This window comes from Panicum virgatum, chromosome 4K (assembly GCF_016808335.1).
Source record: "Panicum virgatum strain AP13 chromosome 4K, P.virgatum_v5, whole genome shotgun sequence".
NCBI classification, from domain to species: Eukaryota; Viridiplantae; Streptophyta; class Magnoliopsida; order Poales; family Poaceae; genus Panicum; species Panicum virgatum.
The window spans coordinates 5561157-5683052 of NC_053139.1; the positions used below are offsets into that span (position 1 = coordinate 5561157).

General features: G+C 46.2%; 6 protein-coding genes, 2 long non-coding RNA genes, 1 other non-coding gene and 1 pseudogene across 11 annotated transcripts; 4 read left to right on the top strand and 6 right to left on the bottom strand.

Annotated features, from left to right (window-relative positions):
* The first annotated feature begins 12397 nt into the window (after nucleotides 1-12397).
* On the top strand, nucleotides 12398-13799 carry LOC120702743 (BURP domain-containing protein 6-like). The gene is made up of 2 exons (XM_039986667.1): nucleotides 12398-12521; nucleotides 12842-13799. The coding sequence occupies exons 1-2, from the start codon at nucleotides 12486-12488 to the stop codon at nucleotides 13556-13558; spliced, it is 753 nt and encodes a 250-aa protein (XP_039842601.1). The 5' UTR covers nucleotides 12398-12485; the 3' UTR covers nucleotides 13559-13799.
* Nucleotides 13800-27338: 13539 nt separating this feature from the next.
* LOC120705314 lies at nucleotides 27339-27477 on the top strand. Its single transcript, XR_005687901.1, has one exon. It is a non-coding gene; the product is annotated as a small nucleolar RNA Z247 (small nucleolar RNA).
* An 8185-nt stretch (nucleotides 27478-35662) lies between these two features.
* Nucleotides 35663-36853, top strand: LOC120705013. The gene is made up of 2 exons (XR_005687750.1): nucleotides 35663-35868; nucleotides 36401-36853. It is a non-coding gene; the product is annotated as an uncharacterized LOC120705013 (long non-coding RNA).
* Nucleotides 36854-59767: 22914 nt separating this feature from the next.
* On the bottom strand, nucleotides 59768-64449 carry LOC120702744 (annotated as a pseudogene).
* A 12973-nt stretch (nucleotides 64450-77422) lies between these two features.
* On the bottom strand, nucleotides 77423-82721 carry LOC120702745 (ribonucleoside-diphosphate reductase large subunit-like). Its single transcript, XM_039986668.1, has 17 exons — nucleotides 82220-82721; nucleotides 82058-82119; nucleotides 81863-81950; nucleotides 81397-81660; nucleotides 81073-81313; nucleotides 80925-81001; nucleotides 80167-80337; nucleotides 79805-79897; nucleotides 79526-79675; nucleotides 79360-79446; nucleotides 79113-79277; nucleotides 78926-79045; nucleotides 78553-78755; nucleotides 78325-78474; nucleotides 78091-78238; nucleotides 77916-78008; nucleotides 77423-77813 (listed from the first exon to the last, which is right to left on the bottom strand). The coding sequence occupies exons 1-17, from the start codon at nucleotides 82445-82447 to the stop codon at nucleotides 77712-77714; spliced, it is 2442 nt and encodes an 813-aa protein (XP_039842602.1). The 5' UTR covers nucleotides 82448-82721; the 3' UTR covers nucleotides 77423-77711.
* A 2199-nt stretch (nucleotides 82722-84920) lies between these two features.
* Nucleotides 84921-87375, bottom strand: LOC120702746. The gene is made up of 2 exons (XR_005686515.1): nucleotides 87275-87375; nucleotides 84921-85215 (listed from the first exon to the last, which is right to left on the bottom strand). It is a non-coding gene; the product is annotated as an uncharacterized LOC120702746 (long non-coding RNA).
* Nucleotides 87376-87853: 478 nt separating this feature from the next.
* LOC120701809 lies at nucleotides 87854-90179 on the bottom strand. Its single transcript, XM_039985624.1, has 3 exons — nucleotides 89706-90179; nucleotides 88259-88269; nucleotides 87854-88156 (listed from the first exon to the last, which is right to left on the bottom strand). The coding sequence occupies exons 1-3, from the start codon at nucleotides 90177-90179 to the stop codon at nucleotides 88036-88038; spliced, it is 606 nt and encodes a 201-aa protein (XP_039841558.1). The 3' UTR covers nucleotides 87854-88035.
* A 3100-nt stretch (nucleotides 90180-93279) lies between these two features.
* Nucleotides 93280-94293, top strand: LOC120702747 (dirigent protein 11-like). The gene has a single exon (XM_039986669.1). The coding sequence runs from the start codon at nucleotides 93372-93374 to the stop codon at nucleotides 93987-93989; it is 618 nt and encodes a 205-aa protein (XP_039842603.1). The 5' UTR covers nucleotides 93280-93371; the 3' UTR covers nucleotides 93990-94293.
* A 19670-nt stretch (nucleotides 94294-113963) lies between these two features.
* On the bottom strand, nucleotides 113964-115412 carry LOC120702749 (36.4 kDa proline-rich protein-like). Its single transcript, XM_039986673.1, has one exon. The coding sequence runs from the start codon at nucleotides 115256-115258 to the stop codon at nucleotides 114299-114301; it is 960 nt and encodes a 319-aa protein (XP_039842607.1). The 5' UTR covers nucleotides 115259-115412; the 3' UTR covers nucleotides 113964-114298.
* Nucleotides 115413-116706: 1294 nt separating this feature from the next.
* LOC120702748 (receptor-like serine/threonine-protein kinase At3g01300) lies at nucleotides 116707-120949 on the bottom strand. Of its 3 annotated transcripts, none has more exons than XM_039986672.1 (7): nucleotides 120661-120949; nucleotides 119008-119321; nucleotides 118801-118936; nucleotides 118207-118340; nucleotides 117997-118120; nucleotides 117089-117439; nucleotides 116707-116978 (listed from the first exon to the last, which is right to left on the bottom strand). In XM_039986672.1, exons 1-7 carry the CDS (start codon nucleotides 120809-120811, stop codon nucleotides 116962-116964), a joined length of 1227 nt encoding a protein of 408 aa, XP_039842606.1. In that variant the 5' UTR covers nucleotides 120812-120949; the 3' UTR covers nucleotides 116707-116961. The 3 variants fall into 3 exon arrangements, with proteins under 3 accessions (XP_039842606.1, XP_039842605.1, XP_039842604.1); XM_039986671.1 differs by having other exon boundaries at nucleotides 119008-119324; nucleotides 120661-120948; XM_039986670.1 differs by having other exon boundaries at nucleotides 119008-119327; nucleotides 120661-120948.
* Between the last annotated feature and the right edge of the window lie 947 nt (nucleotides 120950-121896).

Genomic DNA, 121896 nt, shown 5'->3' on the forward strand with positions numbered 1-121896 from the left:
TCCAGGAAAAAAGAGAGGGAGAGAGATATTTATCCCTCACTAACTCTAGACTAAAAGACTAAACTACCCCTATACTCTATTAGACACTAGAAAGCCCGTAGGGGCAAAACCGGAAAAAGATACAAGGACTCATCCGACGGTCAAGGTTCTTTCTTCGAGTCGAAGTCTTCTCCGCGATGCCGCCGTGTGGATGAAGATCCGGTTCGCGGTTTTTGGGGGTCCGCGAAACCCGGGTAGGTGGCCGGTTTTGAGAAAACCGCCAAAACTCCACGCGCGGGAAGATTCCCGCCTCCACGCCGTGGCCCTAGACGTCGTTCCCGCCTCGGCCTTCTGACGGCCCTAGACGCCGCCCGACGCCCGTCACCTCCTCGCCTGCAGCGAGGCCCTAGACGCCGTCGACGCCCGTCGCCTCCGTCAGTCCCGAGACCGACGCCCGTGCCTCCACGACTTGGCGTCTTCAACCGTCGTCAGCTTCCTTGGTTTTGTGGCGCAAACCAAGAAACCCGCCTTCCGTCGCCGCTTGCGTCCTCGATCCAGGAGTGGACGCCACAGCTGCCGCCCGGCCTGAGCTCCTCCACGGCAACTCTCCGTCGACACTCGACGCCCGTGTACCTGCAATCCAAAGACCAAGCGCACAATCACACCGCACGGTTGACAATTCACTCATCACAAGCAGGATAGAGTACTCAACATTCCTCAGAGCTCGAGCTCCGCTGCATGCACCGCCAGAAATCACCAGCAGATCTGCTCCGCCGTGGCTGGAGACGCCCCTGCCATACGAGATGAAGCAGCAGCCTTGTCGCGTCTGGCATCAGGGGGTGCAGCCGTCCGCATTGTGGGTGTCCATGAAGTTGTATGAGGCCTGAGGGGATGACCGAGATGTGGCCGGGGCATGCGAATGACACGGATGAAGTAGCACACAGATAGGACACTGAGGCGGGGCATCACTACTGGTTGAGAAATCCCATCCTAATTGGTTTGCCAGCCGGTAATGGGAAAGCGGTGGGGATACCGGTTTGTAATATCAACCGGTACCGAAGGGTACTCTTCTGATTCGAAATTTGTTCTTAAAAAAATATATTTTTACAGCGTGAATTAAAAGCAAAAAAAAATATTTGCGCGCTGGCGACAGGCACATCGTCTCCCGCTGAAAAAAAAACGGTACACTTAAATCCAGAAAAAAAATACGAGTATTGGGCTAAGTCTAGGATTTGAGTCCCCGGTTCGGCAGATTGCACCACAAGATCATGATGAATAACGCGATCGTGACAGCTAGCCTAGATGCTATGATGGTTGGATTACTTTGTAGGGCAGAAATATCTTCCTCACACATCAGAAGCCATAATTAATTGATCGAGCAGGAATCTTTGCGAGTGGCTTGTGCAGTGCATTATTAGGTCAACCTCCTTCGCGGTCTCTCGTATCCATTGCCGAAGGGTACGCATGCCACTACCAACGGTAGTGAGTATTCAATTCCAGCCCGCTGATCAATTTTGAGGTTGCGAGGTGAGGTCACACACATTCATCTGATCGTTCTCCACGTAGAGAGATGCGAGACTATTACATTCGTCCTAGTTGTATATATCTTGTTGCAAACCACTACTACTTTAAAATGTGGACATCGTTTTGTGTAACACTTGTTTTGTGTAACAGATAATGGTACCGTGTAGAGCCCGAGGATATTGGTGTCTTTATATGTGGGACTTACAATTGAGGCAGATTGTAACGAACATGGCATCTTTTATGCCATTTCGAGTGATTTTGGTGATCGAATGACAACGCAATCAATGTGATTAATGATTTTGTTAAGTGAACATTTCTAGATCCCAGGGATGAAGTAGAAAGGCCATGCAAAGTAAAACACGAAGAAAGAACTCAAAGAAACGCTGAATTGGACGAGTTCTACTGAAACCAGTAGCACCGGAAGAACCGATGCCCCTACCATCGGTGCATCCGATGGTTGTCGGAAGATCCGACGCCCTGTTGTGTGGCCCAAGTCTGTGCGCCTCTGGAGATTAAGTGAAGCAACAAGTGAAGCACCGGATGAACCGATGGTGTCAAGAGAGTCATCGGTGCATTGGATGTACTATGTTCCAGAGACGATGTCAAGCGCGCAGGAGCCAAGTCTTCAGCACCGGTTGAACCGGTGATGCATCGGAGCATAGCACCGGTATAATGACGTCAGCAGAAGAGGGAGGCCCAACGGCTAGTCCAGTTGCTGTGTGTGACCGGTTGAATCGACACCCTAAGCATCGGTTCAACCGATGGTCCCTGGAACTGCTGCAACTGTATCAGAGAAGCCAACGGCTACTTCGTGTCTGAGAGTGACCGGATGAACCGACGCTACCCCATGCAGAGGCATCGGTTCATCCGATGGTACGTAGATTTTTGCTGACCGTTGGAGCAACGGCTCCACGACTTGGAGGCCTATATATATATGGCATTCACCGGCCATTTGAAGCTTGCTGGAGTTGCTAGAAGTCACACACACACCCAAGATCATCTCCAAGCCATACAAGAGACCATTGATCATATCCTTAGCTTTTAGCACTAGCCTTGTAAAGTGTGAGTGCTAGATTAGCTCTTAGTGAGTGAGATTGCAAGGCCTTGAGCCTTTGTGCTGTGGTTCTTTAGTGAACCAAAAGAAGAACTTGGTGCGCCGGCCCCTTGGAGCTGTGAAGCTCGCCGGCAACGACATCGACCCTCCGACTTGGTGTGGAGCGGCGACGGCACTTTGTGCGGGGGACGTGGAGACCCTCATTCTTTGTGGAGAAGCTCCTTAGTGGAACCCGGGGCCAACGTGACCGTGATTGTGTTCACAGAAGAGACTTGGTGGCCGAGTAGCAATACTCTTAGTGAGTGCTACAACAACGTGGATGTAGGTGTGTCTTTGTGGCTAACCGAACCACGGGATAAACACCCGCGTCAAGAGTTTGCTATCTCGTATCCCGCTCATTAAGTTTCCGCATTTCATACTAGCAATTTGTATGTCTTTACTTTCATAGAGTAGTTTCTTGATAGGAAAGGCTATAGGTTGCTAAACTCTTTTGGGATAGGGGTTTCATACTAGAACAACCATAGTTGTACATCTAGATAGCTTGTTTTAGTTTAAATTTTGTGCAAACTAGTTGGAGCCATAGGTCTAAATTTTTTTAGAGTGTCTAATTCACCCCTACCCCTCTTAGGCTAGAGCACCCGATCCTTTCAAGTGGTATCAGAGCCGAGACTCACTTCTCTCACAAAGAAAGCCAATTCCATTGGCAAATTTGTGTTTACCGGCTCATTAGATCGGTAGGCTTCACCGCCTAGTGAGTTAGCTCTTAGGGGGAAAGGAAGGATCCTTTTAGACCCGCTCCACGGTTCGACGGGACAGGCTTCCATAGATGGAAGGTCTTAATGCAAGCCCATCTCCAAGCAACCGGGCTAAATGTTTGGAGAGTAATGAGTGAAGGGGTAAAAAATAATGGCCAACAAGAGAAGCAATATGATGTCACCGCTAAATGCATAATCTTGTCTTCTCTTTGTGATAATGTGTTCAATCGTGTTTATTCTTGTGAAAATAGTCAAAAGCTATGGAAGACTATCATTGAGAACCATGAGGGCACGGAGGATGTTGCCAACGAAAGATATCATGTTCTCCTTGATAAGCTTAATAGTTTTAAGCAACTTGATGATGAGAATGCCGAATCAATGTACTCACGCTTGAACACTCTTGTGAATGAGATTAATTTCTTAGGCGTGAAGCAAATTGAAGACTTGGAACTCATTCGCAAGATCCTTCACTCACTCCGAAGACCGGACTATGATTTGGTGACCACAATTCTATATGAGAAAGAGCTCGACACAATGACACCAAATCAAGTCCTCAACAAGGTGATCGCCCATGAGCTACGCAATGACATCAAGACAAAAGCGACATCTTCTTCACCAACACATAGTGCACTTGCATGCAAGCAACTCAAGAAGTTGAAGAAGATGGCCATCAAAGGTAGCTCAAGTGATGAGGAAGAAGAGGATGCAAGAAGCTCCACAAGTGATGATAAAAAGCCAATGCACCCCAATCTCTACAAGCAAGTAAAGAAGATGAACAAATGCTTGAAGGAAATCAACTCAATGGGGGTATATGGTCTTCCTCAAAGATGGGCCTCACCATCAACTTATGAAGATTGAGAAGAAGTTCAAGAAGAATAAGCAAAAGAAGGAGAAGAAGCCCAAGCATGAATCATTTGCCATATTTGGTGAATGGGTTGGCGGTGGTGAAGAATCAAATGCAAGTTCAAGTGATGAATCAAACAAGAAATTCACCACCCGCATGGGATCATCATCCAACACTTGCTTCATGGCAAAAGGTATGGATAGCGATGTAAGTGATGATGACTCCGACTCTCCTTCAATTGATGAACTTCTTGACCTTGTTCATGAGCACCAAAAAGTCATTAAAAAGCAATCAAAAGAAATTTAAAACCTTGATGCTCTCAATGATCTAAATGCTTCTCTTGCTACAAATTTTGAAGATTTGATGTGCAAATTCAAATTGCTTAGCAAGGAGCATGAAGAGCTCAAATTAAAATTTGAGAGCATTAATAATACTAATGACTCGTTGGAAATGAAGCAAACTATCCCTTGTGCAATTCCTATCTCTAGGGTAGATGCTTCAACTTCTTGCATTGATTTAATTGATGAATCTTGCTCTAACTCTTGCAATGAGAAATGCAATGAGAATGTTGTTGTAGAATCATGTGATGATCTCATTGCCAAGGAGAATGATGAGCTCAAGCAAGAAGTGGAAAGGCTCGTGAAGGACTTGTATAGATTGAAGGGCAAAGGCATAGAGAGCAATGTCCAACCTTCTCAAGATAACCGTGAAGACATGGTGAAGAAGCTTGAGAAGGGGTCCACCATGACTTGCTCAAAGTGCCACAAAGAAGACCACAAGTCCAACAAGTGCCCTCAACCAAGAAAGAAGCTTTCGGATGAGAAGAACAAGAAGAAGCTTACAATCAAGAGTTTTCTTATCTACACCAAGCCCAACCGGAGAAACAAAAGCAATAACACCTCCTATGTGATCAAGAAGAAAACTAATGGCAAGGTGGTTGCTCACAAGGTTGAGAAGCAAGAAAGGAATTGAAATCACTCCATTTGGGTACCCAAAAATGTCATAACCAATATGAAGGGGCCTCAAATGGTGTGGGTTCCAAAGGAGACTTGAAGCCCAAGAATGGCTTTGGGGGATTTGGAGGCTTAGCTTACAAGTTGAAGTGAAGGTTCAAGCCAAAACAAGCTAAGTTCAATACTTGGACATTTGTTGCCCAAGTCCCCCATAAGGTAATGTTAGCTAGATTTCAATTCAAGCATCATGTAGCTCCATTATTCTTGCTAGGATATTTGCATATCTTGCATCTCCTAGTGTTATATATGGTGGGTTGCTTGTGTCATGACTCTAACCCATGAGCGACCTACATGGTTTGATAAGTGTGTAGAAAGCTACACAAGGTTATCCTTCATTGTACATGCATCTCATGAGGTATGTATTTTATATGTGTACCATAAATACAAGCTATAGGATAAACTTCCCAATTGTGTCAAAATCAATGTGCATACATTTTCTTGGTGATTCAAACACTAAATGCACACATTTAGGGGGAGTTCACTCTATGGTTTGTGATTTTGAGACTAATGTATTTGCAAGTTTATCTTTTGTAGTCTCACGGTGGAGTTAACACTCTAAGAGAATGTTATTCACACTCAATGTGAACAAACAACTATATAAGAGTGATTAGGTAAATTGTGCTTTCATGCATATTGAGCCATGCTCTATTGAACTTAAATGCTTATATCTAAGTTCATAGGATATGTGCTCATACATTTGCTTAACCTTGGTGTATCAAGTGCTCTTTGTTTAAAGACTTTCAATTGGATGCAAGTCACTCTCAATTGGTACATGCAAGGTAAACAAAGTGTCCCCCGGAGGTATGCAAGGTTCTAAATTCATTCAATTGGTATTATTGTCATATTCTATTTATTTAGAGCTACCTCCGTGCAGGATATGATCTATGCTCTCTAGTTATAACATCTAGATGTGCACTTGATTTTCACATTATCATTTTGTGCACATACTTATGGAGAGCTTAGCTCATGTCTTGCTAGTTTCGTGATTTTGTGATCCACCGTAGTGAATTTTTTCAATTGGTATCTTCACTGATATCATATCATTGGATCATGAGTCATGGAACTAACTCCCTAGGCTACTAATCTTCTTTTGAGCTATATTGTTTTGCAAGATCCTTTAGGGCAAGGCCTTTTAGGTGATTTGATTCCAAAGGGGGAGAAATGTGGATCAAAGCAAGGCATGTTCCCAACAAAGAGGGAGAGATGTTCCCAAGAAGGAAAAACATTCCAAGGATCAAGTCAATATATGAGAGAAGAGTAGCAAATGGGGGGAGGAACATGTAGCAGAACCGCCCAAATTAAACTGGCTTAAGTGCGCTAACTATCATTTTAAGCGTTAATCAAGTAAACACGCACTTAAAACGGTGTAATCCGGCAGCCTGTTGGGTTAAGGATCGAAAAACACTGGAAGTCTCATACGAAGACGAGCACAGATGATTACAAGCAGGCAAAAGTTCTCAAAGTTAATTTACAATGCGGAGTTTTACAAACAAGTTCACGTAAAATATCAGAGTTCAAAATGCAGCGGAAATTAAATAGAAGTTTAGTTTAGAAAAACAACGATTACTACGATGACGTAAGGACGTCACATCAAGCCCACCGATGTGAATCCTGGTTAGCTCTAGCCAGCAGTAGTTACCTGAAAATAGGGTGACAACAAACTCTGAGTATACTAATACTCAGCAAGACTTACCCGACATGGTTATACTTAGCCCACTATTTAGACATGAGAGCTTTTTGGCTCTGGAGTTATTTTGCTCAAAAGCTACTAATAGTGGATCCTTACTTTTAATATTTTAGCTCAAATTTATCATACAAATACCAACTAGGTTTGTCTGAAAATCTAGAGCACGCATGGTGGATCACATTATCTTTTTAGGGTATCACAGTCATATCTCATAATCTCAACTTTCCAATCTCATCTCAATCTTTTACTATGATGTGACACAGTGACCAAGGTTCTCTTAACCGAGAGAGGCGGCGAATCGATCCGATTTAACCTTGCAAGGTGGACCTAACTCACACGACACATGCAAACCACGCCGGGCCGCACGCGTCAACTGTTCCCATCATTACCCCGACGTCTGAATCACGCCTGCCAAAACCCGGGTGAAGGGCCCCTCACAGCGAACTCCCAGAGAACCCGGAGGCGACATACACTCCAACACCCGCCATCATTCCACTCCCAGAGTAGCAGGTCGCGATTCAAAGTATCGTTGCAAATCAGGTAATTAGCTTACCGGTTTCGACTACCTCCTACTTCCGACATGTGGTTAGTACTGTTCAAACTCGGTCAGCAGGGCCAACAACGGTACGGTCCTCAATCGACACAGGCGGAGGCTTACTTTCCCTCCATTCCATATCCAAAACCAAAATCATCTCCGCCCGGTCTCCATTTCTCTTTCCTCATTGATTCATTCTCAAGCCACGTTGCCATAAGTAACAGAAACCTATAGCTCGCGTGTGACAGCAATCACTCGACTTCTACCGGATCCTAGTTAAGCATGGCAATACTAACGACACATGTATACTAGTACAGACTCATAGGTACCTAGGGAGAAACATGCATACTAGGTTTCCATACAACTCCTAAAAACGTAAATGCACAAATACTTAAATAAACATTGAATACTCAAATTAGAGGTTATGCTCCGGGGCTTGCCTGGGATTAACACTGAATTAGTTAGTGTTGGTTAGATGATATTCGCTTGGCAGACATTTTCCTTTGGGTAATGCACATCGGGTCCATCCATCCATCTTCTGGGTGTGTCCACCGTTACACCACCTTCTGGCTTGGCTGCTGCTTCGGTTTGCGGTTCCCCTGCTTGCAGCTTCGAGATTGGCTCAGCGACCAACTCGTAGGCGGCTTCGCTCGTGGTGTCTACACGTATGAAAGGATGCCATGCTAGAGTCAGAACCACAGCAGTGCATGGATGCCCATGATGCGACGCATTTCGATATAAAGCAATTGAAAGAACCGACAGAGCTGACATGCATCGACTGAGTAACCACCACAAAGAAAGTAACAACTAACGATTTGAGTGCTTAGGTGCGGTTCCGAAGTTCAACTCGTTTTAACCTGAAGTGTTTCCTTCAAAACAACAGCTACTAAATTACTTAGGACGACTAATCGCCCATCTAGAGCACAAGGAAAGTAAAAAAAACTACGGACTTAGAATTAACTAACCACAAGAATCGGGGATAAAAACCGAAACTAAGAATTAAATAAAGATCAACACTTAACACGCCACAAGGATCAAGTAGCACCACTTTTCTATCATGAAAAGATACTGAGGAGGAGTGCATAGATAAATTACCAACATTTATTGATATAAAAAAGTATTTACTTTAACTCTAAAAAAGAAAATCAAACAACAATAAATCCACAAACATGCACATAGGCCATGCACCTGAAAATTTTTCAGTGGACTACACATACAAAGAGTAATCTACTGAATAAATTTCATAATTTTTAGAGCAACGGAACAACCGGTATTAAATAAACTAGATTAAACACAAACTGAAATTTTTTTGCAGGGGCAAAAGTGACATTTCCCATGCACAAGTTTTTTTCTTCTGAAGATCTCGATTTTAGAAACCAAAAAAAATTATTTTGCATTTTTCTCATTTTTCTGTGATTTAATAAGCATTTAAGAATTATCAGCCGAAAATAACAAATAAAAAAAACATAAAAAGGGGGCTGACAGCCGGGCCCCACTTGCAAGTGGGTGCCGGCCCAGCTCCCAGCTCCCCCCCCTCCCCTGCTTCGCCCGCTCGGGCCATGGCCGGCGCGCGGCCAGGACAACCCGTGGCGGCGGCGTGCCTCGCCGGCGGGGGCCGGCCGGCGACGCGGCGGCGCTGGCCCACGTCCAGGGTGGAGCGGGGTCGCGGGGGCGCGCGCGGAGCAGGGCACAAGGGCGCGCGCGGGATAGGGCGGCGGCGCAAGCGAGCAAGGGCGGCGGCGCGGCGTTCCTCGTCGGTAGGGACCAGCCGGCGGCTCTGCGGCGCGGCGGCGCGGCCAGGACGCGCAGGTAGGCCCGGGGTGTGCGGCGGGGGCATGGGGCTCCACGCAGGGCGGCCCCGCGGCGTGTGCGCGCGGCGCGCAGAGCGTCCGCGGCGGTGCGGCGGCGCACCGGCGGCGGCGGTGGCGGATTCCGGCGGGGAAATGGGCGGAGAGGAGGAGGAGGCTGCGGCAAAGCTCACCGTGCATCCGATTTGGGCGGAGGAGGTTCGGGAGAGGGAGCTCGACGGAGGGGGCGAAGCTCGACGTGAGCGGAAATGGCGGCCGGCGGTCTGCGGCCCGATTCCGGCCGGGTTTGGGCGCGGCCGAGCTCGGAAAGAGGTGGAGGAGGTCCGGGGCGAAGCTAAGGAGGTTCTGGCGTGAGGGATCGAGGCAGGGTGGCGAGCTACGGCCGGCACGACGAGTGGCGGCGTCCAGCACGAGCTCTGTGCGACGCGAACGCGAGGAAGGAGAAGGCTGGAAAGGAGGAGAAGCTTCCCGGGCCTGCGCGAGGATAAGGGCGGCGCACGGAGAACGAGAATCGCCGGGATGATCGACGCGTGGAGCTGCTCGCCGGCGTCGCCGGTCGCCGGTCATGGTATGGGCGAGCACAGTGGAGAACAGGGGACAACAGTGAGCTCATTTGACTGGTTTTGACCCGCGTTTGACTGCCCAAAACTCAAATTTTCGTATAGCAATTTGAAATTTGGCCAAAATAAAAGTTGTAGAGAAAAAGAAGATCTACAACTCTCCTTTTGGGCGAAAATTGATTTGAGGCTCGGATCAAGGAGAAAAACGTAGACGAACACGGCTAGACAATGTTTAACGCGCGGACTCGGTTAACGCTAATGATGGTGATCAGCCTCGATTAGCGATTAAGCACAAAGATAGCATCAAAATTAACACCGGGGTGTTACAGAACAAAAGGGGGATCATGGTTTTAGGGGGAGGCCAAGCCATCATTGGATGGTGGTAAACATCCAAGCAAGTGTAAGTGGTTCAAATTATCAATTCTTGCAAATTTTATGCTTGTTTTGATTGTGTTGTCATCAATCACCAAAAAGGGGGAGATTGTAACGAACATGGCACATTTTATGCCATTTCGAGTGATTTTGGTGATCGAATGACAATGCAATCAATGGGATTAATGCTTTTGTTAAGTGAACATTTCTAGATCCCAGGGATGAAGTAGAAAGGTCATGCAAAGCAAAACACGAAGAAAGAACTCAAAGAAACGCTGAATCGGACGAGTTCTACTGAAACCAGTAGCACCGGAAGAACCGATGCCCCTAGAATCGGTGCATCCGATGGTTGTCGGAAGATCCGACGCCCTGCTGTGTGGCCCAAGTCTGTGCGCCTCTGGAGATTAAGTGAAGCAACAAGTGAAGCACCGGATGAACCGATGGTGTCAAGAGAGTCATCGGTGCATTGGATGTACTATGTTCCAGAGACGATGTCAAGCGCGCAGGAGCCAAGTCTTCAGCACCGGTTGAACCGGTGATGCATCGGAGCATAGCACCGGTGTAATGACGTCAGCAGAAGAGGGAGACCCAACGGCTAGTCGAGTTGCTGTGTGTGACCGGTTGAACCGACACCCTAAGCATCGGTTCAACCGATGGTCCCTGGAACTGCTGCAACTGTATCAGAGAAGCCAACGGCTACTTCGGGTCTGAGAGTGACCGGATGAACCGACGCTCCCCTTGCAGAGGCATCGGTTCATCCGATGGTACGTAGATTTTTGCTGACCGTTGAAGCAACGGCTCCACGACTTGGAGGCCTATATATGGCATCCCCCGGCCATTTGAAGCTTGATGGAGTTGCTAGAAGTCACACACACACACCCAAGATCATCTCCAAGCCATACAAGAGCCCATTGATCATATCCTTAGCTTTTAGCACTAGCCTTGTAAAGTGTGAGTGCTATATTAGCTCTTAGTGAGTGAGATTGCAAGATCTTAAGCCTTTGTGCTGTGGTTCTTTAGTGAACCAAAAGAAGAGCTTGGAGCGCCGGCCCCTTGGAGCTGTGAAGCTCGCCGGCAACGTTATCGACCCTCCGACTTGGTGTGGAGCGGCGACGGCACTTTGTGCGGGGGACGTGGAGACCCCCATCCTTTGTGGAGAAGCTCCTTAGTGGAACCCGGGGCCAAGGTGATCGTGGTTGTGTTCACAGAAGAGACTTGGTGGCCGAGTAGCAATACTTTTAGTGAGTGCTACAACAACGTGGATGTAGGTGTGCCTTTGTGGCTAACCGAACCACGGGATAAATACCCGCGTCAAGAGTTTGCTATCTCGTATCCCGCTCATTAAGCTTCCGTATTTCATACTAGCAATTTATATGCTTTTACTTTCATATAGTAGTTTCTTGATAGGAAAGGCTATATGTTGCTAAACTCTTTTGGGATAGGGGTTTCACACTAGAACAACCATAGTTGCACATCTAGATAGCTTATTTTAGTTTAAGTTTTGTGCAAACTAGTTGGAGTCATAGGTCTAAGTTTTTTTTAGAGTGTCTAATTCACCCCCTCACCCTCCTAGCCTAGAGCACCCGATCCTTTCACAAATATACGTTGTACACCAACCTGAAGCAGGAGGAGCAGCAGATATTGCATTATGTATTCATCGATGCGCTGCACCAAGAATTAAACTATTGGAAAGAACAACTGTTTGACGGGTGGGATGCTAACTTTGACAGTTTTTTGGCAAAATTCTGGGTGAACTTGAACAACGAAGCAGATAGGTAGGAACTTACCGTGGTGTAAATCCAAAAAATTCGACTAAGTCTAGGATTTTGAGAGCGCGGTTGGGCAGGTTCCACCACAAGAGCACGAATAGCACGATCGTGACAGCTAGCCTATAGACGCCATGATGCATTAATTTATAGGGCAGAAATATCTTCCTCAAATATCAGAAGCCATAATTGAGCAGGAACCATTACGAGTGGCCTGCGCAGTGCATTATTAGGCCAACCTCCTTCCCGGTCTCTCCTATCCATATATAGTCGAAAATGCAGGCCACTACCAACGGTAGTGAGTATTCCAGCCCGCTGATCAATGTTGAGGTTGCGAGGTGAGGTCACACACATTCATCTGATCGTTCTCCTTGTAGAGAGATGCGAGACTATTACATTCGTCCTAGTTGTATATATCTTGTTGCAAACCACTACTACTTTAAAATGTGGACATCGTTTTCGTACTGAACTCGATCTATTTCCCCCAGGTCCCGGCTGCGCCCTATAAATACCGACCCTCTTCTGCTAACTTTTTTCGACCACAAAGCAAGGCACATGTAACAATCCAAGGTGCAAAGCGCTTCAAATATGGCTAGGTCCCACGCAGCTCTTCTGCTCCTCTTGGTGAGCATACGCATGCGCAGCCGATGCAGTCCAAAATTAAAACTAATATGACATGATCTCGAAATTAAAGGGTGCAATATTAGATTATCATGATATACGTTTGTTTACAAAGCTAAGCTGTATGTATGTTTTCAATTTGTTTATTATTAGATTTAGCTTGTGCTCCCTCCGTTTCTTTTTGTATGTTGTTTCCGACAAAAACTCCTTCACAAAAACAACTAAATTCTTTTGTCTTAACGACAAACAAAAAAGTTCAGAGGGAGTACATAGATTATATCCAGGATTTAATTTCATCGTTAACACGGATTATTGGCAAGCAGGTCGGCGCCATAGCGGCGTCAGGTTATCAGTATCAACGGGACTCGGTGGGCTCGACGTTCTTCCTCCAGCACGATCTGTACCCCGGATCCAAGATGACGCTCCATTTCAGCCCCACCGCGCCGGGGGTGCCCGCGCTCACGCGCGCCCGCGCCGACGCCATCCCCTTCGCCTCCGCCAAGATCCGCGAGATCCTCGCCCTCTTCTCCATCCCGGCGGGCTCCCCCGCAGCCGACGCGGTGCGCTTCACCCTGGCCGAGTGCGAGGCCCCACCAGTGCCGGGCGTGGCGGCGCAGCGGTGCGCCACCTCCCCGGAGGCCATGGTCGACTTCGCGGCCTCCTGGCTCGGCACCCGGGCCATCCACGCGGGCACCACCAGGCTCGGCAGCAGCAGGGACGGAGGGGCGGCGGCGCCGCCGAGGCAGGCGTACGTGGTGGAGTCCGTCCGGCCGCTGCCGGTGGTCGGCCGGGACATGGTGGCTTGCCACTCCCTGCCCTACCCGTACGCGGTGTTCGGGTGCCACACCACCACCGCCGCCGTGTTCAGGGTGGCGCTTGCCGGGGCCGACGGGAGCAGGGCTGAGGCTCTGGCGGCGTGCCACAAGGACGCGACGCCGGGCATCCCCTGGCCGACGTACAAGAAGCTCGGCGTGACGCCGGGGAGCGTGGCGGTGTGCCACTTCCTGCCCCAGGACGGCAAGCTCTGGATGCGCAACTAACTAGCTAGAGCTTCAAACACGCGCGTGCGTGCATGCGCGAACAACTAGATACGACTGCGTGCTGAGGGAAATAAAGTGCGTGGCTGGCCACGTACTTGATGGACTGGACGTATGTTTTATTATAGGCTATGCTCCATCAGTGATATATGTATACTGCAGTCTGTCTTGTGTGCTTAATTAATACAAGTGTGTACGGGTGTAATGCGTATACGTTTGTAGTATGCATGCGTGTCTTTATGTACGTTTCTGTCTACCAAGCTCGCGATCAGGTTCGGTGGCCGTGTCTCAGTGGAGAGTTTCATCCAGATTGCATCTCCGTCGCTCCTTGCTTGGCCACCTATGATCTTAGTTCCCTTTAATACCACGTTAATCTCTCATGCTATCCTTAGCTAATTTAGGTGTTTAGAGCATCTCCAAGGTAATTTTTAAATCCTATTTCCTACATCCTTATGTAGGGGTGATCCTAAATATTATTTCTCCATATGTTCTTGTGCTACACGGCAGTTCCCTATATCAGATATATGTCTTATTGTTGGAACCTTGACGTATTAGGACACATGACTCACGAGAAGTCACTACTACAAAAGTGCCCATAGGCACCGGTTGGTGAAGGGCTAAGGTACCGGTTTTTGAACTTCTCTGGTCCGTGTTCATTCTATGTAGCAAACAAAAATCCATCAAGTCCCCCCCCCCTGCATGATTCCAGCACCTCGTTAATCTCTCATGCAATCCTTAGCTAATTTAGGTGTTTAGAGCATCCCAAAGATAATTCTTAAATCCTATTCCCTACATCTTCATGTAGGGGGTGATCCTGAATATTATTTCTCCATATATTCTTGTGCCACACGGCAGTTCCCCTATATCAGATATATATATCTTATTGTTTGAACCTTGACGTTTTAGGACACATGACTCACGAATTTGAAGAATGAAGGTCTAAATTTAGTTCTAAAATGGCAAATATTTGGGATATGATATGAATTTTTGTTCTTAGATCTGAGATGGAGAGTGACGATTTAGAATGTTGCTACCTTGAGGGATTGGTTTAAAGGAACTGTTGGCGTGAAGATTTTCACTAAAATTCAAAAAGGTAAAATTAGATCTGTAACACCGAAAGGTTACTATTTTAGAAATCTACCACCGAAACACTTCGGTACACTTTAATACCAGCGAAAGTTTCCTCCGTTTAGATTTCTACCATGCCGTCAACTTCTGTTACCGTTCTCCGTTACCCTCCGTTTAGATGGCTGCCTGCTTCCATTGGCGGCCACGAGCCTGGGCACGAGCAGCGCGACAGCATCACGCGGGTGCTCGCCGGCGACGAGCGCGAGCAGCCGGAGTGAGTGCCGGCGCAGCGGCGTCCTATCGGTGCGCCGCACGTCGGAGACTGCGGCCACGAACACCGGCAGCTCGACTGCGTCCAGCTCCGCGGCCGCCATGGCCTCCGTGTCCCGGTCCGAGAGCCGCAGCAGGCAGCGGTTCCTCGCCGGCACCAGGGGTACCACGTGACGAGCGCAGGAGCACCAGGGGTTCACCGTGGTTTCGTTTTTGCAGTTGGTTGGGGACGAGGTGGCCGGGAGGATGAGCTTCACCGGCGGTGCCCGAGCTCGGGGCCGGCGGCAATGGCGGCCGCGGGGGTTTCAATCCCCAGCGCTACTCGGGCCCAGGCGCTGCTCGTGCCGCGGGGGTTTCAATCCCTGGCCGCTAGGAGGCATGGCGGCGGGCAACAAGTGGTGGAGGAGGTAGCTGGGAGGGTCAGGCAGATGTGTGTGGCGGCGATTTGAGAATGGTGGCCGGAGGTACGAGTAATTGGCCGGCGGACAGAGGCCGTGGCGCCGGTACTCCTCGCCCGGCTTCTCCACCAAGTAGGCGGCGACACCGCCGTCCGCCGCTGCGGAGGCGGAGCAGTAGCGGAGCGACAGCGTCTCCTTCCAGTTCCAGGGCAGCTTGGAGGCGAAGCGGCCCGTGAAGCTGCTGGCGCAGCCGCAGCTCTCGCCCTGGCAGCGCTGCTTCTCGGCGAGGGGCAGCATGAAGAAGGCGTCCGTGCAACGGTGGGCCTCCACCAGCAGCGCCGGGTCGATGCCATGGTTCACCACCTGGAAGAAGCCGTGCAGCTGGCAGGCCTCGCCCACCTGCCGGACCACCTCGGCGTCGGCGGCGCCGCCGGACAGGTCGATGAGCGGCACGGGCAGCTCCTCGGCGGCGTCCGGGGTGGGGCTCTCGTCGGCCGGCCAGAGGAACTGCTGCGGGATGTCGGCCTGGCCGCTCAGGCGGGCGGCGTCAAAGACGAGAGCCGGCGGCTGCTGCTGATGCTGAGCAGGGGCGCCGACCTGCGCAGCGAGCAGGGCCACAGCGCAGAGGAGGCCGGCAGCCGTCGCGGGGAAGAGAGGGAGGGGCCCGCGCCCAGCGCCCGGCGCGAGGAGAGAGGGGGAGGCCGGGTGGACATATGGACGGAGAAGACAGACAGATGGACGGAAGACGTGACAGAGTGGCAAATATGTAAATGGAGGAAACTTTCGCTGGTACTAAAGTGTACGGAGGTGTTTCGGTGGTAGATTTCTAAAACGGTAATCTTTCTGTGTCACAGATCCAATTTTGCCATTCAAAAATCATATTCAGAATAACTTTTAGGGTGACTTTTGGAAAACCTCTTATATAAACTTGCCTTCCTCACCTCACCTCTCCTAAATCAAATAGTTTTGACTATTGTCGAACTTCGCCAACCCCCCCCCCCCCCGCCCCCTTTCTAATTCCTGGCTCTGCCCCTGTTGCAGCTTCTTCTCTTTCGGTATATTTATTCTTATCTGTACCTTTTACCTAACAATTTGAATCAACCCACCAATGACTTGTGACTCTTTGAGAGATATATATTGTTCATCTGATAGTTTTAGCCTCCATAGTGATGTTCTGCAATGTCTCCCCTTCTATTCTTGTTATTGTAAATGCCATTTTTATGTCTTTGTGGTTGTCGTCTTTTGCTGCAATTCTGTACAGCACAAATAAACTTATAGGCTAGTAAAAAATTCTTCTTGATGACTTAAACAACAACACTGGCTTATAGTCACGGCATCAAAAGAAATTACTGTTTGATTTTTTGTTAACATAAAACAGATCGTTAGTTGCGGATAGATTACAGGACAGCACCTTGACATTGCCGTAGATGCCAACCCGCCCACCCTGTGACAGATGAGAGCCAATTAACCTTTTGCCATTGTTAAGATACGCAGCTATAGCTCTTCAAAAAGGCATTTTATGGTTGCAATTAATCTCTTCCCGCTTCGTCTTCGACCTCTTCCGTCGTCATGTATCTTCCATAGCACACCTGCTCTCTTCTGCTTTCTCCGCCGACCAAGCAGTCGAGCTAGGATGGTATGGAAATGTTATTATGTCGTGAGTGAGTGGTACGTCCAGAAGATACACATTTGGTTGATTTTAGATAAAAAATATTCACCCACGGAAATCTTGCATGCATGGCGTATTAAATAAAGTCTATTTACAAAACCTTTTTCACATATAAGTGCAGTTTGTCGTGACGAATCTAATAAGTCTAATTAATCCATGATTTGCAATAGTAATGCTACTGTAACCAGCATCTAATCGTGCGGTCAAAGGTCTCATTATATTCGTCTCGCGAATTTACCCTGGGGTTCTACAAGTGGTTTTGTAATTAAACTTATTTAATCTTACTATTATTAATTGGAGACTCCTTTTGAGGCATCGACATTAATCCTCACGAGATGCACTAGAAATATAGATAAAATGCTAGAAATTCCCACAACAATTAGAAACATCCAACCATCATCATCAACAATTATAACCATTAGATCTCTTCTATTTTCTAAGAAATTACCCATCATTGCCATTATAAAAAATAATATAAAATAACTCCCTAAATATGTACAAAATTACCCACCCATGCCATTATGAGAAATAACTTAAAGTAACCCCTTAGATTTTTATCTAATTACCCACCTATGCCATTATTTAAAAAATAGAGTAGATTTCTAAATTATAAAAAAAATTAACTTTGACCTATAGTAGAAAACACCCACGTTTGGATGAAATGGAATGGTTCTAGAACCAGGGATATCATAAAATTAGCTTATTGTGAAGGGAAAGATACATCAGAATAAACAACTAATGGTCTCATCTAAGGGTAACATCCTTATTTTGACTCTCTAGGAGAGTTGAACCGTCTAGGGAACTTTTATCCGCAGAAACGTGAAGCACTAATCACTACAAGATTCGTAACTTCGCATTCCAATCGTTTAATCTCATAGATAAATTTTGTTCAAATACAACGCAATGGTTTTCAGGTTTTCCTAACCACGTGGGGTTCGAAATTACTGAAAACGAGATAGGCATGGCGTGAAGGAATTTATACAAAAACTACTAATAAACACCCGAAGCAAAACAATATGATCAACATGATGAAATGCTAATAAACATTTTTATGTATGCAAACTCAGTGCTAATGATGAGGTTAATCATGTGCTCAGCCTTAATGCAAGGTGATTAACACTCGGGGTGTTACAATCCTACCCACTTAAAGAAATCTCGTCCCGAGATTTAAAGGGAAAGCAAAAGTTGAGGATTGACCTCTAGGAACTGTGTAAGATTCATGAGAGTTGGACATTTTAAAAGAAACCAAGGAAATACCTGGAAGAAGAAAAAAACGCTCAAAGGCACTTGCACCAGGCCAAACAGGAACCGAACACCGGTTAAGCGGCACCAAGAAAACATAACCGGTCGGTGCAAGTAAAATACACGAAGAGATTCTCAATGGAAATTGATTAGAACATATTAAATCAAGGATGTTTTTGAAAGAATCAAATTCTCTTGAGTTGGGAACATGAATCATTAGTGTCAAGGAAAGTTTTTGCTCAAGTAAATTTTTGCTTAAGTTGTTTATTATTTTTAAGTTGCATGATGCAAGATGCTTAGGTTACTATGCAAGTTAGTGGACTATGACCCCCAGAACTCAAATATAAAATAACCCATTAGCATGGTTACCCTCCGAGAGCCTACCCCCTTAAAGAACAAAGGTAGAGGAAAAACGATTGCAACATTGCACAAAGAAGTGTCGACGTAGTTTCAACCACACGCACTTAAGCACCAGCGCACATCCAGTGGCACAATCATGTGGCGGCCGCACACGCAGGCTCTAGGTTCCGTCGCGGCACTATAGGGCGTGTGACAAATCTCCATCATATAAGAACCAATAATAGAAATCCGAATAACACGATTGGATACAAAAAGATTAAAGAGGCGAAAGCAGCCAGAAAATACATTCAAAGTCATGAATCCATATGGTTAGTTAAACTACCACCAAGATTTCCCTAACTTTGCATGGCCCAACAATGCAATGCGATGTAATGCAATAATGTGGTTCCCATGCAACAAACGTGCGACCTTATTCATGCAACATGACTATAATGTCTGTGATCAAGTTCTTGATTTATTTTTATTCATGCAACATGACTATAATGAGCGAAGATCAACGCTAGAACCACAGGATTATCCTCATTCAAGATGGTCGTGATAGATTACCCTCGAGCATTTGAACGAATGGCCTAGAGACAAGTGTATATATATATATATATATATATATATGATCTCAAATTTTTATATATATGATTTCAAATTAACTTTGACCTATAGTAGAAAACACCCACGTTTGGATGAAATGGAATGGTTCTAGAACCAGGGATATCATAAAATTAGCTTATTGTGAAGGGAAAGATACATCAGAATAAACAACTAATGGTCTCATCTAAGGGTAACATCCTTATTTTGACTCTCTAGGAGAGTTGAACTGTCTAGGGAACTTTTATCCGTAGAAACATGAAGCACTAATCACTACAAGATTCGTAACTTCACATTTCAATCGTTTAATCTCGTAGATAAATTTTGTTCAAATACAACGCAATGGTTTTCAGGTTTTCCTAACCACATGGGGTTCAAAATTCCTGAAAACGAGATAGGCATGGCGTGAAGGAATTTATACAAAAACTACTAATAAACACCCGAAGCAAAACAATATGATCAACATGATGAAATGCTAATAAACTGAGGGACCGAAGGGGCGACCAGAGGGGGGTGAATGGGAGCCAAATAAAATTTCACGACCTGAAGCGATTTGGTCAAGTCCCAAGTGAACACTCAAACCCACACTTCTAGAGTGTGCAAAGTGTCCAATGTGAAGTTCTCCGGCAGTGGATCATTTTTTCTGATGGTGATGATCATCATGGCGAATCATGGACTGTCCAATGTGAAGTTCTCCGGCAGCGATTACTTGGTGGATTGCCCCCAGATGAGAATCCCCCCCCCCCCCCCCACCAGGAGATGATAATAACAATAATAATAATGGTGGCGATAACCAAGACAACAATGGTCAAGGTGGTCATCTCTTTGATTTTTTTGGTTTTGGCCAGATTGGGAATGGTCCACCCCCTGCAGATCAGCATCAAGAACCACAGGAACAGGTGCAGCAGCAAAATCAAGTTCAGTGGGATCTGTGGCCTGAAGGCCTGCCAAATGCTGCCCCTGCTGCTATGCAAATTGATGCAAATCTACAAGTGCCTGCCCAGGAAGATATTAATCAGCAACAAGTACATCAGAAACTTCCAGACCAGCAGATTGTCATTGATCTTAATCAGCTCCCTGATGACGGCCCTTTTGTGGATGACAATGATGTTCACATGAAAGAAGCCCATCTTGGCTAGAATCAAGCCCAGCAAGCTCAGGCCTAGGATGAAATGATGGAGGAAGCCCAGCCAGAAGGAAATGGTATTCAAATTCTGGCCCAACTGATTGAAGTTGAAGACCCCCCAATAGAGGTTTTGGCGCCAGACTACATCCCTGTTCCATTTGATGATGAGCTAGATGAAAATGCTATTGACGACATAGGTCCTGCTACATCAAATTCTGACAATGAAGATGCCCCAGTGCCTTCGGATCTCTCCAATGGAGAACTGGAAGAACCTGAAGATTTAATTCTTGGCTTGCCGAATAATCTGTATTCGGAGTATCATGGATTCCAGCATCACAATTTCCAGCTAGGAGGAATTCAGATTTACCCAGCCAAAGATGTCAGCATACAACTTCAGGAGAGATTATCTGCAAGAAGTGCTTTGTTCAGAGGTCTATGGGAGAGGTACCTTAACCCTGACTTGGTAGGAAACTCACACTCAGTCCCACTGGAGTGGTCGGAATTCATGATCACCCTCCTCACATCACCTACTCATTTTGACTGGGCAAAGTCCTTTATTTAGTCGGCAGCTTGGGAAATAATCAGGAATGGATCTATCAGTGACGCTCACTTAAAGCTTGCTCTTCCTGCTCATGCGCGTGAGGCCCAAAGTTTACAATGCCCAAACCTGCTGGCAAAAACCCATGAATATGTGCATTCCCCATCTGAATCGCTTGAAGAGTTTTCAACCCCGGAGTTGCCAAGGAAAAAGAAAGCCAAAGAAGTCATAGTTGACTCAGAGCTCAGGCGTAGCCCAAGAGTCAAAGCCATGTTAAAGGGCTTCAAGCAGTCCAAGTGTTCTGACAAAAACTGTGTTGCTTGTGAAGTGGTGCCCCCTACTCTTTCCCCATCTATTGTCAGAAACCTGGGAGTGTCTTTCGGGAAGATTTCACAGACAAAGCTCACTGATGCTACTTTAAATAAAAAGCAGCAAACCAAAGTCATCACCAGGAAGCCCCTGAAAAGGAACATTCAAGGAGAGAGAGTGGATGTTGAAGGAAAAGAAGAAGATGGCAAAGAAAAGCAGGCCAAGAAAGGCAAGAAGAAGGATTTGGGAAAAGGTGGAGATCTATGATGTAACGACCCGGTCCGGGATAACGGCTAAGATCTACTCTGCAAGTTGAGTAAACCACACCTACTAATTAATCCTCTTACGCTTTCGTCCTCGCTTCGCGCAAAAAGGATCGATCCGGAATTAACTAGCTTCCCGCGACCGGCTATTTAAGCTGGTGTTCCGTTCTCAACTTTCAGTATGGGATCATGGCTCCGAGCTACAGTGTTCCGCGATGAACAGTACCCCGGGCTACAGCACCAGACGTGCTACAGTACCCGAGACACAGTACCACCGAGTTTGGGCCCGGCCCAATCCAGCTACAGTACCCCGAGCTACAGTAACCCCCTGCCTGCTACAGTACCTCGGCCCAGCACTATTCATTTTTGGCCCACTGGCCCAATGGGCTGATCTGTTACATATGATTCCCCCTTCCAAGATAGATGCTTAATTTTGTTCTAATGATGAATGCAGCAGTAATCTTTTGTATTACAGACAAAGCATTGTCTCTTTATTTTTCTTCATTAGTTATACTCTCTCAATATCAGAATGATGGCAACTCTTTATTCCCTGTGGTGTGGTACTTCTATTATCAGAGATTTGGCTTTAATATGTTTTATACACTATGTGTCTCTGGAATTTCTGTAAAGTGGCCGCCAGTTGATCTAGGCTTCTGGCCTATCTTTGCCTTATCACCATCGTTACACAATGAATTGCATCAATAGTAATAGAAAATGGAAAGTCATGTGCTGGAATGTAACAGGGCTAAACTCGGACAAAAAGTGGAATTCCATCAGGGATAAAATTACTGAATCAAGCTGCGATATTATTTGCTTACAGGAAACAAAAAAAACAGATTTTGACCAAGCTTTCTTAAAGAACATTTGCCCGTCTTGCTTTGACTGCTTTGCTTTTGTGCCCTCTCTTGGGGCCTCTGGGGGATCAATCATCATTTGGAAGGGGTCACTCTTTGAGGGTGATGAAATTTTTCAGAATGAATATGCACAATCAATTGACTTCACATCAAAACACACTGGCGAAAATTGGATTCTTACAAACATCTATGGCCCATGCACAGACAGTGGAAGACTTGAATTCATAGAGTGGTTCAAAAATGTTTCCATGCTGGATGATCTTGACTGGCTCATTGTTGGGGATTTCAATCTCATAAGAAAACCAGAAGATAGAAATAAGCCTGGAGCAAATATAAATAACATGTTTATTTTCAATGAAGCCATCAGTACTCTTGGGTTAGTTGAAATTCCACTGCATGGGAGAAAATACACTTGGTCAAATATGTAGGCATCACCTCTCCTGGAGAGACTGGATTGGTTCTTCATGTCCCAGTCTTGGACTACCAATTATCCCAACACAATGGCAACTTCGATGACCATGGAAATTTCAGACCATGCCCCATGTATTGTAAATATTAGCACAAACATTCCAAGATCCCAGGTCTTTCGATTTGAAATTTTTTGGATGGAGCATGAAGATTTTCTCCAAGTTGTACAACATGGGTGGTTGGTCCCAACTAATCAAATAGATGCTGCCAAGATAATTACAGCAAAATTCAAGAACCTCAGAAGAGTGCTTAAAGCCTGGAGAGCATCTATCTCTAGCCTCTCACAATGTATTAATAATAGCAAACTGCTTCTTACTTTCATGGATATCCTAGAGGAATTCAGAGACCTAAGCCTGTGGGAGTGGAACTTCAGAAATCTACTGAAAGAAAATATAGTGCATCTTCTGAATCAGCAAAAGATCTATTGGAAACAGTGTGGAACAATAAAGTGGGTCAAATTTGGGGATGCAAATACAAAATTTTTTCATGCCAATGCAACTATCAGACACCGAAAAAATGTAATTACTTCCATAAAAAGACAAGATGGAACACAGGCCTTTGACCATAAGGAAAAGGCAGCACTCCTATGGGAATCTTACAAGCAAAGGCTAGGAACCTCAGAGTTCCAGCATATCAATTTTGATCTCAATACACTTGTGAGTCGTCATGATGACCTAAGTTCTCTGGATGCTCCAATCTCACAGGAAGAAATAGATGAAGTGATTAAGCAATTACCAAATGATAAATCACCAGACCCAGATGGATTCAATGGTGAGTTTATCAAAAAATGTTGGCCAATAATAAAGCAAGACTTCTATCACTTAATCCAGGCTTTCCATGATGGTACTGTTTCTTCAGAGCATCAATGGCTCGCACATCACCTTGGTCCCCCAAAAAAGACAGTCCCATCCAAGTGGCTGATTATAGACCAATATCTCTCCTCAATACCTCCATCAAGGTTATAACAAAAATTTTGGCCAATCGTCTCCAAAGAGTGATCATGGAACTAATACATGATAATCAATATGGTTTCATCAAAAGCAGGACTATACAGGACTGTCTGGCATGGGCATTTGAGTATCTCCACCTTTGTCACAGGTCCAAAAAAGAACTGGTAATCCTGAAATTGGACTTTGAGAAAGCTTTTGACAAAGTTGAACACCAAGCAATAATAGAGATTATGAGACATATGGGTTTTGGAAATAAATGGCTGCAGTGGATTAACATGATCTTTACTTTGGGAACATCCTCCATTCTTTTAAATGGTGTTCCAGGGAAAGTTTTTCACTGCAAAAGGGGAGTCAGACAAGGTGATCCCCTCTCTCCATTGCTCTTTGTCCTAGCAGCCGACCTCCTGCAGTCAATCCTTAATAAAGCCAAGAATCAAGGCCATTTTTCCTTGCCTTTGCCTCATGCTGGCCACAACTTCCCAGTTATACAGTATGCCGATGATACTCTGATTATTATGGAAGCGTCTGAGACTCAGTTACTACATCTAAAGGGCCTCCTCAATACTTATGCACAAACTATGGGTCTTAAAGTTAACTACCACAAATCTGTTATGACCCCTATCAATGTCTCAGATGAAAGAGCAACCTCCCTGGCAAATGCTTTTGGATGCGCCAGAGGCTCCATGCCTTTTACCTATCTAGGCCTCCCACTGGGCACAACCAAGCCACTGGTACACGAATACCTACCTCTGGTTAAGAAATGTGAAGTACGATTGCTTATTGCCTCCAACTGGCTCACCCAAGCTGGCAGACTCATGCTGGTAAACTCGGTTCTCTCTTCTCTACCAACTTTCTACATGTGCACCCTTAAAATCCCGAAGAGTGTGATTGATCAAATTGACAAGTACCGAAAACATTGCCTCTGGCAAGGTTCAAACATAAACGCTAAACAGCCTCCAAAGGTAGCGTGGAAATTGGTATGTCAGCCTAAAGAAAATGGAGGACTAGGAGTTCTTGATCTTGAAATCCAGAATGTTGCACTCCTACTCAAAAATCTCCACAATTTTTTTAACAAACAGGATGTGCCATGGGTACACCTCATCTGGAGCACATACTACAAGAATAACAAGCTGCCAACAAACATTATGAAGGAATCCTTCTGGTGGCGCTCCATGTAGGGATGGCAACGGGTATGAAATATCCGCATACCCGCGGATACCAAACCCGACGGGCGCGGATACAGGTATGAGTTTGTGCCCGCGGGCACGGGCGCTGGTACAACTCTAAACCAAACGGGTATCTTCAAACGGGTTTGAAAAAATAATACCCGAATCCGCAAACCCGCAAACAATGACTCTTGTGATGTATTATGTATGAGACTAGTTCATTTATTTGTTTCCTCAAATAAATGGTGTTGACGTGTAGCTTAATAGGTTATAATTTATTAATGCTGAGATATAGAGGTGCATATTAATATTTACATGCTATTAAAATGTGCTTGTGTGCTTGATTTTCTAAAACTTGCGGGTATGCGGCCGTGCCCGCGGGTATGCGGGTATCCGCGGATAGCGGGTACGGGTATCATTTCCTACCTGTTGCGGGTTGTGGGCGCGGGCGCGGGCGCGGATTTTACCCGTTGCCATCTTTAGCTCCATGCTACCATTACTTGAAACATACAAAGGAACTGCAACAGTACAACCACAAAGAGGTGACATGACTTTTCTCTGGCAGGACATGTGGAATGGCCTAGGCCCTGTTTGGTTCCCTAGTACTAGTTGTACTAGGGAACTTTGACCGTTAATTACTAGTATTACTGTAGCCAATCAGGGATTAATTATCGTCATTAGATTCGTCGCGCAAAGTTGTACCCATCCGTGAAAAGGTTTTGCAAATAAATTTTGTTTAGTACTTCATGCATACAAGATTTTTTTTATAGTACTAGGTGTTCTAGCGAACCAAACAGGACCCTAGTTCTTCAGCATACTTACCCTGAATTATACTCCTTTGTCAAAAACAAACATATTTCACTTCAAGTAGCCAGACAACAACTGAATTTATAGGATTTGTTCCACCTTCCTTTGACAGAAGAAGCTTTTATACAGTTTGGACAGCTTCAGTATCTTATAAACAATGCACCAATTGCAGAAAGTAATGATGTCTGGACATATATTTGGGGCAGTGCTCTTTACTCGTCTTCCAAAACTTACAAGCAGTTAAAGGGCTTCAGGCCAGTTCATCAGGCATATAGTTGGACTTGGAAAGCATCTTGTCAGTTGAAACATAAGGTCTTCTTCTGGCTCATACTCTCTGATCGTCTCAGTACAAGAGAGATGCTGCGAAGAAGAAACATGCATCTGCCTAGCTACTCCTGTGACATGTGCGATCTGGGTGTGGAAGAGGACATTAAACACCTTTTCTCCACCTGTATCTTTGCTACTGAATGTTGGGCCTCCATTGGCATTCAAATGCCAAACTTGCAGCAACCTTATGCCTACCTTGAATCACTGAAGCTCCAACTCCGGGTTCCTTTTTTCATGGAAATAATCATACTGATGACTTGGAGTATCTGGATAACAAGAAATGGTGAGATCTTTAGAAACACCCGAGCCACAGTTTCCCAATGCAGAGCTCAACTGAAAAAAGAACTAGCACGGCTGTTGCATCATGCAAAGGAAGCTTATCGGCCTCGACTGGAATCATGGATAAACAGCTACTTGTAATCTTGTTTTTGCTTCTTTTCCTGTACTCCATCTTTCTTCCCCCCTAATTGTACCCTCTGTTTATAACCTTTTTTTCCAATATGTGACCAGCAGGGGCTATGGCCCCTTCTGTTCCTTCAAAAAAAAAATATACCGTAAATATTCATGGGGTCAATTTTCAACAGCATCCACAATCCAAAGATAACCATGGAGATACAACCAGCTTATCAGGAGACCCCTCACCCCCATGTACTGATGATGTTCCTTCTGTTAGAATAAGAGATATTATGTCTTATGTAAACTGAAGAGTTGTTTCGGTTAGTTATAGATAGAGTTAGCTTGGTTCAAGATGTATCCTGGCCAAACCGAATACAACTTCTCTTGTAATCTCGGGAGTCTTGCTGCTCCTTCCTATATTAACATGCAACCCGTGGTGTGCTGAGTTTAGCAACCACGTTTCCAACAAATCTTTCATGGTAATCAGAGCATCTTCTTCCTAGATACATCTACAACTCGACCATGGCTTCCTCGTCAACGTCGTCGTCGATTCAACTCGGCTCAACTGTCTCCGAGAAGCTAACTCGAGATAACTTCGTCCTATGGAAAGCTCAGTTCCTCCCCGCCGTTCGTGGTGCTCAGCTCATGGGGATTCTTGATGGAAAAATTCCTCAACCACCAAAGACCGTGGAGGACGACAAGAAGCAGCAGGTTCCAAACCCTGAGTATGACTCGTGGATCGTCAAGGACCAACAGCTTCTTAGCTACTTGCTGAACTCCATTACCAAGGAAGTTCTCGCATCTATAGCAACCGTGACTTCATCTGCTGAAGCATGGGAGTCGCTAGAGACAATGTTCTCAGCACAATCCAGGGCGCGTGTGACCAATCTACGCATGCAGCTCGCCAACATCAAGAAGGGTGGCATGTCCACCGAAGCCTACTTCAACAAGATGCGCAAAATCAAGGATGAACTTGCTGCTGCTGGGAAGCTGGTTCATGATGATGAGGTAGTCTCTCATATTCTAAACGGCCTTGATTATGATTACAACCCATTTGTATCATCTATGCTTGGTCGTGTCGAGCCAATCTCGTTGAACGACCTCTACTCGCAACTTCTGTCCTATGATCTCCGGATGGAGATGTACCAAGATGGTGGCCAATACCAGTCCTCTGCAAATGCTGCTGCTCGTGGACGTGGCAGTGGAAATCGCGGCCGTGGCAATCGCGGTCGAGGACGTGGAGGTCGTGCAGGTCAGAGCACCAGCAACAGTACTGCTCCACCAAAGAAGAACACAAAAATCAGGTGCCAGATCTGTAAGAAGGTTGGCCATGAAGCTCCTAGTTGTTGGTACCGTAATGATGATGATGAAGATGATCAGCCAAACAACAGGACAGCAGGAGCTGCTACTGCAGGACATGGCTACGACACAAACTGGTATGCGGACAGTGGAGCTTCAGATCATGTGACTAGTGAACTAGAGAAGCTCTCAGTTCGTGACAAATACACAGGCCGTGACCAAGTTCATACAGCAAGTGGAGCAGGTATGAAAATCAGTAATATTGGGCATACAACTTTACATACCCCTCTTAAAGATTTGCATCTGAAAAACATTCTTCATGTCCCTAGTGCTAGTAAGAATCTTGTATCAGTTCATAAACTAGCTCGTGATAATGATGCCTTCCTTGAATTTCATCCAAATTTCTTTCTTATCAAGGATCAGGAAACCAAGAAAACCCTTCATCGAGGTAGATGCAAGGGCGGTCTTTATCCTCTAGTGCTGAGTTCTTCTGATGAAGGAGCCACGGGCAAGCAAGTCTATGGAGTCCACAAGCCATCTACATCTAGGTGGCATAGTCGGCTAGGTCATCCAGCCATCCCTATCGTAGAAAGAGTCCTTAGTAAAAATAATTTACCTTGTGTTAGTGATTCAAATCCAGAGTCTGTTTGTGATTCGTGTCAGTTGGCCAAGAGCCATCAACTTCCTTATGCCAAGTCCAATAGTATATCAAATTCTCCTCTTGAATTAATTTTTTCTGATGTTTGGTGACCCGCCCCTTTTTCTATTGGTCGGCATACCTACTATGTCAGTTTCATAGATGACTATAGCAAATATACCTGGATATATCTCCTACGCAAGAAATCTGATGTCTTTCAGGTTTTTCAGGACTTCCAAAATCTGGTAGAAAGAAAATTCAACAAGAAAATTGTTGCTATTCAAAGCGATTGGGGTGGCGAGTACGAAAAACTAAATTCCTTTTTCCAACGTATTGGCATTGCTCACCGAGTGTCATGTCCTCATGCCCATCAACAAAATGGTGCGGCTGAAAGGAAGCATCGACACATTGTTGAAGTTGGCCTTGCTCTCCTTGCCAACGCCTCAATGCCTCTCAAATATTGGGACCAAGCTTTTCTCACGGCAACCTATCTCATAAACATCTTACCTAGTAAGGTGATTGCCTATGAAACTCCAGTAGCTCGGCTCCTCCATGAAGAACCAAACTATAGCTCTCTTCGAATTTTTGGGTGTGCATGTTGGCCAAACTTGCGCCCCTACAATGCCCGCAAACTTTCCTATCGATCTATTCGCTGTGCTTTTCTTGGCTATAGTGCTCTACATAAAGGTTTTAAGTGCCTTGATATTTCTACTGGTAGAATTTATATCTCCAGGGATGTAATCTTTGATGAAACTTGTTTTCCTTTTGCTCATCTTCATAAAAATGCCGGAGCACAATTAAGGAAAGAAATTGTTCTTCTTCCTGATCATCTTATTAAAACTTCTGGGGATGTAAGTTGTGTGCGTCCAAATATTATTGATGCTGCTAATGGGTCTGGCTCTAGTGATGCTTCACAGGAATCTGCAGAAAATTTGGATCCACATGCTGTCTTGCCTTCCCAAAACAGTCTGCCACACGGAGATCCAGTTGCTGCAGATGAGTTCCGGGTGAATTCTGGCGCAGGCAGATCGGACACTCCTAGCTCACCGCATGGGCAAACAGCGACCGGGCCGAGCGAGTTAACAGCGGCAGCGCCAGCGCCGGCAACGCCGACAGCATCCTCGCCGGCGACCTCGTCGACGGCTCCGGCGGCCTCACCGGAAGCTGCTGGGCACGAGTCCAATGTTGAGTCAGATGTGTCCGCATCAAACTCTCCTGAACCAAGTGTTCCTGCACGGCATCGTACAAGACTCCAAAGTGGAATCACAAAACCAAAGAAATTCTTTGATGGCATCATAAGATACGGGATGTTTAGCTCCACTGGAGAACCTGATTCGTTGCAAGAGGCACTAGAAGATCCTACGTGGAAAAAGGCTATGCAAGATGAGTACGATGCTTTACTCCGTAATGAAACTTGGCGTCTTGTCCCACAAAAGCAAGGAACAAATATCATTGACTGCAAGTGGGTTTACAAGATCAAAAAGAAGGCAGATGGAAGTATAGATAGATACAAAGCAAGGTTGGTAGCAAAGGGATTTAAACAACGGTATGGAATTGATTATGAGGACACCTTCAGTCCTGTGGTGAAAATTGCTACTATACGACTTGTGTTATCTATTGCAGTGTCAAGAGGCTGGTGTTTGAGGCAACTAGATGTACAGAATGCGTTTTTACATGGTGTTCTGGAAGAAGAGGTTTACATGAAACAACCACCTGGGTTTGAAAACACTAAATCACCCAGCTTTGTTTGTAAGTTGGATAAGGCTATTTATAGTCTCAAACAAGCTCCTCGTGCATGGTACTCAAGGTTAAGCTCAAAGTTAATTGATCTTGGCTTCAAGGCTTCTAAGTCTGATGCATCTCTCTTCATCTACACAAAGGGTCATGTGACAATATTTATGCTTATTTATGTTGATGATATTATTGTCACGAGTTCCTCTCCAGAAGCAATAACGACACTACTTCGGGATCTCAAGAAGGAGTTTGCACTTAAGGATCTTGGTGATCTTCATTATTTTCTAGGCATTGGAGTTACGAAGTGCAATGATGGCATTATTCTATCCCAAGAAAAGTATGCGCAAGATATATTGGCCAGAGTAGGCATGACAAAGTGCAAACCTTCATCTACTCCGTTGTCATCTTCTGAAAAGCTATCTTGCTATGAAGGAGAAGCCTTAAGTACTGAAGATAGCACACGCTACAGAAGCATAGTTGGGGCTTTACAGTACTTGACTCTCACTCGTCCTGATATTTCTTTCGCTGTAAACAAGGTTTGTCAATTCCTTCATGCACCTACTACTACACATTGGACAGCTGTCAAAAGAATTCTTAGATATGTCAAGTATTCGGCTGGTTTAGGCTTGCATATACAGAAGTCTTATTCTATGACACTAAGTGGATTTTCTGATGCTGATTGGGCTGGTAGTGTAGATGACCGTAGGTCTACAGGTGGCTTTGCAATTTTTCTTGGTGCCAATCTGATTTCCTGGAGTGCTAGAAAGCAGGCTACAGTATCGAGATCTAGTACTGAAGCTGAATACAAATCTATGGCAAATGCTACTGCTGAGCTGATATGGTTAGAATCCTTAATGGCCGAGCTTGATATTAAGCTGCGACAACCTCCCAGTTTGTGGTGTGATAACTTGGGAGCTACTTATTTGTCAGCCAATCCAGTGTTTCATGCAAGAGCTAAACACATAGAGATTGATTTCCATTTTGTAAGAGAGAGGGTTGTCAACAAGCAACTTCAAGTTAGGCTTGTCTCTACTCATGATCAGCTTGCAGATGGTTTCACGAAGGCTCTTCCTGTTAAGAAGTTTGAAGACTTTATTTGCAATCTAAATCTCAAGAGAGTAGAAGGCTTAGATTGAGAGAGGGTGTTAGAATAAGAGATATTATGTCTTATGTAAACTGAAGAGTTGTTTCGGTTAGTTATAGATAGAGTTAGCTTGGTTCAAGATGTATCCTGGCCAAACCGAATACAACTTCTCTTGTAATCTCGGGAGTCTTGCTGCTCCTTCCTATATTAACATGCAACCCGTGGTGTGCTGAGTTTAGCAACCACGTTTCCAACAAATCTTTCACCTTCCAGCATATCCGCAGAAAATTCTGAGCTGAAGAACAAATCCTCGAATGGAGCTGGTTTGCAGTCCCTTGGTCCTTCTGCAAGTGGAAGGTCTGAACCATTACGTCTTGGTGGAGGTCTGGCTCCCCAGGTATTTGTCATTTGAGTTTGAATGCTTCATGTTGGAATTCTATTGGTCTGTATGCATATTTATCTCGAGTGTATTTGAAAGTCAAAGGTTGCAGTGGTTGGCTGTAATTTAATTGATTATCTTAACAACATTTGCAGAGACGGAGCAGAGCAACAAAGCCATCTGGGAGCACAACTGATCCTGGTAAAGATTCTTCTTCTGTTGGCCAAAAGCCCAAAACCAAGATGCTGTTTCTGTGGCACAGCAGTTTCTGCAGGGTTTTGCTTCACAAAATACTAATGCAAGCAGGAGTGATGCCACGAACCTTGGCCCTCCATCCTCTACACCACAGCTTACTGGGGTTCCACCGAGAAGACAGGGTGATCAAGGACAACCTAATATTGGTAGCATGATATCCGGTTTGCTGAACAACCCAGTTTTTGGCAACCTATTGTCAAATGTAGCAACGCAAGCAGGGTGTTCAGGTGCTGGTTTGAGGAGTGTGATGCAAGCACTACAGAGCCCTGCGGTTGTAGATACTATAAGCAATATCTTGCAGAATGTGGATGACAGGATCTTGGCGCCATGTTCGGTTCTGGGAGGGGTCAACGTGGCATGGATTTGTCTAGGATGATGCAGCAAATGATGCCCGTTTTATCCCAAGTTCTTGGTGAAGCAGGGGTGCGCCCTATTACTTCCGATAATGGACAATCCAGATCACAACCTCAGTGAAGTGACACTACAGGAAGAAATGCATCAGATACCAACAGCTATCAGGTAAGCCATTCTGTTGAGAACTTGAGTGCGGAGTCAAGAATTACTTTTAATTGCACTTGTCCATCTCAATTATACATGTTGCTTGTGCTTTATGTTTACTTACAGAGCAACCTTGTATCAACAAAGTGTTTGGTCAATGTTGCATTTCACATCTATAATACTAATTGCATTTTTCGTTGTTGAGAAATTAGCGTCATGTAACACTGCTGCAAAATTATGTTGTACTGCAGCTAATGTGGATCGCCATGCCACATTTTGTATTCCACTGTCAGATCGATCTCCATGAAGCCCGTCAACGCATTGAGAAGCATGAATCTCCAGAGAATATATTCTCAGCGTAGTCCTTGAAACTGCTGCTCAAGCTTATGGTGAAGATAGCATTCAGGGTATGCTTGAAGAGCTTGCAAGTGATCCAGAGCTTACCGATGTATGCTTTCTATTCTGGTTCAAGTGCATATATGATTTGTCATTGTTATCTTTCTGATGTTAACTGGTTAACAACCCTAACTGTGGTTTTGTTAGGACTACTTGAAACTCCTGGTTCAACAAGTTGGTCGGAAGTTACAGTCAAGAGTCGTAGAGCCAGGGAAGCCAGTCTTGAAGCACAGTCGACGATGTTGTGTACCCATGTACCATAATATTTATCAACTAACTTTATGGGAAACCAGCATTGTGTGGGCATTTTCGTGGTCAGGTGCCCGGTGGGTGTAAATGTGGCATTTGTAATTTTCGTAGTAACATTGCTGCTGCATGTTCTGTGATGTTTGGAAATGTCTTTAAAAATTTGTACATACATGAAGTCTCAAAAGTGGAATTTTTACATGAATTACGTGGTTCCATTTTTGTGGATGATTGGAGGATATGTAATAGCAAGCAAAGGAGACCTAGGCAAATTATTTTGTTTGTGGCTTTGGTTGGTTATTCATCCACAGCCGATGTTGACATGTTGTGACCAATATTAGGCCTCCTTCGACTTCAAGCCGCTTGGGTGCTGAATTGCCAAGACCCATCGTGAAGCCGAACAGCAATCGGACAGGGCCGAGTTGCCCTTGCTGCTGCCTGCTAGGGAAACCGCAATGTTCCATGAATGAATAGATCTAAAGCTTGCAAGGGAAAAATCAAAGCAGAAATCGAGCGGACGCATGCACTCCTTTGGCCCTTGTGAAATCCCTGACGTCCGACAGCTCACGGCGGTGTTCTTGAGCGAACCTAAGGACCACCGCCGGCGACGAGGAAATCGGAGATCCGGCAGCTATGGTACAACATTACGGGTTTAAGGCTGCTTGCAGCAGATGAGCCTCCTCTACCGCTGGGACACTCCATCACCAGTGACGTCGTCGAGGGAACAATGGAGCTTTTCTAGATCTGGTTGGGGAAGGAGGTGGAGGAAGAAGTCTACACGAAGGTGAGCAGAATGGTCACGTGACCCCACGTGCGGAGTTGCCTCAGCCTGGCCACGGAGGAACGGAGGGATGCGGCGTGCCTGCTGAGCCTGGCCCGGATAGCCTTTTTGCACGGGTTCGGCCAGGCTGAGAGGCCTGTACAGGTATCCAAACAAGCGCAACTCCAAAAGATTCTGCACGCGCTCAGCCTGGTCGGAGGCCATGCGCCCAACCAATCACGCCATAAAACTACCAGGCCGCGCAGGCCCTCAGAAGCCGGAACCTGTAACGGTGTCACGTTCCTTATACGTTATCATAGTGTAAAAATCTTCATTAAAGCCCTTGGCACAGCTCTAGAAAAATTCGTGAAAATTTGGAGTTAGGTATGTGTAGCTCCAGAACACCCCCTCCCCCTACGCAGAAGCGGGCTAATTTGGTAGCTTACCGCTCCACCACATTCTCCTGGAGCGCCACCAAACACTGATTCCACTGTCCGCTCCTTGCCAGAATCGCTCCGAGCGATTCACTTCTTTTTACTAGGATCAAGGAGCGGGAAAAGCCCGCTTCCCCAGCTCTGCTCCCCACCCCGCCGTAGCCATAGTCTCACAGAAGCAGCCCCGCAAGCCGCTACCGGCCCCATGTTCCAACTCGCTGGCACCATGTTCCATGCCCCCTTCGGTGATGCGCTCCTACTCGTTGATGGCGCACCCCAGATCCAGGCCACCGCCTCATTGCTACGGTGGTTTCTCGTCAAGCGCATCCTGGATCTAGGTTGCCACCTCATCGCTCTTACGGCCACCCGCTACGCTTGCTTGGATCCGGGTCGTCGTCTCGTCGCTTCAGCGGCCACCCGCTGCGCTCGCTCGGCCACTCATTGACGACTCTTCCCCGAATCCGGGCCGCCTCCAAGTCGCTCGGACACTAGCCTGGAACCAAGCTCTTGCCTTGTTGCTCCGGCGTCCGTTGTCCGCTGCTACTGGTGCCGGTGCTTTCTGGAAACTTGCCACCGCCTCGTCCGTAGAGTTGGAATCAATTTAATTATTGTTGTACAATAAATAATAATATTTAAAATACTTTACTTTATTATACAAACTCAAACTCCAGCTCCCGTCGCCGATGCCACGGGCTCCGTTGAGCTTTATGGAATCGACCAAACAAGATTCGTCTCTTTTTTTTCCTCAGAAGATAGATCGGCGAGTTGAGATCTGAAATCAAATGTGCCGTTCACCTTCCGGACTTGATGTTTCAGCGTGCATTGAAACTAGGCCACCATGCGCGATGGATAGATGAGGTGGACCTGATCAATCAGACTGTCGGCAGCTACCTTTTCCACATATTTTTTACTAAAATAATTCCATCAACTTGAAATAATGGCGGAACCAGCCCAAATTTTTAGGTGGGGGCGACGACAAACAATTTTTTTTACCATGTACTATATCTGTTCTAATTCTAGGTTGTTTTGGTTTTAACTATATTTATTTTACTATGCATAAAGATATATAGGTACATAGCAAACTAGATGTACCTAAAAATCCAAAACAATCTACGAATTGAACACATGTAATGATGCTAGCTATTTTAATGATTATTATAATGTATACTTATTACATGGCACAATTCCAAATAAATTATAGGAAAAGATTTAAATTTATATTTTTCACATTACTTGTGTTATCTATTATATTAGTATTTGGCCAACAAATTGAGCCTTCACGTTCGCTCTCAAGGTCTAGAAATTCCCACGTTAATCGAAAAAAATAAGAAAAAAATAAAATTACCCACCACTGTCATTATAATAAAATTATCCTAAAATATCCCTAAGTCTATCCATCAATTCCAACCATTGCAATTTAAAAAATATTTTCTTAGTAATTTTATTTTTATAAAAGGAGATAGAAATACATTAATGTTAGCGTAGGGAACCACCGACGACTTGACGGACGAAGATGCCACAATTGTACGTACCTCTTGGGATATCTACACCGCAGAGATTAGAGCTCGGCCGACGGCGGCTTGGGGGGGGCCTCCACCAGTCTGCGATAGCGCGACGTCAGTCTGCGGCGGCACGCCGCACTCGCACGCCCGCAGGCTGCAGACAGCAGGCAGCGCGCACGATTCCGGCGGCCGGCACTGACCGACCGATATGCAAGCAGCAAGCTGCAACTGCAAGCAGGCAGCGCCAGCACTGCAGTCTGCAGGTCGGCACTCTGCGGCAAGAGGGAGAAAAGGAGGTAATTTTGCTTTCCCTAAGTAGACTGTTGACATATGATTTGTGAATGGCGATTGACAATCAAAACTAATTATTTGTTTACTGTAGCAACATATTGCTCATCTGTTACCTGATTTGAGTTCCGAGGATCATCAATTGAGGATAGATTATATTGATATTTGAGACTTCAGAGTTCTACCTGACAAATTGCTAATATTATATTTCCTAGAGTTGATACATACTGATAGCTTTTGTTTACTGAATGATTCCTTTTAATTTCAGCATAGCCATGTCATCAAGAAAATATGCATCCGGTAGTTAAAAAAGGAAGAAGAAGAAACATGCATAAGAATTCATTGAATCACATATAGGAGCCATTGACAAATTTCTAAAGAGTAATACAAGAACTTCAAGAATTCCGGATGAGTGGGCAATAATTTCGTCAAAGGCTTGCATCGAAAAACATTAGAAGTAATTTTTTAAGGTAACATGAAATGTTTGTTGAATATTTTGATGCTCTTTTAAGTGTTTATTTGTTGGTGGGTTCCTCCCAGGCCGGACAGGCGGATCTTGGTACTCACGGCAAACCCATGAAATTTGGATAGTCCGGGTGCGTCATCCAGAGGGTCTAGGTTTCAATATAATGCTGCCATGAGGAAATTGGATTTACATGTAGTGTGCACCTGGTATTTGGCGCAAAATTGTGCCAACACAAATAAAAAAATAAAGCAATCATTTCTGTTCCTCTGAGGTAGCTTGTCTGAAGCTAAGTACACCAGATGGACATGGGGTCCAAGTATCATATAGTCCACTAGTTGTTTTCAGCATGGTTTTATATATCTGTGTGTGTGCTCGCGCGCGCTCTTTTTAAGATCTGGGGTGAGCCTGGGGCTTTATCTATTGCCACAAAACATGCAGTTCCTCGATCGCTTTTCGAAAACCTGTTTTATTTGCAGCGCTTGAAAGGAAAAAAAAAGGCAGCATCATGCATTGCGTGATCGAATGTACTCCCTCCTTTTTTTTTTATGACATCCAGCAGTTCACTTTTCTTCTTCTCAGTGTCATACAAAAAAAAATTGAGGGAGTAAAACACTAGAAGTTTTGAGATAGAATATGGAATTCCCTTCCCATTTTTATATCATGGCACAAGCTAAGCAATGCAAGCATGCATGATCCTTGTGCTGGATCGGAGTCGTACGCGCTACATGTAGTACTGTAGTGGGTTAAGTGAATTTGTTTAGTGAACAAAAAGCGCGCGCATCTCAATACTTGTAGTAGGCGGGAAATTAAATTAAGCGATGGACCACAACGCCAGCGTGTTTGGTGACCGACTCTTGTCTGATTTTTGTCTCTCTTTTTTTTCGAGGAGACTCTTGTCTGAAACTGATGATGGTGAATCACGCGCACACTACTTGGGATGCATGCATATGGTGCCGTGCGTGCCTTCGCATGGGAACAGGAATTACTATACCTAACCTTGCCTTTTGGCGCAGCGCATCACTACTGTTCTGTGTGTGTATATAGACTATAGTATATCTATAAAATAGTCATGCATCGATAGATCTGCAGCAGCCTGCATGCCCGCGGCCTTGCCGCTACTCGGCTGCATATGCATACCGCGCAGTGTTGTTGCAGCGGATCACATGGAGGTGATTGTTGCATTTTTGCGTGGCGGCAGCTTGGCTTGCAGCCCGGCCATGCGAGCAACGGCGTCGCTCATAATTATCTATTATCTTGTTTGGAAGAGGTCTGCTCCAAAAGAAAGCATCTTCACTCTACAAATTTTTTCTCCATATGTTTGGTTATTGTAGACAGCCACCCAGCTTGTCAGCAAACGATTCCAGCAGCCGCCGCCGTCGCCACCTTGCACAGCCCCCCCCCCCCCCTCCACCGCCGTCCCCCTTCGGTGGCCACCACCAGCCCCATCTACCGTTGTTGGGCCTGTTCCTTGAGCAGTGGCGGCGCAACGACCCTGATGACGCCGCCCATGACCTCGACGACCTTGCATCCTTGGCCGCATCTTCCTTATCCCCTGCTCCCCCCCCCCCCTCCTAGTTGGGATCGTTGGGATTGATTGCTAGTGGTGCGGGGTCGAGGAGGGTGCTTTGCCCAGGTGGCACTCGAGGTGGTGGAAGCCCTACTCCTCTGGCGGTGCCGGAGGATGGAGGGAGGTGCGGCACTAGCGGAGGGACAAAGGGAGGTGCGGAGCTGATGAAGGGAGGGGGAGCATGACTATTGGTGGGGGAGGGAGTGAGCATGGAAGCGGCGGGGGCGGGGGGGGGGGGGGGTTTGAGGCACGAGTGGAGGCAAAAAAAAAAGAAACAAGAAGAACAAATTGTTATTTTTGTGTAACCAGTGGCATTGGTGAGTAATTTTCCGCAACTCCAGGAGCTCTAAGTATTGATGTAACACCCTTGAGGAGCTCTTAAAAATTGGTGTAGTGGAGATGGTTTTTTGGAAGTTGGAGTGGTGATTGACATGTTTGGCAAAAAAAAGTTAATGGAATGAAGCTCATTTCCAGGGAGTGGATTGACCAATAAGCAAATCTCCATGTATGCTCTCAATATTTGACAAGCGGTACTCACCAGCATTAGCATTTGTCACCCCCCATCTCCTAATGCTGAATGCTCCCTGATCCTGAGGACCCTCTTCTTCAGCGGGCTAATGTAGTGTCAGACCCACCAAGCCATGATCCGGTCATTGGTGAGGCCCAAGAAACACACATAGAGTTGTTATTGTGTTCAGGAGCAGCTCATTTTTTGTGGAATGTGGGTAGTGGTTATGACCTATTCGATAGAAAAGAAGGAATATCTCCCGACTCACTCATAACTCCCAACTAGCCCTACTCTATTCTCCCTATCACTACATGGTGTAGTCTTTGCTTTGAAGCTCCAAGTGATGGCACCCTATTGGCACACCCCTCAAGTAAACCCTAGGCCTCCTTTTATTGCCCTTTGGAGGCCAGTGGGGCTTATGTAGGGTAGCCAAGTGGGGCCAGCCAGCGGCCGAGGGCGCCGACAGGCCCTCCATCAAAGCAGTTGCAATCAGGTGGGGTACATTGCCAGCTGGGTTCACTTCTAGAAGGCGGTTGCCAGTTGTTTAGTAACTTGGCTGCGCCGCACGCCAGAAGAGAAGTGCGCCAGCCGACCCTTGGATTATGGAGGTTGGCCAAATCGACTTTACTGGATGGCTTAGATGTAGTATTGGAGGCAGTCACGTGTCTAGTTGCAAAAATGGGGCACTGACCAACCTGACTAGTGTCTGGCTAGCCCGACCAGCCAATGCTAGCTTCGCCCCTTTTGCTAGGTCAATTTAATTCCTCCATATTTGGTGATTTTATCTTGAATTTGAACATGCATTGTAAAAAATCACCAAAGCTCGAGGAAGTAATTAGTGAAGACTAAACGTATAGAATTTGTACAATTCCTCATTTATTTCTGGGACAATTGATGGTCAAAAGTGGCTTGGAACGACCGCCAACATAAGGTACATCACGCGCCATGTTGCGTTCCTAGCTACTACTACGATACATAATGCAATATTGCGCACACACCAGTTCACATAAAGTAATGCAAATTGCAGTGGCATGTGTGGCACCATGACTATCCTAACATGTTCCATTTTTAAACCTAGCATGTCTTAGGGGAATGTAAATTGCTGGGTGTAGGAAGCCAAATCTACCATCTAGTAGAATTGGCTTTGGGAGAACTAAGAAGGCCCATCCTTGCTATAGCCAGCGCCACCAGAGGATGGTGGAGATGGAGGCCAATCATTGTTGTGGTGGTATGGGCACTTGCACCACATGTCTGGACATATTAGGTCGCCTGCGACGATAATGGTCCAAGGAACTAAATTGTTCAACGAGTCCTCAAGTTCGTCCACCTTCCTCTCAAGATCATCAGTCTTGCACTTGATGTATGAGATATACTATTGCATTGATTCCAAAAGACTGAGAATATTGTTTGTATTCCATGAAGTTAAAACCCTTTTAAAATAAAAATAATATATATAAAAAAGCCTTTTATACCATACCACACATTCTTCATTTTCATAATATATTAATATACTCCAACAACTACTTTCACTAAAGGACTTCATTTTTACTTAAACATATGATGTATTCATTTTAGTACTATAATTCTAAATATCGATATACATATGACTACTATTCAAACCAACATACACAATAATTTTCATACTACATTTTCCATTTTTCCTACCATTTTAACCTAGGGTTCATGGAATCCAAATGAATCCATGGCCACAACCCATAAATCCTAGTTCACATCATCAATAAAGACCTATGTTATCCATCTCATGCTTCAATTTCAAGCACAACCAAAGGAAATAAAAAATTTCTCCATTGGACTCCAAATTATGGTTCTTCCAAATGTGCTTAAATCCATATATTTCTAGTGGACAAAATCGAAGGAGGAGAGGGAGGTTACCTTGCTTGACCAGATCCTAGCCTTTTTTTTTCCCTTCGAATCGGATGGATTTGGTGCATGGGGGAGGGGAAGGGGGGAGAGAGGGGCAGTCGCGAGCCCCTTCTTTGTTTGCATAGACAGAGAAGGAAGAAGAGGGCGCGAAGTTTCTCGCCATTGGCATGGGTTAGGTCCCCTGGCACCGCGCTAGAGTGCTTGCCACCAAGTTCCAACAACACAATGGCAATGCAAGCCCTGTGGCGTCGAGATAGTAAGGCACAACGCCATAGGCTTTGGCACTGTGTCTTTCCACTGTGGACATGCACGTCGACGAAGGGTGCCACAGTGTCAAATCTCGGTGCCGAAGTGTATGGCTCCCTACTGCCTAACTACGGCACTGTAACATTCGGCGCTATGCTATCTTTCTGCCAGGGGTCCCAAAAAAAAGGAATGACAAGGCGCCACAATGCAAAATTTTGACTGATCGCTAAGGGTCCATTTGTGAAGTGATTATGTTTCGATAAATCTCTCGTGCTTTGCTTAGCATAGCAATCAATACAAGACATGCATTCAAGAGTGATTGATCGGTTAAACATCACATGATTGATTGGATTTTATTTCAAAAATAAAATAGTAGTAGTGTCATAAAATAAGCTATATTTACGCCACTAACAATATGCATTCATGCACATATATAGTTTATATATATAGGGCCATCAATCTGTGCTCCTGTACGGGCTAGCAATTTTAAGTGTTAAGAGTTGGTGAATAAATTTTAGAGTAAGTTAATCAATATCATTTATCTTTGCTCATTTTCATTATATCATATTATAATAATATTGAAACTCTTCACCTGTTATGATAAACTTTAATTATCAATTATTATATGTGTCTTATCTTTATATTTGTTAATTTTCTTCTTTATATTGCATATTTATGTATATCTTCTTCCGCTATGTGATGAGTTGAAAGTTAAAACATTATCCTGAGAGACATATTTGACATGGAGCTGTCACACCCGGATTTGGAAAAGGTAAATCCGACCGAAATCATGCACATGCTAGGATCAGTCAACAAGTGTGGTGGAAGTAAATGCATATGATGGATAATTCAAGAAAGGCTGACTAGAGTTAACTATAGTGGAAGCATTATCAAACTAGGTGAGGTCCATGTTGCATCTAAACACCAATAAGAGGCTATAACATCATCATAAACATAATCGAAACCGTCCATAAACCATTTATCAAGTTCTAATTGTGTGAGAGAGTCGCATCGCTCGTAACCGTGAGCATGGCTGATATACCAGTTGTACACTCTGGAGAGGTTTTGCACACTTTACCCACGAGTCACGGTCCCAGTGGGGACACGCTACAAGGTGTTTTGCAACTTTCTCAAGTAGCCTAGTCCGCTCCTGTTGATGTAAAAATCAACACACTGGAATCCGAGGGCAAGTGTTCGCCGAGTCACGGAAATTCAACCAAGCGTGCCAGTCAATTTGACCTAAAATTGACAAGAAAGAAAACAAAGTCAAATTCGAGAGCGTATCGGCTGGGATTCCGAATATCTCTCAGATGGGCGTATCGGCAAGCTTTGCCGATACTATAAACGACAAAAAGATATTAAATACAAGCGCGTAGTAAAAGAGCGCATCGGCAGGATCCGTCGATGCACTAAACGACAAAACCGGCTTTGAACAGCCGATTGTGTATGTATGACAAGATCTAAGCTGCGAATGTGTAACTCAGATTATGTGAGCTAAAAACAGAACTAAACCGGCTCTTGAGATAACAAAGGTGTTACTTCAAAACCTAAAGCCGATCTATTATGTTTTTAGATGTGATAATGGCCAAAAAGCATAGGAAAACCTACAAATCTAGCCGATATCGATAATTGGTGAATAAATCTAGACGAGACGACAGTGATGCGCCCGGAAGTCAAAGCCTGGATAAACTCGATAACTTTTGAATAGATTTGAACGAAGATACAACGATACGCCCGGTAGCTAAAGCTCAAATATACTCGGTAAAACAAAAACTCACCAGCAAATCAAGTCGCTCGAATGTGAGGCGTCCTTGATCAACTTGAAAGAACTTGTCGAAAAAAGAAAAGAAAAAGGCGAAGTAGCCAAAAAAGTGCAAAGGAATTGTAAAGTTTGTTGTATTGGATGTGTATCAAGTTTTTCCGGTCCCTTACAACCCATATTTATAGCCTAGCGCTATCAAGTCCTAGCCGATTACGGCGAATATTACTTGACTTAAAAGAAAAGACTATCTAAAGATAAACTACTTTAAAATATTACAACCGATTCATCAAGATTTTCGTAGAGTCCGCATTCTCTTCTCCTTCCTTGACTTCATCGGCAACTCTCCATCGGCCGAGCATCAGAGCTAGCGGACCAGCATCTTCGCAGAATATTCTCCTGGCCCATCGAACGGACTTCCATCGGCCGATTCCAACCCTGTGTATCTTTTGGTTTCTTCCAAATCGGCCATCTTCCCTTCACAAGAATCAGCTTACTTGACACGTATCAAAAAATGGTGTCAACACATGCCCCCCAGTTTCGGAGTAATAGATCTGTTGCTCCGAAATTAATGTTAATCATTATTGCCAATGTTCAAATTTATCCTCATCTCCCAATTAGACGATGTATCGAATCCCCAATTTGCCCTCGAGCAAAGGTTATAAATATCCCCGTCTTCCCTTCTGCTAGCACATCTCTGTAGCACCTCCGCCTTCTCCCTTACTCAAGAACACATCTGACCTGCCGCCGCCATTGCAGCCGCCTAGGGTTTCAAGGATCCAAGTCCAAGAACCACTCTCCTGGCAATGGCGTCCATCTCCGAGATTCCAGAGGTACGTCTCCTTTCTTCACCCGCAGCATTTGCCTTTCATTCTCTTGCGTTTCTCATTTCTGCCTTTATTTTCAGAATCTTAGGGGTAATATGATTATTCCGCTAGAGAATCAACCCAGCATGATTTGTTTAGGCCCCATGGGTAATCCAGACCCCACCAGTATCATCAATCTAGAGACCAATAGAATACCCCTTAAATCCTCCGATATGAACCTAGATTGTTCTCAGGCCTTTAGATCTTGGCTGAGCGTCACTCCCGGATGGAGGAATTGGTTCCGTAGGATAGCCAATTCTCAGAGAACCAATTGGGAACAATACGATATCAGCCAATGTCTGAACTTATCTTTATCGGAGATGATCAGAAATGAGCCGATGCTAATATCGGCTTCTCACTTTTGGTCTGACGCCATCAATGCGTTTATGTTCAATCATGGGCCAATGACACCTACCCTGATGGATGTTGTGATGTTCACTGTCCTGAATATTCATGCTGCCGATAGACCTTTTCGTTTGCTAGAAAAAGCATCTTTCAAGATTGAAACTAAAAGCATTGGCAGATGGAAATGATATATCGGCAAGAATATGAAGACCGGATCAGTATCTGTCAGAGAGCACACTGCCTTTCTCAACATGTGGCTTGAGAAATTCATCTTCTGTGGCAAAGCAGTTGGTCCAACAAGCAATAATCTCAAGTTGGCAGAAAATCTAGATACTGGCAATCCTGTCCCTCTCGGCAAATATCTTCTGGGGTCAGTTTACCACTTGCTTCATCAAGTATCATCCAGACTCAGAAAGAACCAGCCGATCACCAACTTGGGAGGCCCCTGGTGGTTCATTCAGTTGTGGCTGCACATGTACATGCACAAAACTATGATAGTTGAATTGTCAGAGATAGAATTCCCATCAGAAAACTTCTCTGAAGAAGAAGAAATCATTACTCGCCGATGCACATCATTCGGTGAAGCAGCTATCATGATTGCCAATGATCCCAAGACCCTTGGCATTACTGATTTTTTCAAGTCCTTCTACAACGGTTTTCCAGAGATCTCCACTACTTGGTTTGCATACCAAGATGAAAAGGTCATATATGAAAACCCTTTCAAATTCCAGATTGACTCGTGGAAAACTGATGAAGAAGCCACCAAGATTATGTAAGAGATAATCTCCCCAAGAATTCTGCTGGTCAACTTCACAGCTGGCAAAGATGTCCCCAGCTATGAGTTTTATAATCCATCAGTGGCGGCCAGACAACTAAGATTTGGCCAAGTGCCCCCTTTTCTTTTCTTCGTTGGCAAAGTTCAGTTTAGAGGAGCTCTTGACAGTGCTCTCTCTTATGGTCGATTAAAAGATTTGGAGCCTGATGTAAATATGACACTTCTAGCCGATTGGCAGATTGCACCTTTTGCCACTACTCCTTTCATCCAATGGTGGTCTGAATGGCAAGAGCATATCTTCTGCAAATCGGCCAATCTATATTGCATGGCTCTGGACAACAATTACCAATCAGGCGAGAATGAGGTACAAGTCAAATTTCCTCCCACAACATTTCTTAACATTTTTCACTTGCAGTCTTTGACTTCTACTCTTCACAGGATGATGATCAGAATCCTCCAACAATCAGCAGGAGTGGGCAGCCGATCAACTACGCCTTGCCGGCCGATCAACCAAATATCGGCTATGGTGCTCCAACTCTGATAGATGTGGACATTGGGAGAAAACGCAAAGTATTTTACACCAAGGTGACAACTCGTAAGAAAAAAAATCTCCAGGCCAATCTTCAGCAGCAACAGCACTTCAAACAGATGTTCCAGTCAATCTTCCTTCTTCCTCTTCAGAAGGTAAGAAAACTTGAATCCTTTATGACTCCACTTTATCTGAATGCTGATCATATTTTCGCCTCATAATCAAGATACCCCTGAACACCAATCCGAAGAAGAAGAAAATCTTCAGAACACACCTCCTCCTCCATCACCCATCATTCAGGTATGATTCTGTTTACTCAGTAAGTATCTAACTCTTTTCATGATTCTGAATCTGGTATTATTTCCTTTTGGTTTCATCACATACATCATTCGCCTCCAACTCCCAAGAAATCCAGGGCAGACTCTCCATTGATACATGTATGATTTTAGAACTTGCTCATGAACATATTCTGTATATTTTTGACAATCATCCTTCAGCTTGCTGACCATGCACTATCTGAATTACTTGGCCAGCCAAGCACTGCAATCCCGAGCTCTTCATCGCAACCCCTCGTCCCTGCTGGCTCTAATCTTGAAGAAATACGCCTGAAGCAGGTAAACAACCTTTCTTTCTGTTGGCCGATCCCATTACTCTTTTGTTTCCATTGGCCATCTTAACTTTATCTTCCTTTCAGGCACAGGAGTCCCCGAACAACAGTCTATTCTCCTTCCAAATCGGAGCTACTTCTCAGGAAGAAGGAGAAGAAACAACATCGGCCGATTCAGCTGTATTATCATATGAAATCAAGGCCAGACTCCAAGAATCCCTCCAATTTCTGAATCAAGACATCGGCCAACTAATCAAGAATGCACAGCCGATGCGCACCATCTTGGAAGAACTGGAGGGTAAACTCCCAGAAACAATCGAAGATGCACTAACTCCTGCAGCCTTCATCAAGAGCCACCGCGCACAATTCAACAAGGCTCAGAAGCAACTCGCCGATCGTCGTCAGCAGGAAGAAATCATCAAACAGAGGGACGACTTCAAAGCTTTGGCAGAATCAGCCATCGGCGAGATCAAATCCCTAAATGACACCCGAGCTAGCATCCTGAGAAACAAGGCTGCATTGGAGGCTAAATGAGATCGTCTTCTGCAGGAACTCAGTCAAGTAAATCAAGCAATAGATACTGTAGATCACGATCTCTCTCAGATTCCACCGGCCATCACCAGACTCGAGGAAGACAAGAAGAAATATGCTCGCCAAGCATATCAACTCCACAAGAGTCTGCTGCCGATTTGTAGTTCATCAGTAGACAACAATCAAGTAATCAAAAACATTGATCAAATCCGCCTGCGCGCGATAAAAGTAATCCGAGAAGCTCTAGGATTACTGTAAAATCATTTCATATACTATAACCTCCAGAATTGCTAGACAACTTGATCTTAATCCAGAAATTTGTCTTTATGATTCATTGCTCTAAGGGCGACTCATATCGTGTCGGCCATGTTACAACCGATGCATCCGACTTGCAAATCGGCTTTTACATATTTTTTGCACTAAAGGCAATACTTCCTAGTATTGGCTATAACTTACAAAATCCGACCGATACTACAATAGGCCATATCCCTCATTGATCAAGATTCTTCCAAAGAATCTCCTGACTTTTCTGACATAACTTCATAATCAGCCATTCGAAAGAAATTCTTCTCCCATGCTTGACCAGAAAGACAATTCATCCGGTCATAACTCACTATATGGGCTTCAGCCGATGCCACACTGAATGACGAATCGGACGACACTATTTCAACAGTATCGTCAACCCACTGAATCAAACATTGATGCATAGTAGATGGAATGCAACAATTGGCATGTATCCAATCCCGACCCAACAGCAAACTGTATGAACCTTTGCCATTAATAACGAATAAAGTAGTGGGAAGGGTCTTACTGCCAATTGTGAGATCGACGCATAATGCCCCCAAAGCAGGAGAGACGACTCCTTCGAAATCCTTGAACATCATATCAGTCTTCGTCAGATCATATTGATTCTTCCCAAGCTTGCGTAGCATAACATAGGGCATTATATTCACAGCCGCACCTCCATCAACCAACATCTTCGTAACAGGCTTGCCATCAACGAATCCCTTCAGGAACAGTGCCTTATGATGCTGCCTCTTATTATCTTCTGGCTTCTCAAATGTTGCTAGCAATGGTTCCAAATTCAACTGTGCCATGGCTTCCTCTAATTTTGGTTCATGATCTTCGTCGCCTGGCGCCATAAACTCTTTCGGCATTATGAAAACCATATTAATCGGCGCAGCTGATGATCCAGAATCTTGACCACTATCAGCCCTGGGCTTAGCACGCCAAACTTGTGACTTGATCCCTTTCTTGCGCAGAATCTGTTCTCGCTCTTCTTCAATGATCTCCAGCTGGCGTAGCCTCTGAACACATCGCTTCTGAGACCTGGTCAAACCCCCTGGGCACCATTGAGATTGATCCGTGCGATCAGGCTCGCGTTCTGGATCTCCCCGCATTAGCTGATCATCTTGTACTCTTTCATCGGCCATCTGCTCTAGCCGATCGTGTGCAGGCACTCTTCTCCCAGCAGGATCACGTAGCATTGTCTTGCCCCCCAGTCGATCATGCACCGATACCCTTTTTCCTAGACGATCGTGCACAGGAGTGCGCTCACACCGATAGGGCTCATGACGTGACCTTTCATATGATCGGCTGCCTTGACCATTGCATTCGGGACAATCATATGCCGATGGCAATGTCAACCCTTCCTTCCAGCAGTAGACAAAGAAAGGATACCTCCAATGATCTTGTTCGCGTTGTTCCTCTTCTTCTATACGTTGCCGCCTTTCACGATCATGCTGAAACTTGTTCATCGATTATGCCATCTGTTGTGGACTCCATGCGCCTTGTGCATTTAGCTGTGTTGCCGATGCATCCTGCTGTGCACCCATCGGCTGAACGGCCGATGGATCAGGCTGAGAAGCCGATGCATTAAACTGCTTCTTGGGTGGTGTAGAAAAGAAATCCGGATGCATACCATACCCAGCAGCAGGATTTCATCCTTTAGGAAATACGGACGCAGATCCATCTTGCACAGTTGTTGCAATCGGCGGCGTGGTTGAGTAGATAGGATCTGATGTACCCGCTGATGCTGCAGTAGTCATCTGGGGTGGAGTTTGACTGTTGCCTGTTCCTGCCTAGCTATCTTGAGCCGACAAAGCTGCTGCCATAGATACCTCCAAGGGAGTATATTGCATCTGATCTGGTTGTATATAGCAAGGACACATGCACCCTGGTAACATGCCTTCAGCAAAAGTCCTGACCACTGCATTGTGAACCGTGTTGCCTATGACTGTTGCACTCTTGATGAAAGCTTGTGCCACAGCTTGGCCAACTGCGTCTATCATCTTGCTTTCACGTTGAGCCTCTGTCAATGGCTGGAAAGATGGAAGATTAAACTTCTTGATCACCTCACCAGATCTGTTGACGCTGTACGACTTGAGGCATTCACGTTTGAATTTCTCCACCAGCTCTTCATATATCTTCTTTTGTTCTTCTTTGAGCTTGTCTTCAGGAACAGAAATCTAGTTTTCTTCACTAACTGCAGATTTATCTATGATTTCCACCATGTTGAAGCTTTCGGTCCCACCAGGCGTGCCAAAAGATGTGTTGACGCAAAAATCAACACACTGGAATCCGAGGGCAAGTGTTCGCCGAGTCACGGAAAATCAACCAAGCGTGCCACTCAATTTGACCTGAAATTGACAATGGAGAAAACAAAGTCAAATTCGAGAGCGTATCGGCTAGGATTCCGAATATCTCTCAGATGGGCGTATCGGCAAGCTTTGCCGATACTATAGACGATAAAAAGATATTAAATGCAAGCGCGTAGTAAAAGAGCGCATCGGCAGGATCACCCGATGCACTAAACGACAAAACTAGCTTTGAACAACCGATTGCGTATGTATGACAAGATCTAAGCTACGAATGTGTAACTCAGATAATGTGAGCTAAAAACATATCTAAACCGGATCTTGAGATAACAAATGTGTTACTCCAAAACCTAAAGCTGATCTATTATGTTTTTAGATGTGATAATGGCCAAAAAGCATAGGAAAAAATCTACAAATCTAGCCGATATCGATAATTGGTGAATAAATCTAGACGAGACGACAGCGATGCGCCCGGAAGTCAAAGTCTAGATAAACTCGATAACTTCTGAATAGATTTGAATGAAGTTACAACGATGCGCCCGGTAGCTAAAGCTCAAATATACTCGGTAAAACAAAAACTCACCAGCAAATCAAGTCGCTCGAATGTGAGGCATCCTTGATCAACTTGAAAGAACTCGTCGAAAAAAAGAAAAAGGTGAAGTCGCCGAAAAAGTGCAAAGAAATTGTAAAGTTTGTTGTATTGGATGTGTATCAAGTTTTTCCGGTCCCTTACAACCCATATTTATAGCCTAGCGCTATCAAGTCCTAGCCGATTACGGCGAATATTACTTGACTTAAAAGAAAAGACTATCTAAAGATAAATTATTTTAAAATATTACAACTGAATCATCAAGATTTTCGTAGAGTCCGGATCCTCTTCTTCTTCCTTGACTTTATCGGCAATTCTCTATCGGCCGAGCACCAGAGCTAGCGGACTAGCATCTTCGCAGAATATTCTCCTGGCCCATCGGACGGACTTCCATCGGCCGATTCCAACCCTGTGTATCTTTTGATTTCTTCCAAATCGGCCATCTTCCCTTCACAAGAATCAGCTTCCTTAACATGTGTCAAAAAACGGTGTCAACAGCTCCAAACAGATACAAGATCTGAACCACCGAAAGACCAAAGCGATGCAAGGTTCTGTTATCTACTTTGCCAGGTCAAGAGCCATAATAGATCTCGAGGTTGTGCATGTTATCACGACGGAACTGCTCCATGAACCGGTTTCCTAGATTTCGAAACAAGCAAGGAAGATCAAAACGATCTCCACAAACCCAGGAATATACTCGTGATTGCAAGAACCCACCCTTCAGTCCACAGCCCGGTAATCTACCCAGCCATAAATGACTCCACCCTTCGGTCCATAGCCTGGTAATATACCCATTCATGAACCACCGTGCCTTTCTTTCCACCTGCCCCAAATCCTATGGGATGTTGCTATTTTAGAGATCATGAGCTAACCATTAATTAATTGCATAAGATCATTAATCAAGTTAAACCATGGTAACCCATCCATCAAGACATCAACTAGCGACATGCTACCCAGTTCCTATCTAAGGTCGACAAGGAATGATAAGGAACAAACAAGGTAAAGTACAACTAATAACTAGGTTTCACAATTACCTACATTGCATGCATGGTCGAAAGTAAAGGTGTAAAGAATAACTATAAGAACAATGGAAGAATAAACAATATAGGACCAAGATGCACAAGGTAGCTTGCCTTCGGCAGCAAGGGTGGTGGTGTGCTCAAACTCCTAGTCTTGAAGGTTGGCGGATGGCTCCTACTCTAAACGCATCAATCAAAGGTGCACATGCAATGCACAATACATGCAGTCAATAAACAATAGTAAAAATAGTACATGAAATATATAATAATAGTAAAAATATGCCTACCATAGAGAAGCTCTCGCCGAGGCGATCGAGCGAAGCTAAAGAACACAAAAAAAAGGATAACCGCAGCTATTTCTATGAGCAAACAAACTACGACGGCAACTTAAATGACCAAAGGGCACAAGATCAGTGGCAAAACGGCTAGGCAAGTCTCGGCTAGTGATCTACAGGGGTTTACCGAGGTTGGCCGGCCATTGGCCAGGTTCGGCCGGTCTGAAGGGGTCGGCGGCAGTCGGGGCTGGCCAAAAGTCATCCAGGGCTAACCAAGGGACAGATGAGGCTGGGTACTTGAGGTTTGTTCTAGGCTTGGCCATGATTTCGAGGAAAATGGCCAACGATGACCGGCTTACGGCCACGAATGGCCTCGCGGTAAAGCGTTTGGTCGTTCGGCAGGCGACGGTTGGCTTGGACAGTGGTCACAGTGAGCTAGGCAGTGGCTGGGGATGAATAGAGGGTAGATAAGGGTACTACAGAACTGGTACTAGCCAAGGCTAGGAGTCGGCCAAGATGACGGGGCTTTTGGCCAGCTATGGCCATGGTTTGGCCGGCCGGGTATGGCTGTTAGCTAGGGCATTGGCCACGGAGAGCTACGCGGTGGCCAGGGGAAGCTGGGGGCGTGTCTACTGGTGGCCTGAGGTCCACACTAAGTGTCGGAAAAGACGGCTAAGTGATGGCTAGCTTCGGATGGACGATGACTAGCACGAACGACGAACAGGGCGACACGGGTTGGCCAGCGGGGCTAGGGAAGCAGTCAGGGCAGATAGAACGCGGCTAAGGCTAGCTAGGGAATCCCTAGGGCGAGCTAGGGTGCTGGGCTGTCCTTGAGGCGAGTTTGGCCAGGGCCGGCCTAGGTTTGGCTATGGGCGGCTGGCGCGGTTGATCGGCGTCTGGACAGGGCAGGGTGCACGGCCGGTTGGTTGTGCTGCGGGCGGCTGGGCAACGGCACTACAGCACGGGGGCCGGGTGGGATAACGGCAGTGCGACAACGACCTAGTGTGGCAAGCAACGGCGGCGCGGCGCACAGCAACCAGGCAGCAGCAGGGGCGGTGCAGTGAAGCAGCAGCGGCTAGGCGGCGATGCGGTGCACGACCAGCTAGGGCGCGGCAGTGGCAGCGGAAAGAGAGAAAGAGGGGGCGAGCCATACCTCGAGACGTCAACGGCGGCGAAGGTGCAACAGGGGGGTGGAGAGAAACCCTAGGGCGGAGTCTCCTAGGCCGAGAAGGTGGGACTGGAGTCCTAGTAGGATTAGGAGAGGGGGAGAGAAGGGTTAGGCGCGCGGCTGGTGGGACCGGGGCCTGCGCGCGGGAAGTCGGGAAGGGGGCCCATGCTTGGCTGGGTTGAGTCCGAGTCGGGCTCGGCCTGGCCGGGCAGGGAGGGGTGGCGCGCAGGCTTGGCTGGCTGGCTGGCCAGCTGGGAAAGAAAGGAAGGAAAGGGAAAAAAGAAAAAGAAAAGGAAGGAGAAAGGAAGGAAGGAAAAGAGAAAGGAAAGAGAAAGGAAGGAAACAACCGACGGCCAAAACTAACGCATGAATGCAACAAGAAATGAAGTGGCCCTAAGGTTGCTTTTATGTAACTTACCGGTTTAACAGAGTAACTCCCTAATAATTCTAACAAGTTTTTAATTTTTTGAAAAAGTGGTATTTAGGGTGTTACAGGAACTCCATATAATTGTTCATTGTTTTATGTACATATATTGGATTTAGATGTCATATATTTTAGTTACCATTTACTCTGTGTTCTTATATATATTCATTGTCTACCTCTTTAAACCACATATCCATGTGTATCAAAAATATTTAGTTGAACCTAAGCATAAAGCTTCATGATGGCATGAAAATCAATATACTTTTCATCACTGAATACATGTGTATATACGTGATCCGCATGATGACACACATCATGCATGTACATTTATATTTTTTTCAACACTTCTTTGAGTGAAGTGAGTAATAATTTAAAAACATATTTAGATATCTGTTGGGGTATTTGTTTTTCAGTAGGTTAATTTCAATAATGATATAGGTAATGAATTAGATATAAATTTACAAATATATACTTTAATTTTTTTATATTTTATAAAACTACTTTTATTTTTTTATAATGGAACAAGTGGGTAATTAATTAGGCCAAAACCTAGCGGTTACATTAAGTTATTTCTCATGATGGCATATGTAATTATTGTTGATGATACTAAATTGATTGTTCGATGTTTCTGATTTTGCAAGAATTTCTAGTAGTTTATTTATTTTTTAGCAAATCTCGTGATGATTAATGTGGAATCCTAAAAAAATCTCTAAATAGTAATAATAAGATTAGTGACCATTATCGAACAAATATATTTTTTATTGATCGCCTGGGGTGTGTTTACAATGCATCCCCTGCTTTTGGGAAAGCTAATAACCAACCGAAAGCAGCTTGATGTTTCGTGCTTCGGGAAAAGACTGTATGCATACTGCTGTTTGCGCGCGTTTGACGAGTTGTGATGAGTGAGAATGGAGCTGCAAGCTAAACCGTGTGAATATTTACTAGTATCGACGACAGCGTGTATGTATACTTTTTTCCATCGTAAACTATGCTACTACACAGATGTACACGCACATCGGCACATGCATCATGCATGTGCTTTGGACAGTACAAATCTCACCAGACACAGCGCTTAACTTATTTATATGTACGTGATTCCCCAGCGCTCATCATCACTGCTGCGTACCTGCAGGTGCTGCCTTGACATTTTTATGCATTGCTTGGCCCGGCATGGCTAGCTCCGGTCCTGATGTGCTTCCTCCCAGAATTTGCATTGAGTAGAGAGAGAGAGAGAGAGAGAGAGAGAGAGAGAGAGAGAGAGAGAGAACACCTATAGAGCATCTCCAAGACCCTTTCTATAAACATAATGATTTGTGCATAAAAATCTCTTTCTATATTGTCCAGCAACATGGTCACAGAATTTGTGACGACACTCAATTGTCCAGCAACATGGTCACAGAATTCTCGGTGTTTGCTAATTGAACATAATGATTTCACAAGGCAGTAGGTTCATCTTGATCTTGATCACGGTAAAAAAAATGCTCAAATTATATATATCAGATCAGGTGACGGACAACGTGGAAATTAACAACATAGAGAGAGAGAGAGAGAGAGAGAGAGAGAGAGAGAGAGAGAGATTGACTTAGAACAAAATTAAAGTGATTGGTTATTTGGAACGGAAGAAATAGTAAATTGTGAGAATTTACTTGTGCCAGTTTCTTTTACAAATCCTCCAAACAACAAGTGCTTCACAAAACATGTGATCGTGATTACTCGTAGAGCTGTAGGAGATCATCATGAAGTCGATTAGGATTCAGACGACTGATCTCGAGTCGTTTTCGTGCACGGATCGGCATGCGCGTCTTCTATATATGCACGTGCGTTCTCGTAGACGTCGTCCTCTCCAAACGCACAACGGCGGCTTTGGTGCGAGATCGATCGGCAAACCATGAACACTGGAGGAGACGCGCACGCGACAGCCATGGACGACACGGAGACGGAGCCGCCGTTCTCCATGGAGCAGTTCCTCGACGAGATGAAGGAAGCCGGCGGCTTCTTGGTCGACAGGGAGACCGGGGAACGGTTCCACAAACTCCTCGCCGACGTCGAGGACGCCTGCGCCAAGATGGACTGGCTGAGGGCGCTCCTCGACGACGACGACGAGGTGACCGTGGTGGCGCCGCCGCGGCGCCCGTGCCCTGTCGGCAGCTCCATCCTCGTCTCCGATCCGGTAGCGGCGCGGCGGCTTGAGCTGGAGCGGATGCTGGACGAGGCAGCCGCCGAGCTCGACACCCTCACGAGGGATTACATCGCCATGGCGAAGCACATTGCGGCGGTGCGAGAGAGCAGCCAAGGAAGATGAGACGATAACGATAGCGTACGACAGCTTTTTTTTATGCTCTAACGCTGCCGCATCTAACCGAGATTTAGCACGCATATATATATTATAATTAATTTGCTTTCCTCTATGTAATTGGTATTTCTTCCATGAATTTTGTTGGCCATCTACGTTGTTCCGATCATGAGTTTCACTAAATTTCTCAACGACATTAGGTTGGTATATGTAGTGTGTGTGTGTGCATATGGTGGCTGTGCGTGTCCCATGTACGGCAGCAAACATATAGCAGAAGGAGTAAAGTACATGGCTGCTCCTCAAACTTGTAATATAGTGTCATCCCGATCCTCAAACTTAGAAAGTGTGTTATTCCGGTCCTTAAACTCTATTCGGGTCTCATATTCATCCAATCAAGTATGGATCACTGCCCAGGGACCAATAATAGGCTTGATTGGTTAAAATAGAAAATTAGCGGGAAGTTATATGCAAAATCACCCGGACACAGAAATTACACAAATATTTATAACTGTATAAAGGTTCTTTTGAGAAAAAATATCTTATTCCTCTCATTCCGTGGCCGCGTCACCGCCGTGGCCGCTGCTGCTGGGCAGGCCATCGCCGCGGCCGCGGGGCGGCTGCCGCCGCCGCCACACAGGCACGCGAGCGAGCACTCGGTGCGAACGCGCGGGTGAGCGACCGCCGCCGCCGCGGCGCACAGGCACGCGCACGAGCTAGCAGTCCCCGCGGTAGCGCGGGCGAGCAGCCACTGCCGCCGGCACACGGGCAAGCAGCAGTAAGCACCGCCGCCGATGAACGAGTACGTACGCGCTCCAGCGCTTGGTCGTGGACCTCGCCGACCTCCGCGAGCTCGGACTCTTCCACGACGCCGAGTGGATGCGGTCGCAACTCGTCAGCAGCGACGCCGAGTTCGAGACGCCGTTCGGCCGCCGCGCGCTCCTCTACGCCGACCACACCGCGTCCAGCCGCAGCCTCCGCTACATCGAGGACTGCATCCTCGAGCACACGTCCTCCCCTTCTACAGTCAGCGTGCATGCCTCTTCATTCCGCATCACCGCATGCACCACCATCGATACATGCATGGCACCGCTATCGCACACCATCACATGCCTCCTGCACCGGCACAGCACCGCTGCCGCTGCATGTAGCCGCACGGGACGAACATCGACACGCCGACTAGCTAGCCATGGCCATGAGAGAGGTGGGAGATGAGAGATACAGCTGACATGTGGGATTATACCCGTTTGGATTAATATGAGACCCAAATAGAGTTTAAGGACCGAAATAACACACTTCATGAGTTGGAGGACCGGGATGACACACCTTCGCAAGTTTGAGGACCGGCCATGAGCTTTTATATGAGTTTTTTGGATGTGCTTTTCCATATAGCGCAAAGTAGGGATTTGCACCTAATAATTTTCTTTTACTTAATCAACAACTACAAGTAGTTGGTGGTTGTACACTCGAACATTAACATTAGAAATTGCCAATGTCATTAGTAATTTATTTTATAAATTTATAAGAATTTGCTAGGTATGCAACGCAATTTATAGTTTATCCTAAGAGCATCTCCAACAGTCTCTCTAAAATAATCTGGCTAGCTAAATTTTTAGAAAAAAGTCAAAAAAACAAGCGTCCAACATCCTCGCCAAACCCATCCACTCGGTATTTGGTTCGGCAAAACTTGGCCCCGCTCGGGAGAAAAGCCGAGGCCACGACGCTCGGCAAACCGCTCCCGCGGCCTCCCCCTGCGCCTCCCGCACCTCCGCTCCCACCCCCACCCGCCGGAGCGCCGCTGTTTGTGGGCATCACGCCACCGCCGCTCCCCCCACAATGGCGCTCGGAGCTCCCTCATCGGCGCCGCTGCTCCTCCCCCACGCCCTCATGCCATCTCCCTCGTCCCGCACTGCGGAGGGTGGCCGGATGCAAGGTGGAGCTTCCCGGCGGCGGCGACACTTCCCCCACGGTGCAAGGCGGAGCATCACCGGCGGCGACGACCCTTCCCCCGCAGCGCACGGCGGAGCTTTCCCGGCTCGGATCCTTTCCGCTTGATGGTAGCTCCCCGGCGGGGGCGACCTGAGGGCTCCCATCTGCGGTGGCGCCTCATCCACGGCAGCGGCGACCTCCTCCCGAGCGGATCTGGCAGGAGGCAGTTCCACCCGACATGAGCCTAGGTTTGATTCGGCGAGAGGGATGTCTTGGCGACGGCGACAAGAGCACCTCCACCGGCGGCTCAACGTAGGACGAGGCACGGGCGGTGGCGGCCTCTTCGACGCTGTCCACAGTACCGTGCCGGCCGTCAAACAAAGAGTCTATGACGTGTGGGCTCCACTCATTAGAGCAGTTTTAAGTTTTTAGAGTGGAGGAGGGGGATGGATGGAGAGGCTATCGGATCTCCTACCTTTCGGCTAGCATTTTTTTTACCTAGTCATTTAGTTAGTTGTTTAGTTAGAAAGTTTATCTAATTTTTTGGAGATGCTCTTTAAGTCAAACTATTCTAAGTTATTCAGTTTATAGAAAAAAGTGATAAATTTTGGATGTCAAATAAAAGTAATTATATCCATTATAAAATATAATTTTATAATTTATTGATTTGATATGTTAGATGTTAATATTCTTCTTTATAAATTGATCAAACTTAAACTACTTCAATTTAGAAGAAAACAAAATATTTTTTACATTTTAGGATAAATGTTGTATGCACAGTTTATATTGTTTCGGATTCGACATCCCGACTGCAGCGGGACTGCCGGAGGCTTCCCGTGCAGCGGCCGCAACTATATATATTTGGTATATTCCCCAAAAATTTCTCGACGCGACGGCAAATCCAGGATCCATTTCACCTGAATCTGTCATGGGATTAATCTTACATTTTAGGATGAATGTTATAAGTACAGTTTATATTGTTTTGGATTCGACATTCCGACTGCAGCGGGACTGCAAGAGGCTTCCCGTGCAGCGGCCGCATATATATATTTGGTATATTCTCCCAAAAAAATTCAACACGACAGCAAATTCAGGATCCATCTCGCCTGGATCTGTCATGGATTAATCTTACATTTTAGGATGAATATTGTAGATACAGTTTATATTATTTCGGATTCGACATCTCGACTGCAGCGGAACTCTCGCGAGAGGCTTCCCATGCAGCGACCGCAGCTATACTATATATATTTGGTATTTTCCCAAAAAAAAAATTCTCGACGCGCCGGCAAATCCAGAATCATCTCGCCTGAATCTGTCATGGGATTAATCTTCGAGAGTGCCGCCGGCGATCCCGACGCCGCCGCCTTGACAGCCGCCAGGAAGGAGCTAACCGAAGCCCTCGAGGCGTTGGCCGCCAGGAAGGAGCGGCTCGAGGCTCTGGACGCGTCGGCTCGCCGGATCAGGGACGAGTTCCAGACGGCCGCCGATCGCGTCAAGAGGCTGTCCCCCGGCTTGTTGGCCGGCATGAGGCGGCTCGTCGAGGACCCCTCCGCCGACCACTCCGACCTCGACGAGCACCTGCGGGGCGTCCAGGAGGCCACGGCCCAGCTGGGCGCGCTCTTCCGCGCCCGCGAGGCCGTGGACAGGGACCTCGCGGCCCTGCAGTACGAGGAGCGGCTGGCGCGCGGGCGCGTGACGGCGGTGGGGGCGGCGGCGGAACTCGCGGCGGCGATGCAGTCGTTCGCCAAGCTGAAACGACTTCTGGCGGACATTGATGCTTCGTCGGGAGGCGTCGAGAGAGCGACGACGACGGACCAGGATTAGGCGGATGGACAGTTGGGCGTAAAACGAAATTCTAGGGATAATTTGTTGCTTGGATTGATCTTCTTGATTGATGATCTATTTAGTCAGGAATTGTTTGGTGATAGCATGAGTTTATATATTAAAGTTTTTCTCTGAACAAAGAGAAATCGCTCGCTGCTAGCCTAATATCGTTCTCTCCGAACTCTACCCACGGTTCACAAGTTTTTCTCTGAACAAAGAGGAATTGTTTGGTGATAGCAGCAGGCTGTGTTGAAATACGAATCTAGAGTTGGAGTCGGAGTTGAACAAATCGGTTTCTACTCAGCCGACCCAGTAAATCCCTGAGGGCTCGTTCGTTTCCAGCCGGAACCAATCCAGCCAGGATCGGTACCTGCCCAGGAACGAGTTGTTCCCCCTGTCACCACTCGTTCCTGGCCGCTATGCACAGGAATGGTTCCATGCCAGAGTTCCAGGCCAGGAAGACTGTTCGGCTTGGACAGGATGTCTTGGACAGGAACGTTTTCAGAACACTATTGTTCATACATATGGCAACAGACAAATGGCAACACAGACAAATGGCCAACAGAGACTCAATGCATTGAGCTGAAAGCAACAGAACTACAACAATTTTGTAGAGATCGCAGTGCAAATACCATTGAGATCACAGTTGCCAAAACTCAACAGAATTATAAAGTGCATGCTCAAGACCGCCGAAAGAAGTGATCAGTCGCCTACATATTTGTTCATACATAAGTTAACAACAAGTGCACCTTATAACTACAAATGATCCAAGATGAAGGAAAATAAAAATGGATCTCACAAGCCCTTTGCACTCTCACAGAAGACAAATTGATGGATCTCAGAAGCCTTTTCCTCAAACTGGCAGTTGTCCACAAAGGTTCCAGCAACTGCAGAAAGGCATAGACATGGAAATATATCAGCAAAGAATTATGCACCTATATCAGGCAGGTCCACAAGGATATATCTAGCAGAAAAGGGACATATTCCTGTACATGAAGAATTATGCACCTATATCAGGCAGGTCCACATGGAAATATATCAGCAAAGAATTATGCACCTATGATAGTACCTACTTTCTTTCTAATACCATCCAGAAAAACTAATATCAGCCAGCTAACTTCCAAACCTTCAGATGATCCCATAAATATCACTGTGTGCACATATATTTGATACTACTCGCAGCAGTTGCTTCTACATGCTAGATGGAATATAAACAATTCCAAAGAACTTGTATCAATGACACAAGTCTTCCTTCTAAGACTGACTCTAAATGGCAAGCTGCAGCAAATTGGTGAGACTAATTTCCAGCTTGACACCAACATATTTCTAGTTACAAAGCAATATTTCTAGCTACAGCTTGTATTTTCATTCATATAAAAATTTTACCTGTTAGACCATCTCATTCCGGAGCCAAATCAAAGTTGATTCCACATCTGATTCACATCCAGAAATGAAGGCCTCTCTATTTTCTTTGCTCTTGATGAAGACCACAAAAGCTTTTGCCTTTTCTTCCTTGGTCACTTCCATTGTGTTCAGAACTGAAATGCACCTTTTGATAGAGAAATCATTACTTTCAGCAGCCTCCTTTTCTCTGGCCAGACGTGCAGCAGCTTCTTCTTCTTTCTTGGCTCGACGTGTAGATTCTTCTTCAGCTTGCTTTGCCAAAAGTGCAGTTTCTTCTTCCCTCTTCTCCAGAAATCTCTCCATCATTTCTTCAATCCTTGCACCCCTCTTAGGCCTCTTCGCTTCCTTTCCTTGTACGTTTCTTGGTGCAGTAGTAGCTCTTCACAGTCCACTATTTTGAGCAACTATTACCTCACGGATGTCATCCAAATCTTCTTCATCATTCCTTTAATCCAAGCTGGTCCTTCTTTCATCATCTTCATCTAGTCCCTGTTCTTCTTCATCCTCTACATCAACAATTTGTTGAAGCGGTTCTTCTTCTTGTGATGTACCCAAAGAAGTGAAATTGTAAGTCCCTCCCGCCAAATGACCTACATGATAACAAGGAAGTATTAGCTAAAGAAATAGTCTTTTGACCGCAATCATATCTCAAGTAATATATTATGACAGCAGAACCTACCATCCTATAGCTCCCCCAATGCATCATACAGAGGAAAGCTTGCCTTGTTATTGCGAAACTTCTTTATCTTAGGGAATGACTGCACATTCAAAGAAATCATTAATCAAATATGAGGTTATCACTATGAAGTTATCTATAGAATTGCTTAAAGAAATCAACTTACCACTATGAGGTTATTCCACATAGCTGGTGGTCCTTCAACCATATTTCTTTTTTCGTTCCAGCTAGACCCGCTCTGCCTCCTTGCCTCTTTGAGCATCTTGTAATCTCTCTTTAGCTGACCTTCTTTGTCCTGAATTTGAGCCTTTGTATAGGACACATACTTGTTCCTAATATGGAATTCCTTCACCATCCTATTCCATCCTTCAGAGTTCCAACCGTTGTCACTTCTATAGCCACTATCTTTATACTCATGGAGAATATCTACATGAGACTTCTCAAGGTTTGGATTCCAATCTGCCCTTGTTTTTACTACAGAAATAGAAATTTTAGAGCATCAATAATAGAAGATTAACAAGAAAGCATCTGGTAACTTTTAGGAACATTAAACACCATACCTTTCGGAGAACCTTCACTCTTCTTGACCCCACTACATTTAGGAGAAGACTTCTTGTTTGTAGCACTAGTTGTAGGTAGGAACCTACGCAACTTTGGTGACCCACTTGCAATCATACGTAACTTTGGGGACCCTTTTCCAACCATTGCTGTCAAATATGACAGAAATCTTTCCCTTATTACAATTTTATTCATGATACAAGCTAAATCACTAATTAGAATCCATAAAAAATAAAAAACTATTATTACAAGCTTATTCATGATACAAACTCATTACAACCTATTCAAAAACTAATTTAAATGTTGCTGGTATTGATCCCACATTTCTTGGGCGATGGTGTCTCTTAAAACGTTGCCTTGTTCAGTTGCTGAGTCATTGTTCTCATCACCATCTGGTAGATCAATGAAGTTTGATGGATGGATATTATTTGGCTGATGTTCTAACCATTTCTCATCACCATGAAGTAATCGGATTACATTATGAAAGATGGCAGCCGCTATAGGAATCTTTACTTGATTTTCCAACATGTGGAATGTGGCAACTTTGAGAATGGGGAATCGCTTCTTAAGCACCCCCAAAGCCCTTTCCACATGATTCCTAAGTAGTGCGTGGCGGTGGTTGAAGAGCTCCTTTGGGTTTTGCGGCCTTCGATGTCCAGCCCCAAATTCTTTCAAATGATATCGAACACCTCGATATGGAGCAAGGAAAGATGGAGTATTTGCATACCCTCCATCAACCAGATAGAATTTGCCTGGAGGTACTTGGAATCCCTTGCTCATAGCTGATCTTAGAACTCTGGAATCTGTAGCCGATCCCTCCCAGCCACTAGAAATGAAAGTGAAGTTGAGATCAAAATCACATGCCACCATCACATTAATGCTTAGTGTGCCCTTCCTATTTCTAAAAGGAGGATGTTTCTCAGAGGCTATGGAAATAGGAATGTGAGTTCCATCAATGGCACCGAGACAATTCTTGAAGAATGGATAGAATCTAGGGTTGTCTTGGATTTTTGGATGCACTTGATTAGGATTAGGAGGTTGAAGGAAACGACGGGAGAGTTTGGGAATGACCTTCTTAAAAAAAGTGGTTAATGTGATGGTGGAAGGTGTCATTGTTGTCACCAAAGAACACTTGAAGATCCTCATACGAGGCATTGTGACTTAACATGTATAGGAAGAAGCCCAACTTCTCCTCCACCTTGATCCTTGTATCAACGATAATTCTTTTACTTCTAAGATAGGTTGCCAATTCTTTGAAGATGTATGGTTCCATCCTAAATGTAACTTGACAGTTCTTGACATGTCCCTCAAGGAGTCGATGAACCTTAACCTCGCCTGTTTATTCCGATGTATGACGTTTCTTCTTTTCACCCCCTCCAGCAGAATCCGTAAGATATAAGGCAGGGAAAATAAACAACATCATGTCATCGTCGTCATCCTCCCTCCTCTTTCTAATACGATCTCGCAATGACATTGTCGTGGTGTGGCAAACCACAGCCGGGTGGCGGAATGCACCCGCCTCAGCCCAGAGGGTGAGTATTCGGGGGTTAGCTAGGACTAGTTCGATCTCGCTCAGGAACACGATGAACACAGCAGGTTAGAGTTGTTCGGGCCGTCGGAGCGTAATACCCTACGTCCACTGTGTGTTGTATTGCTTGAGTCTGGAAGAGCTTGGAGCTGAGTCCAGCGTGCGTCTGAGTGTGCTTGAGAGCCTGTTGTGTACAGCGAGCGCCTCCCTTTTATATCTCAAGGGGGCGTGTACATGGCCGTTGGGTCCCGACAGGTGGGGCCAATGATGTAGTATAGCGTACTGTTCATACATTATGGCGCTACAGGCGGAGAAGATCTCATTCCTGGATTTCCCCGGTTCGTCCAAGGGAATCTTCTGATCAGCGTACTTTGCCCTGTTTTGTCGAAACGGCGCCAAGGTGTAGCGTGCGGCGTCGCCTGTAACGTAGCTGAACGGGCCGTGTAGCTTGCGGCGTAGGCGGCATGATGGAAAAGTGTCGTGCCGTCGTATCCATTTAATGTGGCAGACGGGCTCTGCATGGTTGCGGCGCAGGCGGCTGCACTGTGTACCTCGGTAATACGCGGTCTACAGTGAGACCTGGCAAAGGCTGCCCCGCGTGTCGCGGCTGCAGAGCACGCCTCAACCACCCGCATTGAATGCGGTGGGTGGGCGAGTCTTCCGGCGGAAGGCCCGTGCCTGCGCCCGCGCCTGCGGGACACGTGGCAGCCCCGGACCCCCCGGCGGTATGTTGGTTCCACGCGCACGGGAGGTCCGGACGGGCGCGAGGAGGTCCCTGACCCCTTTGGGGGGTCCGAGCCCTCGGTTGTTGGCTTGGAGCTTCCTTTCCTCAGGGACACGTGGCGTCACCGGACTCTTCCCAGAGCGGGGAGCAGGTCCGGGGCCGTTGGCCTGGTGAGGAAAGAGCCTGACCTGTGGGGCCCGGCTGCTCTGCCCCTTATGGCTCAGTCGCGGATGACTATGCGAGTCCTGCCTTGCTGTAGTAGAAGTGGGTATCCCTGCTACAGGGTACCGACAGACATACTCATTGTAAAGTTAAAGTATATAATTCAATGAAAGGTAGATGCTAAATAGAAAAACTAAAGCAAGAGTAACAAGAACTAAAGCATACCGTGTATACATAGATAGAATTCAGTACCTTTTGGAGTTGGTACCGGATCCCAAGAAGGGGGCGCTTCAGCTTCTCCAACTCAAACAGGTGCGGGAGAGATCTACAAGTAAAAAAGAATTGATAGAAATTCTTCAAAATGATGTATCTACTTTGTTGGCTGTTATTATTAACTAATGGTTTCTACTAGAGTTCAAGAAGATAAACACTAACAAATCCACTGCCAATGCCAGTGCCAGTTTCAGGTAGACCAAAATATAATAAGAACACAGGGCAAAAGAAGAAATTAAAAGACAGCAATTTATAGTAGCACATGAACTCCCTCATAGCAAGTAGATGATTAAAAGCAAGTAACTGGAGTTGTGATAACAACGGAGTGTTCAGACAGGAACTGAATCAACAAGCAAGGCTAGTAGATGCATGAAAGCCTGCCAACTCATGTCTGAAACTATCAACTCCTAGCAAGTAGCTAGCAGCAACGCAAATTTTAATTTACGTTCTGCTGTTGATATTGCGGAAGGAAGCTTGTACGAAACACAGAACGAGGGGGCATGAAACCTGAAGCAGTGGTATTTTGGAAGGCAACAGCAGGCGGGCATCCCACACCTACGGTTACCGCCGGCGCGAATGCCGCGCAACTGCACGCGAGCATGGAGTATGGACCAGATGTCTGCAGACTGCCGAGGGACGGGTTCGAAGGTTGGGGATTGGGTGGATCCACCACGGATGCTGGGTCGTGGTCGCACTCCCGTCGGTGACTCGGCGTCTCCTCTTGGTCTTGGATCGGCGAGAACGCAGCTCTGGTTCTCCACGGCCCATGGGACGGGGTCGCCGTGAAGACGACGGGCTAGAACTATGTCATCGCGATGGAGCAAGAACCCTAGCAAGAACCTGGAGGGAAGAGGGAAGGAAGACGAGGGCGATGCATTACCGGCGAGAAGGCGGCGAACAGCGTGGACAATGGATGGGAGCAGCTGCCGCCGTCTCGTGCTGCACCGTCGTCGTCGCTTCCCCTCGCGACGCGCCGCCGCCTCGTCGCCCCCTGCGCCGCCAGCTCGGGCTCAGCCTCGCGCACAGGATCCAATCCGGAGGTCTTGAGGTGGGGATCGAATCCGGGCCTTGGAGTGCGGTGGGAGGCCAATCTGGGCCTGTTTCTTTTCCGGGCCAGGCTGAAACGAACGGTCAATCCGGCTCCTAGCTGGTTTCTATAGAGTTTTTTTTTATTTTTACATTTTTCAAAAAAAAAATTTACAAAAATATATTTTGGTTTTTAAAATTTACAGTTCTAAACCCCTACCGCCCGGCAGGGGGGCGGCAGGGGGCTGGCCTGCCGGGCGGTAGGGACCTGTTTGTAAACAAAAATAAAATTTATTTGCGAATCAGACCTTGGTAGGGGCCTGCCGCCCCCCTGTCGGGCGGCAGGCCCCCTGCCGCCCTACCAGTTGGCGGCAGGGGGCCTGCCGCCCGGCAGTGGAGCGGCAGGCTCCCTCCTCAAATATAAAACTCCGCCACTTTCCTCTTCGCCCTCATTTTGTGCCCACGAGATCCAGAGAGGGGAGAGGGAGAGAGGAGGGGTGAGGGAGGTAAAAAAACCGGCGAAGCCCTGCAGGATTTTGGATCCAAACCGCAGGTAACCAATATTTCTCAACTTTGTCATTCCAGTTTTTTTTGCATGTATAATTTTATGATTATTATTTTTTATTATTGTAATCACTTAGGGTTCGGATTAGTGGTTATAATTGAAGGCATAGTATATTTGTAGATATTAGATTAACTAAAATGAAGTCTTTGCATGGCCAGATATGTCGAGCAAAGTGGCATTTCAAGTTCATTACGGTGACTTCTATAGAATTACTCATGATTCCTATGGAGTAAATCTATCAGCATTGGAAAGAAGACAGTGCAGTCTAGACAAACCCCTAGAGAGGAGTTTTGAGTCCATACGGAAATGTCTTCACAAGATGTTCAATGTGAATTCAAAGACCCATTTGCTTACGGTTCATACCTTGACTTCCTGGGAAGCTAATGGGAATTTCTGGGAGTTGACGCATATAACTAGTACGGAAGAATGGCAACATTACATGCACGCAGCTCTTGAAAGTGGGTGGCCTCTCGCAATGGTAATTCAGATTCACCAGAAGACCGGTGATTTAGGTGAAGGGTCAACACACACAACATCTGACTGCAATGAAGAGATGGAAGAGGATAAAGAAGAAGAGAACATGCAAGCAACAGAACAAGAACCACAACCACAACCACAAGGTTTAGCAGATGAAGGCGAGCGGATACCTAGAATTGTGGAGGACATGGAGAAAGAAGACCAGGATGCACAAATAATAGAGCAATGTGGGGACTCATCGGACGATGAGGACGATGAGCGCTTCCCAGTGTTAGGTGAATGGCGTAAAGAGGAATTTGGTAATCCAGTGGTACAAGATATTAGATGTCCAGAGTTTGAATACAGAGTGAATGAGGTCATACAAGGGGCAAAGTATCGTACCATTGAGGATGTGAAGGATGCTGTGAAACTCTGGGCTGTATCTCTGAGGAAGGAATTCAGAGTACTGAAGTCTAGCAGCAAAGAATACGAGGTGAGGTGTGCAGATAGAGACTGTACATGGCGAGTGCATGCATATAAGGGAAAGTTCAAGACACACTGGGAATGTTCAATTGTTACACCACATACTTGTAGATTGACAGGTGTTGTGGGACATCATCGTAATATCACATCAACTTTCGTGGCTAAGAAGATGTATGGGGTGATTCTTGACAAAATGGATTATGAGCCTGCATTGATAATTAGGGACATTGAACAGAATTTCCAGTATGTGATCAGCTATGCAAAGGCTTGGCGGGCTAAACAAAAAGTATTTGTGATGAGGTTTGGCACTTATGAAGCATCATATGACAACCTACCTCGTATGCTTGAAGCTATTGTGCACAGAAATCCTGGAAGTGCTTTTGATACATACAGTGTACCGAGCTTGTCAGGGGGGCCAAGCATTCTGCTGCGAGCTTTCTTCTGCAATGGAGCATGTGTGAGGGCATTCATTTACTGCCTTCCTGTTCTGTGTATTGACGGCACTTTCCTGACAGGGAAATATAAGAGAACAATATTGACGGCAATCGGAATTGATTGCAATAAGCAGATAGTTCCCATCGCCTTTGCCTTTGTTGAGAATGAGAACACAGAAAGCTGGTACTGGTTTCTTCAACGTCTGAAGATTCACGTTGTTGCTGGAAGGCCTAATGTTTGCCTTATCAGTGATAGACATGCAGGTCTACTTGCAGCTATAAGGCAGCTCCAAGAAGGTACTCAATCTTCACGTCCTATATGGCCAGATGTTGTCAATAGGTGGTGTGTGAGGCATATGGCTGCTAACTTTTATGAGCGGTTCAAGAATAAAGATCTGATGAATTTGTTCAAGCGATTGTGCACTCAGAATCAGCAGAGGAAGTTTGATGCTTTGTGGGGTATAATTGATGACATGAGCGCTGAATTGCTTAAGAGCCAGGCCTCATCATCCAGCAGGAGACGTTCTACAGATTCATTAGTTGGACATGCTAAGCCATTTTCACAGTGGATTGATGGTGCTCCTAAAGAGAAGTGGTCACTTCTGTATGACACAGATGGGAGACGTTATGGGATCGAGACGACCAACCATGCTGAATGTTACAATATGGTAATGCGTCGTGTTCGTGGATTTCCTCTTGTTGGCATTGTTGAGTTCATCATGTATGGATGTATAAGGTATTTTCGGGAGCGATACGCATCAGCCGCTCCCTTACTTAATGATCCAGGAGTGTATTTTTGCAGAAGGGTCAATGAGTACATGGAGAAAAAAATTGAAAAGTCTCGATTTCACTCAGTCATATCGATGGGCACAAAGGAGCAAAGATTTGAGGCATCATGCAGGGACAGGACCGGACAGGGTGTCCGCAGACAAAGGGTAATTCAAGAAGTTTTGATAACCATTGACGGGAGGGTGTTCTGCCGATGTTAGAAGCCAAAGGTGCATCACTTACCATGCTCCCATGTCATCGCGGCTTGTTCTGTATCTGGGTTAGATGCTGCGTCCTATGTTTCTCAATATTTCACAAAAGAAGCCGCAACACAGACTTGGTGCCATGAGATATACGGCATCGGTATTCTAGGCCCATTCACTCAAAAAAATCCCAATCCAATGCTCATCCCTGATGCAGCTACGAAGCGGGGCATAGGCCGACGGCAAACACGTCGGATCCGGAACGGAATGGACGAGTCGGAGGCTGGAAAGAGGAAAAAACATTGCAACTTGTGTGGAGCGGATGGTCACACTTACAAGAAGTGCCCACAACTTTCAGTACCCACTGCTGCTGCCGAGGCTGGACCTTCCGAGAATCACATGGATGGATCGGCTCCACCTACAAGAATTCGCCACATCTAGTTGTGCACGTAACAGCTTGCAATGTATTTGTGTGTACGAAACTAAGTATATTATGTATTTGTCTCGAATTTGGTTGTAACGAAATGAAACCTTCAATGTAATATGTTATGTGGTTTAATGAAGGACAAGTTAGGTGCGAGTAGGAGATCATAGGTTGCTACTGCTCAGCACGGCGATCACGGGTTAGGTCATTTCGAGAATCGAATCTAGCCTTTTCAGTGTTAGGTCATCTAGCCTATTCACTGTGTTATCATGTAGGCTTTTTAGGTGCATTTACACTCCACACTCCGGGTATCAGACCATTGTGCGCCTATAAATACTCCGAAGTTTGTGAACTCCCAGCAGCACTCAAACACCAAAGCTCATTTTATACCCAATGTCTGGAGGTGGGTCTAGCGGTAAGAATTACTACAGTTTTGGGAAAGGAAAAGGGGGAAGAAAGGGAGACCCCATAATATGGGAGGGGCCTCTTGGACCTGATTCCTTTCCGGAACCAGTGTTTGAGTTTCCGCCACAGCAAAAGAGTGAATTTACCAATGAAACTCCTCTTCGACAATACGATAACCGTAGAGAACCGTGGCCAAAATGCAGACATGGTGAGGACTGCTTAGTGCAGATGTGCACCGACGGGATGGATGGCGGTCGGCGTTTCTTTAAATGTCCACACGCATGGGTAATACTGGGTTGTTTTATTTCTTTTTCTTCAATGAGACACCTTACATGAAATTTGTTTTGCAGTCTTCCGATGCTCCAGAAAACTGTGGTTTTACTAGGTGGGTCGATCCGGCACCAATTGATTCTGTTCAGGAGTTCATCGAGTACCTCCAGATAAAGATCTTTGATTTGGAATGCAAGGTGAACCATTATGAGGAAGTGAGCGAGGGTAACAAAGACGATGAAGTTGATGATACCAGCAATGCTGCCGGCTCACAGGAGGAACCATGCACTATTCCTTACTGCAACTGCCCTTGTCACAAGAAGAAGGGCCCTGCGCCTCCGGCACCACTGCCTGCACCACCTGCAATGGGTGGATACTGCGGAGAAGCCTCAACACAGTTTGCTACGTGGGGGTACGGCTACTAGGACTACCCTAGTGCTAGTGACATGCTGCATCGTTGTGTTTGTTCTGTTTTTTTTTAAATTACCTAAGGCATGTTAGGTTAGTCCGGAATCTGTTTACCGTAGTTTGCAACGGGTTCTGCCATGCCACTGCATGTGTGATGTGTGTTTCATTATCATTGTATTATGATGTTTGTATCTGATGTTTGTATCTCTGATGTTTATTTGTAATGAGATAGCTGTGGACCGCTTATTTATACACTTCAACGTTCGCCTTTTATCACTCTCGTATTTTCCATTACATACAATAGATGGTATGTTTATACTTCGATGCTCCATTACGACTAAGTACGATTCAAACTCGACATTATGTACATGTCCAGTGAATGCAAAGTTAGGTACGAGACATACATACAAGCATAATACAACATTAACAATATTAAATGCGAATACATCTTAAACCGATGAACATCATATGTTATAGATCATGACATGAAATCATCTAGGTCGTCATCCCAGTTGACAGATGGTGGTGCTACAGGTGGTGTAGTATGGCTCGACGAACCTCTTGCCTTTCCCTTTCTCTCTTTTCTGGATTTACGTTCATGTAAAGGGGGAGGAACATCATGTGTTGAAGGCCATGGTTTGGGGGGCATGAAGTCATCCATGTCGTCATCCCAGTTAACACAAGTTTGTGCTGCAGGTGCTGCAACATGACTTGATGAACCTCTTGTCTTTCCCTTTGTCTCTTTTCTGATTCTAGGTTCATGTAAAGGGGGAGGAACATCATGTGTTGGAGGCCATGGTTTTGGGGGCATGAAGTCATCCATGTCGTCATTCCAGTTAACACAAGTTGGTGGTTGAGGTGCTGCATCATGACTCGACGAACCTCCGGGCATCTGTTCTTGCGCAGGCCATGTACTATCACCCGAAGATCTTATCCACCTCCTTCGTCTAGTTTGCGGCATAAGTCCACCAAAGATACATACCAATTTAAGGAAATTTGGTATCGATTTGTTAATCAACTTCGTGTCCTCGGGGTAATCCTAGCATATAATTACACAATATTTTTACTATTTTGTAAATATAGATTACAAATAACGGACGTGATTAGAACTAAATAAGAGTTACCTTAATGTGCATCTCATACACTTCTGGCCGCATCCATATCTTACAATTAGTTTGTAAGAATCCAATAACATAAGGATGATTCGCTAGTTCACATACCCTCATGTATATCTTCCGACGTTCTAGCAGGTGTTCCTTTAAATCTTGCATTGTAATATCTCGAAACAATGTTAAATCTTTAAACTCAACTAATTTGGACAACACCATCTCTATCGTACCATCCGCTAATGGATCCAACTTCTTACTGATTACAAGATGTGTCATGTTGTCAAGAAATATACTAGATTTTTCTTCGGTCCATGAAAATCCAATAGAATTGGAGGCAGCCATTGCCTTATGCTGCAATAATAATAAGGTTCTGTCATTCTAAGTTTACTATTCTATATTTCACTATCCAAAAACTAAATCTATTCTAATTCATAATTATTTTAGAAACAAGTCTATAATAGGTCAAAAATATTACTTACCCGCGGTTCGGATCCAAAATCAGGCAGGGCTTCGCCGGTGGAAATACCTCTCGGACCCCTTCTCTCTTCCTCTGCCCTCTCTGGATCTCGTGGGCAGGAAATGACGGCGCCAGAGAAGGGGTGGACCTTTTATATACTTAGAGGGGCCTGCCGCCCCCCTGCCGGGCGGCAGGCCCCCTGCCGCCAACTGGTAGGGCGGCAGGGGGCCTGCCGCCCGACAGAGGGGCGGCAGGCCCCTACCAAGGCCTGATTCGCAAATAAATTTTATTTTTGTTTACAAACAGGTCCCTACCGCCCGGCCGGGGGGCGGCAGGGGGCCTGCCGCCCCTCTACCGGGCGGTAGGGGTATAGAACTGTAAATTTTAAAAACCAAAATATATTTCTGTAAATTTTTTTTTTGAAAAATTTAAAAAAATAAAAAAGACGCGGTTTCTATACGGGCCGTTTTAATCCAGCCGGAATGGGCTCCGGAACGGGTCATTCCGAGACAACCGAACGAGGCCTGAGGGAGGTAATATATGGAGTAATAGAAAGACCACAAGCCCCCTACTAATCCTTCTCTCTCTTTCGGGAAGTTGGAGCAGCGGGCGATCGACCCATGGAAGAGATGGAGCTCGACGTCATGCCGCCGCCGCCGCAGGTCGCCAGCACCAGCGACCACCGCCAGCTTGCCGACCTTCAGCGTGCCATTGCACAGTTCGAGGCGCGGGTAGTGGAAATCTGTCGTGGCCCTTGGCCGCCGACGAGCTCGCCCGCGACGGGAGTCCGGCCAGCAGATACACAGAGAGGATAACTTGGGGAGAAGGAAACCAACCTCGAGGAAGTCTGATTCCAATTTGTTTTTTTGAAGACAAGTCTCACTTGTTTCGTTACATGGCTTGGGTCTTGTACCCAGAGGCCTAAGCTGCCCACAGGGCCCCACACACACATACACGTGTGCTGTATAAAAGATAGTAGATAGCTACGTATATTCTCCTGCGCTTTATCCTTCTGTCGATGTAGGCGTACGTGTGACACCTCCCCCCGCTGCAGAACTTGCTTGTCCGCTAGCAAGCACCGTCGGAAAACGCTGCTGCAGAACATTGAGGTCCTCCCAAGTGGCGGAATCTTCAGAGAGATGAGACCACTTGTCGCATGCACCGCCGAGTTCCCTTTCTTCACCAGACGGCGTTCCAAGATGGCTTCAGGTTGAAGGTCTGCAGTGTCAAGAGTAATGATTTTGGAGATATCGGAGTACACCGACGAATAGTCCGCAGTAAAGGGCTTCAGCTGAGACACATGAAAAACATTGTGAACGCGGCTGTCCGCGGGAAGCTCCAGACGATAAGCAACCGCTCCCACACGATCCAGCATGCAAAAAGGACCAAAGTACTTGAAAGCGAGCTTAGGAAAGGGGCGATTCACCACTGATGACTGAGCGTAAGGCTGAAGTTTCAAGAGCACCATCCCTCCCACTTGATAGTGACGGTCAGAACGGTTCCGATCAGCATAGAGTTTCATTCGATTCTGTGCTTTGGCCAATTGTTCCCGCAAAGCTTGCAAATGCAACTGTCGATCCTGGAACACTTCAGCGACCGACTGCTGAGCATCTGAAGGAACTGCCGGTAATGTAAGGAAGCGAGCTTCATGTCCATATAGAGCCTGGAAAGGAGAACAACCGAGAGCAGAGTGGAAACTGGAGTTATACCACAACTCAGCCAGAGACAACCAGCTTTTCCATTTCTTGGGAAACTCGTGGACTGAACACCTCAAATACATCTCCAAACATTGGTTGACACGCTCAGTTTGACCATCGGTTTGAGGGTGATACGAAGTGTTCATCAACAGTTGAGTGCCATGTAATTTGAAGAGTTCCTTCCAAAACAAACTGAGAAAGATCATGTCTCTGTCGGTTACAATTGTAAGAGGAAATCCATGCAGTTTGAATACCTGGTCCATTAAAGACTTTGCCACCATGGGTGCTGTGTATGGATGCTTGAAAGCAATAAAATGAGCATACTTAGTTAGTCCGTCCACTACCACTAAGATTACTGTATACCCCTCAGAAAGTGGGAGACCTTCAATGAAATCCATGGAGATATCCTACCAAGCACCTTGTGGGATAGGAAGAGGTTGTAACAGCCCTGCTGGGTGATCATGGGAGTGTTTAGCTTGTTGGCAGATTCTGCACTATTTCACAAAACTATCCACATCCCTCTTGAGGCCTTTCAATAAAAATGGTTCTTCACTCTGTAGTAAGTGGCATGTATCCCAGAGTGACCACCAATGGGGCTGGAATGCATGGCTGCAATGATCTTGGTTTGTAATGCTGAATTGCAAGCAACCCAAATTTTGCCTTGAAATCTGATGAGCCCTTGGTGCAAAGAATATCCATCCTGAGTAGGACTGGTGACAGCCAACCTGACCAATAATTGTTGAGCATGAGGGTCAGTCATGTATGAATTCAGAATTTCTTGCAGCCACATGGGTTGGGAGGCAGAAACTGACTGCAGAGCCATCAAGTGGCCTACTCGAGAGAGAGCATCAGCAACCACATTTTCCTTGCCCTGCCGGTACACTACTTTAAATTGTAAGCCCATTAACCGAGTCATGGCTTTCCTCTGCATTTCAGAATGGAGATTTTGTTCAGTCAAATAAGCCAGACTTTTGTGATCAGTTCTGATGAGAAACTCTTGAAACTGTAAATATGGGCGCCAATGTTCCATAGCCATGATTAAAGCCAAGAACTCCTTTTCATAAATGGAGAGGTGTCGGTGAGTAGGACCCCAAGCTTTGCTAAGAAATGCAATAGGCTGATTGTGTTGAATGAGAACAGCTCCAATGCCTTGATCACAAGCATCAGTTTCCACAATGAAGGGAGAAGCAAAATCTGGGCGACCCAAGACAGGGAGGGAGGCCATGGCTTGTTTCAGTGAGAGAAAAGCTGACTGTGCTGCCTCAGTCCAAGTAAATTGTTTCTTTGTCAACAGTTGAGTCAGGGGCTTTGCCAAGATGCCATAATTTCTCACAAATCTCCTATAGTACCCTGTGAGACCAAGAAACCCTCGGAGCTCCGTGATGCTAGTTGGAACAGGCCAAGCTAGCATAGCTGTAGTCTTGCTAGGGTCAGTGGAAACTCCTGCTGCTGATATGATATGCCCCAAATAATCCAGTTTTGTTTTGGCAAAGGAACATTTACTGAATTTCAAGAAAAGATGATGCTCTCTCAATTTTTCAAACACTTGCTGGACATGTTGTACGTGTTCCTCTAAAGTAGTGCTATATATCAAGATATCTTCCAGAAAGACAATCACAAACTTCCTCAAGAAAGGGGAGAGAATATCATTCATAAGACATTGAAAGGTGGCAGGAGCATTAGTCAACTCAAATGGCATCACCCTAAATTGGTAGTGACCATGATGTGTCTTGAATGCAGTTTTGCTCTCATCCTCAGGCAGCATTCTAATTTGGTGATAACCAGCTTTCATGTCCAATTTAGTGAACAATCTGGCCCCAAACAGTTCCTCAAGTAATTCCTCGATAACTGGCATGGGAAATCTGTTTTTGACAGTCAAAGAATTTAGTTTCTTGTAATCTATACAGAACCTCCAAGAACCATCTTTCTTCTGAACAAGCAACACTGGACTAGCAAAAGGACTAGTACTGTGAGTGATAAACCCAGGTTCCAAAAGTTCCTTCACCTGCTTCTCAATCTTAGTTTTATGAATGGGGGAGTATTTGTAAGGTCGACAGTTAACTGGAATGGAATCAGGCAGGAGAGGTATGGCATGGTCGTGGACCCTTTGTGGAGGCAGGGTTTGTGGAGTCTGAAACAAATCACTGTATTCTGTTAACAAAGTCTAATGGAAGGGGGGGTTGCTCTGAATGAACTGGAGAACAATCTTCCACAATAGCATATGCCCAGATCTCATTGCCAGCACATCATTTCTAAAGTTGAGTGCAAGACATCTCAGAAAGTTCCAAGGAAGGAGTTTGTACACCTTGTAATGTGACAAGATGACCTGCATCTGAAAACTGTAGTGATTTTTTCTCCCAGTTGCATTGCATGGGGCTATGCCTTTTAAGCCAATCAAACCCCAGAATGCCATCATAAACCTCCTAAGTCCAACACTCTCATTGTTGTAGTGATAGTGTGGCCTTGACACCACCAGCTCAATTGTGGAACAATCTGGTCAGATATCAACACTTGACCATTGGGCAGTGTGACTTGTTTGGGGGTAGCAGGAACAACAGTCAGTCCAGTTAGCTGCAGGAACTTGGAACTAACAAAACTGTGGCTACTACCACTGTCCACCAATAGCAACATGACCTTGTTCTGGACTAGAGCCCTGAGTTTGATACAATCAGGAGTATCAACAGCTGACAAAGCATGCAGAGATAACTGACCAAACTCAGCATTCAGAGAGTCCTCCATGGCCAATTGTGTTTATACTTCTTCAGTCAGATTGACATCCAGGTCATTGACTACCAATGCATTCAACTGTGGTTTAGGCCTCTTCAGACATTTTTCAGCATGCCCAGGTTCATACTTCTCAGCACAAAAGTAGCACAAGCCATTAGCCTTTATGTAATCTCTTTCCTATCGCTCTCTCCACAAGGAACTAGTAGACCCAGATGTCTTAGGATCATTTCGACCAGATGAGGCCCTAATGTTACCAGGTGTAAATATTCTTTGAGATTTGTACTTCCCCCTCTCTAACATTTTCTGCTGAATTTTGGCAAGTAGAATGGGCTTGGTGACCTTGTCAGGTAACTGCAACTGGACAACTGACTGAATCTCGGGTTTTAACTCTTTGATAAACTGTGCCACAAAGAAAACCTCCCCATAACCAGAGTTATGCATACAGATCTAAAACTGTAAAGACTCAAATTCAGTAGCATACTCCTCGACTGTACCTCTCTATTTCAACACTAATAATTCATCCAAAGCAGATCGGTAATCATCAAAGCCAAACTGTTCCTCCACTGCATGTATGAAATCCACCCAACTACCCAAGCCCTGTGTTAATTTGAACATTTGCAACCAACTTGCAGCATTATCATCCATGTGTAAGGAGGCAGTGGTGACCCACAGATGATCAGGCACATTGCACACATGGAAATAATTCAAACATTTGTCCTTCCAGATTTTAGGGTGATGGCCATCAAATCGTGGGAAAGACAACTTGGGAGTATAATTGCGACCAACAGCATGAGTATCTTGATAACCACGACCAGAGTGGAAAAGGATGGTGGGATTGACTATTCTCACCGTGATGACCTTGGCGAGGAGATGGTGGTGGAGGTGGTGGATGTTGGTCGCCAGGACGAAAGAAATCGGCAGTCAGCTGAGCCACCGCCTGACTCGTGGCGTCAACCTTCCTGGAGAGTAGCTCCTGAGCAGTGCCGTATCCCGCCATCACTTCGGCATTGCGCTCGAGTTGAGCTTGGATCTGCTGCTGGTCTCGGCCGATGTTAGTGATGCGAGCGAACAGGAGATCCAGGCTCTCCATCATTTGTTCCCAGTGAGCAGCACCATTACGCTCGTATTCCTCCATCGCGTCCAGCACGAAGCGGGTCTGAACAGAAGGTTTTGGGGGCGCCGTGGTTGCTCACACCGCAAACCGATCCGAATTGGGGGGAATTACGGGCGCGACTTCGCTGTGATGTGCAAGCGAAATCAAGCAATCCCAACCGATCCCGTTATCCAGATCCAGGCCGGCGGAGTACAGCAAGCGAACCACACGCAGAACTGACGAAATCAACGACGGGAAACAACGACTCTGCACGGAAGGATTAGGAAATCCAGTAGCAATTGCACCTCAAACTCGAAGAGGTTGCTCGAATTGATGAAACCTCAGAAGGAGAGGCTCGAGCAGCTTCGATTTGAGCCGAAGGAGTACAGCAATTGCACACGGAATCTCGAACAACGGCGAATCGCTCGCCGTCGCGCCTGTGATGCAGAGTCCAAAGCAGCTCGGCGGAAACAAATCCCACACACTAGAACCCTAAGCGGCGCGAACGGGTGAAGTGGACGACGGCGCCGGAGCGGCTAACCGGCGGTCTGCGGTGGCCGTCGACGACGGGAAGTCGAAGACGGGGCGGGGACGACAAAATCGGAGTGATTCTCGTCGATGCGACTGCGCGTCAAGGTGACGAAGCGAGCCGGGGATTCACAGGCCGAGGATAGAACCTGGCTCTGATACCAACTGTCGTGGCCCTTGGCCGCCGATGAGCTCGCCGGCAATGTGAGTCCGGCCAGCAGATACACAGAGGATAACTTGGTGGAGGAGGAAACCAACCCCGAGGAAGTCTGATTCCAATTTGTTTTTTGAAGACAAGTCTCACTCGTTTCGTTACATGGCTTGGGTCTTATACCCAGAGGCCTAAGCTGCCCACAGGACCCCACGCACATATACACGTGAGCTGTATAAAAGATAGTAGATAGCTATGTATATTCTCCTGCGCTTTATCCTTCCGTCGATGTAGGCGTACGTGTGACAAAATCTGCGGTATCTACGGCTAGATCATCGCGGAGATCGACGTCGTGGCCGCCCACGTCCGCGAGCTCCGGCGCCTGCGCGCGGAGGGGCTCCGCGCAGAGCTGGCGGCGCCGGTGCGCAACGTCGAGCGGGCCTTCGCCAACCTCTCGGTCGCAGTGAGTCGGGTCGCGACGATGCGTGGCACCGCCGTTGAGATGGGCCGCATCTGCATTGCCCCCCGCGGCGGCGGTGCTGGCGAGGCTGCGGACGCCCTGGCCGACGCGCTGCAGCACATCCACATCGGTCTAAGCCAGTGAATGAAGCGGCGGCTCAGTTACTTGTTACGTAGTGCTAGTTAATATTAGCAAGTGCAATGTGCTCATCTTATCAACATGTAATTGCAAGTCACAACTAACCACTTCTCAGAGAAATACCCAGGAGTAAAAACTTTGTTAATATTAGCCATTTATGGTGAAATATTATCCAGTTTCAGTCTAGCCTAACTATTCTGTCACTTACACTGATGCAAAGAGAGCATTTCAAATGTGTTAAGACACGAAAATGTGATGGCACACATCATTAACAATTTTTTTTTGCGGGCACACATCAATAACATTGCCAGTAGGCAGTAGTAGATATATATACATGAGATGGGCGTCAGCCCAAATATTTCAGTACAGCACAAGCGGGAGGTAGCAGTATCCGGGGACCAAGGCATTCCCAGCATGGGAATCTATAACTCAAACCCACATCACAGACTTTGTTCTGGTTATTGAACTCCAATCATCAGCCGGCTGTATAATATTGTGGTCATGAACAAAGAAAGCACAGATGCGTCTAGCTTCCGCACGCCAGGCACTCTTCACGGTTGTTCAGAGAGCAGACCATTTGTGCCATCTTGGCTTCCACGTCTTCCTCTGCAGGCTTGCCATTAGCCACCTGCATGTGTAAGTGGTTTTCGTGGTCAATCATGTTTCAGTAAGTTTCTGGGAAAAAGATTGTGAGAGAACGTATATGGGATTAAGGGAGAGGACATTGTACCCCGTTCTCCTTCAAAAGTGTTGTGTCAACTGTAAACTTGATCGCATCAGCAGCTGCTCGTGTGCGTAGATAGTACATCCCTGTTTTCAGACCCTGACAATGAACAGGTTTAACCATCATCACAGGCTAAGTACTAACTGCTTGAAGACTGCTTTGATCATTCAAGGCTAAATACCTTGGACCAAGCATGGAAGTGCAGTGATGTTAGCTTTCCAAAGTTGGGTTGCTCCATATGGACATTGAGGCTCTGGCTCTGGTCAATATAGCATCCACGATCAACCGCCATGTCAACCAAAGTTTTCTGCTTGATCTCCCACACAGTCCTGTTGAAGTAATTCATACAAACTTTTAGACACTCCAACAGTAACTATTCGGTTTTAAATAATGATATAAAGGTTGAACCGCATACTTGTATATTGCTTTAAGATCATCTGGGATTTCTGTCATCTTTTGGACAGAACCATCGTCATATATTATCTGGTTTTTCAGAGTAGGGGTCCAAATACCCATTTCAGTCAGATCATGAAGAAGATGTTTGTTAACCACAACAAACTCCCCACTGGAAGAAAAACAGAAACATCAATCATATGCGCATGTAAATAAGAATGCAAGCACTCTAAGGAGTATACTTCCAGACCTTAGAACCCGTCGACTGTATATGTTAGACGTGTAGGGTTCAAAGCACTCGTTATTGCCAAGAATCTGACTAGTGGAAGCAGTGGGCATCGGAGCAACAAGAAGAGAATTTCTGATACCAACTTTAGAAATAGTCCTCCTTAGAGATGGCCAATCCCATCTGTTAGATGGGACTACGTTCCACATGTCAGGTTGAAGAATGCCCTACAAAGGAAGAGGGATAGACAATGCTTGATTAATTTTTAAGGACAACACATACAAATGGGCTTCAGATTATTAATATTTCTTTCCTTTTTAGGATAACACTAAACATAAAACTACACCAAAAATAAGAAGCAAACATAATTGAAACAGGGAAATTTTGAGAACAAAACCTTGCTGACAGGACTGCCTTCATATGTTTCATAAGGACCTTCTTTAGCAGCAAGTTCAGCAGAAGCTTTCAGAGCATGATAGTAAATTGTTTCAAAAATATCCTTATTCAACTGCTGAGCCTGAAAAAGATATTATTTGTTACATAACAGCTAAGAGAGATAAAGTGCCAGCGCAGGGGGAAAGTACCTCAGGCGAATCGAATGGCATGCCAAGTAATATGAAAGTATCCGCCAAACCTTGAACACCTATGCCAATTGGCCTGTGCCGCATATTTGATCTCTTAGCGGTCTCAACTGGATAATAATTAATATCAATAATTTTGTTGAGATTATAAGTAACAGTTGAGGTAACCTGGCAAAATCAACATGGCATCAAAACATTTGTTGGCATAGGTGAGAATCGAGGATCTAAGACAAATAGGATCTGAACAAACCTCAGCAAGCTTGTCAAAGTCAAAATATCTATTTTTCGAATCAGTGCTGCCCACAAGCTTAGATGGATGGGACTCTAATGGAACACCCTGTGAAGAAGTTTATCATACAGCACATCAGAATACAACCTTCACAATTGAATTCAGCTGAAGCACTGACAAGATATACCTTTTCCCTTACGAAGGGTGGTAAAGCAATAGATGCAAGGTTGCAGACAGCAGTTTCAGAAGGGCTTGTGTACTCAATTATCTCAGTGCACAAATTTGATGATTTAATTGTGCCCAGATTCTGCTGGTTACTCTTCCTATTGCATGTATCCTGCACAGTCAATAACCATTAAAAAATGCTTAGAGCCCGATAGTAAAATCAGGCAAAAATTGCCAAAAGAATCACAAGTCCAGATGCAGGAACACCTATTCGTATAGTTGGTGGTTGCCAAAAGTATACCTTGTAAAGCATATATGGTGTACCAGTTTCTATCTGTGCCTTCAAAATGTCAAACCAGAGGGTCTGTGCTGGAACAACTTTCTTTGCCTTGCCCTGAAACCAGAAAGCAAGGTTACTAAACAAGGTTTTAAAAAACGCTAGACGCTAGGTGAACGCTAGCCTATGGTTTAGAGTTTTTTGTGATTAAACGTAGATTAAACGTCTTTTGTAATTAAACGACACTGTGATTAAACACAACGCTAGGCCAAAGTTTAGAGTTTAATCAAGATTAAACGTAGTTTTAAAACGTTTTTTTAAAACAGGGTTACTAAAGTAGTTCCAATTTCAATCTATTATATCCAACAATAGAATTTCCAGCTTACTTCTCTTTCGTATTTCTTGTACAAATTCTCAAACTCATCGCCCCAGCAATCAGCCAACCCTGGAGCTTCATTAGGGCAAAACAATGACCATTCCCCATTATTCTGGACCCTTTGCATGAATAGATCGGGAACCCATAATGCATAGAAAAGATCCCTTGCACGATGTTCCTCCTGTTAAATTACCATCCAGAATAACAAATTTTTTAGATTTTTGCAAGGCCACTCAGAATTTAGAAGGAATCCATTTAATATTATTAGAGACCTAAATAGAAGACAAAACATGTGCATATTTTGCTTAATCCCAGGTAGGGAACTAAAATATTGGGTATCTATAGCATGAAGATATGGACTAGAGTACTATTTCCATAATGAAAGAGATTGGATTTGTGGAAATAGTAGATTGATTAATTGAGAGACAATACATTTACATATATAGGGGAGGAGGATCGTGAGGCAAAAGGAAACCTCGTATAGGATCAGGACTCCTCCCCATATATCTCTAATCAAACATACTAAACAAGGCTGGCCGGCTGATAGCCAGGCTCTAAGCCGTACAAGATCAGGACTCTGTCTAACACATAAGACACTAGCTTCAAACAAAAATTAAGAATTGAACAACCATATTTAAGGGATCCTGGCACAGGTAAAGAATAAATTTTAGGTGATGGAGTCAAGGTGGCAGTTATTACAGAAGACTACGATGGCTTACTGTTTTCATATTCGCAAGTGATTAAGAACACCAACGACAGAGATATTACCTTCCCATGGTTCTTTCTCAGATCAAGGAACTCAAAAATATCAGCATGCCAAGGCTCCAAGTATACAGCAAATGCACCTAAGTTCCAGAAGCTCATAAGAATTTATGAAGACAGTGGAATTAGAATTGAGAATAATGGTGGAACATACCCTTTCTTTTTCCACCTCCTTGATCAACATAACGAGCAGTATCATTGAAGACACGTAACATAGGTACAATCCCATTGGATGTTCCATTTGTTCCTCGAATGTAACTCCCAGTAGCACGAATATTGTGAACTGACACACCAATTCCTCCAGCTGATTTGCTAATGACAGCACATTCCTTCAGAGTATCATAAATGCCCTCAATGCTGTCATCTTTCATGCAGATAAGGAAACAGCTGCTTAACTGCATCATAAAGAAGGTGACAGTTAATAAACAATCTTACAACCCACATTTTCGGATCATCTGGAGGGGAACAAGGATGGTACTTGGGGCCTTGGTGTGCCAGCATTGAAAAGCGTTGGTGAGGCATGTGTAAACCAGCGCTGAGACATGAGATGGTATGTCTTGATGGCAGACTCAATGTCTTCCTTGTGTATCCCCACAGAAACCCTCATTAGCATGTGTTGTGGCCTTTCAACAACCTTCCCCGCAAGCTTCAAGAGGTAAGACCTCTCAAGAGTCTTGAAGCCAAAGTAGTCATAATCAAAGTCCCTATCATAAATTATCTCACTGTCCAAGCGAGCAGCATTCTGAAATGTGACAATACAAAAGCCACGTGAGGGACAAATACATTAAGGACAGTGCAGATTAACAATAGATTTACAGGATAGGATATATACCCTTTTCATAAAAAAAAAGCAATGGAACAGTAAATTTAACCGACAGAAACAGAACAGCAGTATCTACACAGGTGCCCTGTCAGAAATGTGTCAGGGCCAATCAGAATCTCACCTTCATGATGATTTCATAAACATCGTCAGCGACCAGAGGGGCCATCAGCCCAGATCTCTCGTTGAAGTGCATGTACATGTCCTTAATCCTGCACCCACGCCAGTCACAAGTCAATTCACAGCCCAATCCACGAATCCAGCCTTCCTCCTGCCGCTACGAACGGACGAAATTAAGCCAAAGTCAGACGGCGCTTACGTCTCCGAGAAGGACTTCTTGGTGTTCTTGTGCAGGTTCGACACAGCAATCCTCGCCGCCAGCTTCACGAACCACGAACAGAGAAAGGGGGGCAACCGACCCCACGTCAGGACAAATCACGACAGCCAGGAGAAAGGAAAACCACGAAACAGAGTTCCTCACCGAGGCATAGTCCGGGTGGGAGGCGGTCATGGCCGCGGCGGTCTCGGCTGCGAGCTCGTCGAGCTGGCTGGTGGTGACGCCCTTGTAGACCCCCAAGCAGACCTTCTGCGCGACGAGCACGGGGTCGCAGTGGTCCTGGCTGAGGCCGTAGCTGAGCTTCTTGAGGCGCGCCGTGATCTTGTCGAAGTGCACCGCCTCCTGCCGCCCGTCCCGCTTCACCACGTACATCTTGCCGCCACCTTCGGGCCACCCGCCGGGCGGGGACTTCCGTCGAACACCTGGTGCGCGCCGCCGCCGCCGCCGCCGCCGCCGCCTAGCTCTAGGTTTGAGGCGAGGGAGGTCAGAAGGGGGCGGTGGATGAGGAGAGAGGGTAGGGTTTGGGGGGGATTTAAATGCCTTCCCGGCGCGGAAGAGGCGAGGAGCAATTATGCGGCGAGGGCTGGAGGATTTTCTCTTCTTTTTTTTTCCGCGGTGGAGAAGAAGATGTTTTTGGGTTTGGCGCGCGGGCGCGGAGGCGTTTTCCCGCGCGGTTTTTGGCGTCGTGGAGCGCGGGCGGGGTTGGCGGGAGGCGCTGCCGGCCTTGCCGCCCGGGCAAAAGCCCAAGATGCCGACGTGTGGGGCCGCGGGTCCGTGCGGCCTCCCTACCCCCACATGTCAGTGGAACCGCAGGCGAAGGTTGTGAGGAGCTTTCGATATGAGGTGTCCACGGGGTGGGGGTGACAGTCCGGGCCCACGGTGTCAGCGTGACGGCGGCGGGCGCGTGCGCGAGCGGCGGGCGGGAATCGAGGAGCGTGCTGGGCAAGCTTTTGCGGGCTCGTACGCTGGTTTTGAGACGGCGGCGTGGACCTTTTGGGCTGCAGCTGGCCCCGTATGATTGGTTGGTCCGAACGCCAGACTGACTGCCACGTGGGCGTGCCGCGTTTGCATGCCCGTTTCTTCCTTGCAGGAGAAGATGCTGCTCGATTGCTGCCTGCTGGGATGACGAGGTGCTCGCCTGCACGGTGTCCGTCCGGCGGCCGTCTTGACCGTTGAGATCTGAACTGGAAGGCGGTCGTGGGTGTCGTACTGGATTTGAAAGTAGCGTGCGGGGGAAGGGAGCGGGACGACGGGAGAAGCGTGCGGGGGAAGGATGTGGTGTGAATTGCTAGTCGGCCCGGTGGCAGGTGGGCCTATCTGTCGTCGAGTTGGCGGCCTGCTTTTCTTTTTTAGGAGGGCGAACACACAGACTCGTAGAGCCCAGCTAGGTCCACGGGGCCACGGCCAACGTTTACTCTTGGGCTAACTGGCGCCTGCGAATGCCGTTTTTTTATTTTTATATTTAAAAAAACAAAATTTCAAAAATATATGTCGAAAGGGGAAAATTTCAAAATTGAGTGTCGGTCGCCCATCCAGTGAGCGACAGGACCTAAATGTAAAAAAAATTACATTTAGGTTCTGGCGCCCAGGGCGAATTAAACAATGAACTTGTAAAATCAATATAAAATCGTAGAAAAATCAAAAAAAATACAAACTCAACTGTTCTGAATTCTATGAAACAAGATCTACAACTTTTGTTACATAAAGTTTTTATTTGATCAATGTATCTTGCTCTATTTTAAATACCAGTTTAATGCACTTTTATTTAAATCTCAAGATCCATCCTTTGGATGCATGTCATCTTTGGCCAGAGTGTTGCATATGGTAAGCATAGGCTTGTACAAAATTTGTAGGCCCAGAAAACATTTCTAGAATAAGTTTTTAAATTAGATCTTGCAATATGTCTAGTTTAAATGGGTTATTTATCCATGCTGCTATACTGAGTATTAGAAGCCATAACTTTTACAGTACCATTATTTTATTCCCTAAGATCTATAAAAAAAAGTTTGGTAAATTTTAGATAAGCACAACTAGACCAAATGAATTATTTCAGATTTTTCTAGGTACAAGAACTATTTTTCTTGATTTAGATACATTAATCAAATGAAAAACTTTATGTAACAAAAGTTGTAGATATTATTTCACAGAATCCAGAACAGTTGAGTTTATATTTTTCCGATTTTTCTACGATTTTATATCGATTTTACAAGTTCACTATTTAATACGCCCTGGGCGCCAGGACCTAAATGTAAATTTTTTTTACATTTAGGTCCTGTCGCCCACTGGATGGGCGACAGGCACCCATTTTTGAAAATTTTCCTATTCGACATATATTTTTGAAATTTTGTTTTTTTAATATAAAAATGAAAAAAAGGCCCTGTGAATTACCACCACAACAAATCTAGGGCCATGTTTAGATGCGAAATCTTTTGGGTGTAAAGTACTGTAGCACTTTCGTTTATATTTGGTAATTATTATCCCGTCATGGGTTAATTATACTTAAAAGATTCGTCTCGCAAATTATAGACAAACTGTGTAATTAGTTATTTTGTTTAGCTACATTTAATACTTCATGCATGCGTTGAAATATTTAGTTATTTTATTTAGCTACATTTAATACTTCATGCATGCGTTGAAACATTTGATATGACGGGGAATCTTGTAAAGTTTTGGAATTTTGAAGGCAACTAAACAAGACCTAGGGCCCATTCGGTTTAGGGCTTGTTCGGTTGCTCTAGGAACCGTTCCAGGTAGGAACGATTCCAAAAGGGGATTGAGTGAATCCACCGGTGTGGTTCCGTTCCTGGCCGGATTGATTCCACCTCTCTAGAATGTGACCATTCAGTTACACAGGAATCAAAACAGGCCATTTTTACATCACACAATTGCAGCACACATGTAGTACTAGAAAATGTAATTATTCATTAGCCGCTGGAATAATTCTCTCGAGTGCAGTACTAACTCTAGCACAGAACGCTCTAGCACAGAACATCTATTGCATTCCGTAACTGTTGGACATGTTGTGCGATAAATTATGGCAAAGTGTGTCAAACTGTCCCTTTCCACGCCTTCTACACCTACTGGCCTGTGATAAATGTTGTTACTCTCCTCCTCATATTGTCCAAGTGATACTATTGTACCTACATCAAATAAAATACATCAGAACTCGACAAACCATCTAGAATTTGAGTACCAGGAATTAAATACTCAGAATTATATGAATAACAGAGTCAATGTAAAATGAAAGGCATGGTAAGAGTTATTGTTGGAGAAACCGAACTTGGACAAGTGGAATTTAAGAATGTTAAAATGAAAGTATTGATTACTGACCAAATATAAGAACTAGGATGCTACTAAATGAGTGACCTTGTGAGGTGACTGAAGCTTAACAATACTAGAAAAGAGACATCTGAATGTGAATGGCCCCAGGAAACTACCAGCTACTGATGGGTCAGCCTGCAGCGGATCAAACATAGGGACCTCAAACATGTCATATGCCTTTCATGTTGGTAGAAAGAAACGAAAAGCAGAAGTAGCCTTTTCAAAATATGAAACATCTAGGACTTCTGAGATGGAGATGCAAGACCATATCTAGCATCAGTCTGTAAACCTATGAAGCTATGTAGTCCCCGGAAATAAGCCAAGCTGCATCTTGATTCAATTAATTTGTATTGATAATCAGCTATTGCAAAAGATTGCGGAGATGCTATGAGATTTGTAACTTTTAGTCAAGTGTTCTGAGCTTTCTCTATTGACAGTCAGTTTGAAAAAAAAAGACATATATGAGCTGCAGATTCAATTATATTGCTATCATTCCTTGCCTGACACTGGCGAGATTACAAGTAAATTTGCAGAAAGTTATGTTAGAATTGATCTCCACCAGTTGCCCCAACGGCCAACTAATCCCTTGACCTCGCGCCTTGATCGGGGGCCAGCCCAAGATGAGGCTGGTGGGCCCCCATCGCTCAACCCTATAAAGACGAGGTTCATCGCCCCCACTATTCCCCACCTCAAAACCCTAATCCGATCAGAAAGGGTGGGCTGTAGCGGCGGGAAGCGCCACTAGCACCGCCCTCTACGATTTTGGCGACCCGCTGTGTCAGCGACCCTCATTGACCACGCCATCGCCAGCTCGGCGTCGCCACCGTGACGCTACTGCGCCACCTCATCGCCACCCCTGCGTAACTCGACAGCGACGTGTCATGGAGGTTGCAAAGGCCACGAGCAATATTTTCCCTTTACAAAAAGTAAGTTTTCCCGTTCGATCTATTCCTAGTCGATCTAGAGATAATAACAAGTTACACACAAATAATTGAACCATTACAAGGTAGATGCATTAATTAAGCATTAGTCGCAGAAGACCAGCTTTATAAACCTTAGCTGCTGAAAAAGCAGCGTACATAGTTTCTCTAATGTACAGAACAATTGCAATAGTTGTGAAAGACATGTAATCTGGATGATTCAATATATATATGATTTCATAGGAGATTCACAATTATAACAGTGACATGTAATCTATGAAACCACAGTCATAGATCTTCTCTGAACAACAAAAATACAATTGCAAGTAGAAATGATTTTTTCAGTAAAATTAACTTTCACAAATGAGGTGTTCAATCATTTAAATCTTGCATCAGTCATAGCCTGGCAGGACAACAAATGCATGACAATAAGTTCTGCTTGGCTGTGATCATGTTCAGTTGTACCCACTGAAAGACAATTAAAATGAAAGCACTTGGTCCCACGGCAAATAGCAAAGTTGCAGAACATGTTGACGAGAAAAACTGGGAACAAATGAATCAAGGCCTAGTCTAGCTTATTTTCAAAACTGCAATGCATGTCTGAAGTCATAACCTTAGGATTTATTTTGGTGAGGAATTAGATACATCCACAAACACACATGAATGTAACTTCCAACAGATTGATCAAAGGTCTACATACACAAACACACATGATTTTTACATGCTTTTAGACTTGTATAGGTATCCTTCGACACGTCATAAAAAATCCTTTGGCAAAAAGAAAACATGCCAAATTCTAAAGATAGCAGTGAGGCATCGCAGCTCAGGGGCCTGGCGCTGGGATTGGATCAGCCGCAACCAGTGCCATCCTCAACGCCTCTGCCGTCGCCGATGCCGTCCGAGGAGGCAAGATCCAAGAAACGCGGAGAGGGGATGGAGGAGAGAGGCGGCAGCTTACTGGTGAGAAGCTCGCCGCCACTACGACGCTGTGCCGCTGCGCCGTCGCCTCGCGCGCTGTCGCCCACCCCTCTCTGCACGCCGTCACCTCACGCGCCGTCTCCTGCGAGTGCGCCGCCAGCTGCGCCTCGTCGCCCTCTCCTCTCTTCGTCGAGCCGGATTGGATCCGGAGGGTGGGAGGTGGGGATCGAATCCGGGCCGGAACGGGGGAAAGCAGGCTGAACCGGGAAAATTTTCAATCCGGGCCACCCAAAACAAACGGCGCTTCTAACCCAGACCAGGTTACAAACCGAGCTACTTCGTTCTGGCCGGAACAGAGGCCTTTCCGGGCCGTTTCGGCTTCCGGGCCGAAACGAACGAGGCCTTAGGCCTGGTTCGGTTGTTCCTGGAACCAATCCAGCCAGGTTACATTCCTGCCCTGGAACCAGTTGATCCACCCCGGTACCACTAGTTCCAGGCCACCATGCACAGGTTTGGTTCCAGGCCAGGAACGGTTGTTCGGCAGCAGTACCAGCAAATGCCAGGAACGTTTGGACAGGCCAGGCCAGGAACATTTCTAGGACACAACAAGCAACAGAACTACAGCAAACACCACTGAGATCAGTCACCAAAACTCAACAGAAACAGGAACAAGACATCTCTGGAACAGGACAGCACATCAGCAAACTAGAGAGACTCAAAGTATGCAAAATATATAGTATTTGCAGCAAACTATATAGTATGTGATTACTCCATCCAGCACAGCACCATCCATCCACCCATTCACTTTCTACTGCTGCCAAGGCAGGCAGGCATGTCCAAAAGACAAAGGAGCACACAATGCTCATAACTTATGGTGTTCTGGTAGTACTCTGAGAGTTGCAGATCACTATGTGGTTGTAGCCTTCAGAAGATGCGAGGAAGTTGGTGAAACAGTAGCAATGTGTGAGGAAGGTTTTCCCATCCCAGCAAGCAAAACTTCAAGAATGATTGGCTAAGTACATACCCTAGAAGAACCTGCATCAAAACTTCAAAAGAGCAAAGTATTTAATAGAAGTAAAATTTACAGACTATAGATGTGAAAACCTGATGAGAAGGATCAGATTTACTTATCAACCGAAAATGATCAAATCTTCATGAGATGCTATATAGAACACATGAGTAAGCAGCTGGGATAGATAGATATTAGGCCTGATAGAACTAAGCTTTTTAGTAAATCATTCTGCTGAAGAGCAGCAACTTGAATCAAACAAAAGACAGGCCAACTATCTAGCACAAGTAGCAGCAGCAAAATCAACAAGCATCGGATAGACATAAAATCACCAGAAATGAATATTCTAGTTACAAAGCAATATGCATTGCCAAAAAAACAATTTCAAATTGAACTTCTAAAGACACAAAACCGGAGAACAAAGGCAAACATCGGATAGACATGCGGAGATCTAGTTAACTCCTACTAGTAATCAGCAAGCATTTTGTATGCAGCAGAAGCTGCATCAAAAACAGAACATAAAATACATGCACCTATGGTCTACTCTTCCTAATGTGTTTTGTGACTTTGCGTAATCATGTGCATCAGCGCTAATAAGAAAACACATGCTAGGACATGTCATTGGTGTTACTTCAGTCACCTACATCTTGAAAAAAGAAAGGCAAGTTATTCTTCAAAATTAACATGAAAATGACAAAGGTGCATCAAATTTATAGTAAATCAAAAATTTATAGCAAAGATGGATACTCCTAGTACAGACTGCCATTTCTAAAATAAATTTATCGGCCTCAGCGATCACAAGCACAGTTAAATCAAGCCTGTACAAAATGATACTTGCTAACTCCTGCTTATAAACTCGTAGATTCTGTGTTAGGGAAAAAAACCCTCATAGATTTCAATGGAAAGTGCAAACTCTCACAAAAATACAATCCTGTGCCGGCCACCTTCTTATCTATACTACACTAAGCACTTGCACTACAACACAACCATATGACTGAATCATCAATCAAACTGCCCACTCCTGCCTACGACCCTGCGCCTAACGTCCGCCCATTACTGTCAGTTACTCCCGATCTGATAGGATTAGGATGAGCTCTGCAATGCTTGCAACTGCTCTCCCAAACCCGGCAACCGTGCAGCCGTACTTGCACCGCGCAGCCGCGCAGGGCTGCAGCAGCAGCCCATCAGCCATCGACAGGTGCGCCGTGCATCAGTACGCGAAGCGCTGTCCTGGCGAGGCCGATCTCGCTGAAATCCAAATCCGTGGGCACCTCAGCTAGCTTATCAGATCGGCACCGGATCCGGAGCAAGATTTCCCTGGGATTTGAGGCGCCAAGTCGCCAACACATCACTTTCGCAGCAGGTCCATCAGAGATTCGCCGCTGGCTGCTACTACTGGATCCGCCGGAGATTCACAGCAAGAAACGGGGAGAGGGGAAGGAGGAGAGGGGCGGCGGCTTACCGGGGAGAAGGCAGCGGAGGAGAAGCTCGCCGCCTGTGCCCAGCCGAGCCGCCGCGCCGTCGCCTGGCGCGCCGTCGCCCTCGCCTCGCGAGCCGTCGGGAAGGAGGCGCCGTCGGGATGGATTGGATCCGGAGGGTGTGAAATACGGATTGAATCCGGGCCGGAATGGTTGGGAAGGAGGCCGAACCGGGCCTGTTTCCAAATCGGGCCGCCCAAAACGAACGACGATTCCGGCCCAAGACTGTTTTCAAACCGGGCTGCTTTATTCCGGCCGGATCCAGGCCAGTTCCGGGCCGATCCGGGCCTTGCCGAACGAGGCCAGGCGTTGAGCCTCTGTTCCGGGCGGGGAACGAGGGCCCCCAGGAATCCTATACATCTTCCAGAATATGAAAATATTATTGAACTTCTAGTGTTTGAGATTCGTGTGGACTGAATCAAGCGGATGGGATTGGAGCGGACAGCAACACTGCGCATGTGGGTTGATGTTGGGTATGGGTGGAGGCGGAGATTCCGTTTAGATTAGAAATTTTAATTTTATTTTTCTCTCAAACCGTAATTGCTTTTTGGATTCCGTTTGAACCATGATACTATTTAGAATTAATGCAACAAAATAAGATCACATATGCATATATTTTAATTATTTTTATTTTTTTAAAAAAAATCAACATTCAGAATATACTATTACAGCATTTGAGAATACATTCTCAACATTTTGTATATACAGTTTCAACATTTTATATAAAATGTTTAACTAGTTTACAAGAAATGTTGCATTAACTTTGAAGGAATGTTGAATCTTGTATTTTAAAATGCTGACTGTAGTTTAGTAAAAATATTAATTGTTGATGCAACTTGAGGAAGGAAAAAAAAAGTCTGCCATCACCAGCACCTTCCTAGTGACATTTGCAGATGCTTGCACGATTCAACGAACAGGGCGGGGCACCAGCGCCCTGCTGCCGTGGGGTGGAGGATCGCGCTACACTGTGAGTTTCTGATGGGCCATGTAACATGGGCTTTATATATACATCTTTTATCCATCTTCCGAAAGGGATATAGGGAGCCCCCAGAATTAATCCATGTGATTGAGGGCGTGGAAACAAACCTGCTGTTCCAGTTGGAATCGTTCCTAAACTAAACGAACACCCCTAATTGGCAATTCAACACCCCTTTTCCATGTCTTTCAACCCACACATCCAGACATAGGCCCTGTTTAGTTCGCGAATTTTTTTGAATTTTGACACTGTAGCATTTTGTTGTTATTTAGCAATTAATGTCCAATTATTTGGCATAAAAGATTCGTCTCGTGCTAATCAATTGGACTGTGTAATTAGTTATTTTTTCAATTACATTTAATGCTCAATGCATGTGTCCAAACATTCGATGTGATAGGTACTATAGAAATTTTTTTGAGAACTAAACAGGGCCATAGCCACATGTTGTAGGTGTTTGTCCTTCAGAAGCTCCAGTAGCTCCTTCTGAGTTCTTGTACCCAGCCATCTTGGCCTGTGTGTACACATCCTCTCCCTCAGCATTGGTCCCCTATTGGAAGCTCTCCGGCGCTTTCCTCTCCATCTTCTCAAACTCATGAACAACGTCCACGAATGCAGTGCAACCAGAGGGGTTCAGTACTTCAGTGTCACATGGAAAACACAGAAAACAGTAGCATCTGCCATCGACCGGGTTAAATGAAGGAATTAGCTTGAAGTCCCAGTTATGTCCTGAGCTATCTAGTAATTCCGGGACCCAGGGAGTAGCACCTCCCTCTCCAAGGTGATTGCGTTGATAGAATTTTTCCATGTTTGAAACTGATCCACAAGACAAATTCCTAGCATCACCCCCAGAAAATACATGTCCATCCGTATGGATAATGTTTCTGTTAACAATGAAGAACCAGCCTATTAACTATTAAGCCAACGCCATATTTAGTTAAAAAAAAAGGCAACGGCCATGGCTCAGAATATGCGCATTGTCAGAAATTCATCCTGGAGCAACTCAAAGTAGTATATGATGTAGAGCTCAGATAATACTACATGTCTATACATAAGTGTATATTCGCCGTCCCCTTCGCCGTCATGCGAATTAAAAAAATATTTCACAATTGTTAAAATTGCTTATGCGCAATCCCTACTTCCTAGAAAGGTAACTGCATGCATGGGCATCTCAGATTGTGACGGCAGAGACGAGGAGGAGCCATGTCATGGAGGTGTTCAATGCTCTCCTCAAGCGGGCCAGCTCTACGGCGACGCGGGCTCCCGCCGGCCGCACCGTCACGCCGTCGCCGTCGATGCTGAACAGGTGCACCAGGAACGGCGCCTCCCCAATGCGCCACACGATCTCCGCGATCGACTCACGCATCCACCCCTCCACCTTCTCCTCCCCATCTCTCCATCTCATCTGCCAAACACGCTCCCCAGCAACCCCTCCACCCGTTCCAGGCGCTAGAGCTGCACCCTGCAGGCTGCAGCCCCTGGGGCGCATCCGCAATCTATTAGTTTTTATTAAAAAAAACGAAGATAAACACTTGTGTTACCATCCGCCTACTAGTGCAGCAGTCAAAGAATGTATGTGTGATTGTCATGTTAGATGTAGCGCATTTCTACATGTTTATGTGGGCCCAAACACAACCTTGTTCATTTGAAGTTGTTTACTGAGGCCCTCCACGGTGTGTGTCTGCCAAAAGAGGTGAGGGAAGATTTAACCATCACTCACAGTGTGAGAGGAGATGCTAATTCCAAGTGACAGATGAGATGACAATTCCAAGTAACGCTCAAAAAATCTGGAGCACTGCATGTGTTTTGCATGTGTTCTGCTCATGAGGACCGACAAAGAAGGACAAAGAGAATCTGTTCTCGCGCAATGAATAGAGCAATAGGATGGTAACATTTTATTTCATGTGGAGCTATATTTACAGATAGCTTCGGTGCTAGTTTTTTCGTACGTAGTTTGATGCTTATCTTCTATTTGTGGATCCAGTTCTTTCAAGCACACTGTGTGGAGGGTCTGATGCTGCTGGATGGTGGGGTGTGGTCCGGATAACCAGACCTACGACACATGTCGAGGTTGGGTACAGCTGTCCCGTGGCACACAGCCCCGTTTAGTTTTTTTAAAAAAATTCTACAGTACCCGTCACATCGAATATTTGTACACATGCATAGAGTATCAAATGTAGTTAAAAATAACTAATTATATAGTCTAACTGATTAGTATGAGACGAATCTTTTAAATCTAATTAATCCATAATTAAATATTAATTACTAAATAAAAACGAATGTGTTATACTGTCAAAATCTAAAAAATTTGGTGAACTAAACGGGGCCACACTGTGGACTGATCGAAGTTTTCTTCGCCCATCCCAATCCCATGCACCAACGAACACATGTGTTGCACGCCCAGGCGCCCATCGGGCCCACGCGTCGGTCACTACAGTCTGCAAGGATCCCAATCCGTGATGCACGAGGCCACTACACCGATATCTCACCAAACAATTAATGTCCACCAGCCATGCATTAACCCAAGGCAGCACATCCAACATCCGCAACCAGCATACTGCATCCCCATGCATTTAAATGGGCCGGCCATTCAGTTGCTTGTCAGTTCTTCATCAGCTTCAAAACCAAACACTTCAGCTGCAGCGTAAGCTTGCAGGGCACCAGAGATCAGGCAGCAATGGCCAGCTCGGTTGCAAACACTGCTAGTAGCATGCGCCGCCGCCTCCTGCCCCTCGCCGCCGTCGTGGCTCTGACGATCCTGGCGCCGCCGGTGGTGTCGGAAGAACGGGTCCCTGTGCGGCTGACGGTGTACGTCCAGGAAGTCCTGGACGGGCCGGGGCAGACGGAGAAGCTGCTGATTAAGGGCCCCGGCCCGGAGAACCCGAGAGTGTGGCCCCCGTACAACCTCTTCGGCGACACGGTTGTGATGGACGACCTCGTCACCGAGGGCCTCGGCAACGACACCGCGCCCATCGGCCGCGTGTACGGCATCTACATGACGGCCTCCATGACCCGCCCGGTGTACTCGGTGAGCTTCACGCTGCTGCTCACCGCGGGGCCCTACAGCGGGAGCACGCTCGTGATGGCCGGCATCGACGACGACGACATGGAGGTCAGGGAGCACGCCGTGGTGGGCGGGACGGGCGCGCTCCGGGGGGCCGAGGGCTACGTGCTGGGCGTGGTCACGCCATTCTCGCCCACGTACGTTGTGATGGAGCTGGACGTGTACGCGACCGTGCCGGTGCCGACGACCGAAGCCAAAGCGGCTGCCTCTCATCTCATAACCGACCAGTGATCCACTAGCTTGCTTGCTATCCCCTCTAATAATTCAAATGGTAGATCATTTTAGCAAATCTAAATGTATAATTTTTACTATGTATCTAGATATAATATTTATCTAGATACGTAGCAAAACTTTTGTATCTAAATTTATCAAAACGACCTACAATTTGGAATCAAGGGAGTACTCAATAATCCATCATTGTGCCCTACTGCGTGCCCTTTGCTTCGTTCGATGGGTACGTGTTAGCGCTGCGTCTTTTGCTACTACACCAATGCAAGGTGAGAAATAAAATAAATCTGCCTCCTCTTGGCCCAAATATTAGCATGCAAGTGGGTTGGAATTGGGCCAACCAGTGATTGACTCAGAGTACCCATCAATTCTATTTCTAGGTTTTGGATTAAACTAACGCATTTCAATGTTGCCTAAACATATACAATGGGTCGTCAACCAAACACCATAGCCGAATGAATCATCAGGCTCTATGGTGGGCGCGGTTAGGCATCGCCAGAGGCAATGAGATTCGTATCTATCACCCGAAGGATCTTAATTAATTGGGCCGCATTCAGCCCAATTAACCCGGCAGTTGACTATTTTGATGGGCTGCATGTTAGCATATTATAAGGTAAAGATATAATTGATGATATCATCTTGCATATATAAAGTGCAAAAACTAGAAAAAGATATAGGCTCTAAACTGAGAATCAAAATTAAATTTCGATTGCACTAGTGAGTTTCTTGCAACAAGATTTTCAAAACAAGACCACACTTGTCTATATTTGCATGATTCTTTTAAAAATATTTTTAATACTAAATAATTAATTTATAATACTGGGAACAAAAGATTTAACAACACAGACAAATAATTGTTTTTACGTACAAGAACTTCCAAACGAATAATAATGTACAATGAACAAAATATTAAATATCACGGACATTTGTTTGTGTAGGATAAATAATGGAAAATAAATATCGCGTACAGATGAGTCAACATGGCCGAACAATTTAGTCTGCCAGGCCAACAAGTAATTTGATATTTCGATTTTCGAATAAATTAGTTATGCACAGATGAATAATTTTACATGAAAGACAACATATCCGCCTGGCTAATAAGAAATAAAATAAAAGGATAGATAAAGAAATGAATGGATAAAAATAAGAACGCAATGAGAAACAAAAGGAAGAATAAGAAAATTCACTAGATAGAAATAATGGAAAACCAAATGAAATACAATGTCAAGGAAGATAATAGAAAAAAGAAACATCGCACTTGTATTTTTAATAGCACTCATACATTTAGTTTATAACAAAGAAAATAAATATTATGAAGAATCATAAATTCACAATAAATAAATAATACAACTATTATGTACTTAAAATAGATAACTAACAAAAAGAATAATAATAAAAGTAACGTGAAAAAACAACATATACAAACAAAGAAGAAATATCTATAAGAGAAATAAGAATACAAAAAGAAATTAGGAAGAAAAGCAAAAGAATTAAGGGTTACTGTGTACTGCACGACTATAGTAATGTTTCAAGCATGCATGCATAGAGAAAATAAAATAAAATATCATTCAGCATCGTGCGGGTACAGATCTGAATGACAGCTCTTGCATGCGTCTGCGCCGAGGTACGTCAAGACTAACAGACTACTGAAAACATTAGTGGGCTGGCTAAAATAATCAGGCGGATGCCGCTATTGCAGTGCATAGGATCCGCAAGTGACGATCGTTTGCGATCTCTGTGTTTCAGCGCTCTCCTCTTTTGACCTAATTTACGCGTTTATAAAAAACACGAGTGATCCATGAAGCCCACTACATCGACGTCTCACCCAACAATATAATTAATTAATGTCCACCACTCATTAATTGTCCAAAAAACCCAGGCAGCAGATCCAACCACCGCAACCAGTCAACGACGACGAACGCGATAAATGGGAGGGCCATTCATTTGCTTGTTAGTTCTTCATCAGCTGCAAGACCAAACACTTCATCACTCATCAGCTGCAGCGTAAGCTTGCAGAGCTCCACAGACCTGGCAGCAATGGCCAGCTCGGTTGCAACACTACTAGTAGCAAGCGCCGCCGCCTCCTGCTCCTCTCCGCCGCCGTGGCTCTGACCATCCTGGCGCCGCCGGTGGTGTCGGCACGGCGGCGCCCTGTGCAGCTGCGGGTGTACGTCCAGGAGGTCCTGGACGGGCCGGCGCAGACGGAGAAGCTGTTGATCAGGGGCCCCGGCCCGGCGAACCCGTCCGTGTGGCCACCGTACAACCTCTTCGGCGACACGATTGTGATGGACGACCTCGTCACCGAGGGCCTCGGCAACGACTCCGCGCGCCATCGGCCGCGTGTATGGCACCTACACGACGGCCTCCATGAGCCGCCCGGTGTACACGGTGAGCTTCACGCTGGTGCTCTCCGCGGGGCCCTACAACGGGAGCACGCTCGTGATGGGCGGCATCGACGACAGCTCGGCGGTCAGGGAGCACGCCGTGGTGGGCGGGACGGGCGCGCTCCGGGGGGCCCAAGGCTACGTGCTGGCCGTGGTCAAGCCAGTGTCGCCCACGTACGTAGTGATGGAGCTAACCGTGAACGCGACCGTGCCGGTGCCGACGACCAAAGCCAAAGCGGCTGCCTCCCATCTCATAATCGACATGTAATCTACTAGCTAGCTAGCTTGCTACTTACTCCGTCTAAAATTATTAGTCGTTTGTTTTTCTAGATAGATTGATTTACTATGCACTTAGACATATGTATAGGTGCATAGTAAATCGATATTCAGAAAAAAATAAAATGACTAATAATTTGAAATGGAGGAAGTACCCAATAATCATTGTGCCCTACTGCCCTTTGTTTTGATGGGTACGTGTTAGCGCTGCACCTCTTGCTGCGGCTACCACCGAGGTGAGAAATAAAACAAGTCCTGAGCTCTCCCTCGCAGCCAGTACGTGTTGAGTCTGGCTTCCGCACACCGGCTCGATCGGCCCCCACAGCAGGGGCGGATACAGGAGGGGGGCTAAGCCCCCCTAAGCTCCCCTAATTACACGCAAAACACTGTAGCAAGATCTCCAAATCACCATTAAATCTTCATACAAATCAACATCTCTATTGTTTCAGCTCCCCCTTGCCTCCAATCCTGCATCCGCCACTGCCCCACAGCTGACAGCTCCACTCGTCCGTCAAGCTATGGCAGTTGAGTTCCTGTTGAATAATTCTGGTACCCCTTGGTGTCTAGCTAGTTTTTTGGTTTTAATTGGCAGCTTGTAGGCATGGCTAGTTGCTAGGCCATGAAGGTTGTGGAGATCTAGATCGCGCTGCGTTCCAGGTGTTTGGGATGGCACTCGCTGATGAAGAGCGTGGCGTGCATGTCGGGTGTATGCCCCCCCCCCCCCCCCCCCCCCCAGTTAGTTGTAAACTTTTCCTTTATAAACAATGATCTAGGATGAAAAACGCTGCTAAGTTTGCGGCACAAACGAGACTGTGTTCGTGTGTTCATCGTGTTCCAGTTCGCATGAGTTTGTGCGCTTTCGTGAGCTCGCCGGCGTTGTGATCGATAGCGTCTTGTGCGCTTTCATGAGCTCGCCGGCGTTGTGATCGATAGCGTCTCTCCGGATCTCCAACAAGTGGCATCAGAGCAGGTTGCGGCTCGGGAATTGATCGCGGCAGACTATCGCCGCTAGAAATCGAGACCGCGCAATCGAGTGGCCGTTGATGACGGAACCACCACCGGCAGCCAGGCCTGGGCGTTCGGGCTACCCGAAAATTTCAGGTCGGGTTTTTCGAGTTTTGAAAACTCCAGCCCGATTTTTGATCAAAATAAACAAAACTCGACATTTCGGGTTCGGGTTTTCCCGAACAACCCAAACCACCCTGTGCACTGCCGCTCGACGCCGTCCCTCCTGCATGTGTTGTGTCCGACCGGCCACCGGCGCCTGCGGCTGCGCTTCGAGCCTCATGCGGAAACTGGGACCACTACAAGAAATCCTTTAATCCATGACGAATTTTTGGTGACATTTACGAAAACCGTCATAAATAGACAGGAGCTATGACGATTTATTAATTTTCGTCACAGATTTGTAGATAGCCCATACGGGCTCTAAATTGGGCCCATGTTCTATGACAAATCTCTGAAAACATCATAGAATGAAAATAGAAATCGTCATGGATTTGATACTATGCTCAACTCACAATGGTGATAAATAAAAATGTGTTATAATTAACATAGCCCACCTATCGGTGTAAGATACTGAGCTCACATATGCATCCATGCTGCTACATAATATTTTGTTTGTATGAGAATATTATTATATGAATCCTTCTCGATTGATTCATGTTTAAATTTAATTTTTCTTAGTTTTCTAAATTTTTATTGCATAGAAAAAATACTTTTGGGCCCGCTGCCACCACTCCATGTAACATGTGCTCGGATGCCATTAAGAAAAAAACATTTATGCAAAAGAACAAAAGGAATAGCGATCAAAAATTAAAAAGAAAAGTTAGGGGCACAAGGAAGGAATGTGTATCGAACCTGGGACCCTTCCTCAAAGAGGGTGAGCGTTGAACCTTTACTCAAAGAGGGTGAGCGTTGAACCGCTGCACTACAACAGCACTGTTTGTTTTTGAAGCATTTATCTTAGTTATATTATTAAAGTGAAGGTTGTGCTAAATAGGAAAAACAATTCTGGTAGACAAGGGATTCGAAACCGGGTGTTGTAGTAATGGGTAACGAAACCCATTTTATAGTTTCTTTATTTATCATTTAATGCCAAAAAAGGTGCAAAATGGGGCTTCGAACCTGGGTCTGCGGAACCACAAGAAAATGCCCCTCCACTGAGGTCCTAGTGTGGTTGCATTACACTACGAAATTTAAATTTCATATAGAACTTCTAGATCAGACTGCGTCAAGGAGGACACGCACAACCTTTTGGGCCAATCTCGTGGCTCCACGTCGTTGCATCCAGTTGGAAAAAAAACTTGAGGCTAGTGGGAATCGAACCCTGGTGTTGAGCAAAAGAATCGCACGCCTTTACCAACTGCGCTACAGCTGCAGCTTTAACATTTATTAGTATCACTTTATTTATATAATTTGGAGAAAAAAAGAGATGCGTAACCAGGAATCGACCTCGGGTCGTGGAGATAAGATAGGGGCACCCCACCAATGCGCCAGGACTTCATTTGTGGCACCAAAAGGTAACAAAACTGCTATATTATTTTTGTTAACGTGGTCCTGTAATGAAGAACAGATGTGTGATTCCTATTTTTCTTTTTGATCTGGAATTAAATTTTATAATTGGTATTTCTTACTCACAAGAAATCCAAATTTGATGTTTCTTTTTTCTAAATTTTTCTAAAATTATGATCTTTAAGTTAGTGGCATTTGTTTGTATGTTAATTACTATTTCTTGGATCTTTTTTATACGGCTTGTTTTCTTCCACCAAAATTGAAAATCAAAAATGTTTTTAGCATAATAATTGGTAATGTAACATCATATTTTCTGATATTATGGTGAAAATAAGGTTTTGTCCAAATCGGAGATGCATACGAGTTCGAAAGTATAACGAGTATCACAAAACTCAAAGTTTTGACTTGAATTACAAGATACTATGTGAGAGATGTATCTATTATGAACTATGTATAATTAAAATATCATAAAATATTATGAAATTTTTATGTCAGAATTATACATTCACAAAATGATTCTATGAGAAATTATAGATTTTTCAGAGATGTTTTAGATATTATTATCATTATTTTATAATGAGGTTGCATGGATAAGTTTGATTTATTCCTTGTAAACATTTGAACTTTTCATCTATTTTTGCGATATGAGCTATAATAGAACAGAGGTACTTAAAATATATTTTTGAGGGATTTTTTAGATATTATTTGCAATACATATAGTTCAATCCATAATTACTTTTGATAAACTCGCAGAAATTCATTTAAACTATTAAAAATAGCAAATGAGTTTTAAAATTATTGAAACTTGTACGAGAAAACTTATATATAGAATCTACTATATATAAAAAATATATTGGTGTGCATAAGATAATTATGTTTGTGTTACTTCACAATGGTGCAATAAAATAAAAAGAAAAAAGAAAAATATTAAGCAAGGAAGAAATGAACTAGGCCCATTTTGGCCCAACAATTTATAACCGTCCATCGCTGATCGAACGGATCTCATCACATCCCCGTTCTATAAAACCTCTCTCAGAAACCCTAGCAACTCCAATCCCTCACCCCGGCGCCCGGCCGCCCCCTTCCCCCGCGTCAAGCTCCCTCCTCTCTCCCTCCCCCCTCAGATCTGCGTGCAGCTCCCCAAAGTAAGGCAGCGGCGTGCCTCGTGCTATCCATTGGCCCCAGGCGGCTGACGCTGCTCCTCAGATCTGCCCGCCGCTGTGAGGAGATGGCGACCACGGCTACTGGGCGAGCGAACGGCGACCACGGCTGCTGGGCGAGCGGACGGCGGCCACGGCTGCTCGGTGACTGAATGGCGACCACGGCTGCGCGGAGCGGAGGAAGCTGTAGGTGATGCTCGATTCGCTCTCAGGGGACTGCCCGCCTCTGCCGACGCCGGAGCGCCTGGCCTCCGCCTCCAACTGCGGCAGCGCCCCCTCCTCACCTCCCTCACCCCCTTCCTGGTGGTTCCTGGATGTGGGTGTTGCTTTCATTCTTTCTTGTTGTTCAGATCTGCATCAGTCTGTTTAGGTTCGTAATGTTGCTTGCTTGGTAGTCAAGCTCGGACTAGATGCTGAATGTGTTTGTTTTTTTCTCATCCTCTTGTTGCTGTTTGACTCCGGTTGGGTTATCTGCATAGGAGTAGAACGCAAACAATGGTGGCTGCATGTGCTCGTTTAAATCACATGGTGAGGGAATTTTCTTTTTCATGTGATTATCTAGCTTTGCGAATAAACTTTGTGCCATGGATTCACTGTTTGCTGGATTTTATTTTTCCTTTTGCAGATCGAGTTGGTAGGAACTCCAGACTCTGCGCGGTGCGATTCTCCAGCCTGCCATGCCCATGCAGGTAATCTGTTTGATTAAATGTCTCAGAAGACGAAGTAGTTGCTGAATCCTGCTTTAGTGTGTGGTTCGAATGACAGTAGATATTCATTTTGTTACATGAACGGGATTGCATATAGGTTGTCACTTTTTTTCATAAAAATCAAATGTTCTGGATTCATAGTTTTTTTTCATGCGGAAATCTGCAAAGTCACTTCATTGTAGCTCTTTGAATATTCCATGATTTTGTTATTTAGTCTCTATACTAGATAACTGGTGGTTTTTTAATTGAAGATGCTACCTTTTATGACCACATAGTCCATTTCACTTTTTCCGCATCTTGCATTAGATGTGTATTAAGAACTGCTATCTTCTTCTGGGATTATTTTTATTTGATTACTACTACATGCTAAAGGTAGATCATTGAGCTCCATGGCTTTGTTAATTTTGAACTTTTCCTTGTCAATTTCTAAAATCTTGTCAGCATCTGCTTTTCTTAATTGCTTATTATTATTTTTATTTTTATTTTCCTGTGTCACAGCTTGGTCGAGCTTTGTGCCCTTCAACATTCATATTTACTCTATCCACAAGATCACTTGGAGTGGAGGAAATTTGCTGCTAGCCTACTAAGTGCTACAAAAGTGTTGTTCCGTGCCTGCCTAATTGTGCAATATGTAAATATAATTATTGTGCACTGTTATAATTAGTTGTTGTACTAATTAACAATTGATGCAATTTCTTGGAAATGGTCTTTATTTTTTGTTTGTTGTGATTTATGGGCTGGATTGGTCTATGGGGATGGAGAATTGGTGGGCTAATTTTTCGTATGGGCTGCTAATTTTGGCCAATCTTAGTAGCCCACTCTGAATTGGGCCAATTCATAAATGGGCTGTGGTGTGATGTCATCAGCCATGTCATCACAATATTTCATGTCATCGGCCATGTCAGCGCCACATCATTTTCCATGTCTGTGCCACATCATCAGCCATGTGGAAGTCATGTGACTTGGCAATTGAATTCGTGACGTTTATTTTCGTCATAAATAATGGGCCTGGGCTGGGTTGGATGGGCCTAAGGCTATTTTATGACATTCCTAAAACGTCATGGATTGAGTTAATTTGTGACGATTTTCGTTAAAACGTCACGAGGTGTAATCTATGACGCTCAATACATGACGGAATTTGAAATTGTCACGGATACTATTTTATGACGATTTTTTGGTGATTTATGACGAAATTCGATTGTCATAGATCAAGAGATTTCTGGTAGTGGACGTGGTGGAGGAGGCGGATCCAGCGAATGCATACTCGAGCTCCTGGCCTCGAGGATTGGACAGAGAGAGAGATGGTGGCGGGCTGGCGACGCGTGGGACTGGGAGCCGCGGTGGCTGGCCGGTGGGGGTGTGGGGCGGTGGGCGGCGTGCTGGCTTCCATGAGCATCTGAGCGAGCGGTGTGGGGGCTGGCACATGGCGATGGTGCTCTGTGCCTCCGCGTGGGTGGGGGGGCTGGCGCATGGCGGCTGACTACTGGGGTGCAGGGGGAGGGAGCGATGGAAGGGTGGGGGGCTAGGGTTAGGAAACTGGGAAGGCTTGGTGGGTTGGGCTGGGCTGGGTGAAAGTGCATCTATGCCCCTAAATTGATTTTGGTGATTCTTGACAATCACAATTTGGGATATGATGCTTTCAATAAGATGTGTGCAAGAATAAATGAAATAATCAAGAAGAAGATGAAAGGAAGGCCCCCAATTTAAATTCATTTGTACGGTGGATTCTATCAGAGATTTAATTCTATTTTTTTGATTTAAAATTGAGTACAGGACCACCGTACTATCAAGGGGGGAGCATTTGATTAATCTAGGTTGTCATAGTGCTTAATTTGAGATAACTTTTACCTATGAGAGACACTTTTCACCTCACAAAAACACTTGTGCACAAACCTTTCTGCACTGGGTCAGATGATCCGGCCATTTCGGCTCTGGACACGGCAGGATGATCTGGCACTAGTAGTTGGTGCACGTCCAAACCTCTCTGTCCAAGTCCAGATGATCCGGCCTACGCCCGGATGATCCGGACCTAGAACTTTATGAGCGCCTGGTAGTCTCTGAGTGATGCCGGATGATCCGAATCTGAGAGTTTTCGAGTGTGTTTTTAGCCTATTCTGTTACCCTCCCGGATGATCCGATGTAACCCCGAATGATCTGGGAACACCAGAAAACACACATAACGGTCACTTGTGGGGGTGGGGGTATATATACCCCTTCACCCCCACCCCTCATTTACTCCTCTCTGCCTCTCTGACCAACCTAGCTTCAAAAGCATTCATTCCTTCACTCCTCTCCCTCCAAGAGCTGGATTCTAGCAAGGATTCACCTAGAGATTGAGAGGAAGTGAGATTTGAGGGTTGAATTGAGAGCACTTTGTGAGCTTGAACTTGTTCATCTCAAAAAGCATTTGAAGCAACCTTTGATTTATCGATTCGCGTTTGTTATTCTTGGAGCTTTGCTCCTAGACGGTTAGAGGTGCCGGCGAGCTTCCATTCCTTTGTGGTTGAGCTTCCAAGAGTTTGTATTACCCCTTCTCTTCGTGAGAACAAATAGTAAGTGACCCAATCCTCCTTCGTGGTTGATTGGGCGAGGAAAAGGGTTATAGGGCAACCCTGCTCTTTGTGAGCCCCTCAACGGAGATGTAGCTCCTTCGTGGAGTGAACTTCGGGATAAATCTTGTGTCTCCTTTATTTTTTGTTCTTCATATTGTTCTTGAGCTCGTTTGACCCGATCTACTTTTTAGTAGCATATCTCTTGTATAGATTTTGCTCACATGCTTAGTTACTTCATTTGTCAACTTCGTATTCAAAGGAAATCGTCAAAAGCTAAGTAGATTTCAAATCTCGTACAAGATTCTTTCTGCCAGTCGGATCATCCGACCCTACGCCAGATCATCCGGGCCCGGGAAGGCCGGAAGATCCGACCTAAGACCGGATCATCTGACCCTGACGGTTTTCTGCCAAGTTTTTTAGAAAATTTTTTAAACAAGCCTATTCACCCCCCTCCCTCTAGGCCTAGTGTCAATCCTTTCACTGGGCTGAGTGAAAATGTTTAGTTTGGGCTGTTGTTCGGGTTTTTCGGGTAGTTCAGGTACCGTGGCTTGAAACTCAAACTACCCATAATAATTTCAGGTACCATAGGTTGAAACCCGAATTATTAGCGTTCAGATTTTTTGGGCTCAGGTTTTTTGGATTCAGGCTCGGGTTTTTCGGGTTCGGGTTTCGAGTATTTTGCCCAGCCATACTGGCAGCAGATGCCAGCAAGGGCGACGGATCGAGCTACACCAAAGAGGGCACTGTGATCCAGCAGGTGGTTCGTGAGGTGGGTGGGGACTAGCTAGCCCTCATCCTCACCAAGAGCAACTACACCGATTGGGTATTGCTGATGAAGGTGAAGCGCTGAAGGCCTGGGCGCTGTGGACGGTGAAATACATAGTGGCCTTGACCTGCAGGAATACATGATGTTGCTCCACGCTTTGTGCAGTGCGGTGCCGCCAGAGATGGTGTCCATGGTGACGGAGTACAAGATAGTGAAGGAGGCGTAGCTAGGACACCATCGTCACCATGTGTGTTAGGGACGGTCCTGTGATGATGAACACCGTGCAACAACTCCGGCGGGAGTTTGAGCTGGTGATGTGCAAGGAGGGTGATTCAATCGAGGACTATGCGCTCCGCCTGAAGGGCACGGTGGCCACCCTAGCGACGCTCGATGAGGTCGTGTAGGAGCCCAAGGTGGTGGAGAAGATGCTGAGAAGCGTCCCTGCACGCTTCAAGATGATCGTGTTGTCTATCCATACCCTCCTCGACATCGAGAAGCTCACCATATCTGTTCTGGCAAGACGCCTCAGGCCGCGGGGGAGTCGTTCAAGCCGCTGCCATCGATGTAACATGATGGCAAGTTATACCTCACGGAGGAGTGGGAGGCAAGGCTCGAGAAGCGAGATGTGGAGAATCATGCCGACGGCAGCGCGAGCAGGAGCTCTGCATGGCGCGGTGCTAGGCATGGGCATGTATAGATGGCCATTTGGCCCGATACCCATGGGGGCCCGAAGCCCGGCCCATATTAGCCCGACCCGAGCATGGCACGGGCCCGAATATTATTGGGCTCGGGCCGGCAAGGGCACGATAGCCGGGCCGTGCCTGGGCCTCAATCCCGGCCCATGGACACGTCCAAGCACGGCCCGAAAAAGCCGGCCCGATGGGTGGCACGGCGGCCCAGGCATGGCCCACGGCCCTCTCCCCTGGCCAGGCCAGCAAAAGAGCCGTTGGAGGCCTGCTACCGGCCCAGCCCAGCGGAGCGGGTATGTAAGGGGCGCCGGCCGCTGCCCCCGGCCACCCCCCGGCCTCCATTCGCTCGCCCCGCCCCCGCCCCCGACCCCTCTCCGCTCCCCTCGCGGCCTCGCCTAACCCTAACCCTAGATCGAGCCTCGACCCCTCTACACTGTCTACAGCTCCGCTCCCCTCCCGTCTCCGTCTCGATCTGACTGTCTTCTCCAACTCCGGTCGCCGGCTCGCCGTCGTTGGCCGTCCACTCTACCCTCTTCTCTTTGCTTTCCTCCCTACTTTTGCATCTTCATCGGTCGACTCGCTTCCTCAACTCAAATTCGTCCCCAAACCCGGTCATCCCTCTATAAATCTCGTAGATCCGGCCATCCTCGATCTCGCCGGCGTCCTTGGTGCTCCGGATCTGGTAAGTCCCTAAACCCTAACGTGTTTTTTTTCAGTTTTTTTTATTTCTTTCTCCTGTTCTGATCTTTTTGACCTCTCTGCGCAGTTGCTCGGCCGATGCAAAGCCATTGGGGTACCTGAGGGGGCTGGATCTGGGGTCTTTGGACCCTAATCGGCAGCTCAGTTCCTTCGGTTTTGCCGGCCGACGCGAAGCCGTGACGCGCCGAAGGCCTGGCCTGCCCTCCAGGCCATGGACGACGACGAGGGCCACACCATCAACGATGAGTTGCGGATGATGGGCCTGGAGGGGGACGACGAGGATGGTATGGAGGAGGAACGGGAGGAGCTTTTTGGTCGGCGTGGTAATGTGGAAGTAATCATGCCCCCTCCCCCTCCCGTTGGTGTTGGTGGTGCCGGTGTGGGTGCTAATGCTGGTGTAGGTGCCGGTGCTGATACTGGAGCTGGTGGCGCAGCTGACGGTGCCGCGCTGGACTCTGTCAGCCACGCCGGCGAGAAGCGGGGACGGCCCTGCACCTCCAAGGTGTGGGACGAGTACGAGAAGCTCTTCAAGCATATCAATGGTAAGACCGTCAGGTATGGATCCAAGTGCCTTCACTGCATATCCTTCCTTTCTGGCTTTTCCAGTAGCGGCACTGGCCATCTTAGTCGGCATCTTCTAACTTGCCGTAGTAAGAAAAAGAAGTCTGGTGCTCAGTCAATCCTTAGTTTTGATGCTGACGGTAGTGTGGTTTCCTGGGAGTACAGTCTTGATGTGGCTCGTACTCAATTGTGCCGTTTGATTGCAAAGCTTGATCTGCCTCTAGGGTTTGGTGAAACAAATGAGTTTAAAGAGTACATTCAGATTGCTCATAACCCTATATTTACTCATGTTAGTAGGCAGACCACTACTAGAGATATTGCCAAGTACTTTAGTGAACGCCGTGATGATCTTGTGAAGTACTTAAGCTCTAATTCTGTTAGCTCTGTTGGTCTTACCTCTGATATATGGTCTGGTAATGCTAAGGAAGATTATCTTAGTGTGGTTTGTCATTATGTTAATTCTGATTAGCAACTAGAGAAGAGAGTGTTGGGTCTCAGCCTTATTGATGTCAGTCACAGTGGTGACAACATTGCTGAACGTGTGTACACTGTGATCTCAGACTTTGGCTTGACTAATAAGGTGTTCTCTATCACTCTAGATAATGCTTCTGCTAATGCCTCTGCTATGGAAGCACTGACACCTTTAATTAGATGTTATATTGGTGATGAATACTTGCATCAGAGATGTGCATGCCATATAATTAATTTGATTGTTAAGTCTGGCTTGAAAAGGCTTAAACCTTACTTGGAAGCATTTATGACTGCTATTTCATTTGTGAACTCTTCTAACCAGCGCATTGCTGCTTATAAGTCCTACTGTATTGCTGTGGGTGTGAGGCCTAGGAAATTTCAATTAGACATGGATGTGAGGTGGAACTCCACCTATCTCATGCTTAAGCATCTTGTTCCTCACAAGCAAACATTTGGTGTGTTCATCCAAACCCAGTACCCCAGAGCAGAAGGTACTCCTTATCTCTTAACTGATGGACATTTGTATGTTGCTGAAAAAATTCTAGAGTTCCTTGAACTATTTTATGATTCTATTGTTGTCTTATCTGGTGTTTACTATCCCACTACTCCACTTATATTGCATAATCTCATTGAAATTGCTGGACAACTTAAAAATTATAAAAATGACAGAATGCTTAGAGAGGTGGTAATTCCTATGAAATCTAAATACCTTAAGTACTGGAATGACATACCTCTGCTTCATTCCATTGCATTCATCATGGATCCTAGAGCTAAAATAAAAGATTTTAGCAATGCTCTCAGGCTGCTCTCTAGTTTAACTGGTACTGACTATTCTGCTTATTTTACCTCTGTGAGAGCTACTCTGTCTGACATGTTTGGCAAGTATGAAAGCAAATTTGGTTCTATTAGATTGGCAAGGCCTACACATAAACCTTCTACTGGTAAGAAAAAAGCTCAATGGGGTAAGATCTTTGGTGATGGTTCTACTTCTACTACTTCTCCTGGGTCTGGTCTTGGTAGTGTTGGTACTGGGGCTCTTTTACTGTTCCTCTTAGTAGAAGGACATCTACAAGTGCTTTGCTGCAAGCAACAAGCACTAGTGGTGCATATGGTATTTCTTCTGAACTTACTGCCTACCTAGATAGTGACACTGTCAACCAGTTTGATGATGATTTCAACATCTTGACCTGGTGGCATGAGCACAAACAGTCTTATCCAGTACTTTCTATCTTAGCTAAGGATGTTTTAACTGTGCCTGTTTCTACCATCTCTTCAGAATCTACATTTAGTCTAACTGGCAGGATCATAGAGGAGAGGAGGCGTCAGTTGAAGCCAGAGATGGTAGAAATGCTCACATGCATCAAAGACTGGGAGGCTGCAGATGAAAGAGCTCAGCACATGGTGGAGGATGGAGACCTGGAGGCAGCTTATGAAGATCAGTACCTTGATGAAACTCCAGCACAAGCTGCTGTATAATAGAATAGTTTATTTGCACTGTATGACTATGAGGTTAACTTAACACTGGAACTTGAACTTAATGAGCTGGGCTGTACTCTTTTTTCCTATCTAGGGTTTTCTCACGAGGTATGAGTTTTTACCTAGATATGTTTTTAATGAGGCAGCCATTGCACAAAACAGCTCATCCTTGATATTTTGTTGATTTCTCTCATTTTTTGTTACTCAAGATGAATCGATCTGTTGAATGAGCCATGTTGAGATTTTAGTGCTTAGCATCGTGCCTGTGCACTTGGGTGGCACGAGCACGACGGATGGCACGGCACGGCCCGAAAGGGTTTAGTACCGTACCTAGGCAAGTCCAGCACACTGGGCGGCACGGCACGGCACGAAAGTCTTTTCGTGCCCAGGCGTGCCGTGCCTAGGCGTGCCTGGGCCGGGTCGTGCCGTGCCGTGCCGCCCATTTGGCCATCTATATGGGCATGGGAGCGATGGCGGATCTTCTGCGTCCATTGGGCTGGCGAACGTCTCCAGCTAGATAGGCCGGGACCAATATGCTACCGTTGTGGGAAAAACGGGCAGTACGCCCCGTGAGTGCCTGTTGAGGTCCAAGAGGAAGCGTGGACTCTGCAATAGCCGATAGGTAAAGAAGTGCTCATCAAAGCGGAGGGCACAGACGATCTCTACTTATTCGATGTTGTGCTTTAAGCTGCTTAGACAGTAATCCAGTGCCATACCCATCTCTCTCCTCATTAGTCTAGTGCCACATCATCTGCAATGATGACATGGCACCCTATTCAACGTGTATGAATTAAACTCTCATGAAACTTCCACCGGAAGTGGCCTGACAACTCTTCTTTGATCCCATGAAACTCCCCTCATAATAAATGGCTATTTACCGTATTAGCAAATTTGATGATATGATATGATATTTAATGTTGATAACACTCTTATGATACATCCAGATCGGTTTAATGTAACGCGACAAAGCAGCTGGAAGCAATTTGCTGGCAAGCGGTAGATGCAATGGAAGAAACAAATGCATGCATGATTATAGTAGTATATAGATGCACATGATGCATGCGTTGCAGAGTGATCGAGGCAGAAGATTCAAATGCATGGATCAGCGTCGGTCAGGGTCAAACAATGATTATTAGTCCGACATATTCCCGCACAAGAGATTAGTTAACTGTAGTACTACATGGTTCTGCGCTGTGGATCAACTCGGACCAACTCGATCGATCAACTCGTTTGAGACAATCAATGATATCGATCCCTGGCTAACTGCAGAGTGCAGAGTCGACGCTTCGATCGCGTGTGTAATAAATATGTGCATGTGCATCAGCGGACCCTGTTAACAATGATGCATCCAAGGGGGTGATTGGTTGGTTGACTGATGGGTCGCGCGCTTTGCCGCGCCCGGTAGCTATGATGGGCCTTGGGTCAAATTTATGGGTTGGAAAGTTTGGAAGGGAGTGGTTGGGTTGCGTTGCGTAGAGGGTTTTTGGCGCCACGGCCTAGTGGCGAGCAAGGAGCGAGGTGGGCTAAAATTTAGGCCCAGCGGCGAGCTGTGTCTAATCCACACCACCACGTGTCGCGCGGGCGCTGGAGCAATCAGAGGGGCGTTCGCTTCTTGCTGTATAGGGATTAGACTATATGACTGAAGCTGCAACGGCCTGGCTCGCGCGATGCAAAATGCCGCAGCCTGGCTCCGCGCGCGTGCCGTTAGCTCTCCGACATCGATGCACGCCTCGCTCCTGGTGCAAGCCAACGTGTTGGTCAGTGTTGGCAGCCTTGATCTTCCACAAATATATGTGCATCGATCAGTATACTTTTATCACTGTCCTGAAGTACACTTTTCACTGTAACTAAGCACGTAGTGCTCCCAAGTGCCACTTGCTAATAATCACAGTGTAGGCAAGCGCATTTCATTTTTGATAACAAGGCAAGCGAATTAGTTGGAGGTAATTCCTTGTGAGTCATTATAAATTAAAACTCTCAATTCTCCGTATACCACTAGAAAAATTATAGTACCATACACGCCACTACTCCAAAATTATTTGTTCTCTGCGTACCACTGCTGTTAGCTTTTTAGGAAAACGACAGTTAACAACAGCTTAAATGTCCATTTTTGCCCTTATTACACATGGACCCCGCAATGTCAATCTTCTCCGTCAACTTCAACCTCCCTCCCTCTCACGCCTTCTACCTTGCCGGCGCCACCTCAGCCGCAGCAGCTGCTCGCAGGCCCACCACTGCCCGGCGTCGCGGCGGAGAGGTCGGCAGACCATGCGCATGCGGCGGCTTCGGGCTTGGCGGCGGCAGGCCCCACCATGAGCAGGGCGGCCCGGAAGCGCGCCGCGTCGCAGGATGTGAAGGCGTGCATCGCAGGTGTGGCGGCGTCGACGGCGAGCGCAGGCATCTCGTCAAATCAAACAACCGGAGAATTAACAAACTTACCCCTTTTTTTGGGGGGGAAATTTTGGTTTGTTGGCTGGTTGGTTTTATGTGCTGTAAAATTGTTGTCTGGATGGTGCTCGTCGCCTTGAGCCGCAATCGCTGCATATTGGTCAGAGGATTTGAAAAGTCCGTAGTGGGTAGAAAATTGTCAAGTAGGACGTGTGTCAGCCACCTAGCTGAGCCCGGCTGTCCCGAAGCCGCGCGACGAGGTAAAAGTATGACCCATCAAAAGTTTGGAGCATCTGCAAAAGAGTAGTAGTAGTTATTTTTGGCTCTCTATTTGATTCTCAATCTGACTCTCTAACCAGTTTACTCTTCATATGAAGAGGCTGACTCCAACAAACTCTCCATTTTCAACTCTTGAAATCCCCTCCACACCCACTAACGTGTGGGACCCATGTGTCATCCTCTTCTTCCTCATCCTCCCCACTTGCTTATGCTCCCCTCCACCCTGGCCCAGCGGCCCTCCCCGCGCCCCTCCCCCGACGTGACACGGCGTGGGGACGGAGGTAGGGGCGCGCGGTGCAGGCCGGCGAGGAGGTGCCGGTGCCATCCCTACTGCTCTCACCTGCGGCTCCCCCCCGTTTCTGGCCGGACGATTCCATCAAATAAATGACACCTTGTAGGCACGGTATAAAGAAGATACTACTTAGAAAAAGCATGTTAATAGAGACTGTCATTGCTTAAACAAGAGATTCTCATGATCGGGCCTAACCTAGTCGACCCGATCAAACTATTTCACTTATGATCTGGCCTGGTTGACCCAATCATGATATTGAAGGATGGGACCTTAAAAAGATTACACATTGGAAAATCTGTGGTTACTAGAGAGGGCTCCGCACAAGCCCGGGGGGGGGGGGGGGGTTAAGTCAATAGTTGAGCCTTTTCTAGCCGAATTTAGTCGCAAAGGCGGGTGACCCCACTCCCTTCGAACCCTCCTAAATTCAAGATGCAGGTAGCTTTGACTTCTAGTTTACCATCCTTCTAGAAGAATCCCAAGATGAACTCTGCGATTTTTAAGCAGGTCGCTCGAACATTGTCTGATTTTTTTTTTTTGAAGAGACTCGATCTTATGTATCATACTATACTATACTAGAACTAGAAATGACGATCTGACCTCTTTCCTGGGCTCTGCTGGCTCGTCTACGCTCCGACCAATTCAGTAAAAATCGAAAAAACGATGCCTATCTCGATTCTTAAACAACCTCTCCCGTCCGGTCGAGTCAACCAGCAGGAGCGAGCCCCCAAGAGCTTTTACTGTACCAGTTCCGAATATGAGAAGGGATTTCGGAGTGTTTTGACAGAATGCAGGAAACAATCTTGATTAACCAACATAGTGGAAATCACTAGTGGGGATCAAAAAAGTTTTAGGGAAATTAGCCACCCCTCATCAGCATGATCAACCTTACCTTTCAGCAATAGTACGTTGGGGGACGTTACTTCGGGTGGATTCTGAGAAAGAGTAGTGGGTAACATAATCGAACCCGTCTATACTGGAAACGGACCTCGATTCCACTGCCATCTCGCAGGATGCATGATCACATAACATTATCAAGGCAGAATTAAGACCGAAGGACCTCGATTCCACTACCATCTCTCTCTCTCGGCGCTCCGGAGTCCGGTCACGCTGCAGTCTCCACGCGGTCCGCAGCGCCGCCCCTCCTCTCACCGGCCGCGGCACCTCTGGTTCGCAGCGTCCGCTCCTGCCCGGCCACGGCCTAGCCGGCGCTTGGCCGCTCCTTGGCCGGCGCCTGCCTGCAGGTCCGAGCTCTGCCGCCGCCGAGAAGGGGCCCCGTGGCCGATTCGACCTTCCCGCAACTGATTGGACCTTCCGTGCCGCCGATTCTCCTCCACGGAGCTTGTCGAGAAGGCTGGCCACGTCCCTGGCGGGAGGGAGGGAGCGCGAGGGACAGGGAGGGAGGGCGCGGGAGAGGGCGGCCCGACATAGATGTCGAGGGAGGGGAGCGATATATCCAGAGCTGGATGGCGACGATGTTGGATAGCGATTTTTTCTGATATAGCATGACAGATAGCGATGCCGACCTGTTTTCCTCTTGGAGATGCTTTTAGTTGCGAGTTTCAGTTGATCATACTAAATTGTAGCTTGCTAAAATTTAGCAACTTTGGATGCAAACAGATCTTTGCTAAATTTTAGTTGCTAAAGTTTAGTAACTTTGGATTCAAACATGTCTTGTTAAAATCTTACTAAAACTTTTGGACCTGAAAAGGAGCTCTAGTCATTAGCGAGCCATGAGTTATTGAAACTTGCTAAAGTGAGTTAGATCCTAGAAAATTCGGTCCCACGGGGAGTCGAACCTAGAACCTCAGATGCTACTAAGCTCATGTAACCAAGAGACTTCGCCCCCAAACCGAATAGATGGAGGGCTATTTTCGCGCGGCGTTACACTGGTCTAGTTGCTTCCCAAAGCCCCACCGGCCTGGCTCGAGCAAGCTTGGGCCTTGCGAGCTCCGTGAACCTGGAAGGTAAATTAGCATCCAACATTAAAGCCCATTTAACATTTCATGCAAACTGCTTCAACATTTTAGAAAAACAAGTTCAGTAAATTGTATACAAAATATTCAAATAGTATCATCGGAACGTTGAAAATAGCAGATTGAAAGGTTCAAATTCGTTGACGCAAAAAATCGGCCTGACAATCCATGCGTACTCAAGACATGCAGAATTCCTAGCTAGTAGATCTGCTTAGCTCCGGGGCATATTCCAAATCTTTGAGATTTATAGCATGCCAGTCAATTTGATCAGCAATCGATAAGAATAAGCAAATATTAGCGTCTTTAGGAATGCATCGGCTGATTTCTCAATGGTTCCGTAAAGAATCGGCTGACAAGCTGATTGAATGCAGCCAAAATAAAGAACGTGCATAAAAAGGTTCAATCTACCAGTAGTCTGATGGAACGACAGTGACGAACTCTTAGATTATCTAGACTAAATTGTAAAATTATCTTGATCAAATTGTAAGATCCTTTACCACTGGCATCTTCGAACCGAAGGAGTACGGTAGAAGCACCCTCCCCTCCTCGGGCCGAGTGAAGGGGTCCCCAACCGAGCAGTAGTGAAAATCATAATTTTTACTTTAAAAAAATCATAATTTTTCAGTGACGTCGTCATTGTAAAAGCTAAATTCGTCACAAAGGGAGGTAAGTCTTTAGGTTGCCAACATAATTAATATACCGGTGTGACCAATCACGCTTGCAGCTATAGCTTAATTTCGTGTGTCAGACATGCATATCGACCAACGGTAGTGAAGCTATTAGCAGGAGCAGGGTCGAGCACAATGATATAGCTACGGAAATCAACCCAATACTTGCCGCTGCGTGTCTCGCCAGAAGACAAGAGCGACATGATTCACGCATCGACTGATTTAAGCTACACACTTCGGAGATCGAAAAGTTTTCGATTCCCAGTCCTGAGTCCTGACGGGAATGAAAGAACATACTACTCAAGAACACCAAAAGAAATCACGACGACACAAGTTGTAGACATGCTGCTAGCTTGCGCATGATCCCATCCTCAGTAGTGCCCATCATCACATGCCCGTAGGAAGCACCGCCATGCATGGCGCGATGTAGGTGATCTCCCTACAGGCAGCTCATCGATCAGTCGTAGAGCGGCGGGCACTTGAACCCCGGCGGCGCGTGCTTGCCGCAGGTGATGAGCAGCTCGAGCGCGACGGGGAGGTAGATGTTGATGTTGAGCAGGCGCGCGCGGATGGTGGTGCAGAGGCAGAGCGCCGCGTCCAGGTCCGCGACCCCCTGCACCAGCGGGCAGCACTTGGACTTGGCCTCCCGCCCGATCACCAGGTGGATCAGCCCGCTCAGCACGTCCACGCACGCGTTCAACTTCAGCGCGTCGATCGGGCACGTTCGCCCCGCCGGCGGCGTCGGCGTCGGCGTCGGAGGCACGTACGGCGGCGATGGCGGCACGTACGGCGGGACGTAGGGCGGCGACGGCGGCACGTACGGCGGGACGTAGGGCGGCGTCGGCGGCACGTACGGCGGCGACGGCGGCACGTACGGCGGCGACGGCGGCACGTACGGTGGCGACGGCGGCACGTACGGCGGCACGTACGGCGGCGTCGGCGGCACGTACGGCGGCGACGGCGGCACGTACGGCGGGACGTAGGGCGGCGTCGGCGGCACGTACGGCGGAGACGGACGCGGCGTCGGAGGGGTGTACGGCGGCACGTAGGGCGGAGACGGCCGCGGCGTTGGCGGGGTGTACGGCGGCACGTAAGGCGGCGACGGCCGAGGCGTCGGAGGAGTGTACGGCGGGTTGCAGGGCGGGCAGCTGGAGGGAGGCTTGCCGTGGTGCTTTGGCGGCTTGCCGTGGTGGGGTGGCTTGCCGTGGCCGCCGCCGGAGCCGGAGCCGGGGTAAGGCCTTGAGCCGGAGCCGCCGCCACTGCCGGGCGCCGGGTACCACGGGCGCCGGGGGCCGTGCCCGCCACCGCCGCCAGGCGCCGGCGGGGGGCAGTTGCTCGACGCCAGCGTCCCGGGCAGGACGACCGCGGCGAACATCATCAGAAGGACGAGAACGGAGGCAGCGGAGGTGGTGGCCATTGCGCCGGCTCAATGCAAGCTCAGCACAGCGATGGGCGATGCCCGTGACGGGACGTGCACACTGCTCGCGTCCCCTTTAATAGAGGAGCGTGTCACGGCTGGGCGGGCGATCAAGTGAAGTGGAGCACACTTGCACACTGACACTGAGGTCGCTCTGTTGCACGATGGCAATCTCACAGGTTAACACCACGTGTCGAATCGTCAAGGCATGAGCCAGCCTGCAACCGCGATTTGTCAACGCTAACCACGGTCGCGTCTCCGCAATCCCACATCCACTGCCGGATAAATCGCGTGCGCGACGGATCCATGCGCAGGTGGCCGGCACGCGGCGAGGAGCCGAGGACGCGCGCGCAAGCTGCCAACGGCCGGGGGCTCACGGGGGCGTCCGCTTCCTGCTTCCAGCAGCAGCAGCAGCTAGCCGGGCGTGCGTGCTCGCTCGCCCGGAACACGGCGAGGCGATGGCGCGGGGGCCGACGCGCCGGGTGAGCTCGAGGCTTCGCGGGCGGCGGCCAGGGGCATTGCGGAGACTGACGTGGTTGTCCTCTGCGGACACGGCGCGCGCCCGTGACCCGCCGCCTGGTTTGGAGCCTTCCGGCGCTGGCCGCGCCGGGCTCTTCTCGCCGTGCGGCGCGGGGTCGTCGGCCAGGGTCACGCGCGCACCCCTGTGATCGCCTCATGGCCGTCTCGGGAGTCAGGAGAGCTGCTGCGGTGTCTGGCTCTCTGCTTCCATGTGCGCCCGTGCGCGGACAACGGCGAGCGACGGGTGCGTGGCGCGCCCTCGTGAGCGGGCTGAACTGCTTGATCGTCCTGGTCCTGGCTAAACGCTGGGTGGATATGAAATGATGCCTGGACGAATTCAGCAATGTAGGGGTCACAGGTTTCAAAGACTGTTCATGCGTGACAGCTGGGGGATAAGATCTCTGCTTGATTTTTTTCCTCGAGAGAATAGTTGCAGGTTCAGCTAGGGTTTGGCTTGGTTTAGTTTAACACACTGGATTCAGAACTCCGATGCTGTACACCCAACGGAGAATCTTTGATTCAGAGGTGAACACTGATGCTGTATGCCCAACCGGACCTTCATTCAGGAGCTGGGCGCCTCAACTATTCCGGCCCTGAATTTCTTTGGGAATTCCTGGTGGAGTATAAACAGACGAACATTAACTTGCCATGCCAATGTATAATCACAATGCGCAAGTGATAATGGATCAGATTAATCTGAAACACCTGTACCTTTGCCCCAAAAAATGTGGACACCTGCACAGCCTATGCTACTCACCCTCAGCCAAACACCAAACACAGTGTTAGCTGATGTAATGCCCTTGTACTTATATAGGCCCTAGAGTTAGGAGACGTATACTTTGTTACTTTCATCAGCAATAGAATTTTACTTTCACACATCAACGGCACTCCCATTGCAGCTGATACAACTCCCATCAAGATCACTCAGCTGGCTGCACACCAATCATTCTACCCATGATTATTACTATAATTATTATTACATGATGCAATCAGATACATTGTTATCTCGCTTTGGCAGTCAGCCACAGTGGTTGACCCGAGCGAGACATCTGGGGGGTGCATGTCACACCTCCAGGTATCGGCAGTTAACATCAAAGCTAATTTTGCTATACAAATAAACCAAACAAGCGTCCAGCAACCGGAACAATCAGCAATCTGCTCTTCTGTTACAACAGAACCGACTGCTATCGACGCACCTTTCCTGTAATTAAAAAGTGAATCACAGTGAGCTTCATTATTCATCTTGGATGATGCTTCCAGAATTACACTCTGATAAACTGGTAATGAGCTCTACGTTCATGTGCTACTCACCGCGCTGAGTTGATGGAGGCCTCAACGATGCTGATGCCATGTCATTTAGATCTTGTAATGGTGTGAGTTGCTTGATAACTTCATCCATCGATGGACGGGACTTGCTATCACGGCTAAGGCAGTAATGACAGATCTGAGCAACTTTCTGCACCCCTTTCACAGAGTAGTTCAGGCCCAAGCGAGGATCTACGAGCTGATAGAGCCTTCGCCGATCATTTAGGTAAGGCCTTGCCCATGCCACCAGGTTCTGCTCCCCTGTAGGCCGCTTCTTGTCCATGGATCTTCTGCCTGTTAGCATCTCAAGTAGCACAACCCCGAAGCTATAGACATCACTCTTAGATGTCAAGTGCCCTGAACAGCAATGCATGGCATGAGTAACAAAACTTGACATATTAACTGCTTAAAGAAAGAATCATAAACTGACAGCTGTTGTTATTTTTGAGCTTTCAGGTAAGGATACATTCCCATGGAGAAAACACTGTGATACAAAGGTTACGGTCACATGCAATAGCAAAAAATTATTTCTAATTCCTGCGATTATGGTTAGTGAAACAAATTTGGCAAGATAAATAATAGTACACAAGCAATCATATGTAACATTAGTTCTATCACCAAGAATATTCGTTATTTATGTCTAGGCCCCTCACAATATCAAGAAAACAGTATAACATAAAAACCTAAAAAGAAGAAGAAAGTTTGAACCATAGTTGGTGGAAAAAAATAAAAAACACAGAATGACCTAGTTCTAAGTCTTTAGAGAGAGAAAAGGGTGATTTTAGCATTCAATTTGGCGAGAAAACAAGAACATATACAAGCTCAGAGAAACAGTGTAAAGTACCAACATGCAGCAGGTAACAGCAAGCTACAGAATTTTTGCTACGAGTAGCTACTGAAGCTAAAAGTTCTACCTGTCATTACATACTCTGGTGCAGCATAACCATAGGTGCCAACAACTCGAGTAGAGACATGAGTTTTATCACCCTGAGGACCAGCTTTTGCTAAACCGAAATCAGACAATTTCGCATTGTACTCCTGTAGAGCAAAATCACCACAGTTAACAATGCAGCAGAATTATATAAGCACTGTATGATATGGAACATATTTAATAGATACAGTACCGCATCAAGAAGAACATTCGATGTCTTAAAATCCCTGTAAATAACTGGTTTGGGACCTCCATGGAGGAAGGCTAGGCCTTTTGCAGCACCCAGAGCAATCTTCATTCGGTTGGGCCAAGGTAGGGGAAGAGACCCTTCAAGATTAAACAAAGTAAGATGACAGCTTCATAAAAGGGAGAAGACAGAAACAATAGCATCAATCAGGAAAGTCAACAAGATTTAGGCATAGATAGTAATATCATCTTTATGAAAAAGCAGGTAAAGCATATTTTTTTTCCAAATAAGGGGATGTCCTAAGTCTATTAATTAAGAAGATATGAATAGGCATAATATCAAATGTCCAAGTAAAACATAATATCAAGCAGGCTAAATTGCATGTATACACCGGTGATCACAAGGTATTGTGCCACACACAGTAACATGAATACCCATAGTCGTGTCAAGTTAGAATTTAATTATTTCTGATGCCGCGGAGAACAAAAAAAATCCAAGATTGCTCAGAAAAATGCAAAGGACTTATCAGGGAAGCAAACCAGGAAACGAATGTAGTAACAAGTCTACTCAACTTATTAATCATGTTAGGTGATTGCTTACTTCTGAATAGATGATTTTCAAGACTTCCTCGTGCCATGAATTCATATACAAGTAACCTTTGATCATCCTCAATACAATATCCTATCAGCTTGACAAGGTGTTTATGATGCAACTGTCCCAGAAAGTCAACTTCTGCCTGAAAACGTGACTTCTTAAAAGCCATAGCTACAACTAATAAATACATTTCAGATGCCATACAATACCTACCACCCATTCTCTATGACCTTGAAGAGCATCTGGCTTCAAACTTTTAACTGCCACAGTAACACCTGTGCCAGGTTTTGCAGGAGCAGTGCTGTTTGGTTCAATCCATCCCTTGAAGACGTAACCGAACCCACCCTCCCCAAGAATACTGTCTGGCCTGAAGTTAAGGGTGGCAGATTTCAACTCCTGAAAGGTAAACTGAAGTAGCTTGGGGGGTGTTTTCTTTTCAATTGATGCATCAACACCATTTTCACCATCATGGTTTGTCTGAAAATGATCACCAAGCTCCCGATTGCTTGCATTCAGATATCTCATCTCTGCTGCTACAGAGAAAACAAAATTGTAACAGCACATCACACAGAGAAATGAAATTTTACCCAATAGGTACTAATATAAGATGGGACACATTTACCAAGGCCAACAACTATTCGCTCTCAGGCTCCCCCACATATCCAAAATGGTTAGATAAGTTGATAGGCATTGATCCAAAGTACTACCATGTACTTGGCATAGTCATCCTCAGCTTTTAATACAGGACAAAACTTATCCAGTTGACTTGAAGTATCATGTCTATGCTTTGTTATGTTATCCAGGTTAATCATTTGTGGAAATGTCACTTTCAGGCAATATGATAACATAAGTACATAACAGCAGCAAGCAACACAATCACATGTAATTGGCTCCTGGAACCAATGAATCAAAGACTTCTGTTGATGCTTTGACCAAATCAGCTTCAATTGTTTCCTTATGGTCAGAAAGTCTCACTTGACAATTGAAATGTGCGACCATGAATCATTCAATTGCATAATGCTACTTGGTTTGAAACGTAAGGAGAACAGAGTATTGACAGACAGGAAGGGAATTTTTCATAGCAGTCGTATAACACTCTTTTGACCTCTTGTTGACCAGCGTACAACATTCAAATAATTGTGCTCGAGCTCATAATATTTCATGCTCAATGCGTAAGTTGTTTATGAAATTCGTGGCAACTAATCTAGCTAAGGAGAAACAGGCAAGGTAGAATACGTCACCTTATGCTTTATTAGTCTGTTCTAATCAGCAACTGATCACCATGAATGGCTTGCATCCTCGATTATCAATAGCTAAGAAGAAACACGCAAGGTCGAAGACAGGTTGGTTGGCCATTAGAGATTTTAGACGATTACATCCACATTTTGAGTAAGGATTGAGAACACGATCCTTGTGCAAACTATGCAAATAGCATACTACATATGTTTAGTTTTGAGTTTCAATTCAAAGGCTGAAGCTTTAACCTTAATTTACCCTCTAAACCCTCCATGCCAATCTAATCAGTGCTCTCTTTAGCTATGAAGGAGTACTAAGCAAAATCATCCGATCAAATGAAATCCATGATAAACCCCAAGGAACACGAGCAAGAATGGCGGGGACAGAGCCCCAACAGAAGAAAGAAGTACTTCCCCCCTTTTTTCCATGGATGATCAAGGCATCAATCGCACATCACAACATCACGCTAATCGCCAAACCAAGTCTTTGCCACAAAGGCACAAACGAACAAGCAAGCAGGAACAAATACTACGCAGAGCCAAACAAACAAACGATCACCATCCACCAACCAAGACAGAATTTGGGAGAAAAAGAAAGAGGAAAGAACAAGACAAAGAATCCACCGCCCACCTGCGTCGTGGACGTGGCTTGCCTTGGCCGCGCCGGAGCCGTCGCCGTCCGCTCCCGCCGCCGCGGCCGCCGGCCGGAAGCACGCCCCGCGGAGGCCCCGCGCGACGGCGGCCCAGCACCCGCACCCGCCCTGCTGCTTCCGGGGACTCATCTCCCTACTGCGGTCAACGGCCTACAGCGCCCTCTGCACGCCCATCCGCACGGCCAGCTCGCGGCTGACGGCCCGGTCCGGCTCTCTCTCCCTCGCTCTCTCTCTCTTGCGTGCGCTGCTTTTCTCGCCCTCCCTCCCACTCCCCCGTCCCGTCCAAATCCCCCGTCGGAGCCTTGCCGGGGGCAAGCAGCAGATAAGTGCGATGCGCGGGGGGCGCAAAAGGGAAAGCGAAAGCGAAAGGTGGCGCGCGGTGGGGGTGCACAAGTCGGAGAAGCAAGCGGGGGAGTGGAGTGTGGCCGGGTCAGTGGTGGTGGCGGCGGCGGTGGGCCGCCCGCCAGCGCGAGCACTGGCGCTGGCGCTGGCGCTGGCGCTGGCGTGGGTGCCGCAGCGACGGGTCGGCGTCGCCGTCGTCATGATGCGGGGGATGCGGCCGAGGGGAAAGGGGCTTTTCGGCGCGGCCTTTTGCGGCGGCTGCGGCTGCGGCGCGGCCTTGCCTGCCGCGCACTGGCTTGGCTGGCTTGCCCGCGCGTCAGCAGCGTCAGCAGATAAGCGCCGGTGAGAGTGAGACGAGGCGGCCGGATTTTACCGCCCGGCTCGCCGGGGTGATTCGATTCGGTTTCTCCGGCGTGGAGGAGCCGAGCGGGCGGTGGGAACGGAATGGTGGGCGGGGGCGGTGGTAGAGGATCATCAAGCCGCGGCAGGTGGGTGTTTTTTTTACTAGTAGCAAGTGGGTGTTGACTGTTGACTGCGGGCTAGGAGACTAGAGAATGGATTCATACGAAGAATGCGAAGAAAACACAATTTGGAATTTGATGCTAGAGATAAATTTGATGCTAGAGATAAACTCTTGCACTCCAAACGGAAAAACGTGCACCCAGAACATGCCACATTGGGGTGCACAACGGGCCAAATACTACCAAGCTGGCCCGCGTAAATAGCGCGGGTATCAAGTTTCTCTACTAACATTTATTTTTTTAATTCGAAAAATAAATTTTGCTTCATCGTTTTAAGAGCAAGTAAATTCCTAGGCCATTAAAATTATATTACTAAAGTAAATCAAGGCTAGAGATTAAGGTAAATTAAGG

Bases quoted from the DNA above. Each gene is read 5' to 3' on its own strand.
- LOC120702743 (XM_039986667.1), top strand. From the start codon at position 12,486: ATGGCTAGGTCCCACGCAGCTCTTCTGCTCCTCTTG. The intron at 12,522-12,841 runs GTGAGCATACGC...ATTGGCAAGCAG, and splicing joins CAGCTCTTCTGCTCCTCTTG to GTCGGCGCCATAGCGGCGTC.
- LOC120702745 (XM_039986668.1), bottom strand. From the start codon at position 82,447: ATGTACGTGGTGAAGCGGGACGGGCGGCAGGAGGCGGTGCACTTCGAC. The intron at 81,002-81,072 runs GTATGTTCCACC...TCTGGAACTTAG, and splicing joins AGGAGGTGGAAAAAGAAAGG to GTGCATTTGCTGTATACTTG. The intron at 79,046-79,112 runs GTACTTTCCCCC...TATCTTTTTCAG, and splicing joins TGCCATTCGATTCGCCTGAG to GCTCAGCAGTTGAATAAGGA.
- LOC120701809 (XM_039985624.1), bottom strand. From the start codon at position 90,179: ATGCGCAGTGTTGCTGTCCGCTCCAATCCCATCCGCTTGATTCAGTCC.
- LOC120702747 (XM_039986669.1), top strand. From the start codon at position 93,372: ATGGCCAGCTCGGTTGCAAACACTGCTAGTAGCATGCGCCGCCGCCTC.
- LOC120702749 (XM_039986673.1), bottom strand. From the start codon at position 115,258: ATGGCCACCACCTCCGCTGCCTCCGTTCTCGTCCTTCTGATGATGTTC.
- LOC120702748 (XM_039986670.1), bottom strand. From the start codon at position 120,811: ATGAGTCCCCGGAAGCAGCAGGGCGGGTGCGGGTGCTGGGCCGCCGTC. The intron at 118,937-119,007 runs GTAGGTATTGTA...TCACGTTTTCAG, and splicing joins AAGGTCATAGAGAATGGGTG to GCAGAAGTTGACTTTCTGGG. The intron at 117,440-117,996 runs GTAGAACTTTTA...ATTGCTGTTCAG, and splicing joins ACCAGAGTATGTAATGACAG to GGCACTTGACATCTAAGAGT.